The following is a 144,179-nucleotide window of genomic DNA, read 5'->3' on the forward strand; positions in this document are numbered from 1 at the left end:
CTATCTCTGTTTTGAGATGTGATGACCAGAACTGAATACAATATTCTGGGTAAGGCCATGCTATATATTAGAATATTTTCTGTATTATTTCCTGTCTCATTCCTTATGCAACTTAACATTTTGTTTCCTTTTGTCTATTGCTGCCTATTGAACAGAGAGCTTCACTGAGCTATCCACACTAATGTGTGTTGGAGGTCTGGGTGGAGGCAAGTGGAGTCATGGCTCTACCAGTTCCAGTCTCACATACCAGTTCCTTGCTTATGTGCTAATATGTGAAAGTACTTGTCACTCAGTGCCTGCTGTCTCCCCAAGCCCAGTGCCTGGACTTACAATCTACTGTGCCCTGGATTGGCCTACCCAGGTGAATATGTGCTCATGAACAAGTCTGGGGTGAAAAATCTAACCCTGAATAAGCAATTCCAGTGCTACTGAGAATAGAAAATTCTAGTGTCAAATAATTCCTGGTATACAAATCCAAAGTGTGGTACCAAGTAATGGGAAAATGGGGGCAGGGGGATAGCTCAGTGGTTTGAGTATTGGCTTGCTAAACCTAGGATTGTGAGTTCAATCCTTGAGGGGGCCATTTAGGGATTTGGGGCAAAAATTGGGGATTGGTCCTACTTTGAGCAGGGGGTTGGACTAGATGAGGTCCCTTCCAACCCTGATATTCTATGAAAATAAATTTGGGGGTTGCAGGGAAAGATCAGATTCTGCTGCCCTTACGTTGAGCAGTACTTTACTTCCTGCAGGCTTGAAAAATATTATTAAACAAAAGATCAGCTTTGGGCTACAACTATCAAGTATCCTGATGGCTAATCCAGAAGACAGACAGCTGAAAACTCAGCAGAGTGAAAAAATATAAACTCTTGATAACATGGGCCATATTGCATCATCAATTTTTAAGCTGCGGTCCCCATTGATTTCAGTGGGGAATGCTGCTTAAAAATCTATGCATTCTCTGCAGAGTAATAGTTTCAGTTGAACAATGATTATCACAATGATTTCAGTTGAGAATATGTCCTATTTCATAGATAAACGCTTTGTATTCCTGTTTAATTTTGTTTGTCCATTGATGCTCCTCGTATCCCTCTGTGAAATGAAGGAAGTGTTGTATGCCTTTGCAGATGGTCCATTTGGTTTTACACAGAGCTATCAGTAAGCCTTGAGTAGACACACAAGTGTCTACCAAGACTGACTACAGCCCAGGATGATGATAATCTTCTTATTTATTATTTGTATTATTATAGCACCAAGGGACTCCAACCAAGATCAGAACCTCATTGTGGTAGGCACTGTTCACATACACAGAAAGAGACTGTCTCTGTCCTGGAAGAGCTTACCATTTGAATAGACAAAACTGATAAAAACTGGAAGGGAGCGAGAAGCATAGAAAGGTCAAGTGAGTTGTCCAAGTCACATAATAGGGCAGTGGCACAACTGGGAATACAACCTAGTGCTCCTGCCTCATATTTTAAATTCAATGACACATACAGAATATAGTAAGTCCCATAACATCTTTTGAGTGCATTATCACTCAACTCCCAAATTCAAGCTCTCTAGAACACAGAGAGCTATTATTAGAAACATGTATGACACAATTTGAAAGAGCAAGTTATTGGGCCAGAGCCGCAGCTGGTGCATTGATTTCAGCAAAGCTATGCCAATTTGTAGCAGTTGAGGATAAGAGACTTGATCCAACAAGCTCTTAAACATGGTCTTAATATTAAGCATGTGAATAATCCCATTGACTTCAACAAGCCTCCTCATGCTTAAAGTTAAGAACATTCTTAAGTGCTTTGCAGGAACAGGTCCCCAGTCATCACCTACACAGCTGTTTCCCTATAAAACAGATATTTGATACGGGATCATTTTTTTTGTTTAGAAAGGAGATAGAATGAATTTAATTTAAACATTTAGCTAATTCCTTCCTCTTTTCCCCCAAACACACCCTTACAAGGGTGTAACTTTGGAACTAAACATTTTGCATATTTTGGAAGATGGAAGGATTCCCATGCAAAGTAAGGAAGAGATGAGGATTTAAATACGTCACTCTCGAGAGGTAGGACTGATGGCACAAATTTAGGTTTTAGATTGGATAAGTACAGGTCGTTCTTTTATGTAGAAACATATCATGGGGAAAACTTCCCAGAATGATTCTGCATAAAGTGCAGTTGCTAGGGAAGGGAACTTCAATATTGGGAAATGAGGAGATGCTAAAAGATATGAGTTTTGAAGTGCTGGAATTATAAAGAATAAAGTTCGAATTTAAATTCATCCACAGACTCACAATTTGAATATTGATGAATTAGTTCACTCCAGTTTCCTATTTTAAGTTATATTTTCCAAAACACAGTTTTGATAAGTTATTGCACTTGAAATAACAAATATAATTCTAGGCAAATGCATAAGTCTTAGCTGTAATTTTTGTATTATGTCACTAAATTTAGTAGCATGCCAATCAGTTTATTTTTGACTTTTCCATTGTAGAAAATGTTACAACTCAATGTGGCTTATTATAGTACACACAAATATACTTATTTAAAGTCTGCAACTGACTTTATTGTTCATTTCTTCTCCTGAAATCACTTGGCATTTGCCTTTTCTGAAGAAACTTGTAATAAAATGGGTAAAACAGGAAAAGCAAGTCACCTACTGGGATAACCCACAGAGAAACAAACACTTCAGCACTTATTTTTTATGGGTTAGTTAACCTCACTGGATTTATATAGCTGCCAAAGCCTGACCTCCATGACTGGCGACCAGAGTTAAAATTTATTTCCATAACATGTGGGACTGATCACTTCAAAGAGAGAGAGAAGGAAACAGAAAAGAGACAGAACTTGTTCTGGTTATGGACATATTCTCCTAATCTTCAAGACTAGTATTAACTATATTCTGAGTGATCTGAAAAAGAAATGAATATTCAAATTCCCAAAACACACACATAGATGCCTTTAGACACTAGTGGTATCTAGCAACTCCCAAGTACTACAGTCATCATCCACTGGATCAGACAGGGTAAGCATTTCAATCTGGATAATTTTCAAATATGAAACATCATGTGGGATTGGGTTTGGGTGAAAAAGACAAAAAAAAGGTTACATTTTAAAAGTCAAGTGAATGGGCTTTATATCACACTTAGAAGACAAGGCTTATAAATAGATTTAGTGTAAGGACAGGGTCAAGACTTGAGGCCTGATCCAATCCTTATTGAAGTCAGTGGTACAGGATCAGGATCAGGAATCCAGAAAGGAGAGGATATATTCTACTTCATCAGGTTTTCAGGAGATTAAAACCTATTTTTCTTTCACTTAAATAAAAATCTATCTTCACTCTGCAATATCTGCAACTTTAATAAATAATCATAAGCAGATCAAGTAATTGTATAAAATATGCACATTTACACAGCAAATGGTATGTGCAACTGCATATTTTTATAAGCCATTGTGCATATTTTATAGTATCAGTTTAAGTGCCTATAATATGTGTCAATATGTGTCTTTTGTATCCAAAGAGAAATACTATAATTATGACAACATCTAAACATTAGGATTATTGTTATGATGTCATATGCATTGCCTTCAGTATTATTATTAAGAAAATGCACAGTAAGATCTTAAAATTTACATTCAAGGTACTATTATTGTTCTAAGAAGTCACATATTTATGGACCAAATTTTCCCATGAGTTGTTCCCAGACCACCCCAAGGACTGGCAGAAGAATTTGGCTTTGTAATGTAATTTCTCTCTGAGTCCCTGTCTTTACATAATACGTGCATTTACAGTAGGATCCTGTTTTTCAAAACTTACAGTGGACAACTCTCTCTATCTCATGAACTACCATCATATCTGCCTTCCTTTGGATTTTATTTATATTGACTTCTGATTTTATGAAATTCCAATTATCACAAAGAAATCAGTATCACCCAAAATGTTTGGATAATCAGGATACTATTAGATACGTGCCTTTATCATGCTACAACCTTCCTAGGAAAAGTCTAACAAATATTTAAAATAAAAAGTTAAAAATGCCCAAATTAAAAAAAAAGTTAGGAATATTAAACATCCTTTCCCACATACAGCTGGAGCCTCGTTAATTGTTTATCTGGAAACCTGAGTATGGTTACATAAAGTTAAGAACCTTCATTTTCCATTTTTACTGAATTTTACTGAAAAAAATCCTGTGTTTTACAAAAGCTATATTTTATTTCTACTTATTTTCACCTAAAATTTGGACTACTCGGGTACATGAAAATACTGAGTTTGTTAAGAAAATCCAATCCATTACATTAGGCAGATGAGTTTATGTTAATAATGAGGAAGTTTAAGTGTAAATGTGAGACTCTTTGTTAAAGTAAGGCAATGTAATGGAAGATACATACATATGTTTACTTTCTGTTAATATATAGTTCATGAAATAAACTACAACATTAAATTGTTTTCACTTTCAATATATTTTCTTTATTTTTGTTATTTTTCTGTCCTCCTGTCCCCCAGTATTTACCGAGAAAAGATATATTTTGCACTGATTTTCATCCATTTATTATTATTGATCATAAACATTGATACATTCCCTGGAAATGTTAAACCAAATAAAAACAAAGGACCTTGCATAAAATGTATAAAGAGTCAGGCCATTGTTTTAAAACGTGGGTGCCTATAACCCCAACTGCTCCCCACATTGCACATTTGACAGCAATCTTCAATGAGAGCTGTGGGTGTCTGGCATAAGAAAATCCAGCTGCCTGTGTCTGTATATATATTTAGGGTCCCAAGTCTGCAAATGTTAACCTTAGTTTTTCCATACAAAAAATATACCATTTTTTTAAAAAAAGGGCAACAGAAAACCAATGACACCACTGTGCATTTCCTGAAGATACTGCTGTGCTCTTGTCAACGGTATTGCCTGTGCCCAGAGTGAAAGTGGAGTTTTACCATTGACTTCAATGGAGCCATCGTTTCCCCCCAACTATTCACAAATCAGAAGTCAAGCCACAAAATCATGAACTTGGCTTGATAATCATGAGATTGTTTCAAAAAGGGTTTCTTTTATTTACCTTTTGGTTTTGAGCTTTTAGGAAACACTTAGTCATGTTTTCAAGCTTTCCTCCATTATGTATGTATAGTTGGGATTACGTTTTCCACTGTGCATTACTTGGCATTTATTAGCATTGATTTTCATCTGCAATTCTGAAGCTCAGTCACCCAGTTTTGTGAGACTCCTTTGTAACTATTTGCAATCTGCTTTGGACTTAACTTTATTGAGTAATTTTGTGTCATCTGCAAATTTTGCCGCTTCACTATTTATCCCTTTTCCCACATAATTTATGAATATGTTGCACAGCACTGGTCCCAGTATAAATCCATGGGGGACACCACTCTCTCTATTTTGAAAACTGACCGTTTACTCCTACCCTTTGTTTCCTATCTTTTAACCAGTTACTGATCCATGAGAGGACCTTCCCACTTTTCCCATGATAGTTTACTTTGCTTAAGAGTCTTTGGTGATGGCCTTGTCAAAGGTTTTCTAAAAGTTCAACTGCACTATATCCATTGGATCACCCCTGTACACATGTTTGTTGACCAACTCAAATAATTCTAATAGATTGGTAAATCATGCCTTCCCTTTTCAAAAGTCATGTTGACTCTTCCCTAAGAAATCATGTTCATGCATATGTCTGATAATTCTGATCTATAGTTTCAACCAATTTGCTTGGTACTGAATTCAGGCTTACCAGCCTTTAACTGCCAGGATTGTCTCTGGAACCATTTTTAAAAATTGGCATTACATTAGCTATCCTTCAGCCATCTGCTACAGAAGTTGATGTAAATGATAGGTTACCACAGTTAATAGTTCTTTAAATTCATATTTGAGTTCCTTCAGAACTCTTCTGTGAATACCATGTTGTTCTGGTGACTGATTACTGTTCAATTTGTTCCAAAATCTCCTGTATTGACACCTCAATCTGGGATGGTTCCTCAGATTCTCAAGAGAAGGGAGAAAAATTGTTCTCGGCCCGCGCCGCTTGCAGCAGCTCCCATTGACCTGGAGCAATGAACCGCGGCCACTGAGAGCTGCGATTGGCCGAACCTGTGGACGCGGCAGGTAAACAAACCGGCCCAGCCCGGCAAGGGCTTTCCCTGCACAAGTGGCGGAAAAAGTTTGGGAACCACTGGTCTAGATAATACTTATTCCTATCTTGAGTGCAGGGGACTGGACTAGATGACCTCTCATGGTCCCTTCCAGTCCTATAGTTCTATGATTCTATGATTTGTTACTTGAAAAGAATGGTTCAGGTGTGGGAATCTCCCTCACTTCCTCTGCAGTGAAGACAGATGCAAAGATTTCATTTAGCTTCTCTGCAAGGACTTTGTCTTCCGTCAGTGCTCCTTGATCACCTTGATTGTCCAGTGGCCCCACTGATTTTTTTGGCAGGCTTCCTGCTTCTGATGTATTGAAAAATTTTGTTTCTGTTAATTTTTGAGTCTTTACCTAGTTGCTCTTCAAATTCATTTTTGGCCTGCCTAATTATACCTTTACACTTGAGTTTCATGGTCTTTTCTGTTTTCCTCAGTAGGATTTGAGTTCCAATTTTTAAAGGATGCCTTTTTTGCCTCTAACCACTTCTTTATACTCTGTTGTGTAGTGTTGGTGGCATTTTTGGACCTCTTACTATTGTGTTTAATTTGATTTAATTTGAGCCTCCATTACGGTGTTTTTTTTTAAGTTTCCATGCAGCTTCCAGGCATTTTACTCTTGTGACTGTTCCTTTTAAATGCTGTTTAACTAACTTCCTCATTTTTGTGTAGTTCCCCTTTCTGAAGTTAAATGCTACTATGGTGGGCTTCTTTAGTATTTCCCCCCCCATCCATCCACCACAAGGATGTTAAATTGAATTATATTAGGGTTGCCATTACTGAGCAGTTGGACCAGATCCTGTGCGCCACTTAGGACTAAATCATGAATTGCCTTTCCCCTTGTGGGTTCCAGGACTAACTGCTCTGATAAGCAGTCATTAATGATGTCCAGAAACTTTATTTCTGCATCCTGTCCTGAGGTGACATGTACCCAGTCATTATGGGGATAGTTGAAATTCTCCATTATTAAGGACTTTTCTACTTTTATAGCCTCTGATCTCCCTGAGCATATCACAATCCATCCTGGTCAGGTGGTCAGTAGTATATTCCTACTCCTATACTCTTATTATTCAAGCATGGAATTTCTATCCATAGAGATTCTGTAGTACAGTTTGATTCATTTAAGATTTTTATCATATTTGACTCTATGTTTTCTTTCACATTGTGATGTTCCCCTCTGGTGTTATCCAGACCAGTGATCTGCTAGGCCACTCCAATCCCTGACTCTGGGAACCAGCCTTACCCTGCACTGCTGTGAGAACCTCCACTCCGGGGCTGTTCATGCACAGCCTCTGGCATGTAAGCTGCTCCCAGCTACTTGCAACAGAATGACATTAGCCAATATCTCTGGTCCCAGACACAAGCCTAGGAACCTCCATCTTGCAGTGTCCAGTTATACCCGCTGGACACTGCAAGCTTACATAAGTTTGTCAATTTAACAAAGAAATCAATATGTACCAGGCTTGTTATCCCAAGGGGAGTCTCTGACACGCTTTAATCCAAACGCACTGCCTCAGGTAGAATAAACAAACAGATTTATAAACTATGAAGATAGATTTTAAGTGATTATAAATCAAAGCATAACAAGTCAGAGTGGTTACCAAAATAAAATAAAATATAAGCACGCAGTCTAAACTCTCAACCCTATTAGAATGGGCAGTAACTAGATTAAGCAGTTTTTCTCACCCCACTGGATATTGCAGTCATTAGTGTACAGGTTTGTTCCTTAAACATGGGCCAATCTCCTGTGTTGGAGTCTTGTCTTCTTCTCAGTGTCTTGGTTGCTTGTAGCATAGGTGGGGGCAGGAGAAGGGCCCCATATGTGTCCACTCTGTTTGTTTTATACCCTCAGTCAATGTGCTTTTGGAGCACAAGTCCAGGCATGTCTGGGGGGCACTTGTTGAGTCTCTTCAAGTAAGGTTGAGCAATTCCCCTGGTGTGGCCTCATGCAGGTGAGTCATTGCATTGTAGCTCCCTTGCTGGCCAATGGCTGCTGATGGGTTGTTTGATACCCCACCCGAGCGTTGGTTACTTTCCTTGCTGTTGCCTCTGTGGAGCTAATACCTGGCTGATTCCCCAACTTACAGCATGCTTTAGTGACCATCATACAACACAATTCTCATAACTTCATATACATTAATGATACACATATGTGGATAGAGAAATGACTTTCAGCAGATCATAACCTTTCCCCTGATACCTTACATGGCATGCTTTATATGCAAGATCATAATTATATGAAAATGTGGAATATGGTGGTTACAGTATGCTCCCCCAAGGTATAGAATGTCACACACATATAGTGCCATTCCCCTACCAGCATGGCCTATTCTGCCATTCCCATATATTTTGTGCCCTGGTATTACAGTATTCCATTTATTTTCATCATTCCACCAAGTTTCTGTGATGTCTATTATATCTATTATATCCTCGTTTAATACCAGGCACTCAAATTCACCCAACTGAGTATTTAGACTTCTAGCATTTGTATACAAGCAATTATAAAATTTGTCCCTTTTTAGTTGTCTGCCTTCCTGTGATGTAAGTGAATGGTTTTAGAGTAACAGGCGTGTTAGTCTGTATTTGCAAAAAGAAAAGGAGTACTCGTGGCACCTTAGAGACTAACCAATTTATTTGAGCATAAGCTTTCGTGAGCTACAGAAATCGATATGTTGAAGTGAGCTGTAGCTCACGAAAGCTTATGCTCAAATAAATTGGTTAATCTCCAAGGTGCCACGAGTACTCCTTTTCTTTTTGTAAGTGAACGGGACTCTTTTATTTGAGTGTTTCTTTTCAGTTCTTACCTGTATATTATCAGATTCTATCCTCTCCTCTTTATTAGTCTATAGAGAATCCCAGTTAATAGATCCTTCTCTGATGTGTCTGCCAAACCATGTGCTCCTCTGCACCTACTGGCTTTCCCTCAGCCCTTTGTTTAAAAACTTCTCAATGACTGTGTAAGGATAACATCATTGGGCTACTTTTGTTACCAAAAGTTGGAACCAGATCCTCATCTGATCTATACCAGCTGAAGATCTGCCTCTTGGTATCCACCAAAACAAAGTGAAACCGGTCAAGGTATAAAGATAAAGGTATAAAAGATTAATAACTACGCTTCATGTACTTGTATATTAAAAACCTTGAAATAAATACTTTGTAGTCTAACTGCAGCTCAATCATTTAATTGAGGAGGTTATACAGAAACAAATGTTATTACAAATAAGCCCTTTAACTGACTCCCCTAAGAACTGTTTAGCTTGTCACAATGCAGGATTTTAACAGGTAAGCTTTAAGTGCACCAGGTTTTTTTCTGTGGTAGTAAGCTGAGCAAGAATGGCTCAGTGATAAGCATTTATCTAAGTTTCATCCTATATTTTTCTTGGTTCAATTTCCATGGGCCAATACAATATCAAACACATTTAAATCAGGGTCTGGCATCCACACAAAGGACTGATCCTGCAGTCCTTAGTTGGGTGAGTAGTCCCATTCAGGTAAATACATGAGAAAGTGTTGCATGAATAAGCCTCAAGGTGGTCAATACTTAAGTAAACTTTTCTGGTGTGATAGTTTATTTTGGTTATGTTCCTGTGGTACATAACATAATGAATCACTGCATTTTACTTTTGCTGTGCTGGCATTTTAAACATAAATTAAGGCTTTATCTTCCAGGATAATTTACTACATCACATAGTGTTTTTCATGGCTGGTTGGTATATATAACAAGCAATCTTTTTTGTGCTTTCACTTTAGTTCTGTTTTTAAGCGAGCTAGGCTACTTTCGTCTAAGAAAAATAGATCATTAACATAAACGTTTCTAGGAAGTATTCTGCTAAAAGTTTCAGCATAGTGGAGTCAAAAGCATTATATATATGAAGTACTCTGTTTAAGTAACATTAGACTGGATATTTATTTCTATCTTCCTTTTTTGTTTTTGTTTTAACTTTCACTCCTGTAAAGTATTAGACAAGATTCCAGATTGTCTCTTTAGATAACTTTAAATTTAGAAATTAGTTTCAGAAATGAGGTTAGTTATTTTGGAATGATGATGCTGAACTTTTGACCTGAGACAGAGAAAAAGAGAGAGATGACGTTGACTTTCACTACAACTGACTTTTCAGCTTTAGTCATTTTTCTTCCATGTCTCAACAATGACTGACTACAAAGCAGGGGGCAGGAGGCGAAGGAAGGTACCAGTCAACCCACTGCATTATCTTATCCCTGTGATCTGTCTCAGCCTCTTGCCCATTCAGACTGAGGTGAGGGCCTCAGCCTTTGAAATGGGGAGGTACATAAGATGTAACCTGATTTAGCATTTTATTCAGAAGAGATTGCTCTCTTCCTCTCCTGGCTAGGTGTGATGCCTTTGATGGTAACCAGAGGTGATGGGGGAGCACAGAATGAATGAAAGAACTGGGTGGTAGTGGCACATGTAAAAAGAAGTTCAAAGCCAGTTAACTCTTCAGGTTTAAAAGCAGAGCCAGGCACATAATTTGTAATGAATAATGTATTGGGTGAATTTTGCCAACATTTTTTCTGTTCACCAATTGTCCACAAACATATGGCAAAATTCTCAGATTTATTCATTACCCCAAATTATTCATAAAATTCTCCAGTTAATAAATTCTTGGCATGCAGATTGCTCACGTGCGGTTCATTGGGAATATTCAAAAGGTGCACTGTGTGATAGTTTCTAAATCTGGTTTGATATATTGAGATTAAGCACCATTATCATGACTAAACAGATCATGCGAGCAGATGCTGTGCTGACAGCAATACTGAAAATAGCCCTTTATTTACCTCTCATTGAGATGTAACATCGTAACTTAAAATTCCAATATGCCCCTTTTCAAAACTTTAGAATTTATCCAGAGCATATTTTATCTCATAATAAATGAAACAGTAGAAAAGTCAGCAATAACATGTATCAAATGTGACTTAGCATTAAGAATGTAGAATAATTCTGGGTATAGAAACATACGATTTGTTATACTGGATCAGACCTGCAGTCCATCTAGTCCAGGGGTGAGCAAACTTTTTGGCCTGAGGGCCGCACTGGGTTTCAGAAATTGTATGGAGGGCTGGTTAAGGGAGGCTGTGCCTCCCCAAACAGCCAGGCGTGGCCCGGCCCCCACCCCTTATCTGACCCCCCCCCCGCTTCTCGCCCCCTGAAGGCCCCCCCGGGACTCCTGTCCCATCCAACTCCTCTGTTCCCTGACGACCCCCCCCCCCCGAGACCCCTGCCCCATCCACCCCCCCTGCTCTCTGTCCCCTGACCACCCCTGGATCCCTCCGCCCCTAACTGCCCCCCACCACCCCATCCAACCCCCCCCTCTCCTTCCTGACTGCCCCCCCGGGACTGCCCCCCTGCCCCATCCAACCACTTCTCCCTGACCACCCCCAAAACCCCTACCCCCATTCAACCCCCCTGTTCCCCGTCCTCTGACCACGCTGACCCCTGTCCACATCCCCGGCCCCTGACAACCCCCTGAACTCCTCTGCCAGCCCCCTCCCCCGCTCCCTGCCCCCTTACCGCCCTGCCTGGAGCACCGGTGGCTGGCGGCATGGCTGCACGAGGACAGGCAGCTGCGCCGCCTGGCTGCAGCCAGCCACGCACCATACAGCACAGAGCACTGGGTCAGGCCGGGCTCTGCAGCAGCACTGCCCCAGGAGCTTGCCACCCTGCCACGCAGAGCATTGCGCCAGCTGAGGCTGTGGGGGATGAGGGACAGCAGGGGAGGGGTGGGGGGCTAGCCTCCCGGGCCAGGAGCTCAGGGGCTGGGCAGAACGGTTCCGCGGGCCGGATCTCTCCCATGGGTCATAGTTTGCTCACTTCTGATCTAGTCCATTCTTCTATCTCCAGCAGTACCTATTACTCAGAAGGAAATCTAGGGAAGTGCTAAGGGTCAAATCATAAAGGGTTCTTTGCTAATGTGCTAAGTGTGGTGAGTGCAGGGAGACTTTTTTCCACAGTGCTTCTGTCAAGGTTCCTCCCCCACTCTGAACTCTAGGGTACAGATGTGGGGACCTGCATGAAAAACCTCCTAAGCTTATCTTTACCAGCTTAGGTCAAAACTTCCCCAAGGTACAAAATATTACACCCGTTATCCTTGGAATGGCCGCTACCACCACCAAACTAATACTGGTTACTGGGGAAGAGCTGTTTGGACGCGTCCTTCCCCCCAAAATACTTCCCAAAACCTTGCACCCCACTTCCTGGACAAGGTTTGGTAAAAAGCCTCACCAATTTGCCTAGGTGACTACAGACCCAGACCCTTGGATCTTAAGAACAATGAACAATCCTCCCAACACTTGCACCCCCCCTTTCCTGGGAAATGTTGGATAAAAAGCCTCACCAATTTGCATAGGTGACCACAGACCCAAACCCTTGGATCTGAGAACAATGAAAAAGCATTCAGTTTCTTACAAGAAGACTTTTAATAAAAATAGAAGTAAATAGAAATGAAGAAATCCCCCCCTGTAAAATCAGGATGGTAGATATCTTACAGGGTAATTAGATTCAAAAACATAGAGAACCCCTCTAGGCAAAACCTTAAGTTACAAAAAAGATACACAGACAGAAATAGTTATTCTATTCAGCACAATTCTTTTCTCAGCCATTTAAAGAAATCATAATCTAACACATACCTAGCTAGATTACTTACTAAAAGTTCTAAGACTCCATTCCTGTTCTGTCCCTGGCAAGAAGCAGCATACAGACAGACACAGACCCTTTGTTTCTCTCCCTCCTCCCAGCTTTTGAAAGTATCTTGTCTCCTCATTGGTCATTTTGGTCAGGTGCCAGCGAGGTTACTTTTAGCTTCTTAACCCTTTACAGGTGAGAGGAGCTTTCCCCTGGCCAGGAGGGATTTCAAAGGGGTTTACCCTTCCCTTTATATTTATGACAGCTTCCATTCAGGAGTCAGCTGTGCTGGGTAGCATTAGATCTCAGAACCTAGACAACTCCAGCAAATTCCACAAACCTGCATGTTTTTCCCAACCATACTATAGGAAAGCACACTGGTTTCTATTGAGTTGCACCTCATGTAGTCATTTATGCCAATGCAGAGTGAATGCAAAATGCTGCTTTTCTGATCTGGTAGCGTTTTACACTCTCTTTGCACTGGTAGAATTATACTTCTGAGAATCTATTTCAAACTTTATTTTTTGTATTCAAATTGTACTGCAGATCACAGCATTACTCAATGAATTTACTCCCAGTGGAGGGTGAGCAAGAGATCCTGCTGTTTCTCTACTCACATTAATAGTTCGCTCTGACATTTGTGATTCAGAAGCATGAACGTTGTATAAATGTTGTTGTTGTCTTAAAGCTAGACGAAACTCCACTGGAAAATTTGGTCCTTCTTTCACTCTGGGATTTCCAGAACAGTAATGTCTTCCAAGACTTCCCCAGTCTAAAATAATTTTGAAACCATGACAGATAACAGGCCTATGAACATTGGCAGTGGGTGATGCTTTGTGAATGTTGGGAGGCATGGAGTTGGGAATAAAGGCCATGTCCTTGTGTTGTTTGGTGTTTTGGCTGGAAGAAATACCCAAATACGCAAACTAATGAATCTAAACCTAAATTAGTTCATTGTTTTGGTTTGACAGCATGATGCAACAGGAGGGGGGCATGGATCAGTGTTCCTGTTACACTCCCCATCAGTATCTGTCCCGCACTGGGGAAGCTAATGATCCAACCAGTGGACCAAATTCATTGATGAATCCTGATTATGTGCCATCTGAGGCATGTTGTGCATACTCGAAGAAGAAGATGCAACAGCTTAGTTAGTGCAGTTGAATGGCTAGCTGCTAAGAGCCAGATTGTCTTTGCCCTTGTCCAGATACACAGGATGGAGGGAGGATCACCAAGTACAGTAGAACCTCAGAGTTATGAACACCAGAGTTATAAATGGACCCATCAACCACACACCTCATTTGGAACTGGAAGTACGCAATCAGGCAGCAGAGACAAAAAAAAAAAAAAAACAAAGAAAAAAAAAACCCCAATCGTACAGCACAGTACTGTATTAAATATAAACTACTAAAAATAATGGAAAATGTTAAAAAAAAAAAGATTTGACAAGGTAAGGAAACTGTTTCTGTGTTTGTTTCATTTAAATTCAGATGGTTAAAAGCAGCATTTTTCTTTTGCATAGTAAAGTTTCAAAGTTCTATTAAGTCAATATTCAGTTGTAAACTTTTGAAAGAACAACTGTGACATTTTGTTCAGTTACAAACATTTCAGAGTTACGAACGTCTGTTTCCGAGGTGTTCATAACTCTGAGGTTCTACTGTAGTGACAGTTTGTGTATTGTTTGGGGTGTTTGTTTTGTGTGTCCGTCTCTGTTTACAAAACAAAGGGTCTTCTCTCAGCTGAGATAATTGCGGTCCTTCTTGCATTGCCAGGATGAGGAGGTTGTGGGCTGTGGTACTGTGCCCCTCATAGACCGGCATGGTGCACCGGAGAGCAGGTACTATGGGGCAACCTATGCACCCCCTCTGTGCCAGGGAGAGCTGAGGGAAAGATGCACAATCTCTCCTCTAATTGCACTGGAGTTGTGCAGCTTCCTACAGCCCCTACTTAGGGCTTTTGTCTAATGGGTAAAATCTGGCCCTAAATGTTTCTGGCATTATAATGATGTCACAGACTGTGTTGCATGTGTAAAAAAGAAAAAGAAATATTATTTAATAACTTATAACAACTCAGTGCATGAAAATGTTCCTGCAAATTGATTAAATTAGCAGCACAGTTAAACAAAAAATTATAAAGCATCTGATTTGAAAATGAAAGAACGGAGCTATTATTTAAAATCCCTTGTACATAAATAATATATATCATTTATAAGAATAAAATATCTTTATTTTACTTTACTTGGAGACATTGTGATGACTTTTTCAGTAACTCTCTGTTGTTTCCAGAATAACTTCTTGTAATATATTTACTCCAAGTGAATAAATGCTGATTAAAAAAAATCCTGCATTTAATAGGTCGTACATATTTCAGTCCTCATAACATATCTTTCTTATAGCACTGGAAGCACTGATTCAACATTATGTATAGTTGTGTCCATTCATCATAAGAAGAACTAACTATTTCATCTTGATAAAGAACAGTTATTTTTACTGAGCCTTATCTGAACTCGTTTGGCATGGGGAGGTGGGGAAGGGGAGGTTTGAGAATGCCTTTATCTCGAGGGTAAAACACTGTTAAAAAGAGAACTCTGGATGGAAACAAAGCTGTTGGCGAAACTATGGAGTATTTTTTACTTGATTTCAAATATTCATTTTTGTTATAAATTAGATTTGGCCATACATCCATCTGATTTTGTGCATGCCCATTTATTTGCACTAGTATTTAGATGCTCAGAAACATAAGTTACAATAATAAAAAAAGGAAGGTGCTTGAAATGATGAAATGGTGAAATTTATAATGCTTTACAAATACGGTTATATTTAAAAGATTTGTAGTCTATAGTATAGTTATAGATGTGTGAGATTTAACTGTTCAACATGAAGTAAGTGCATTTGATCAGATAAACTACATATTGTGTCATAGATCATGCAAAATCTTGGAAGAACTTAGGAAAACTAAGAACTGTTGGATTTAAAATCATTTTGGCAACATATATAGAAAGAAATATTGGTGCCTTTAATGGAAACAGTAAAAGCATGAATAAAAGCATCAGATATCTGCTCTGAAGGTGGAATATTTCCCCTGCAGAAAAGAAAAAAAAGAGTGCAGAAATTTTCTGTAACCCACCCACAGTGCTGGCAGTGCCCACGACTCCTCAGTAACCTCTGTTTGACTTGTCACTTGCAAAACAAATTTGTTCATATATCATGACTGTCAGAGCGCCTTTTCTGCAACTGTATCAGTAATTAGCTATGCCTTGTTAGTGCTCAAGGCATGTACATGTGTCACATTGAAAAGAAGGGTTAGTTTTTCTCCATTTCACATAACACGATAACCTTTCAGCTTTGTAGCATCAACAAAGATCCACAATATTGACAAAAATATGTCAATAGCTTTTTTCAAATGTCTGCATTTTATTGAACTATATTATAAAAATAATGCCACTGAAAATGCTTTAACGATTTTAATATCAAAGGTAGAGTCAACTCCAAATTAGAACTTTGGGAAATTTTTTTCCATTATTTTCTCTTCAGGCCTTATCTTTGAAGCTGCTGAACACTTCTGGGTCCCGTCAGCTGCAATTGATCTGGATGTACCTAGGATCAATGCCTTGTTTCTTAATTGCATTATAGGTGTCTCTGTCTTTGAGAACAATCAAAGATCTATCTGTCTGTCTAGTGTCACGAGTAAAAATGACCTTGTATAGTTATAACTAATAATAATTTAGTTTATGCACATTGATTATGGATATCTTTCCCAGACACATGCATTTTGGAAATTTCATGGCAGGCAAGATACAATGAAAGCACAATGAGATGGATCCATGTAAGCAGAGCTGTCCCTTGGGTATGGTGAACTGGGGTGACCGCTCTGGGCTTTGCGCTTTGTGGGGCCCCACAGGCCAGTGCGATTGGCTGGTGCAGTCGGTCCCGTAAGTGACAGGTCAGTCCCATAAGTGATGGACTTGTCACTTCCGCGTCGGGCCCCGCACCTCTCTAGGCATGGCCCTGCATGTAAGTTTTTGGTACTATCAATCAAAAGTAATAGAGTTTAGACCCTCTCCTACACTGAGATACATTCAGTTCAGAAGAGGGTGGTGGGTTATTGGGGAGCAAGTTATACACCACAAAAATCAGGGAAGCCTTTGCACTGACCCCAGTCCAGCAAAGTGGTTGGCTATGGTCGCTGTGGAACCATATTGTGTCAGTTCAGAACTGATGTTGCACAGGGACATTCTGCTTTTCCCATCACTCCCCCACTGATGCCCTATACCATGGTTTGGGAGGGCAGTTATACAGGAGCCAGCCTGCTTCTTTAGGTTAACTAACCTATGACAGGGTATTTTTTCTTAGCCAGTTAAAGCCTGATTTACTGACTCCACTGCCTGAATGATACCAAGTGCTAGGACAAGAAAGAATCTGGGCTTAGAGAACAAGAGAACTGAAGTTCAAATTTATTCCAAGATCTTTTTCCCTGTGGACTGGAAATCATTGACAAAAATGAGCAAAACCCCTCATGTTATATTTTCAACTCCAATGGCAGTTTTCTTCCTAAACTACAACCTCAAGTTCTACTGTACTTGTTTCATTGCAACCTTCCAACTGTCTTTTAAATGTGCTGCAGCTTCACCTACCTCTGTTTCAGCTTCTCTCTCAGTTTTAGCTCATAGGGTCTGTCAAGGTTCCTTCCCCACTCTGAACTCTAGGGTACAGATGTGGGGATCTGCATGAAAGACCCCCTAAGCTTATTCTTACCAACTTAGGTTAAAACTTCCCCAAGGTACAAACTTTTACCTTTTGTCCTTGGATCTTATGCTGCCACCACCAAGAGTGTTAAACAAAGAACAGGGAAAGAGCCCACTTGGAGACGTCTTCCCCGCAAAATATCCCCCAAGCCCTACACCCCCTTTCCTGGGGAAGACTTGATAAAAATCCTCACCAATTTGCATCGGTGAACACAGACCCAAACCCTTGAATCTTAAGAACAATGTAAAAACAATCAGGTTCTTAAAAGAAGAATTTTAATAAAAGAAAAAATAAAAGAATCACCTCAGTAAAATCAGGATGGTAAATACCTTACAGGGTAATCAGATTCAAAACATAAGGTTTTGCCTAGAGGGATTCCCTAAGTTACAAAAAGACAAAAAAACAGGAATATTCATTCCATTCAGCACAACTTATTTTATCAGCCATTTAAACAAAACAGAATCTAACACATATCTAACTAGATTGCTTACTAACTCTTTACAGGAGGTCTGACCTGCATTCCTGCTCTGGTCCCAGCAAAAGCATCACACAGTCAGACAGACCCTTTGTTTCCCCCACTCCAGCTTTGAAAGTAACTTGACTCCTCATTGGTCATTTTGGTCAGGTGCCAGCGAGGTTATCCTAGCTTCTTAACCCTTCACAGGTGAAAGGGTTTTGACTCTGGCCAGGAGGGATTTTATAGTTCTGTGTACAGAAAGGTGGTTACCCTTCCCTTTATATTTATGACAGGGTCATGTGACCCTGACTCAGCCAGAAGCAGAGCAACAACAGTTAGCTATAGTCTCAGCACCCTTGGAGACGTTTGCGGAGTCTGAACAATTTTGCACTAGATTCACTTTGATCGTTTGTTTCTGTGTAGGGCATCATTGGATTTATCTCTTGGTGTCCCTGCACATGTCTGAAGGGTTTTAGTTTTTGAACCATAGCGTATGTAGCTATTGTAACTGTGTTATAATTTTGTGTCCTCCTTCCTGCACCTTTACGTTTTCCAGGGGTCTGCTGACTACAAAAAGCAGCTGCCATTTTGTGAGGCAGATGGTACAGCATGCGCACTGTCAGAGAGACTTTATTTTTCTTCCCTTTTTATTTTCTTTTATTTCCCATAAGAAACAAAATGTGATTCAGACTGAAAGCATATGGCTGTTCTTTCTGTTTGTAAAAGCATAATAGCTAAGAAGACTGAAAACTAACAGAAGAGTAATAAAGTGATTCCGGGGTAGAATTGAACCTAAACCACGCCAATCTAGGTAACTGAGCTCTAAATTGCTTCTTTGGTATGGCGGGAACCCTCACACTAGTGCCCATTTCCAGATAGCTAGGTCAGTTATGAAAGTGATTGACACATCCTAGCAATGACTTGACACATTCTCATTTTGTTGACTCATTTCTAGCTGTATGAGTAATATTGAGGACTAATCAATGAAGGACTAGATAACAGACCCATTTTCATACCTCAACATTTCCCAAACTTTTGAAATCTGAGCACCTCTTCAGGAAATTCTAAGCAACCTCTCTCTCTCTCTCACACACACACACACACACACACACACACACACACACACCTCCCTATCCCCAAACCTATAATCCCACCATGTGGCAAGTCAGCATAAGGGAAACTTGCACAGCCATAATTCTGGAATGGCTCATACTTTGGGAAGCACTGATCTAGTTACAGATTATTCTGGGCTGCTGGAAGACAAATTGGCATCCTCTCTGTAATGTCTGAAGCATCCCAGGAAGGATGTGGTTGTCGATTTACCTTTGCGTCCTCAGTTCTGTTAACGTTTCTCCTCAATAACTGAAACTATCTTAGCAGGGGAGATCCTTTCTTCTTAGCCATAAAGGTGGAGGCGCTTTTAAAATAGACTTTTACTCCCTAACACTTGTTCTTAACTTTCTCTCCTTCTTAGCTGCAGTGTTTTAGGTGGGGAATAAGCAGTGATGGGCAAGTCTCAAAATGTTGATGATTCAGTTCAGATAATTTGCAATCTTATCCAAAGATTATCTGACCGAATCAAAACTCTTAATTTTCTGTCTATGGGATTGAACTCTCTTTTGAACAGGCTTTTGCCTCCAGTCATGGCTGGAATTGCCACAAGAACAGACTTTCTCATGGTATTTTGACAAGGTTCCTAACAAGTCCAAAAAAAATGATGTAGCTTGAATTCAGTTCTCCTGAGGGTCACTAACAGAATTTTCCTAAAAGGAGGACCAAGTACCACAAACAAGTGTATGGGGTCGTCCTCACCTTTACATTGCTATGCAGCACATGTATGTCCTCACTGAGACACCATCTCTCCTTCTGGAGTGGGCCCAGAAGTGGAAGAGGTGAAGGAGGCAGCGTGAGGTGATGGCGGCCTGGGGTTCTGGGAAGTGGGGCGCTGGGTCTGGGGAGACATGGGAGCCAGAATTCCAGAAGGACCCATCACCAGAGAGACTGGAATTCTCCACCATCCCCTCCCACTGGAGAGAGTGGGAACGGCCGGAAGGTCTCCCACTCCACTGCACTCCTTTCCCCTCCCCTCCCACCAGAGACAGCAGGATCTCCTTGAATCTGTTTCCCATCCCCTCTCACCAGAGAGACTGATACCATGATTTGTTAGTAGTGTCTATGGCCAAGGGTTAACCTGCTTCCCCCCCATGCTGTTGCATCCCCGGTTCTAAATATGGGTGAAGTTGGAAAAGAAAGATGAAAATGTTGCCCATCTATAACTTTTCAATCAGCAACATTTTCACAGCAGCATCTACATTATGACTGGCACTGTAGGCTGTGTTCCATCTCCTTTTATTATTATTACTATTTTTATTTTGGAGGTGGGGAAACACTTCAAAAAAAAGATCCATCATAACTGATAAATACAGTAAATTACCTCATCCACATTTCCAACTCTGGATATTAGTTGATGAGAGAGTTGTGCTTAACTATAGTAGCCAACTCCTCCCAAGGTCGAAGTGAATCAGCTTAATCCAAGACTTCCACCGGTACAGAAATACACACCGAATGAGCATCCGTTTAAAAACTGTTGTGCATTCACAGATACATAGCAGGAGACACAGAGAAATACAATAAAGAAAAGCTAGCAGCAGAAGCCAGTTTACAGTCTTCTTAGAATTAAGGTGTTGCAGAGTCATTGTGATGCTTTTCCCCGAGATCTTGCACAATGACAAAATGGCTGATTTGAACATTTTGTCACTTTCCTTGCATCACGGCCAGTGGCAGCCTTATGCTAATTGCAGTATAGGTCCCATCCCAAAATTTATGAGACAATCCCCATTTTCATAAGTATCTCTCATGTTCTGCAATGCCAAAGAACCCTGAATACCTTTGGGAACCCAATTTGGGTTGTATTTTGATGTAGCATTGCAAGAAATAGTATGTCATGACATTACGTGTCACAATAGTTGGAATGCTTTACTAGTCTTACCAAAAATCCTAAAGCTAATACTAGGGAATTAATCCATAGACGAGGGATAACAAAACTTCTTCTAAAGGTAGGAAGGAAGGAGGAGAGATAGGCTCTCTCATGTATCAATGCTAGGGAGAACTAGCCTAGAAAGTCACTGAAGCATATCAAAATGATTAAATTAAACATCTGGAGAGGCAGCTAGTAACCTGAAAGAGGTTGCTGAAGTGAACCACATCAGGACCACCTGTCAGCTGATAAAACAACTCAGTGGAAATGAAAAGTAGAATCGGTATATCAAAAGAAGAGTGATAAGAGGCAAGTAACCTCAAATTATGATTTACTCAATAACGAGAGTACCTTTTCTGCCAGATGAAAATTCATACTCTGAAAGTCCCAGGAAAGAACTATAAAAATTAAACCTATTACCTTGAACAACATCAAAGAAGCAATCACATAAAAGATATGTGGGCTGGCAGGCTGTTTCAAGAGACAAGGTATATAAAAACTAGTCTATGTATGTTTAGAAGGTGCTATATTAAAGAAGCTTTCAATACTGTAGCTATCAGGTCATTGAGTTACTTCCAAAAACAGGCAATTTCTCACCGCTGATGAGTTGTTAAAGCAATAGGCTGATGTTTATTGTTGCCAAGATTTACAGTAAAATTCCTTTGAAGTGACTTTATACATTTTTTGTTGCAAAAGATTAAAGAGATAATATGAAAAAGAGAAACTATATCAAACACATTCTTTACTCTGAGATAGATAACCTAAAGTAAACTTAATTTTTATATACCTCCAGATAGGCATCTTTTTTTGAAGCTAAGGAAAGTTCCATAGTATAATGTTTTCAGAGCATGTGGATTTTTATCTGTCTTACATGTTTTTAAATCGCCTGTCCCTGTGGTAGGCACTGTATTCTATTGTATATACGACTAGAGTATTGCACAGCTCTGTATCTAAGTCTACTAAAATATTAAAATGTTAAGTCAGAAGAAAATTATTTTAGTAATAATTTGTTGTTTTTATTATATATTTACTTCAGTTCATTTAAATGGGAAGCTCACTGAAAAAACGTCAGGCTTGTGCAATGGAAGATGGCAGCACAGAGCAGGAGGAAATGGAAGATTTGCCAGATACTATTGTTTCCAAAGGTGGCAGTCTTTACCAACAGGACTCTGATGGCATCCCCCATCCAGTCCTGTGAAGACTGGGATTGGAGCTGTGGACACTGACAGTCTGATAAGTACTTAGATAAAGATTCATGTTGTCCTTCAGTCTCTGGAGGTGGGTATGTGCTTTGACCCCGTCCATGTCCTGGTATAAATCTATTCAGCCACTAGCAGGCTACTTGCTGGAATAGAAGTCAGAAGGAGGGAGACTGTGTTGTCCAGCAAGTAGCCTGCTAGTGGCTGAATAGATTTATATCAGGACATGCAATACTCTAGTCGTATATACAATAGAATAGAGTGCCTACCACAGGGACAGGAGATTTAAAAATATGTAAGACAGATAAAAATCCACATGCTCTGAAAACATTATACTATGGAACTTTCCTTAGCTTCAAAAAAAGATGCCTATCTGGAGGTATATAAAAATTAAGTTTACTTTAGGTTATCTATCTCAGAGTAAAGAATGTGTTTGATATAGTTTCTCTTTTTCATATTATCTCTTTAATCTTGCTTACTATCATAGTCACATTGAAATCAAAGTAGCAAATGTTATGCCTACTGGTAATTCTGCGAATTGAGAGATTTTAGTGATAGAAAATAGAAAGAAATGTAGTGTACATGACTAGGCCCAGCGAGGGGAGGAAAAGGTTACTGAGCATCAAGGCACAGAAGGGAAAATGCCCTGCCCAATAGAAAGTTTATGAGTTATCAGTTCATTAGGGAAATGCTCACTGCTGGGCCCCGTTAGTTAAGCAGGCTTTTAAAAGGCAGTTTGGGGGTTCTGGGAGGGGGCCTTAGTTTCAAGATCAGACACGCACTGTCAGAGCCTGTGCCCAGAGGACCTCTGCCTGGGATCAAACTACCCTGATGGTTAAAGACTCTGGGTCAGATCCTCAGCTGGTGTAGCTCTATTGACATCAGCATTCCACTGATTTCAATGGAGCTCTGTTGATTTACACCGCAAAGGAGCTGTCCCTCTGTATTAATTCTGCATTGGACTCACAAGACTCACTTATCCATGGAGGAATAAACTTATGCCCAAGGGATATGCCAAAAGTCTTGTGAGTGCTGCATAGACTAAAAAACAAAAACAAACAAAAGCAACAAAACAAACCTAGGAAGTGCTAGAAATCAATGAAGTTATACCAGTGTGAAACCCAAAGAATGTATTCGTGAATCAGGCCCAATATGTGGATAAATGTCTCTACAGTGAGATTTATTAGAACAGCCTTTGAATGGAAGTGGTGCAAGCTCCATAATTCTGGCCTCTTAAAGTGGATAAAGCAGTAGGGGTGAAATCCCATTGACTTCAGTAGTTCAGGATTTCACCCAAGAAGTTCTATTTCAGGGAAAAATCCTTCACTGGAAGAAGACTGGATTCAATGATAGAATAAGTCTTATCCAGCCCTACTTTTTATCTCTACCTTTGTGGGATATGTCCTTTTAAAACAATGCAGATTCACTTTATTCAGTTTTTTAAATATGACCATTTCATAGATGGATTTCCCTTAAACTTGAAATTAATTGTAGTTAATTAAACATTTTATAACCTATCTTCATAAGGTCACCCTTCTTTAAAGCTTCAGGATCTAAAGTCCCAGCTATATTGAAATTGCTTTGCAAATTCCAGCCTCAAGGATACTTAGAAAGACAATATGATCTCTACTATTACTAGAAGAGAGTACATATGGAGCAAATAGAGAGTGAGCAGAAAATTGACAGAATTCAATTTACTTTTGATTATGTAGTGCATTTGTCTCATTATTTTATTAGCTCTGATGTTGTACCAAAGATTTCACTAATCCAATTGTGTCCCAGGCTTAGCCCTTTAATGGGTGCCTTGACAAGGATGAGCTCATATAACTTACCATCAACTCATGTTCACTCTTCCTAGGCAGCTACTCTCAATATTATGTGAATTAGATATTGTAATGGCTCATTGCTTTTTGCTCTCTCTGTGCTGCTAAGATGAAAGCACTGCTATAGATTTCTGTACCCGACTTATGAATGTGCTGCAGTCTTAAATCAGGAATCTTAGGAACAAATTCTACTGCAGGAGAAGTCCACACGGATATTTTATGATTGCTAGCAAATATCTGCCTGAATGCAGGATAATGGGAATCAATTCCAATCCTTCTGTAATCAAATCCAATCCTGCCTGTAAAGCGGGTCTTGGCATATGATTTTGACTATGGTTTACCAGACCTAGCTAATCTAATCTCGCCTGTCTTTTATCGTGTTCTGTTGTTCAGGAAAGGAAATATACTGTGTCAACTCATTACCAAATGTGCTTCCACTCTGGCCCGCCGTGCATCCACTGGCCTTAGATGTGGCCCCAGAAGCTCAGTATTTCCTTGGATGACTAACTCCAACAGTCAATCTCCTCCTTGTACTTGTACAATTTATGAAATAGCCACACAAACAAGGAAATGGGTTAAACCTTATATGCAAAGGTATGAGGTTTGTTTCAGCAGACTTGAATGTGGACTGCTGTTTCATGCTTACGTGGCTGCTTACCCACAGTGTTCACACAGCTCTACTCTCTATCTGTGGAGATGGCAGCTTTGTTTACTTTTTTGATCCCTGAAGCTTTTTCAGCTCATTGCTAGTTTTGTAAATGCCTACATCAGTAAAAAGCTGTTTCCAAAGGCAATGCAGAGCCATGCACACTGGAAAACAAAAATTTGCTGTAATACACAAGAACAGCAGGAGGCCTCTGACTGCACTACACCATAGGTTTGTTTATATAAGACAGGAAAAGTGACTTTAAATTGTTTGAATTAGCTCAAATGCTTAGTCTCTGTACGTCAGCAGTTATAAATTGCATTAATGACAGCCCAGACAGTTTCTCAAATAAACCTGTACTTCCAATACAAAGTATTTTATTGTGATCTGTAGCCACTTGCTTCCCATAGTGGATTTTCTTCTGTGGTCAGTTCTCATTAGAAAAAATATCTATTTTTTCTCTACAAAGAAACAGAGCAGATGTGCATCTGCCATATGACAGTGGACCTGAGGATGAAGCAGACTGTACCGTCCGTTTCCTATGGAAAGAAAGATTTTTTTCTCACGGGAAATTTTTACTGCTGAATCTAGCATGGTATCCTCAGACAAGCACTATCATTAGTATTGCCAGTGTACTCATGTGGTGAAGATGGTCAGTATTTTCCTCAGCTTATGTACATACTTAGATTCATAGATTCCAAGGCCAGAAGGGACCATGGTGATCATCTAGTCTGACATAGAACTTCCCTGAAATAATTCCTAGAGCATATCTATTAGAAAAACATCCAATCTTGATTTAAAAATTATCCGTGATGGAGAATTCACCACAATGTTTGGTAAATTGCTCCATGGTTAACTACCCTCACTGTCAAAAATGTATACCTCATTTCCAGTCTGAATTTCTCTAGCTTCAACTTCTAGCCATTGTTATACCTTTCTGTGCTAGATGGAAGAGCCATTATTAAATATTTGTTCCTGAAGTAGATACTTCTAGACAGTTATCCTTAATTCTCTCTTTGTTAAGCTAAATAGATTCAGTTCTTGGAGTCTGTCACTATAAGGCATGTTTTCCAGTCATTTATTCATTTGCACAGCTCTTCTCTGAACCTTCTGCAATTTATCAACATCCTTCTTGAATTGTGGGCACCAGAACTGGATGCAGCATTCTAGCAGCAGCCACACCAGAACCAATACAGAAGTAAAATAACCTCTCTACTTCGACTCAGATTTTCCCTACTTATGCATCCCAGGATCACATTAACCCTTTTTGCTGCAGCGTCACATTGGGAGCTAACTTTCAGCTGATTATCCACCAGGACTTCCAAATCTTTTTCAGAGCCACTGCTTCCCAGCATCAAATCCCCAATCATGTAAATATGGCTTACATTCTTTGTTCCTAGAAGTATACATTTACATATAGCTATACTAAAATGCATATTGTTTGCCTGTGTCCAGTTTACGAAGTGATCCAGATTGTTCTATATCAGTAACCTGTTCTCTTCATTATTTGCCACCTCCCAATCAGCAAATTTTATCAGTGATGATTATGTTTTCTTCCAGGTCATTGACAAAAATGTTAAATAGTGTAGAGCCAAGAACTGATCCCTTCAGGACCCCAGTGGAAACAGACCCACTCAATGACGATTCCCCATTTACAACTATAATTTGAGACGAGTTAGCCAGTTTTTGATCCATTTAATGTGTGCCATGTTAATTTTATATTGTTCTAGTTTTTTAATCAAAATATCTTGTGGTACCAAGTCAAACACTTTACAAAAGTCTAAGTACATTACATCAGCATTATTTATCTTTGTCATAAAAAATATATCAAGGTAGTTTGACAGAAGCTATTTTTCATAAAACCATGTTTAGATTCATAGATTCATAGATATTTAGGCCAGAAGGGACCATTATGATCATCTAGTCTGACCTCCTGCACAATGCAGGCCACAGAATTTCACCCACCACTCCTAAAAAAGACCTCACACCTATATCTGTGCTATTGAAGTCCTCAAATTGTAGTTTGAAGACCTCAAGGAGCAGAGATGTTAATTTGCATTGATTATATTACCATCCCTTTATTATTTGAGTCCCATATCAGCTACTTCATTATCGTGTCTGGGATCAATGTTAGGCTGACAAGCCTCTAATTATCCAGGCCATCCCTTTTCCCTTTTTAAAAAATTTGCATAGCATTAGCTTTCTTCCAGTCTTCAGCCCCAGTGGTCTAAGACTTATTAAAAATCAACATTAATGGTTCCACAAGCTCCTCAGACAGCTCTTTTAAAACTCTCAAATGTAAGTTAGCTGGGCCTGATGATTTAAAAATGTCTGATTTCAGTAGCTTCTGTTTAACATGTGCCAAAGATACTAGTGGAATGGAAAGTGTGTTATCATCACCATATGATGACATTATATCTGTTTTTTCCCATTCAGAACAGATATAATTATTGAACATTTCTGTCTTTTCTGGATTATTATTAACAGTTCTACCATGTCCATCTAGTAATGGACCAATACCATCATCAGGATACTTTTTGTTCCTAGTACATATATATTTTTAAAACACCTTCTTATTGTCCTTTGCTGGTCATAAATTTATCCTGGTGTCGCGTTGCTTCCCTTATCACTTTTACTCAATTCCTAACTTCTGATTTATATTCATTACTATCAACTTCCCCTTGCTTCCATTTGTTGTATAAAAAATCCATCACTGCCTTCTTCCTTAATTGTGGGATTGTGACTTTTTGGGAAGCTAGTAACGTGTTCTTAAATGAATTAACCCTTACACACATGAGTTTTAGACATATAAAATGATGGGGTCTAAGTTAGCTGTTACCACTCAAGAAAGAGATCTTGGAGTCATTGTGGATAGTTCTCTGAAAACATCCACTCAATGTGCAGCAGCAGTCAAAAAAGCAAACAGAATGTTGGGGATCATTAAGAAAGGGATAGATAATAAGACAGAAAATATCATGTTGCCTCTATAAATCCATGGTACGTCCACATCTTGAAAACTGCATGCAGATGTGGTTGCCCCATCTCAAAAAAGATATATTGGAATTGGAAAAGATTCAGAAAAGGGCAACAAAAATGACTGGGGTTTGGAACGGCTACCATACGAGGAGCGATTAATAAGATTGGGACTTTTCAGCTTGGAAAAGAGACAACTAAGGGGGGATATAATAGAGGTCTATAAAATTATAACTGGTGTGGAGAAAGTAAATAAGGAAGTGTTATTTAGTCCTTTTCATAACACAAGAACTAAGTGCACCAAATGAAATTAATAGGCAGCAGGTTTATAACAAACAAAAGGAAGTATTTTTTCACACAACGCATAGCCAACCTGTGGAACTCCTTGCCAAAGGATGTTGTGAAGTCCAAGACTATAACAAGGTTCAAAAAAGAACTAAATAAATTCATGGAGGATAGATCCATCAAGGGCTATTAGCCAGGATGGACAGGGATGGTGTCCCTAGCCTCTGTTTGCCAGAAGCTGTGAATGGGCGACAGGGGATGGATCAGTTGACGATTACCTGTTTGTTCATTCCCTCTGGGACACCTGGCATTGGCTACTGTTGGAAGACAGATTACTGGGCTAGATGGAGCTTTGGTCTGACCCAGTATGGCTATTCCTATGTTCTTATGAGTCTCTTTTAAATCATTGGAAATTGTCAGATACATAATCTTAAGCATATGCATGAGTCTTCACAGGATTATGGTCCCAAGCAATTTTTTGTGTTTACATTTTAACATTGCACCTAATTTGAAAACGCAACATTGAGCTGCATGAGAGCATTTTTTCACTAATGCACTTGTGTTTTAGGGCACCTGTGCCCTAAAACTAATGAAACCAGACACTGGAAGGTGACTATCCTGCACTGAATCACTCCTGGATCTGATCCCCATCCATAATCCACTGAAATTAATGACAATATTTCTACTAATTTCAATAGGACTTTGATAGATACTTCATGTGTGGAAACCCCCATTTTGCATTAGTCACACATCAGCAGGACTAAAAAAACAACCTAAAATACCCTGCCACATCAGAGAGATGCTAACTGTTCTTAGTGTGGACTACTTCACTTGGTCACCTACCATGTAAACACAACTGAGCCTGTTTTAATTAAAATTTTCTGACCTCTAAAGTGAAGGGAAAACCAGTAAATTCAAAATATTTTGTTAACAAATTCTCAGTAAATGGATAGGGGAAATGTCTGGCTGTTGGGAAGTGCTTAGTTATAAATAACTGGATTCTGTTTAAAAAGATGTTCTGGATCTCATTTGCCAGCTATCGAGTGTAAATTAGAGCAGTTCTGGGGATGATGTAGAACCAGCCTCATAATCAGGAAGCTTTAAGTACTGCCTGCCTGCCACACATTTTAAAAACATAAGTTCAGCTCATGTTTGTAGTTTTGCATATGTTACCCGTACATACATTACACATTAATATAAATGATCTGTGAGTTATGATACATTACATTGCATCTTTTGGACAACAGTATGCCACCTGGCATTGGCATGTGCCAGCAATGCCCCTCTGCCATGTACATTGGCCAAATCGGACAGTCTCAACGCAAAAGAATAAATGGACACAAATCTGACATCAGGAATCATAACATTCAAAAACTGGTAGGAGAACACTTCAACCTCTCTGGCCAGTCAGTAGCAGATTTAAAAGTGGCAATTTTGCAACAGAAAAGCTTGAAAAAGAGACTCCAATGAGAAACTGCTGAGCTTGAATTAATATGCAAACTAGATACCATTAACTTGGGTTTGAATAGAGACTGGGAGTGGCTGGGTCATTACACCTATTGAATCTATTTCCCAAAGTTAAGTATCCTCACAACTTCTTGTCAACTGTCTAAATGGGCCATCTTGATTATCACTACAAAAGTTTTTTTTCTCCTGCTGATAATAGCTCATCTTAACTAATTAGCCTCTCACAGTTTATATGACAACTTCCAACTGATCTGTATGTATATATCTCTTCTTACTATATGTTCCATTCTATGCATCCGATGAAGTGGGCTGTAGCCCACAAAAGCTTATGCTCTAATAAATTTGTTAGTCACAAGTACTCCTGTTCTTTTTGCGGATTCAGACTAACAGGGCTGCTACTCTGAAACATTTCCTAGATAGTTACAAAAGGAGAAAAGTCCACGAGTGGGGCAAAACTAATTAGAGGAAACACTCAGAGAATGCCTAACCCAAATAGTTAAGCTATGTTTTCTGAGCTACTTCTTTGCTAAGAAAATGTTGCAAATGTATACTCCACGTTTTGTACTCTGGACTCGACATCTTAAAATACCACTTAAAGATAATCAATGGCAAAAAGCACATGAATGTCCTTTTGAAAGCAAATGCAGTACTTTGTGCTGTATAGACTTTGCTATTTCCCCCCACCCCCATTTCTAACAGAGTGAAGCAAGAACTACATTTAAGATGCTCTAAATGTGATTATTGTTCATCCTTACTCATCTATTGTTTATGGAGCTGCCATTATATGCACTGCTTTGGAGTACTGAGTCCTCATTTCATACTTTGCTAGCTTGCTGGCTGATTCAAGCATTTAACCCTGTATTATACGTTTTGGGAACCCTCATATGTTAACAACTCTCTAGCTCGAATGTAAGGGTATGGAACATAAACTCTTTTGTGAGCAAAAAGCCTGTTGTATATCTATTGATTGTACCAACAAATCCCACATTACAGATGTAGCAATATGTATTCTGAACAATCCTTAACCTACAGAAACCACCACATTAGATTAATAGCACCACAGAAAGCTTCTATAATAGTCTTGGCAGAATTCAATTTTTACTTGCTTATAATTTTGACGGATAAGATCAATGTTCATTTTTAAGCTTTTTTCAATTTTTATTGATTGAAATGTTCACAGTTGCAGGAAATTATGGGGGTTAAAACATAGGGTGTCAGGCAATAATTATTTAATGACAGTAAACACCAAGATTCAAAAAGTTAAAGTTTTATAACTATTAAAATACAAATTGTCAACATCATTTGTCAAAGCATACAAAGTAAATAGCCTTAAATCAAACTCTAAGAAGTTCTCAAGCAGCATTTTTCTTACTTTGCTTATCTGCACTTTTCAATTGTTATCAATAAATATTTTTTCATCCATTTGTGTGTCTATGGTGAAATTGATGTTTCTATCGATAAAAATGTAATCATTCCAAGTACATTTATAAATTATGTGGTGTAAATATAAATATACTGGAATTTTATAAATGATAAATCAATGTGGTATCATTTTAGATGCTGGAGATGCCCAAATTATTTTCAAGTCTGTCAATCAGTTTCTCAAAATATTATTAGCATATGGTGTTTAGATTTATAATGAGTGCTAGATGGCTATGAGGGAAAATGTGTTATTTAGACTTTTTTAATTATTACAGTGGATATTTTTAATGTGTGAAGTGAAACTTTCATGTATACTGAGTATCTGTTATCTGATATATCATTTTGTATGCTATGATTCCCATGTAATGCAATGACATTTAAAAAATCAAATTCAGTCATTTCGTTTTCCTGGATTTAACTCTCCAGATATGAATTTTCATTCATGGGATCCTTAGCCCTGCCTTTCATCTGACCCCATCACTTTCTTCAAAAGTATATGTTATGGCCAGGAGGACGTCATGACATTCCATCATAAAAGGTGAGCATGGATGCAGGTATAGTACAACAGATATCCTTGAGACAGATCTTTGGCCCCAATCTTATGAAGACTTACACATGTGCTTAACTTTATCATGTAAATACTCCCATTGCATGCGAGAAATTCCAAGGTGCTTGTGTGTGAAGTACACGCACTAAGTCTCTGTAGGATTGGAGCCTTGTTTGTTTTGTTAGTATGTTTAGTATTTGTAAAGTCCATCCCTATTTAGTAAAATGCTTAAGCACATGCTTAATTGTGATGACTTAAGCATGTGCCTAGGTTGCTTCATTGGGGCCTACCAGGGGCAGGGGACTGCCTCATTCTACCCTGTGCTAGTGATATAATGCCTACACTAAGAGCTCGTTGAATGTGCGCTGAATATTTCCTGTAGCAATGGTCCTATATCCATAAAGAAGTGCAGAGAGCTGCAACATCATAACAAAGGAGCTGTATTCAGCTTTTAAGCCACAAGTTTCCTATCCTGTGGTAGGGCTCTGTGGTAGGAAAATGGAACACGTGAAGAAAAAATAAAATTAATACTAATACTATTTTTTAATCATTCAGCTTCTTTTTATATATTTTTGGCCTGGTATATCTGAATATGGTGGTCTCTATGTGCTGCAACTAAGTCTATGTTGAGGCTGTAGTACAGACCTGCATACAACAAGCATACAACAGATAAACATATTTCTCATTTAAAAAAATATTTTTAGTTGAGTTTGGAAAATTTCCTTTGGGAAGTTGAGGCATGTAAAGATGGCATTTGTATGCTGATGTTTGATGGATGTACCTGAAAATGTTAGGAGGGACAGTTCAGGTGAACAAAGTGCTTATACTTGTTTAAAATGTCCTAACTTCTTAGATCTCTGCAGTTGACAAGATTTCCACTGTTTCCTGTTTGACCAGAATACCATGCGCACAGCTTTTATTGTTATATTTTTTCCTCTTTGATTTTCAGCTGTGACTGGTACTAAGAAGTGCAACGTTGAGTGAAAATGAAGGTAACCAAAGAAGGTAACTGAATACATTCACCCGGCAAAAAAGATCTTTTTGGACTCAGTTTGCAAGATGCATTAGTTTGGGTACATGTATTACTGAAGCCAGTTTACCACTCCTGGGTTTGTTTCAATGACATAAGTTGTACTAGTGTAACTATATCAATCAACTCAAGCAAGCAGGTGAAGGTTAGAGGTCTGCTTGGGCCTAATTTTAAAGCCCGACCTAGACAACCCACCTAGACAACTGCCAGTCTGAACCTAAAACTTGCTTAAATCTGTTTAATGTAATTCAGAAATGTACTGATGCTAACTAAACCACTTTAAGAAAGGGTTAAACTGTGTCTACATAGAGGGCGGACATCAGTTTAAGTAGATGGATTTTGCTACACCAGTGCAACTTATATCGTGTAGTCAAGACCTTAGTGGTAAATTTTTCTGGTAAAATCTTTCACTGCTCTCAAGCTCAGAAGAAAAGCAAGAATACTTGATCCACATTACATGTCAAGTACCCTTTAATGTCTACATGGATTTCATTTCACTGCAGCACCATAACATCATATGCTGTACTGATATCAAAGCCCAATATTCTTGCTAATATTTATATAGCTATTTAAGAAATATTTATTCCCCCCCTCAAGTTCCTACTAACTTCTCCTATCCTTCCCTGTTTCTTCTTTTTCTTCACCTTTATTTGTGTTGGCTATCACTTGAATTGATTGGAAGTGCTGTATTTTTTTACTGTACTGCTAGGTTAATATATCACCTAGTTCCTGTGTTGTGCTTTGGCTCATGCACTTCTTAAAAAATAGCAATAGAAAATCTATGACAAAAAATGCACATGGTATCAAATGTTGCTTTTGGAACGTTGTTCCAGCTGGCCTGCAGTGCACTTTACGGGTGTGTTCATAATGGTAGCATTCAGCTTGTGTGGATGAGTCTCTCGAGATTCAGCAAAGGTTTCTGACTGATAGGCAGTAGCTCAGCATTACTGTCTGTACTGGGGCGTATGGACAGATTTGGAACCGATTCAATCTCACAAGTTACACTGATGTCAAAGTACTATGCCTACAGTGATTTAAAGAAAAAAAATCTTTCTGTTTGTGGTTTCACATGAAGTTTCTCTGTCTGCTGAGCAAGCACTGCTATGCCAGTGCTATTTTTTCATAGTCCAGCCTAGGAACAGCAGTGCCAGTACTGGCCACTAAACTCATTGGCTATGAACTCATTAATAGTTAACAACACCAAAGACACCTCTCATTTATTCCTGTTTTCAATTTAAGTAACTAAGAATAAACTGAAAAGAGAGCCAGAAGAGTACCCAGAAGTCACCTACTACAGGACAAGCCCAACAAAGAAATGAACAGAACACCACTAGCCATCACCTTCAGCCCCCAACTAAAACCTCTCCAACGCATCATCAAGGATCTACAACCTATCCTGAAGGACGACCCATCACTCTCAGAGATCTTGGGAAACAGGCCAGTCCTTGCCTACAGACAGCCCCGCAACCTGAAGCAAATACTCACCAGCAACCACACACCACACAACAGAACCACTAACCCAGGAACCTATCCTTGCAACAAAGCCTGTTGCCAACTGTGTCCACATATCTATTCAGGGACACCATCATAGGGCCTAATCACATCAGCCACACTATCAGAGGCTTGTTCACCTGCACATCTACCAATGTGATATATGCCATCATGTGCCAGCAATGCCCCTCTGCCATGTACATTGGACAAACTGGACAGTCTCTACGTAAAAGAATAAATGGACACAAATCAGATGTCAAGAATTATAACATTCAAAAACCAGTCGGAGAACACTTCAATCTCTTTTGTCACTCGATGACAGACCTAAAAGTTGCAATTCTTCAACAAAAAAACTTCAAAAACAGACTCCAACGAGAGACTGCTGAATTGGAATTAATTTGCAAACTGGATACAATTAACTTAGGCTTGAATAGAGACTGGGAGTGGATGTGTCATTACACAAAGTAAAACTATTTCCCCATGTTTATTCCCACCATTCCTCAGACGTTCTTGTCAACTGCTGGAAATGGCCCACCTTGATTATCACTACAAAGTTCCCCTCACCCCTCTCACCCCCGCTCTCCTGCTGGTAATAGCTCACCTTAAGTGATCACTCTTGTTACAGTGTGTATGGTACCAACCATTGTTTCATGTTCTCTATGTATATAATCTCCCCACTGTATTTTCCACTGAATGCATCCGATGAAGTGAGCTGTAGCTCACGAAAGCTTATGCTCAAATAAATTTGTTAGTCTCTAAGGTGCCACAAGTCCTCCTTTTCTTTTTCCCTCATAAGTGACAGTGTTGTGAGTGTGGGAATTTGGAGATGTGCCATGGAGGCGAGGGTTGGGAACACCACATAATTGTGTGGAACAGTTCACTACAGAAACACTCTAGTTTGTTTTATTAAAGTTTTATTCCTGTATTATTTGTTTGTTATTTAATGAACCCCAAGATCATTACTTGGTGCCAGAAGTGCTGAATGAGAAGGAAGCTCCAGTCATTTTGAAGTTAACTCCTGTCAGGCGTTTGCAGCTGAAAACAGAGACAAATGGAGGCATCAGAGAAGCATGTGGAGCACCAGGCACAGAAGTTTTTTCATGTATTTGGTGAGCGGAATAGTAGCTTGACTAGCTTATGAAGGGGGGGAAGACAAAAATGGATGTGTTGCAATCTCCTTCCAGTCTGCAATTGTCAGGCAATGTTGCAGAGAACTGTAAAATATTGAGATGGAGATCTGAATTGTATTTAGCAGCCAAAAGGGCAGAGGAAAAAATGATTAAGTGAAATCATCAATCTTTTTGCGTGTTGCCGGGGATTAAGCATTGGATATTTATAACTACTTTAAGTCTGAAGAAGAAGGTGGAAGCATGAAGTTAAATAAAAATACTGAATAAATTTGAGGAACATTGCATGCGAAAAAGGAATGAAACCTTTGAAAGACACAGTTTTTTTACATGCATGCAAAAAAAAATGATGACACGATATGATGACCAAACTGATGGGAACATGTCACAGAATTAAGGAAACTCAGTAAAATGTGTGACTTTGGTGAGTTGACAGAGTCTCTGGTCAGAGACAGAATCATTTGTGGCATTAAAGACAATGTGTTAAGAGAGAGACTGCTTCAAAGGAGATTTAACTTTCAAAAAAGCTCTCCAGATATGCAGGGCAGCAGAAACTGTCAAAGCACAAGCCAAAGAGCTGACTTCACCAGAAGGGGTGATCCATGTACTAAGCACTAAGGAATATATCCAGAATAGGTCAAATCAAAGAGTGGAACCACTCACTATGAAAACCACTGCTTGGAGAGAGACTGGGTACAGACAGTTGTGTGGAAGGTGTGGATCACAGCATGGCCCCAAACAATGTGTTGCCTTTGGGAAACACTGTCATAAATGTGGAAAAAATAACCATTTTGCAAAATTCTGCACATCCCAAATGCAGAAAAGTCAAGTGCATTCAGTTACAGACAGTCTGGTTGACGAGTTTTTCATAAGCATATTAGGATCTACCAAGCCTGATGAGAGGAACTGGATACTGCCTATGACAGTGAATGGAACAATTATTCCACTGAAAGTGGACACAGGACCTCATGTTAATAGTCTGTCTGAACAAGATTATGAGAGATTGAAAATAAGAGCAAAACTGGGACAACAACATAAAAGTAACTGGTTATTCTGGAACAAATATCCCTGCCAAGTGGGTGTGCAGTTGCTAGAATCAACCATAAAAACACCATATACAGGCTCCAATTCATTGTAGTGCCAAAGGAGGTGACACCAATTTTAGGCCTAGCTGCATGACAGAAACTCAGTCTGGTAAAATGGGTGCTCTCACTATAAGATCATACTGAATCTGGCTATGAGGCACTCTTTCAGGAATATCATGACTTGTTTCAGGGGTTGGGTTGCTTGCAAGGTGAACATACCATCCAGGTAAACAAGCAGGTCCCTCCAGTTATCCATCCATGTAGAAAGGTGTCATTTGCACTCCAGGATAATCTCAAGGCTGAGCTTGCAAGGATGGAAGCAATGCAAGTAATACAAAAAATTGAGGAGCCAACAGAATGAGTGAACTCCCGAGTCATTGTGGAGAAAAGTAACAGCCAGTTATGCACATGCTTAGATCCCAGAGTCTGTAAAAAGAACATTTCAGACTACAACCAGAGAAAAGATTATGGCTCAATTTGCAAATGCTCAATATTTCAGATAATTGGATGCATCTTCAGGGTTTCAGCAGCTAAAATTAACCGAAGGAAGCTCAAAGCTATGCACATTTAATACCCTATTTGGAAGATACAGATTTTTATGCTTACCCTTCATCATAGCTTCAGCAAGAGAAGTGAATGAGGAGCTCAATGAAAGAGGAGTATGATCATAGACTTCAGGATGTCCTGGATGCAATTAGAGCTGAAAACCGCAAACTAAATAGGGAGAAATGTGCTTTGGAGATACAGAATTGACTTTTGTTGGGGACACTATTTCCAAAGAAGGCATAAAACTTGATAAGAGGAAGATTTCAGCCATTGAAATGATGCCACATCCCCAGATACTCAACGGTTCCTGGGAGTGGTTAATAATTTTGGAAAATTCAGACCTAATCTATCTACCAAAGCAGCAGCTTTGAGAAAACTCGTAGAGAATAAAAAATGAATGGTATTGGGATGCAGAACAGGAGGAATCATGGCAACTGATACAGAACCAGTGTTGAAATTCTTTGCACCAGGAAGGCCTATTAAAATCTCAGCAGATGCTTCACAGTATGGGTTAGGTGTGGTGATTTTACAGAAGCGTGAGGATTGTTGGCAACCAGTGGCATGCGCATCCAGATCACTGACTGAGGCAGAAACCAGATATGCACAGATCAAGAAGGAGCTTTTAAGGAATATTGTTTGCCTGTGAGAGATTCAATCAGTATATTAATGGACAGAAAGTAGAAGTTAAAATGGACCACAAGCCCTTGATAGCATAGCAAAGCTCTAAATGACTGTACCTTAAGGATTCAAAGAATGATGATAAAGCTGCAAAAGTATGATTTGTGACTAGCGCTGATGATTAATCACAGTTAACTCATGTGATTAATTAAAAAAATTATTTGTGATTAAAAAAAATTAAGGGCAATTCACCGCAGTTTTAATCGCACTGTTAAACAATGGAATACTAATTGAAACTTCTCAAATGTTTGTGGATGTTTTTCTACATTTTCAAATATATTGATTTAAATTGCAACACAGACTACAAAGTGTACAGTGTTGACTTTATATGATCACTTTATTACAAATATTTGCACTGTAAAAATGATAAACAAAAGAAATAGCCTTTCTCAGTTCACCTCATACGAACATCGTAGTGCAATCTCTATTGTGAAAGTGCAGTTTACAAATGTAGATTTTTTTTGGTTACATCACACTGCACTCAAAAACAAAACAATGTAAAACTTTAGAGCCTACAATTTGTGACTGAACTCAGGGGGGTGGTGGTGGGGGAGGGATGTACTGGTAACCTCTTATCTCTAGATAGTTGACACATTGGGTTTATGGAAATGGTTTATGGGAATGTACTAGATGGGGTGAGAATTTAATGTATGTGTTATCAGGCAGCTGCTAACTGTTTATATATATGTATGTAAGAGTTAATTCATTTTTTGAGAGGGAAGATGCAGAGATATGTTTATGAAAGATTGTGATTTGGAGATGCTCCCTCATAAGGGACAGTGTTGGAAGTGTGGGAATTTGGAGATGCGCTCTGGAGGCGGGGGTTGGGAACGCCACATGGCTGCCTACAGCAGCTCACTACAGAGGCTCTCCTGTTTGTTTTATTAAAGTTTTATTCCTTTCTCATTCACTGGTTTGCTATTTAATGACAACAAGATCATTACAAACATATAAATAGTGAAATAACTAGTCCTAGATATTTAGCTACAGCCCCAAGGCTGGGGGCAGCACAGAGCCACAAAGCACCATGAGGAACTCTGAGAAAGGTTGTATCTTAAAAGGCATAATCCTCAGAGCTCCATGCTGTGCATTCTCTCAAGAGTGGGCTGGGCTGCACACTTCATGGCCTGCCAATTCTATGGACATTGTGGAGTGAAGGATGATTGGTGCCTTGAGTGTGCCTGGAGGGAGCAGTCTACTGCTACTTTTGCAACTGGCCCTTTTGCAAAATACACAGGGGTGACCGAAGGCTTGCAACCTAGACTCTAGGCTCTAGACTGTTCTCAATGGTAGCAGATGACAGAACGAGGAGTAATGGTCTCAAGTTGCAGTGGGGGAGGTTTAGATTGGATATTAGGAAAAACTTTTTCACTAAGAGGGTGGTGAAACACTGGAATGCGTTACCTAGGGAGGTGGTAGAATCTCCTTCCTTAGAGGTTTTTAAGGTCAGGCTTGACAAAGCCCTGGCTGGGATGATTTAACTGGGAATTGGTCCTGCTTCGAGCAGGGGGTTGGACTAGATGACCTTCAGGGGTCCCTTCCAACCCTGATATTCTATGATTCTATGAACCTCCCAGCCTGCAGCATAGTGCTGACCCTAAAGAATAAACAGCAAGATGGGTAAAATAATTCACTTTTGTGTTCCTCTGTGGAATAAACTAAGCCAAACCTGGCTATTTAAGACTGGGCCCAATTTAGAACATTGCAGATTTACATATCTAAAGGTTCTTGTAAAAACAACAACCTCTTTTCAGAACAGCAAATAATCTGAGCCAAAATAACAACTTTTTACTTTTCACCAATAGTCTGGAGTTTTGTACAGAGCTACTATCAGATGCTACGTATACAGGCAAATTCAAAACAAAAGTTTCATGTTAGGAGGTCATTGTAAGTGGGCGTAAGTCAGACGCTGAATTGGGGGAAGAGTGATGTTGAGGGTCAGTAGGAAAAACAAATAATATAAGGCTGACTTTTGTGAGTTAACCCATTGTACAGTGTTTCTCACACACACACATAGCACAAACTATCACATTCAGAAACAGTATCTCTGAGTCAGGGCAATCTGAAATAGGCCACACAGAAAACAAAACAAAAAACAGTCCACCAGCAACAATAAAAACAAAAAAAGAGGGAAAATCCTACTTTACTCTCACTCCATGCCCTGCCCCCAGAAATCCAGAAAAATCAAGAATTACTTTTAAACCATAGCCTTATCATTAAGCAGCCATTAGTGATGTGAGGAGTGATAAAGAAATCAGCAGCATGACAGCTTTTTGCAGTTACCCTGTAAATATGTTTGGAGCTAGCTTAGTTCAGCTGAATGCACCATTTACCTCACAAGTGTCAGTCATGAGGGCACTGGAGGGAGAAACACTGGCAAATGGGGACATCACTGCTGAAATGTCATTGAGAAGGTGAACAGTACAATAGTTCCAATGGGAAGAACCGATGAGAACTAAAAATTGAGGTGAACAAGAGGCTAAGGGTAATATAAAGAGGATGAAATATAAGTGCAATAAAAGACAATCCTATTTCTGAATGAGATAGACTGTTCATTTTTGTGTTTTTTGGTCCCCTTGAAATCAGGATGTATTAATCTTGTGAGGTTTTCTCTCCAGTTTTCAGACTAAAGGCATTAAAATAAAATTTAGAAAAGCTTCATGTAAGCATCTGATATTTAGATAAAACAAAACAAACCTTCTGAGGTTCACCCACAGCCAGTTACAACTGACTGGTTTCCAGAAAGCCTTTCATCAAGCTAATGCATTTGTTCGATGATACCATGTGTGTTCTTGGGAATTTTCTTTTCCATTACTGTATGCAGTTGTATACCTAAATGTAATTTGTATCTCAAAAAAAACTGAAATGAATTCGGTCCAGTTTTGTTCCTATTTACATTGGTGTAAATGTGAAATATCCCTGATGATTTTATCTGTTAGTTCAGATTTACTTCTGGGTAAATGAGAGCAGAACACGGCTCATTGTATTCATATTAGTTGAGGTCTGATAACATGGGTAAAACAGGCAAATTCTACTTTCCTCAGCCATTTGAGCCACTTGAGTTCTGTTGGGAAAATTAATCGTGCAAAACATATTTCAAACAAATTTCTGCAACAAAATTTTCCATTTGAAGATGCAAGAACTTGTCCTGAAAAGATTGTTTCTATTCCCTGTTTAAATTAGCATGCAATCTCATGCTATTTCTCTAATGAATCAAAACCAAGAAACACAGCTCAAATTTAGAAAATTCTGTTATTTCATAGAACAACAAAGCTGAGAAGGTATTTACTGAATGCATTCACATAAGTAGTGAGTTACAGGAAATCACATTCTGCTTGCAAATATTCTGTGAGCAGATAAAAAGATGAAATTAATTGAATACATTATTAGTTGTGAATTATTCACTCAGTTCTATTGCACAAAGTACACAAATCATAATAAGGAACGTAAAAATTATAACTAACATGTACAGTAATACAAACTACTGTATATGCACAAAGACTTAATTATGGTTGCTGTGGAAGTCCTCATATCTAATTTACTGATTTCTGTGGGAGCAGAAACTCTAACGCACACAATATTGTATTATTGTATTGTATGACAGTTTTTATATTTTCATTTACCAAAAGGAAAAGTTGGCCTGTTTGTGATTAATTAGGATCAAACTGTTGCCTATTTTAAAATTTCTCTGTGTGCTAGAAAACACATAAAACATGTCAGATGAACCGTTATGCTTCAGAGCATAAGTCAACCAATCACTGTCATGCTTTTTAGGAAGAAACTTACACAATGAACAGGTTGTTCCATAATTCCAATTTTTCTGCACCTTCTTCTGAAACATCTGGTTCTGGCTACTCTTGAAGACGTAAAACTAGACTAGATGGACCAGGGTTCTGATCTGATTTGTCAAAACCTATATTCCTATCTCTGGCTCTCCAATGCTGCATGCCAGAGGACAGGTGTTTTTCGTATTTGGAAATAGCAATGGCAATTAAAACCACTACTGGAAACAGAGGCTAAGAACCTTCCCCTGTTTAGGTCTAGAATCTTCCCCAATGGGGAAAGTCCCAGGTAGGGCATAGGAAACACTGTGAGGTTTCCCCTTGAAGAATTGCCACCAGATTCTTCTTTGGTGGCAGGAATTTCCATTTGTGGAATGAGCAGGGGATTCAGTTTTAAAACCTGTGGCTCTCCTGAGATCTAACTGGGCTATCAATAAGCAAAATCTGTGTCTCTACATTGCATCCCAGCCATCCCTGCATCCATGTCTCTCTCATGGTATCTATCAGCATGAGTCCACTGGCTTTTTCTATTAGCTGCTATTTCTGAAATCTATCTAAAAGGGGGTTCCATAGAAACACAGCACACAAAAGTAAATGTATCATCAGGTTGAATTGCCTCAACAACATATTCTCTGTTGGCCTTCTGGAGGGAGGATGGACCAGTACACCTGTCCTTCCAGGTTCCACTCCTAGTATTTCCCCTTCTACCCTGGCCCGTTTCTCCCCAGTGGGCAATACATGTGACCTGCAAAAGGCTCTATGTGGAGTCCAGGGACAAGAAGTTTTGACGTTGTTCCATGCCCTCAGAATCCATTGTGTTTTCACTCTCCCTGTAGATGAACAGATATTTTTGGCTCTTAGTTTTCAAACAGACAACCATATCAATTTATTTCATTTTTAAAGAATAACAGATATAGTGTTGTGAGTCATCACTAAGGCAAAACCAGCTTGTGAATGCTGCTGTGGCTGGGATGATTTTCTTGGGGCTGGTATCAAATGCCTTTATATGTCAAGAGACAGCATAGCAGAAATGAGATTACTCATTTACAACAAATTGAAGACGGTGTCTAATTGTCTAACTGCCCCAATGACTCCAAGTATCTGGCAAACAATAACAGGCTCTTGGTGCTGTTAAAGTCTTTTCTGCAATACTGAAATTCAGTGGGAATTTCAAACATGGATTCTGTTCTCTCTTTGTCAAATTTCAGATTCTTTACGAGTTTTGTTCGATATTGGGAGAAAATGTGCCATATAGATCTAGCTATTCCTATACTAAAGGAAGATAAGGACTTCTCCACTAGGTCCATATTTTTGGACAAACTTTTTATTCACTGGAAAATGCAGTTTTGGCTGAGCTGAAACTATTTGCAAATTTGACCCCAATAGTTTTGTCTGGGAAAAAGGTTTTCAGGGTTAGCTTTGAAAATCATGTCGCCTTTAACTCAATAGTAAGATCACTTATCTGGGATGTAGGAGATCTAGCTGTGAATCCCAAATCAAGAGCAGGGAATTGAACCTAGAGTGTTTGCCCCATCTCAGGGAAGCAGCCTAACCACTAAGCTATAGACCATTTGGGGACAAGCTGTTCTCAGTTGCTCCCATTGAAGCTGTTCCACTTCTTATAAATACTTAAACATTCATTGTGCTAAGGCGTGAGAACAACTCTATAGCCTGGTGATTAAGGCACTTATGTGGGAGGTAGGAGGTGTAGATTCAAATCCCTCCTCTGAATTAGGCAGCAAGAAAGATTTTAATCTACATCTCCCATCTGAGTGCCTTAATCACAAGGCTATGAAGTCATTCTCTCTGCCTCTGATCTAATGAAAACATGCACAAAATTAACTGAAATTAGGATGGATTTGATTTAAATCACTAGTCAGGAAGACTTGATTTAATCATGGATTTCTACATAAAAGTGCATTCTTGTTGGTTGTTATAACCTTAATACATACTCTTCACAACTCAGAGATAGATGAAGGTTTTATTTTTAAAAATGTATAGTGTGTACCTTCTAAAGTGATTTATTTTGAAAAATTTTCCAATTAGTTTTACAGCTATATCAGAAACTGAATGATTGTTCAGTTATTTCATTTCAAAGGTAATTGAAGCAGATATTTATGAAGTCATTGGGAGGTGAACTATCTCCAATTCAATTGGTTGATCATTAATATTTGGAGGATTTTCTTGCCATGCTGTATTAGGAGGAGAACATCACCAGACAGACATTTAAATTGTTTTATTTAACTAAAACAACAACGTTACATATTCTGGATTTTTTTCTTCAACAGCAAACATAATATTTTAACAAAACAAGCATATGAATTTTTGAATTTAGTTAAACATTCAAATTTTTAAAAATCAAGTTTGTTTTTGTTAAAATTGTTTTAAACTGAAATAGTTAAATGAAATATTAAAAAATTAAATCGACTATGTCCACCAGGTCACCATGAGAAACTTAAAATATTGGCTTCTGCAGCTAATTCAGTCGTCTTCTCCTTCATTTTCCTGTTTGTTCATAATCTGGAAAAGAAAAACAAAGCTTTCCTGCTTTTTCAGGTCCCAAACGATTTCTCAATTTGGTATGAATTAATCCAAAGGAAGAAAATATTCTTTCTACACCAGCAGAAGAAGCTACTGCTGTTAAAAGTGAGATTATCACTTCAACAATCTCTGAATCCAAGTGCTTAAGTGACTTCTACCAGTTCACTGGTATGACTTTCTTTAAAACATCATCAGCAAACATATATTTCTTGAATGGTTCACCCTTAGCTCTGAAGTTTATTATAGTTGGCATTTTGGAGGCCAAAATAATCGATTGCTGGATGTCCATGTCATAGCCAACTCCTCTTCTTCAGCAGTTAAGATTTGACCCTGGTACCGAGTATTGAGAATATTTGCAAGAAAATGAGCAGGAGATAGTGCTTGTCCCATTTGTTTGTTTTGTAATTTAACTCTATCATTGCATATTTCTCTTTTTAAGATCTCACTCAGTTCCTTCCACATTTCAGCAGCATCAGCAATAAAACAGCTATTTCCCTGCATTTTGTTCAAGGCTACAGCAATAGGCTTCAGGGGACTCAGCATGTGTCATAAATATAAAGGGAAGGGTAAACCCCTTTGAAATCCCTCCTGGCCAGGGGAAAGCTCCTCTCACCTGTAAAGGGTTAAGAAGCTAAAGGTAACCTCGCTGGCACCTGACCAAAATGACCAATGAGGAGACAAGATACTTTCAAAAGCTGGGAGGAGGGAGAGGAAAAAGGGTCTGTGTCTGTCTGTATGCTGCTCTTGCCAGAGACAGAACAGGAATGGAGTCTTAGAACTTTTAGTAAGTAATCTAGCTAGGTATGTGTTAGATTATGATTCCTTTAAATGGCTGAGAAAAGCATTGTGCTGAATAGAATAACTATTTCTGTCTGTGCATCTTTTTTGTAACTTAAGGTTTTGCCTAGAGGGGTTCTCTATGTTTTTGAATCTAATTACCCTGTAAGATATCTACCATCCTGATTTTACAGGGGGGATTTCTTTATTTCTATTTACTTCTATTTTTTATTAAAAGTCTTCTTGTAAAAACTGAATGCTTTTTCATTGTTCTCAGATCCAAGGGTTTGGGTCTGTAGTCACCTATGCAAATTGGTGAGGCTTTTTATCCAACATTTCCCAGGAAAGGGGGGGTGCAAGTGTTGGGAGGATTGTTCATTGTTCTTAAGATCCAAGGGTCTGGATCTGTAGTCACCTAGGCAAATTGGTGAGGCTTTTTACCAAACCTTGTCCAGGAAGTGGGGTGCAAGGTTTTGGGAAGTATTTTGGGGGGAAAGACGCGTCCAAACAGCTCTTCCCCAGTAACCAGTATTAGTTTGGTGGTGGTAGCGGCCATTCCAAGGATAATGGGTGTAATATTTTGTACCTTGGGGAAGTTTTGACCTAAGCTGGTAAAGATAAGCTTAGGGGGTTTTTTCATGCAGGTCCCCACATCTGTACCCTAGAGTTCAGAGTGGGGGAGGAACCTTGACAGCATGTGTTCAACATGTCTCAAACCTAATCTTGAGAATTTTGGCTCTTACAGTGTCATCTATTTTTTCACGATTTTGTTCACAAACTGTCATCAGATTAGGCCAGTTCTTGATATAGTGCTCAAAAGAGTCCACTACTGAGTTCCATCGCACATCTTGTGGGAGAGTTAACTTGGTTCCTCCCACTCTTTTCAGAGCAGCTGCTGCAAAGTGGTTGCTACGGAAGTATTTTGCAATTTCACCAACATTAGCCTTTATTTATGGAACACTGAAGTTAGGAGCTGCATCAAATGAGCACTGCAACCATATGTTATTAGTTTGGGACTCTCTTCACTCTCTTCTAATCTCGGATACATTTTCAGCATTGTTTGTGACCAAGCTGCATACTAGACATTTGAATTTTTTTCACAGTTTATAGCTTTTACTACTACTGATATATCAATTTTGTCTGTAAGGAAGACATTCCATTATTCTGTTGTCACACAAGTACATACAACAGGATCACCCATCAAGACTCAGGTTAACAATTTTACCCTCTAGACCTTTTGCACACTATTCAATTTCTCTTTCATACACTTTATCCAGCAATTTGCCTGTGACATCTGCTCTGTTGGGTGGACTGTATCCTGGTCTTAATGGCTGAACCATGTTAATGAAGTGTGGATGATCAAGCATATCGAAAGGAGAGTTTGTTGCATAAACAAACTGGACAATTTTTTTCATCAATTACCTCTTTTTGTAATCTGCTGATTCTTATCAATGGTTATTTCTGGATGATGGAGATTTTTTCTTTTTGCTACAGGTGATATACTGTGGCTATGTGACATACCTGATGTGACTGGAACACTATCATTGGCAGATAGTTCTGAAACTATAGAAAATGATGATCTTGAAGGTGGATAGTCTTCAGAATCCTGTATGTTGAGGATGGATTCTCCTAAACAAAATAAATCAATGCAGTTATTTAATTACTATTACCATACTGCTCATTTAGTATTACTCATTGCATTCACTGACACTCAGTACTACTTTAAAGGTGAAATTGTAAAAGGAAGATCTGCCTATTTCAGCTATTTATTTTTATCACAACTGCATCTAAAATGCTAGTACCATAGAGTAACAACTATATTTTTTGCTCAAACATGAGAATTCAAGAATAGTCCAGAAGGAAGACAGGCAATCCTTAAGAAAGAAATATGAAATAAAAAAGTTTACCAACCTGAAGATCCTGCATGTTCAGACATGTTTCTTTCATCATCGTCAATGCTGCTTCCTCCTGAGAAGGAACACTTTTCATGATGTTGTTTCATTCGGGCAAGCAGGCCTTGCATTTCTTTGTTGCACTGTTTGCATTTTGCATGCATGTCCGTTTTACCCACAGGTAGAGGAACTTCATTAAAATATTCCCAAACTGGGTCTTTTATGTCCTGCTGCCATTATAGGTTTTCCCTTTTAGTGAGAGAACAGTATGATAGATCTCAAATCAACTAAGGCTACACTCAGAAAGATCTCAAGACTTCTGGAATATGCTGCTCAAACAGTTTCACTTTTGTTTCTACTCCCTGTCCCTCCCTTCTCACATTTATCTCCAGATTTCTTCTCCTTGTCCAGATCCATTTTGCCCCCAACAATCTTCTATTCATTGAACTTTCTGAAACTTTGAACTTTTAGAGAGAGGTAAGGGATTGACTCTGTACACAAATTTGCAGAGGGACAATAGAATTGAGGTCTGTTATTTCTCACCTCTATATATTACCTATTTATTTATTTAAAATATTTTTGCTATTAACAAGCATGTTATCTCTGGAGACACAAATCCACAGTCTGCAAAACTAAGCATCTCTGATGGTATCTTCTAGACTGAGCACTGAGTCCCGTTGGATAGAAAGATTAACCTAAATAATTTATACAGAAGCCCCTGGAACTCCATAAGATTAGGTCTCTGTTAGAGAGCTTATTCCTTCACTCTCCCACTTCCCTGGTCCTTCTCACATGAACAGAGAGCAACAATACCCGAAGTCCGAAGGTGCAAACAATTCGATGTTTATTGGGGTGAACTTCCAGCAAGCTTAAATACAAGTTCCTTTTCCTTATTTCCGCATCCCAACTTACTTCCTGTTTGCCCCTAATTTATATAGTAATAGTCTTAGCTATACCTTAACCAATCATTTTCCTGAAATTTAACTAACCAATCCTAACATATTGTAACATGATTATGTAACCAATTATATCCCACCACCTTAATTAGTTTACACCCAGCAAAATTAATTATACAGCAGACAGGAACAATCACAGAACCAGACAGAGATTATACAGACAAACAATAGCAAAGTGGGAACTATAATGGCAAGACAATACAGAAGTGAGGATTTCACATCCCAGTATTGATAAGTGAGTTCTTGCCAGACAGGATGCTATCAAACTAAGTTTTCTTTTACATTTTCTAGGCACTTCCCTTTCTCTGGAGCTGATAGGCACTATCAGGACAGGATTGTATTCCTAACAGCCTAATAGCATCTTCTTTCCATGTGACTACTTTGAAATGTGAGGATGTGACCGGTCGCTTCCCAGCTTATGGCTGCCTCTGTCGCTTAGCCAAAGGCCTTAGCCTAAGAACAGGGCCCCAGACTGTCACAGTAAGAGAAGGACCTTACATTGGCAGACAGTGATTTTGATTCTTTCTTTTATACCTCTAACTAGCCAAGTGATAAAAATACGCCTAAATTCTTAAAGTACAGGCCTTTACAGACAGGCCTGAATATCTATATCCTAACAGTCTCTAATCCATGAACTATTGGAACTCATTTACAAAATTTTCTTTAACATTACATGAATATATTGTCTCATACTATAGAATTAGAATGTATAATCCCTATTCCATGATGAGATATCTTTGAGCTATAACGTATCTTAATTAAAACTATCTTTAGATAGGTTTTTTCCTCAAAAAGCATTTTATCAAAAAAATCCAATTTAAATAAAAAAATCTGATTTTTTTTATTTAAAAAAAATCATTGATTTTTATCCACCCTGACTGCAATTCCACAGAGTTTGAGGGCAACACACCCCAGAATAATCTATAGCCTGCTCTGCGGGAAGAGAGAGACCTGAGTTCATATGCTTGCTCCAAAGTGCCTTAACAACTTTGCAACAGGTCATGAGTGGACAGAGGTGTATATGCTCTTGATTTGCTGGACCAAAATGGGCTTTTTCACTTCGCTGGCAAATTCCAAAGGTTTTGGAACAGAACCAAATATTTGCCCTGATTTTTCATTTTTTTCAGAACTGAAAAAAAATTATTTTCCCAGCTCTGTTCTCCACTTCTGTTTTCAAATCTAGACCAGCATATTTAACATGCTAGTTCCATCTTATTACAAAAGACCAGTGCATGCTTTCTCTGTTGGCTGACATTTCAATGACATGTGACACGTATATCACTTGCAACCAATATCATCTCTTAATACCGTTGAAGCAACAGCTTCTGTATTGGCCTTAGAAATTACCGATTTTTTGAAAAATAAAAATGTTCAAACTCCTTTTTTCTCCTGACATGAAAAACTGATAACACTCTAATATTAAATACTCTAATATTTAATACTCAGTACCGTAATAGTCTAATATTATCTAGGCATTATATGAATGTGTTCTCTTGCAAACAAAGAAACATGAATATTTTTATGTTGTGTTTGCATGCATTTTGTACCTCATGAGATAAAAAACACTAGCTCAGGAAGAATGCTAACAGGGTCAGAACTGTATTACACATAGGTGCTGATCCCTGCCTAATCTTTGGCTTAACCCTTTTTGTAGGGGGAGCTTATTTTATTAAAAACTCATCCTCCATCTTGATTTCCTTCCTCCAAACAAATCCAGTTCCTGATGTGAGGAAACAGGTATGCTTATATCAGAGAAGGAGACGGGGATAGAGAGAGAAAGAGCAGTTGAGAGAAAGATATGGTAAATGTTGGGACCATCTATTGCTAGCTTTATCCAGGCTCTCAAATTTAAAAGGAAAAATAGCAAAGGAAAAAACTCTTTACTCCTTGCAATTCCCTGTGACAGAGAGTGTTTCAGCATTCCTGCCATAGTGATTTACTTTCTAAATGGGCCATAGAAAACACCTTTGTTCAGCCCCACCCCTGCCCATACTGAGATACTAATTTGGCTTATCTGTCTTTGAAATAGAGCTATTGGTTCTGCAAATACAAGTAAGAATAGGTTGTAAGTTATAAGTGAAAAGGATCACAATTCCTACCTATATAATCACATAAAGATTTAACAGCTGGATCCCTCATCTCTGTTTCCATTTTTTTTTTAAAAGGTCAAGGCCTTTAAAAGGCCTTCCCCACTCTGAACTCTAGGGTACAGATGTGGGGACCTGCATGAAAACCTCCTAAGCTTACTTTTACCAGCTTAGGTTAAAACTTCCCCAAGGTACAAACTGTTTTACCCTTGGACTTCCACTGCCACCACCAAACGTTCATCTGGGTTTATTTTATTAGGAAACACCTTTCCCCCCAAAATCCTCCCAACCCTTGCACCCCACTTCCTGAGGAAGGTTTGGTAAAAGTCCTCACCAATTTGCATAGGTGACCACAGACCCAAACCCTTGGATCTTAAGGGCAATGGAAAAAAGGCATTCAGTTCTTGAAAAAGAAGAATTTTAATAGAAGTAACAGTAAAAAAGAAGTAACAATAAAAAGAATCACCTCTGTAAAATCAGGATGGTAAATACCTTACAGGGTAATTAGATTCAAAACATAGAGAATTCCTCTATGCAAAATCTTAAGTTACAAAAAAGACACACAGACAGGAATATTCATTCTATTCAGTACAGCTTAATTTCTCAGCCATATAAAGAAATCATAATCTAACGCATATCTAGCTAGATTACTTACTAAATTCCAAGACTCCATTCTTGTTCTGTCCCCAGCAAAAGCATCACACAAACAGACCCTTTATTTTTCCCTCCCCCCAGCTTTTGAAAGTATCTTGTCTCCTCATTGGTCATTTTGGTCAGGTGCCAGCGAGGTTATCCTAGCTTCTTAACCCTTTACAGGTGACAGGATTTTTCCTCTGGCCAGGAGGGATTTTAAAGGGGTTTATATTTATATAAACCTTCCCTTTATATTTATGACAGTTACTATGAGTCTTCGTTTCCACTCTGTACCAGTAATTGGAAAGTAAGAGCAGTCTGTCCCCAAACACCAGTATTTAGTCTGTAATTAGTCAGGGTGGTCTCATCCTTTGCCAATTGGAAAGAGACAGCTGAGGAATTCACAGCAGAGAAAATGGAGGACTCACAGGAGAGTATGAGCAGGCCTAGCTATAATGCTGATATGATAGCTCCATGTTAGCAGCAGAATTAAAAAACCTTTAAAATAGGTATGGGCCAGATCTTCAGCTGGTGTGAATCAGTGTTGCTCCATTGACTCCAAAGCACTAGGTACAAGTTACATCAGTTGAGCATATGACTGTATGTGTTTAGCTGAGAATAATAGTAACAAACATTTTTATAAAACCTGTGGTTTAATTTAAAGCTTCAAAAAGAAGTGAAAATTAATAATAATAATAAAAAAGAACTTTTTTAAAAATAATATACATAGCAACAGCAGCTTTGCTATTGATCTTATTCAGGTTGTATAAAGGGATCAGGAGAAATACAGTTTATTTGAGTTTGGAAAGAAAATAAGAACATTGGATTCTATCCACCAGTGTTTGTATCCTTAAAGTAAACATATTTAAAAACCTTGAAGAGGAAATATTTTCTGTAAAAGAATGAATAGCTCCAGGCTCATTAGAACTTCTTAGAAACTTGTAATGGTGGCTAAAGATTGTTGTTCTGTAGCTTTCTGTTTCTGAAGAAGTTTGTATGTGGAATTTATGCAGGCCTGGGCTGAATTAATCACTTATGTAGGGGCAGTGCATAAATAAAAGCTGCCAAAGAGATTGCTAATTTTAAATTCCACCTTCCTTGCCAGTTTTTCTAATTGTTTTAATGTGCAAAATAATATCCTGCCATCCCCTTATTTGCTCCTCTCTTCCTAGCTTTGTTCACATTCTGGCCATTTAATAAAGTTGTGAGGTAAAATAAAATTTCCTTGAAGCACAAACTAAACTATATATTTGCCTTTTGATGTAAGCAAATATACTTTGAACATTTTTGTTGGCACGTGAAGAGCTGGATAGTTCAGTGGATAAGCATTGGGCTTTTATCTTTAAATTGACTGAAGTCCATTCAGCAATGATATATTAGTGACATGAGTTAGAATTCTGTCAATGCATTTCTAATGCACCCATGACTGTGGTATCTAATTACCATCCGCTCATGCAGATGTGCACATTTACAATTGCCAAGGATCCTGGAGCTGGGATCCAGATATGAGTCTAATGCAATCATTATGATATTTAGCAAGACATGGGAAATAATTGAAACCTTTTATTCAAACCCCAACAAACCTTTGGTGTTTTGAACAAAATGAACCATGGCTGCTCAGCCCATCTAGATTTAAGAACACTTTCCTCCTGATTAGCCTCATTCTGCTCCCGTACTTTCAGAGGTGGGTGATGCTAGTACTCATGGAGTCTTCTCTCTTGTTCTTTCTTGTTATTTTATATTAAGGAAACTGAGTTATTTTGGAAAGTATCTGTTTTCCTCTTAGTATGGAAACATAACAGTCACGTCCTTTTCTCCCTCTCTTCTCTTCAGTTCTGCAATCTCCTCCATTGCACTGGAGTCTTTCTGTTTTTCTTACTGTTCCCCAATGTGCACTATGACAAGGAGTGAGCCACAGCAGTGTTTTGTTTATTTAGGCTTTAAAAGACCAAGAGTTTAAACCCTCCTTTCAAAATCCTTTAAGATTTGTTGAGCTGTGTGGGGAAGTTTGTAATTTGAATAATAGCATCATACTTGATTTTGCATAAACAGACATTATTGAATAAAGAGCTTCTAGTCTTTTTAGGTTTTTTGAGCTCAAGTAGTTCTCTCCCTTTAAAAACAATACAACAACGACAATTACTCTGTGAGGAGGATAAGACACCCCCCCCCCCCAGCATTTATGAAATCTGTGACGATAGTGTCAGGTCATATCTCTCTGGGGATTGTTTGAAAGAATAATACAAAATGAAATGCACTTAAATTTGCTAATCTAATACCGTAACAGCATGTATAATGGTGCTGATATGCCTTGACACCAGAGAAGAGATAAGATACATCAACAGCATATCAGCAGTTATCAAAACCATGCCCTAGCCTAATTATTAGTCATGTGATAATATACCTAAAAAAGGATCACATATTGTAATGTTATATTGTACCTGCAAAGTTACTTGAAGGCTTCTATGCTTTGAAAGTAGTTGCTTTTTAATTAAAAGCAAAATGAGCAACCTAATCCCCCAAAACTGTTGCTTCCAGCTAATAACAATGGACAACTATTTTCACTGGCCTGCTATTATGATTCAGTACAAAATCTGACTAGGTGGCATAGGTGCTGGAAATGGAGGTGCTCGGGGGTACTGCTGCACTCCCTGGCTTAAAGTGTTTTCCATTATAGACAGGGTTTACAGTTTGGTTCAATGGCTCTCAGCACCCTCACTATACAAATTATTTCAACACCCTGCAAGATGATAAATTTTTTTCATATGTTTAACTATATATATATTATTACATAGTGCAATAAGTGTGCATGGCACTTTACAGACTAGAGCTGGTTGAATAATGAAAAACAGTATTTGTGATTATTTGTGTGCATTCCAAGTAGCTATTCACTTTGACCATGCTCATTCCCTTTATTGTGAATGGATTTTTGTTCACAAAAATATTTGAAGAATGGCTGGTTCTTTACCCCTCTTACCCTAGTTATGTGTGGAGAAGACTATTTGCTGTTGTCCATTATTATTTATCAGTTTGTTTTTAGCTATCAACTTTTAAAAATATCTGAAACAAACTGAGATTTAGGTGACCAATCATACATCAGGAATAGTTGAAATTAGAGCTTGTTAAATTAAATAAAATCACAAAAAACATCAAAAAATATGAAGTTGTTTCCATTTCTCTTTCACAGGGCTTCAAAAACAAATCCATGTTTCATTATTTTCAATTTTTTCACAAACATTTTCAATCAAGATGATTTCTATAAAAATCAAGATTTTTATTTTTTAAAACGATGAAAATTAAGGAGGGAGTGGGAGGAGGACAGGTTGATTGCATGGTACATGAGATGAAGGAAGTCTTTCCAGCAGCAAGGGGCAGTGAGGGCGAAAGCATGGGCCATTTGTGGGAAACAGACACAAAGCGGTCAGTCTGGTGAGCCTGGTTCCCAGAGGGTAGAGCACGAGCTCCCTAAACTTGGTCTTCATGTCAAGATACTGAGCTAGGAGCCTTAGCACAACTCCTAGTTCTATCTCCTATAGTCTGTGCCACTAGAAGAGCCCAACCCCATCTCATGTGCTGCTCAGCATGGCAGACGGATTGCATGGGGGAACTGGCAATGTCCCCTGTTAATGTTGTGGCTAGTGTTTCTCAGAACAATGTTTCTCAGGCAGTATGCACAAAGTTATCTGTATGAACAAGCAAAAACAGATTTTTCAGGTCAACTTAATTTCCCACATTTGAAAATTTAGCCCTAAGGATTGTATTTTGTTGATCTGTTTCCTGATTTTTTAAAAATAACAAATGGCTTCTGTACATACTTGTTCTGCTACAAATTTGTTTTTAACAATTAGGACCCAAGGAACGTGGCCTATAATCTACTCACTGAAAAGTGTATGTATTATTTATATATTTTCCTTCAATGTATACACACACACACGGCTAATTTTCTTAATGGGTGCATTACTCCCTCAAAGAGTAATTATGTATTTGTCACCATCTCCTTCCTTTGTCAGTCAGCATAAAGTGTTCCCTATAAACCCATTGAACATGGGGGCTTTGTGAAATCAAGCATTGCAGTCAGGCGGTTTAAAAAAAAATATTACCACCCTAGCAGATGGAACATCAGTAATTTAGTACTAATCAGCTCAACCGGTTTTACAGACTTTCTGTCTTTAATGTTCTGTGGCTTCATTGTGTGTGATTTACATCTGACTTGAGTGTAGCTTCAAAGGTTGGCAGCTATCAGTAGCTCGCTGATACTATCTCTCTGACATTAGGCCCTGGGTTGCAAAGCAGGCCCTGGATCAGATGACCAGGAAGGGATAGAATAGCCAGCACACCGGTAAAATGAGTTTCCTTATGATCCTCTGAATTGTGACTGTATAGATAAAGGGAAGTATGTATTGCAGACCACCAAGTGACCACCCTATTATCCTGTTAACTTGTAGGGATTGAGAAGACAGATGAAGACATAGTATGCTGAGTCACCTTTGCCCAGGGAGAAGTGAATGAAATGTCAAAGATAGGCTCATCCTGGATGACAGCAGCTGCTATCTTTTCATCGGTGCTTTAGTTACACTAGCCATTTGGATTATGATTAATATCATCAGTCCAACACAGCTCTGTTTTCAAAAGCTCTTGAAAAATCACCTTCTGAGGCGGCTGTAAAATGCTGGCACAACAAAATGTTGGGAAAGAGGACAGAGTAAGAGATTTTGGGACTGCATTTCTTAGACCCCAGCACTGAAACATTTAATTCCCCAGTATGGTTAAACCCAACATTTAAGTCATGGTTAAAAAAAGCAGACATTGCATAGTTTGCTCAGCTTTTAATGGTGGTTTAGCAAATGATTTTGACATTAACATTCTTTTATCATCATTCTTTGGACTCTGAAAAATAAGACATCTTAAACCTTTTCTAGAAAGAGTCTGGTTGGAACTATGTGCATAAATTACATTAGGCCAACAAAACAAAATAGTCTGATAAGGAAAAGTAAATTGTGATACAAGGAAATATTTATGTAATGTGACATTTGTTACAATACCATCTATCTTATTTTATCCATTCCCTGATAAAGATATACTTGTTATAGATATAATTTCATTTCAATAATATCTATGTTACGGAGAGATGCCAACCTAGCAATGCCTCTACTTATATTTACACACCCACACACACAAAGTGGGGTTGTTTCCAAAAGTTGTCATCCGATGAAGTGAGCTGTAGCTCACGAAAGCTCATGCTCAAATAAATTGGTTAGTCTCTAAGGTGCCACAAGTACTCCTTTTCTGTATGCCAGTTGGTTCAATTTGCAATAATGTAATTGATATAACAGACAATGTATTGTACAGTTGTTTTTATTTTAGAAATCATTCATGGATTCTCTCTCCAAAATAATTGACACTTCTATTTTTCCTCAGCTAAGTTTTTTGTTACCCAGTTGGTTGGTCTCCCATCCAACATATGGTTAAGTTCTTTGTGTAAGGATAATATATATTTTTGAACCTCCCTGAATTAATGAAAAGAACTACCAGATCTGATATGTTGAAAAATGTTAAATCTAAGGGCTCTGCTATATTAAACTGTTTTGACTTAAAGCTGTTTACATTTAATTGAAAATAATATTAAGAAAATTAGCAATATTATCTTTTTAGCTGAAAGATACAGTTTCAAATAAAATACTGTAATTGACATCCTTATAGAGGTGTTAAGTATTCTGCTTTTTATATGTCAACTTTACGATAGATACAAAGTTATATAACGGCTGCTCAGCATAGCTGGGCAATGACTATTTTACAAAGAGGTTTAAAGTCATCTTTAACTCTCTGTTACAGTGGCCTGATGTTAAGGAAAAAGCAACATCTGATTTAGAGACAAATATTATTTAGCTGGATCTTTAAAATAAGATTTGGATGAACCTTAGCAGTTTCATTAATTTTTTCCTGATCATTTGCTGGAATAAACTCCATGGAAATCTCTAATAAATAGATAGGGCTTATTGTTTAGATTGTAGTACTTGTACAAAGAAGTTTATTAAAATTAGGGGCCATTTTTATTTTTATCAGTCAAAACACGTATTTGTATAACTCACACAATGTGAAAATGCAACTGTCTGTATTTACAAAAATACAGTGTACAATGAAGTGATACAAGCAACCCTTAATCTGAGATTTTCTAGTTGTGTTAGTAACTTTCCTGTGGGAGTCTGTCTGGGTATGTATGTGTGTGCACACATCTGTGAAGGAATGTGATGGGGTGTACAAACCCCACACTGGGCAACAAGGGGTTAAGGGATTATTTTGGGCTCAGAGAGCCCTGCCCTGTCACACCTGCAGCAGATGCTCCATCTGCTGGAGGAATTAAAAAGCTAGCTCAGTGGTTTGAGCATTGGCCTGCTAAACCCAGGGTTGTGAGTTCAATCCTTGATGGGGCCATTTAGGGATCTGGGGCAAAAATTGGGGATTGGTCCTGCTTTGAGCAGGGGGTTGGACTAGATGACCTCCTGACGTCCCTTCCAACCCTGAGATTCTATGATTCTAAAAGCAGGGAAATAGCTTATTTGGGTGGCAGAGCTGGAGGTGAGCAGACCTACAGCTCCAGTAGCACAGAGTAGAGAGAAGCCTAAGACTCTGACACAGCTGCCCAAAGGGGCCTGCCTTGAGGGAAAGGAGGATACAACCAGAGAGGGAAATATCCTGTGGAATTTGGACATTGGTAACCCCCTCTTGCTTATTATGGTTTGGACTTCCCCACCGGGGGAAAGTGTTGGACTAATTGACCCCAAAGAGGGGGTGTGGGGATGAGAGACAGAGGCCCAGGGAGGACATCCTGAAGCAGCCTTGGTTGCCAGACTACTGGTAGTCCAAAGGGCCCTGGGTCAGAGACCAGTGGAGTGGGAGGGCCTGGGCTCCCCTCCCAACAACCCCCTTGGCAGTCAGGAGTTGCAGCCGCTACCACTAGGCTGTGCTCACCAACCAGACCCCAAGTGAGGATCGTTTCAGGAAGATTTTCAGTTTTTAAAAATTGAGTCTGTAGGTTAGTAAAACTAACTAAAAACCTTAAATGTGTAAGTATTCAATAGGAGCAACCCCTCATTGCTATACTCTTATTTGTATTTATTTTTTCTAACTATTTTATTTTAAAAGGTAGTGTTACCAACAATACCATTACCCCTTTTATGTGGCCTGTGCTTTGGGTGTTGGTTCCAATTGTTTACACTATCTTATTCCATGGAAGAGCTTAGTTGCTTTTTACATGTACACCCATCAGCTTCAACAAGGTTCCATCCAACCTTATTATTTGTGTTGCTATGATGATAAATGCACTAGATAGTTTATAAATTTGTAGAAGGTCAGGCCTCAGAGAGCTTAAAAAACTAAGGTGTGAAGGACCTAAAATAGTTCTGGATTGCACCTGATGGACCTTAGATTCTGATCCTATGAGATGCTGATATCAATGACAGGTGTGGGTGCTGAGCATGCCAGTGAAAAGAAATTTGGGGCCCTGCTATATCATGTTCACTGGGGCCCCACTCCCTCCCATTTCATCCCAGCTACTGATGTTTTGAGGAAGCAACTCAGGGCCCCAATACAATTGTCCCCCCAACCCCACCCCATCAGCCCTGGTGCTGAGCAGAACTGGGTGAATAACTGATTTTTGAATTACTGAATCTCATTGTGTATAAGTAAATGGTCACTGAAGCAGAGACAGGATTCTGGGTCTCCCACCTCCTAGGGGAGTGTCCGAACCAGTAGGCTATAGTGTAATCCTCACAATCATTCTCTGGCCAAGTGACTGTTTTTAAAATTACTTATACAAAGGATAGCAGAGACCAAGAAAGACCTACCCCAGATTATTCTATAGCTCTGGGGTTAGAGCATGCTCCTAGAGTGTGGGAGACCCCGTTCAAACCCCTGCTCCGATGACTAATTTTTTAAACACAGTGAAACAGCTTCAGCAGGAGACATTGAGAGATGCACCTCAGAATCTATATAGCCCAGAAGCTAAGGCATGCTCCCACAATGCTCAAATATCTTCTCCGCATCTGTCTCCCACATCCCAGGTGAGGGCCATAACCACTGGACTAAAGCTTATAAAGGAGGTCCCACTACCATCTCTTCCTCCTCCTCCTGTTGAGGTTTTATGAATGGTGCTTCAGTCTGAAGGGAAAAAATGGACCAAAACTATTTGGCGAATTCATGTCTAATTTACTATTCACTTAAAATAATTTGTCCGGTTCTAGTGCTGAGTCAATTTTAGGATCAAGCCCTATGATTCTGTTATTCTCTATGGTTCAAGTCTGGTGTGAAGATGTTGGCCATCAAATAGTAGATCTGTCCATGAACTTCTAAAGAATGGAGTTTTGCAACTATTTTGACTAACCCTTCTGAAATGAGCAAATTCTATTTAAGTTATTCTTGATTTTAAATCTGAAGGTAGAGTGCTTGCCATGGTTTTTCTGCTCATTAAGGGCCAGACTGACACATTCTTTGCTCACACTGAATATCATCCCATATCAGTAGCGCCCCCATTATGGGATTACTTATAAAGTACTATTCAGCCTGAGTAAAGATATTCCAGTCTGGGGCCTACAGAGATAGGCAGACATTCCTAAACTTTCTTGTTCACCTTTCTCAGGGCTATATGCTAGCTGTATTGAAATCAATGGAAACATTTCCCTTGCCTTTGGTAGGATTTAGCCTTGAGTGCATTGATCCTGACTTGCTACACACTACTGCTGAACAGATCTAAGAATGATGACGTGTGCACATTTGATATTGTTAAATACAATAAAATTCCCAGACAATTAGGGTTTTAGTTCTTATAAACCTACCACTAAAACCTGCAAAATGAAAGACACTAATACAATGTTTCTAAATTATTTTGAGAAGTGTGCAAGGGAAAATATTTGTGTAATGCCTCCTGAAGGAAAAATAAAGGAACTCTTCCCCTCCACCACCCAGGCTTCAAAAAAATTGAATAGTAAGTGTCAGAGCCAAACCAAATATTAAGGAATATGAGCTTGAATATCAGCCATGTAATCCATCTGCCTTATTTCCCTTCACTTGCTGTGTTAGAGAAAAGATTGCATTATTAGGAAAGAAAAATAAACACAAACACTTTCCTTTCCTTGAGATAGCTGCCTTAGTTTTTACTTCTTCATGAAGCTGTTTGTATTCTTTGAAGCTAAACAAATGTCTATTCAATGGTATGTAAATTTGTCAATATGGCATTTGTGCCCCATGATTGGGGAATTTTACTTTGGAAGATACAGAGCCTGCTGTGAAGTGTTTTTAGAGTGGGGAGGAATGTGCATGTTGCAGCAATGTGTCAGATGAAATTAAAAGAGGCTGTTAGATAAATCAGGATATTTCAAATGTGTATGGCAGGTGATGATGGTTTAATACACGAAGGGTGAAGGATGGGAAGAGCCCTTCTACAAGCTACTTTCATCCCCAGTCCCCACCTTTAGTAGAGGGCAGTGGATGCTTTTTTCCTTCCTTCTTCCACTGTGCAGCTACTCCTACAGTAAAGAAACCCAGCAGGAGATAGGCAGGCCTGATTTCCGCATGCCTCCTTCTTCAGAGTTCACTCTTGCCTTGTGATACTGACCATGGCACATCTTGTTAAAATGAGTGCTTTAGTAAATCCGTGTTTCCCTAATGAAGTGGGAAGGAGTGTAACAGTACAACACTGCCTTTGACTCTAATTCCTGAATGTCTCTTCCACTGTGAAAAGCTGCCACAGAATCTCTCTTGTATAGATGACCGTCATTAAAAGTCTGTAGTCTGGGAAAGATGCAATGGAAATGAGAGCAGAGTTGCCATGTTTTTATTTGCTGTGTTTGTGAATTTTAGTGTCCATGAAAGGTGCTGGGATTGGCAGTCCTGGAGACTGAAGTAGGGAAATAGTCTTTCTATTCACAGAATGGCAGCAGCACGAGCTTTCTGACACTGTCCTACCAATGTGCATTAACGCTGGCAAAGGGGACAATGCCCCCTCTAAATGTAGACAGGGCAGCTGAGTCTCCATGTCACTTCTGTCCTTATCTTCTCATCTGTGAATGCCAACTGTGATGAAGATAGTGCCAAGTAGTTTGTGATGTGGATTGTGACCTGTCTATTCTTAACCTTACTTTGCTGTATTTGTACATACAAGTTGTGTATTGATTATGCATCTGAAATTAGAAATAGGTATAGCTTGTGAAGACATTTCAAACTAATCTCATACTACTGCTAGAACTCAGACACAGGAGAGAATCAAGCTCTGCATATTTAAGTGAAAATGTGAAGCTTGACCCTCAAAAAGAGTACAGGAAAAACATCTGCACTCCCACCCCAAGAAATTGTCATCAAGCAGGCAGTGAAAAAATGAACATAAATTGCAGGACACTAGCAGCTTAATCCTGGGAACAAGGTAGTGGCCAGTTCATTTCGTATACCAATAGGGCACTCAGGAGCTATTGATGATGATAATTTTAACTCCGTCCCTGCCTAGCCTGGATTTGACCTGGAAATGCTCTGTATCCTGGTATCAGATTTGCTCTTTTAATTCATTAACCAGATCTGAAAACTGGCCTTTCCTGCAATGTCTGCGTGTACATAGGCAGTAATTTATAATAAGGAAAAAAGAAAAGCAGACAAGTAGTTTGAGGAAAATGCTATGTGAGGGGATGCTTAGATACCATGAGGAGAGATGGAGCCAAGGACCCAAATTATTATTATCAGTAGTGTTGACATATTTTGCTATTTGTATTGTGACGTTGCACTCTATATGATCGTATAAAAATATGCTAATGAGTGTGAATATAATGTAACTGGAATATGCTTCATGCAAAAGGTCTCTTGTAAGGTATCATTACAAAGCTTATAATCTACTGAGTGTGGTCATTCTATTTGTATAAATATATCACTCTTGTATCTGAAACTAGAAATATGAAATATAACTCTGAGGGCCTATTGTAGTTTTGCAAAGTGTGGGCCATTAATGGTGGTTTGGAATCTTAATGGCTCCCATTAACCAAGACAATTACAGGTAGATGGCTCTGTTTTACTTGTAAGTCTTCCTATATACCTGTGGGCTAGCAAGTGGGTAATGAAGTCTTATAGTAACATGTGATCATGTCACCTGAACTGGAATCCATCTTTAACATGGTGTTTTTCCATTTAGAAGGAGGGTGGGAACCCAGAGGGACAAAGGATTCCTGTTTTATGCAAAAGATATATAAGTGGATGGAACAGAACAAAGGGGGCGGCCATCATGAGAAATCCTCTAGCTGGAACAAGGGCTATACTAGGGGAAAGGATTGTGCCCAGACTAGGAAGGCGTCCAGTCTGTGAAAGAAACTTATTGAAACATCTCTGAGGGTGAGATGTTATCTGTATTCAGTTTTATTACTGTGCTAGACTTAGACTTGCATGTTTTATTTTATTTTGTTTGGTAATTCACTTTGTTCTGTCTGACTTCAGAGTAGCAGCCCCATTAGTCTGTATCCACAAAAAGAAAAGGAGGACTTGTGGCACCTTAAAGACTAACAAATTTATTTGAGCATAAGCTTTCGTGAGCTACAGCTCACTAATTGGATGTTACTACTTGGAACCACTTAAATCCTACTTTCTGTATTTAATAAAATCACTTTTTAGTTATTAATTAACCCAGAGTACGTATTAATACCTGGAGGGATGGGGGGGGGAACAGCTGTGCATACCTCTCTATCAGTGTTATTTATAGAGGGTGAACAATTTATGAGTTTACCCTGTGTAAGCTTTATACAGGGTAAAATGGATTTATTTGGGGTTTGGACCCCATTGGGAGTTGGGCATCTGAGTGTAAAAAACAGGAACGCTTCTGAAGTTGCTTTCAGTTAAGTCTGCAGCTTTGGGGCACCGGTTTAGACCCTGGGTCTGTGCTGGAGCAGACTGGAGTGCTGTAGTTTGGGCTTGCTGCCCAAGCTGGCAGGGAAAACAGGGGCAGAAGTAGTCCTGGCACATCAGTTGGCAGCCCCAAAGGGGTTTCCGTGATCCAACCCATCACATGTATTATCAATTTTATTGTATTTTTCCTTACAGGCTGATAATATACACAGCAGTGCATAGAAGGCCATATCAAGGGAATCCTTATGTAATAAGAATGGTTTTCAGACATCACAAATTAGAAAATAGGTAATAGGGAGTGATGCTCTGATGGAAAGAATGTGACAGAGAGGCAGGATCTGGTAGCTGATGGACAGAAGGGAATGTTTAGGAGCAGAGTTGGCAGAGGGAGAAAAGCTAGACAAAAACAAAGAAAAAGGGAGGAGAGAGAAATGTGCTCAGGAGAAGAGAGCCTATATTAATAAAACTTGCCAGTGAATTCATTTCTCCTCCATGGAGTTATGAGTTTAATAAAGATGATGTAGATATGACATTGTTTTCATTTTAATTTATTTTCTCATTTCACCAAGTGAAAATCCTGAACTTTTCATTTGCGCTACAGCAGTCATGTGCACAACAATTCAGAGTCAATGGTGGGTGTGGTTTTCAAAAATACTCAGCATTGGTTTAACTCTGCTGCCTTTGACATCAAAGACAAAGCTCCCATTGGCTCCAAAGGAGAAGGAGTTAGGTCAATGCAGAATGCTTCTGAAGATCCCACCCTGTGCCTTCTGTTTCTAAAACTATATAATGAAATCTCTACAAATGTTCACAAAGCTCTAAAGATTTTTATTTAAACCCAACAGCTTTTTTTCCCCACTCTGAAGACAGAATGTTAAGTGAAGGCGCAAATTTGATATGCTGCCAATTCTGTGTGCTCAGTTAGTGAGGCCCTGTGTAGATCTGATTGCTTGTTTAAATAAATCTGAATGCCGAAACAAAGTATGACAGTTTAAAAAAAGGCTTCATTCTTGCAGTAATGCTAGGAATACGGTTTCTTTAGAAGGTACACTTTGACCTTTGTTCAATATTAGGGCAGGGTCTTGCAACCTAACTTTTTCATAATTGATGGCACACATTAGCCTCCATGGTCAGCTTCAAGGTGAGTGGCCTCTGGTGGGTAAGGTGAGTTAACAAAACCTACAAAAAGTAATTAGGAAATGTCAAGGGTAAGCATCCCTGACATATACATAGTCTGGTTCTCCTGCTGTGAAAGATATTGTTGTGGAATCCAATGAGCAGTCTCATTAATGTTGCTAATTATCTCCTGCTGTTTTTGAAATGTGCGTTAATTTTTAAAAGTTTGTTGAGCTAGGAGTATATCAGGAGTCACAATGTTACTACAAACAAGGTCACTATGTAGACACAGATTTGGCTGACAACATGAGGGCACATGCAAAGGAAGTTACTGTTCCATTACTGCTTATGTCTGAGTATAACTGCTACTCAAACGGAACAGTGGGTTGACTTCAATTCCATATTTGAATCCATTCCATGTATTGAGGATGTGGAGTTTAAGCAAAACAGCCTAAATGGCAGAGAAGTGGTCTGATAATACTGTTCTTTCGTTTAATGTCTTGATGGCTCAATCTGGAGGAAATGCAAAGAGCTAGAAAAAACACAGGTATTATAAAGTCTTCTGTCATCCAGGTTTGAGATCTATACAAAAATATGGTTCCGGGTGAGGCTTTTTCTTTGGACTTGGTATGTTGGAAAACCTACCAAGTGTGTTGTAAACTTAGAATCCTGAATGCTATTCGTGAAGTGTCAAGATTTCAGAGGTTTTTGTGTGTAATTTTGTTGTCTCTCCTTATTAAAGTTTTACCTTTTTAATCTTAATTCCAGAACTACTATACTATTATTTGTATGGAAAAGTAACCTAATTACCCTGCTTACTTTCCAAGGGCCAAATTCTGTGAACCTTCCTCAGGGTTTACTTTACTCTGCAAGCACTTAAATATTATTCCATGTAGAGTAAGATACTGCTCAGTTGGAGGAAGAATGGCAGATGCTGGATCCCTCTGTAATTACCATTAAAGTTGTGGGGGTGGGAAGGGGCGTGTGTGTGTGTGTGTGTGCTGAGCAGTCAAGAAGAGAGTCATGGACAATGGATACAGCCAGTCATAGACAATGGTTATGGGTCATAATACAAAAGCCACTATCTTACAAAATACATCGTATCAACCTTTCTAGCTGTTTGTTGCATGGAATGGGAATAGTAACAATTTCTTAAATGCGTCACAACTCTCTATCTTAAACAGTGCCAAGAATCGTTCTTCTGAGTGATGATATAAATGAACATATTCACTTTCTCTAGCTTATGACACAGTAGAATTAGTATAAAAACCTTCGTTGGTAAATGTTACCACCTACAGCTTTTATTTTTAGTAACCGAGTTTGAAACGTTTTACATGTCAAGTGTTAACAGTACTTAAGTACATAAAAAGATACATGGAAATATTCATTCAGTACCTTAAGAGGATCGTTCAGTAATTTAATCAACCTGAAAATGACAAATATTTTGATACAAGGCAATCTTAGTCAATACATATTTTCAGCTCAACAGGTAACTAAATCATCCTTTTTGGATCATTAATTCAGATGCTATTTTTGACTGGAATAGAGAAAAGAGAACTATTTATTATTCTTACGAAACTACAATTACAGTAACACCAGAGGCATAAAACCAAAACAAAAAGGGGGCTCTATTCTTGGTTTTTTGGAGTTCTATTATTTTTAGGACTCCTTTTTATATGAGCCTTAAATGAATTAGTGTAATTAACTCACGCATCTCAATCAGATGCATGGCAGAAATCTGAAGTTTGGGATTCTTGCTCTTTGGCAATGGATTCATATGGAAATATTGAATATAGCAACTAAGGTTTAGATTGTGCCTTTAGGCACAGCCATGAACAAGGGGTAGTGCATAAACTGCACCCTACCACAACTCAGGGCTGGGGGGGGGGAGGCATTGTACTGTTGGGACACTCTGAAGGCTGGATTCTGCGTAACCTTCACACTGTAAAGGAGAGGAGGAGCAAAAAGCCTACAAAAGGGCTGGACAGTATTACTGCTGTTCTACTCAAGAGAGTGCAATGACTATCCTTGGAGGTGCGTGGCCCCCCAAAGGGCATGGGAAGGGGCACAGAGCAAGAAAATCCAATGCTTCTCCCTACATGATGGCTGAATTGTGAGTATGTTTAAATGTGTGCAGTCTCTTGCACATTTGCAGCAGCAGTTCATGTTCCCCATAGCTTGGGGAGCTCCAGGAGGCAATCTTGGGGCAATGTTGCTCCACAATGTGCCCAATGCAGGGCTGTGCCTTCAAAGCATGAGCCTTCTTAGAAGCAATTACTGATATTCACTTGAGATTGCTATTTATTCTGCCATCAAACTTTCTTTACAAATAGTGCTATTGTAGTGGTCAACTCTAAAAATCAATATTTACCACTGCATGGTAATCAAGTCACTTATGTAATTCCGATACCTTGAATAAGCAAAACACACACTGCAGTAACCCAAATTTGGTGGCAGGGTAATGGGGATTTTATATCAAGTGGAAGATATTGTGGCCCATTATTATAGGTTATGTTAAGTAAATCAAATGGTCCCTTAGTTGCTTGCTGGAGGCTACTGTAATGTGCTAATACAGTTGTAGCCTTTAAAAAATGTGGATGGAGCTTTAGGAAAGGATGGAATATTACCTCAAGTAAAATCAAGGTATTGTAGAACATAAAAATCTATTTGTTTCAAAGGAAACTGTCTGCATTGTGAAAAGGAGTACTTGTGGCACCTTAGAGACTAACCAATTTATTTGAGCATAAGCTTTCGTGAGCTACAGCTCACTTCATCGGATTGTGGGGCTTGGAGAAAATGAACATTCAAATACAACTAGGATTGCCAAATTTCTAATCGCACAAAACTGAACACCCTTGCCTTGCCCCTTCCCATAGGCCCCACCCCTTCTCCAAGGCCCCACTCCCCACTCACTCCATCTCCTCTCCTTCTGTTGCTCACTCTCCCCCACCCTCACTCACTCATTTTCACGGGGCAGGGGGGCAGGGATGTGCTTGGTGCGCTGCCTCCATGGGCAGGTGCTGCCCCACAGCTTCCATTGGCCACAGTTCCTGGCCACTGGGAACTGCAGAGCTGGCGCTTGGGTCAGGAGCAGCATGCAGAGCCCTTCTGGCCGCACCTCCACCTAGGAGCCGAGGGATGTGTTGCCGTTTCCAGGGAGCCACGCAGAGCCAGGTAGGGAACCTGCCAGCCCTGCCAACTGGACTTTTAATGGCCCGGTCAGCGGTGCTGATGGGAACCAACAGAGTCCATTTTTGACCAGGCGTTCTGGTCAAAAACTGAACACCTGGCAACCCTAGATACAACATGGCAAGATTTCTAAAATTCTGTCTGATTTCCTGCCTACTCCAAAAAACAAGTGAGTGAAGGAATCTATTCTCAGTGACCAATTTAACTGAAGTAGAGGGTTAAGTGGTTAGAGCAGGGGACTGGCTTTGTTCCCAACTCTGCTTCTAAATTATTGTGGGACCTAGGGGAAGGAATTTTACTTCTTTGAGTATGTTTCCCCATCTGTCAAATAGACAGTATAAAATAATAACTACATCACATCATAAGGGTGCTGAGTTAACTACTTTTTAAGGTGCTTTGAAATCCCCAGAAGAAAGACCCTATAAATGCGTAAAGTATTATTATTATTGTTTAATACTAATAATAATGTAGTCGCTTGATGGAAACATTCTTTATACTGATTCAGTGCTATTAATAACGGTTGTCAGCGTAACTCAGCAGGTTGAAGTTTTAAGTGAATATTATGTCATTGAATATAATGTATTTTGATACACAGTGTCAAGTGTGCAATTCTCAATATGCATGCAGAAACTGGTAAATGCTTACCTGTGGAGGTGGTTTGCATGCATAGATGGCTACTTCTTGCAAACAATGTTCTAAAAACACTGCATATTTATTGAACAGCTTTTCTTCTGAGCTCGTTAATATAGGATACACTATTTCAACCAGCATGTAAAATCTTGCAATAGACAGAATAATTTACACCTCTCCCACTATCAAAGGATATTCTTATTTTCAAACTTTCTCTTTCACTGTTGTGCAATTTTGCTACTTAGGTTCTTTCTTCATGATTTGTTGGAAATCGTTGAACCAAGAATTTCTGAAGTGGTCCTTTATTACTCTATACATTTATATTTGCTGTAGGTCACCATTTTCTATATGCAATATTTGAAAGTGGTAAGGAAGTTTAACCCATTCCAGAGATTTACTCCTTTCATATTCCCATGGGTCGTAATGCAGATGAGCTGAGCAGAGTTCAAATTCTGTGAATTGAAATTGTATCAGATCACGTATAAGACAAAGCTCATTTGAACCATTGGTAGCCACTAATAATCCCAATACAACCTTCAAGAGCCTTCACAAATTAATGCTTCCCTTTTTATCTGCTTTGGTCCCTCGTCCTCTGCCTTGCCAAAGATACCAGCCTTGCTTGATTTCCTGTTTCTGCTTTTTCCCACAAGTGACTTTGCTCTTTTTTCCATGCTTCCCTTTAGGCATAGAATGCCTGATCCCCCTTTCCAGGCGAATCTCAAAAATAACAATGCTGTTCCCTCAATCCCCTCCTTAAGACTCACTTCTTCTGTGAAGCCCACAGTAAATTGCCACCTAGTTGCCAGTGATTATCTCCATCATTAACATGTAGCTTATTTATAATTATGAAACCCACAATCCTGAAATTATTCATAAAGCTAGTATATGCAATCACAAATTCTGGACTCTTATCTTCATCCTCCATCATTCACACCTTCTGTGTTTACTACACTACCTTGTTGTATCATGTCCAAGGATCATGGTATATTCTCTATCACTGAAAATTTTTGATCAAGATTGGATATTTTTCTAAAAGATATGATCAAGGAATTATTTTGGGGAAGTTCTGTGGTCTGTATTTTACAGGATGTTAGACTAGATGATCCCTTCTAACTGATGAATTTATGTAATAATTTAGACTAATTTAGCCTTTTAGATCTGAGACTGTCTCTTACTATAGTAATCTTTAGTGTCCTTAACAACGGTGTCCCAATTTCATTGAGGCCTCTGGGGACTATTCCAATGCAAATAATAGTAATGATAATAAAATGAGCCAAATTTCTAATCAGGCAATTATATTATGATATTACAGTTTCTTACCTAAATAATTTGCTCCTCCAATTTCAGAAAAGCATGTTTTATTGTCTGCTCTGACCTGTTCTGTAATTTTGCTATGTGCCATTTATATTTGCTATATTTCACCAAATAAACATTTAGATTTCACTTTAGTAATACTTCTGTAGATTTTATATATAGAAATTTAATGATCTGTACACAGAAGTGGGAGTCAGCAATTTGGGTTCTAATCCGAGCTCTAACTCTGGTTTTTACTCACATTTCTATGCCCCATTTTCCTCATCTATAAAATGGAGCTAATTGCTATGTACCTCACAGGGAAATTATGGGGATTTATGCTTGTAAAGTGCTTTGCTGACAAAAAGCACCATATAAATGCTGAGCATTATGATTTTTTTTTATCAAGACCTTTCAGATGAAAGATGCTATGTAAAAAGCATGAAGGGGTCTGAAAAGTGAAATCATCACAATCATCCATCTTAGGTTCTACTCATGAAATTATAGAGTGGCCAGAAAAGACCAGTTGGGTTATTCATAGCAAGAATGCTCACCACCCCATGCCTACTAATGGCTTGCTTATCCAAGTCTAGAATACATGTTGTGATCTAAAACAAAGAATTGTACTTTATTACTCAATATCTGTATCTATCCTTACATTTTAGGTACTCTGATAGTTTTGCTGGTTTTTTTTTTCCTACTCCTATCACCAGCAAAATCATTATCTACTCCACTTTGTCCTGAACTCAGCATCTATCTGCCACTAAACCAATCTTCCAGTCATGGTCTCATTTTGTCAGTCTGTCTGTCTAGATCAGGTCCCACCTCTGTGTGAAAGTAATCTCTTCAGAGACCGTTTTCAGGTGATTCTAATGGAATTGAATTGCCTTCATAAAACAAAAGAGGGGTGTTCTGCAGCTCATAGCAGTGTTGCCAGATGAAATGAAATTTAATCACCCAGCCCAAGATATGGTATCTAAAATTAGCTTAGAGTAGTCCAATGTTTCCCAAGTGATGAATCAGTAGATAGTTTTTTTTCTGCTTGCATATGCAGTATCTGTGTGCTGCAAATTATAATTCATAACCTGCACAGATGCAGAGTACTCTAGTCTAAATAATGATGATAAATGTTCCAATAACTGGACAAAAAGAATGGTAAATTAATCAAAAGTTATTCTGTCATAGGGCTTTAGAGTGTCATAGGGCTTTAGACTGCCAGGCAGATCCAGAGCTGACACTGGTCAGAAGCTCTGACAAAGATTACTAAAGAATTGGAGGTCAATGAGAGGGATTTGGAGAATTAAATGTGAGGGACAAAGAAGAATGAAGTCCATGGCATGGGTCCAATTGGTCAAATTAATCAACACCTTTTTTTTTCTGGACATTGCCATCTTGTGCTCCAGAATGTAAACTTTCTTTTAAGTCTCAGACCCAAAAATAATCTTCAAGTGTGTAGCATGTAAAATGATTCACAGATGTCTGCCTCCATTTTCAGACAAAAGTGTGCATGGCCCCCATTCTTTGCAATACAATGTTATTCCTGAAGTTAAATTATGATTTTAAATGTCCACATTCTGAACTATTTCTCTGATCAACACATTCAGTAATGGAGAAGGAGACAATGGTTAGGTGATGTCCTTGCCTGCATAGCATTTGAAAAGAAAAACTATTTATATTAAAAAGATCTCTACTGTCACTGACCTTTTTTTGGAATCCCAAGTAGATCAGAGATTTTGGGCAGAGCTAGTTTTGGTGATGGAGGTTGAGTGAAGAGCTTTCCCCAGTTTGATCCCTGGTCAGAAGCAGGAAGTTAAATTAAGAGTGGTAATGAAGCAATCAGGAGAATGGGAAGCAAAAATAGGGAAGAAGAAAGGAAAAGTGAAATCTCAAAAGGTCAGATAAACATCCAAAATTTTCAGGGCCTGTCTGAAACCTATAGTCTTGTGACATGTTGGTCACTAACAACAACTTGTTGTGATGAAACTATTGTCTTGGTACCATATATCACCATTGTGATAAAAGAAAAGCATGTGAGGTGATGAGATAAAAAAGAAGAGCAATAAGAAGAGGCTGCAATATGTCATGTGTCTCTGTTCGCTTTAGTGGATATTCCCAACTGTCGTGTAGCAGGTTCTGTAGTTTCATTTCAGTCTTTTTCTTTAACAGGGAGCAGGATTGTTGCAATGTTTTCAGGTACAGAACTTTCTCACAACTGCTATAAAAAGACCTCCTCCCTGCTTGCAAAAAAGCCATGCTGTCAACTAAAACTTGCAGAAACTAAGGCCATGATTTTCAACTATAAAGCATAAAATTAGACTCCTAAATCCATACTTAGGAACAAAGGGTAACATTTTCAAAAGTATCTAACTTGAATGCAACATGAGCTTTATGCACCTAAGTGCTTTTGAAAATTCCATCTTCAAATAATTTTTAATGTTTAAAGATGCTGAGCACCCAGAAATCAATGAAAGCTGCTGGATGATCAGTATTTTTAGAGAACCAAGCCACTTATTTAGGTGTCTAATGCAGATTTAGGAACCCAACTTTATATACATGTTTTTTCAAAACATGTTTAGCAATTGGAAAAACTTGACTAATAGTCTTTAATTGCCACAAACTTTGGAAGAGAGAAAAAGATTTGTCCCATTTATGTGAGAAAAGTTCTAGCAATCTCAACATTCTCAACAGAAATTGGATGTTTAGACTAGACTCAAATCTTAAGTCTAGCCTTGGAGAAAAAAGTACTTTTTAAATTTCCTTTACTTCATAATTGCTAAGTAAATCAAATGTCATTTGACTTTCAGAATCTAAAATGCATTTTGTATGAGGGAGTGTACACAATCATACAAATTGATAGCTTCTGTACAATTATTCTTTTCTTTAAAACTGAAAATAAGGTGAGGAGTCTACAATGAGATAATTATAACAAAGAGACATTTATATTCCTGATGACAATATTTGAATGTGATGAGTATCAGTACAATATAATTGAATGACTATTTTGCTCCAGAAAACCAAATAAGAAACCAACACCTTAGTCATACATCTTTGGCTATAAACTGGAGTTTTTCATTTTCTTGAAGCTTAGATGAAGTATCCATTTTGGGACACATTGATTTTATCAGTTGATGAGAAAGCCCAGTTGTAGTTGAGCACGAGCATAGGAGACCTGTCTGAAATTATTATTTTCTCCCAGGCATTAAAAACATTGCCAGTAATGTTAACACTTTAATTGAATAAGATCTCATAACACATTAAGCATGAAGAAAACTGACAGTCTGCAGGCTCTTAAGCAGATATTAATCAACAATGTGTTATATTTTTGGAACATGGGGTTTGTAGGCTGATATGCATTCATTTTTTTTAAGAATACAGATTGCAATCTCTTGGTAATTAAATTATAAACCCCTAGATCTCCTATACAGTACTATATGCTGCAAGTAGTGTAAATTCTTATGAATAGTGCATCAACCTCTAATTTCTAATAAGTGAGCCAGTTTGGCAGAGGCAGACCACACATCTTTGGCAATTTAGAATGTATATCTGTGTGTCATGTCCCCTTAGTCCAAAATGTAGCTTTGGGGCAGCTTTTCTGCAGTCAACATGTCAGGTCAGACCTAATTCTGACATGCTGCACTCTGGAGCCATCTAAACTCAAGTCATGATAATATTGTCTTGTTGTTTTCTAATCTTATGTATGGTTTACAACCCTGACCTTTTTAAAAAAAAAGAAAAAAAAAAACTTTGTTTGGAAGAAGATTGATAGAAAGCAGAAAGTATTTTTTATTTGTTACAAATTGATTAAATTTACAATTCATGGCTACGTTTTTTGTAGCCAGAAGTTGTATGTAATGCTGTTTAAGTAGTGAACCCTTTCACTCCAAATGTCAAACGTTCTTGATGGAGTATCCATCACCAAATTCAGTGGCACCAAATGCCACATCTTTTTAGCTAGAAACATTTTATGTTAATTAAATCCAACTTATGTTACTTACTAATTGATGATACCCTACCTGTACAATATTAAAATTCACTGCAATTATGCTTTACTATCAGTTATGTAAGGTACAGGTTGTTAGTGATGGGTCATGGGGAAATATTGGATTGTGAGGGAAATGTTTAATGTGTTCTTTAAGATTATACTTTTCTGAGCAGCTTCAAATATGTATTGCATTTGCAGCTGGGGAGCTCAAACATAATGGCAGCATATGACTTACCCTGGAAAGTGGTTTGTGAAGGAAGCAGCTGTGTCAATGAGGACAATTCAGATTTTCCGAGAGCTATGAAATGCAGCTGAACGGGTAAAGACCAGAAAAGGAAGCAGGAACAGTAGGAGTAGAAGAGGAAAGAAAACCAAAAGGTAAGAACATGGGTAAAGAGAAAGGAGTGTGAGGAGAAACATAGAAGCTGAAGATTGGACAGAAGATTGATTCACCATGTGAAAAATAAAATAATACTCCAGAGCTTTTAGTTCCTTCCAGTGTTATGTCTGTCAGGGGATTCATGTCTCTCCCTTGTAGTCATCCTTTCTGCTGCTTTCTTTGAAAGCAGGACCTCCCACTGATGCTTTAACTGTCACTTGCCTGTCCCATACTGTGCAGCTACTGCCAGTTCTCCTCATCCTCTTTGATGAGTGCACTTTTCATCTGTGTATTGCAATTATTGTAAACATAATAAACAGGTTTGTACAGTCTTTAATTTTAAGCTCCAGAAGAATCCTCCAAATGCACATCTAATATATTGCTAACATTCTACATGAAACTAATATGCGTTTCATATAAGTGACTGTAAATCATATTTTTGGTCAAATTTGAAGAGGGTCACTTTCATATTGAGTTAAACAAGTCCAATACCTAAAAAAGGTTACTTATGGGGCATTCAGATAGGTGATGTATTTTTATTCCATGTAGATTATTTTATCCAGTGGCAAAACTTTAACAATTGGGAGTGATTAGTTCTTTTTAATTGTGTGTGGTTTTTTTTAAAGTCTAAAGTAATTGGAAAATGTTTTGGATAAACCTAACATAATTTGCTATTCTTGTACTAGGCATAGTATTGTTTCTGTACCACTTTCACCAATAAGATGGAAATATTTTTTTTGCCTTTAATTAGTCTTCCAGTTTATTGCATAGATTGTAATTAGGTGAGGTCAGGAATTTTCCATCAAAACAGTTTGATAGAATATTGGGTTTTCAATTTTTATTGTGTCTTTGTGTGTATGAAATGTTTCTAGTCCTTGTGGCAATGGAGAAAAGCTTCAAAATGTGACCTGACTCTACTCTAAAGGCTCAAAAATCAGTAGGAAAAAAGAAATATCTACAAGCATTTTTTAAAATCCCTTGTTTTTAATCCAATCTCATACATTTGGGGGCAAACTCAAGACTTTGAATGCTTGGATTGGCAACACTGGATTTTTTAAAATGAATTTGAAAAGATTTTGCTGCATACCTAATAGTCTGTTCTCTTTTTTTCTTTTGTGATAAGTCTAATACCTTAGTCTTTAATCTCAGTTGTCAAATATACTTGCCTAATTTCAGGCTTTTGGTTGTTATTTTCAACCAATCAGGATTGTCTGCGACCTTGCAGGGCTATATATGACACAATTGCTATGGCTTCATGTGCTGCACGTGTGAAAGTGATTTTGATATAAAATAGAGGGAGGAGAGTGGCTGCAGACAAGACCATTTTTTAATGTTTAAGCCATGCTCTTCCTAAACTCACTTAAAATAAGGGTTATTTTCCTGATTTGTAAAACCAATTGTTTTATTTCATTTTTGTTCAAATGTTAGACAGAAATTTAGTATGAGTACATGAAATGTAAATCCCAGCATCTTCAGTTTCCCACTTTTGCTGTGAAACCTTATCGATTGTTCTCTTTTAAAAAAAATCTGACTCCAACACTGAGCAGTAAAGCTGGCAGAAAATGTTTTTTCCCCTCTAAAAAGTTTCAATGACAAAAACGAATTGTCTAAATTTTCTGTGGAAAATGTTTTCATTGCAAAGTTGAAAACTCAGATTTTTCCATGAAAACTTGCAATGAAAACCAGGCACTTCTGGCAAAAAGAATGTTTTGTCAAAAACCCAAATGTTCAGTCGAATAACAGTTCACGAGGGGAAATTTTGACCAGACTTACTGAACAGTTGTGTGGTGTGAGCTCATTAGGGAGGGACCGTTCCTTCAGATAGGGACACTACCAAATAAGTAAAAACAGCAGGATTGCTAAACAATACTTCTATCACATTCATTGTTAGTGCAAGCTCTTAAACTGAAACCAAAAATTACCCTAAGTCAGGGTTGGCTTTTGTTTGAATTGCACTCATAGATCAGCACTGACTCACTTACATGTTGCTTCTGTTTATGAACTGCCCATCAAAGCTGGTTTAACTTTATCTGGATGCCCAGAAATAACATCCGACTGCAACTGATTTGGTAGAACTGGTCACTTGAGGGAAATCACAAGCTATTTTTCCTATGTATTGTATCTGATTAGTTATGTCAGTCCCAGGTGATCCTAAAGGTCAGTCCAGTGGAGAACAAACAGTTCTCACTTGTCTGGGATGGCTGCAACTGAGTTGTGTTCTCTCATCCTACTGGGAAAGTCACAACATATTTCTTTGTCCAACACCTGAATATTTTTGACTTTCCAGGTAGTGGCCTAGTGCATTGCCACCTGCTGTAATTCTCCCAGTTTCAGGGAATGGCAGCATTATTATTTTGCATTTTGGGTAATGTAATTATGAGAGGCTGAGACTATGAAGAGATGGGGTCGAAACACGTCTCCAGGAGCCTGGGTTGGAAAAATTCCAGCTAAGCAGCGTTTAGGAAGGCAAGATGGAAGGTTGGTTTTGTTATATAGATACACATTATTTGTGAAACATTTGTTGCCCAGGTTTTGTGTGGGCTCTCTTCTCGCAACCGAGGGCACTTGACAATTTGATTTCTAGGATTTTCAGGATTAATGAACTTCAGTGCAAGGACAGTGGCTTATAAAGTAAAATAATCAATATCCATAAGTGAAACATGGACTAGCACCTTGACTTTGCTGTATAATTGAATCCGGGCTAGATGATGCAACAAGACCTTTATATGCCCAGCTCTCTTCAGCTGCCTGTGTGAATTGAGAAAAGGTCAGAGAGGTGGTGGAGAGCTGTGTCATTTGCATCTGGTTTTAGATGCAGGGAAGATGTGTGCTCGATTGCAAACATGGATTTTTTTCATGTGAAGAGGACACCCTACTCCTTATGAGATTTGCCCCAAGAGCTGATAGTTTGTGGACCTGGTTACTGGCCTAGCAGTGGAATCATTCAAGGCATATTGTAATGGATCCCTGGGTTGATTTAGCATTTTATGGCTCTCATGAATAAGAGAGTCCTCTTCAAGGTGCTTTCAAGCTCAGTGCATGCAGGCACACTCTGAATCCTGTTAAATAAATACTCTGATCTTCTTTTAAATAGTAACCTCTACCCTGACCTTTCCTAGTCTGCTCTTAAAGTAAAACAAAACAAAAAACAAAAACACCACACACACACTGTGCAGAGTCAAACTTCAGAGGGAAAAATGTTATCATAATTAAAGATCGAGTCAGGATGCATTCACTCAAGGGCATTTTCTAATTTTTTGAGTTTGACCTTTCAATCCTAGTGTTCTTCTAATGTTTTTGTATGCAATTTCCTAGAGTTTAAAAAAACCTGAACACAAATTCCATTATGCCAAAATACATAAGAATGCACGGTGAAACATTAACATTTTTGTGGGGCAAGAAGACATTTGATTTTTTTGTTGTATTGAAAATCCAATTTTTCTTTGGAAAACAATTTTGATGGGAAATTTTTGACCGGCCCTAGTTGAAATGCGTTTGCAAAAATATATTTGAGGGATGATCCAAAGCCCATTCGAGTCAATGGAAAGGCTCCCAGGGACTCCGGATCAGGCCTTTGCTGACAATGAACCTATTTGTAAAATGCACATAAGTTACAAATGGAAAAAGAGCTAAATTATTTACTATTTATGGCAACAACTCATAGGATTAAGCAAACCAAATAAATACCCTCAGTGTATTATAGTCCAACTACTAATTTATAGGATGGATAATGTTAACAAATCACTTATCAAGGGAGCATGATGAACACAATGTGTGACTCAGAAATATGACTAAATACAGAGGCAACCTGTTTTAGATCTGAGGTGAAAAAATCTTGTCAACTCAATTAAATCGATATACCGATAGCTGAGGAAATGAACATGCGGACTTGGGAATGCTTAAGCAGGAAAGACTGATCCAGACATCTACAATTAATGTCATTTTGGAGCCAAATGTTAATAGTTTTTTGTGAAGCAATTCAAAGCATATTGTATACATTCATGGTATGAAAAAAAAAAGGTCTGCTGTTCATTATACAGAAGTAGACAGGTAAAACCTTTGCAACTCCTATTAAGGCATTTTGCTAAATATCAATCATCTGAATTTAGTCAAGTGATTTTCATTTTCACTGATAAAAGGAATAAAAAAAATTAAATTTACCTGGGAAAGTAGGATTGTATGTGGTGTCTACAAACTTAGAGGTTTGATCCAAAGTCCATTGAAATCAGCTTAAAAATCACATTCAATAAGCTTTTTATGAGGCTGTCAGAGCCCAATCCTGCAATCAAATCTGTGCAGACCTCTGCATCTGTGTGGAGCCTTGGGGGTTGTGCCCAGGCACAAGGATGCATGCTTTCAGATCTGATTGCAGGATTGGTGTCTATGAATGGAATATATTTAAGGCATTTCTAGTTCACCCATCATTACTAATGTTTAGATATACTGCATACATGACAGTAAACAACTGGATTGGATGATTTAGTTGGGGATTGGTCCTGCTTTGAGCAGGGGTTTGGACTAGATGACCTCCTGAGGTCCCTTCCAACCCTTATATTCTATGATTCTGTGATTGATCGAACTGTCAAGAATTATTTAATCAAATATTTAGGAAAATCAGCAGTCACAGGGCAAATTCACAGAACAAGTGACAGTTTTATGCTGAGTGCAATAAGATAAAGTTCAAAAGATATTGCTTTACTGTAGTCTGCACTGCTAGTAGTCATGCCTATCAGGAATCGTTGCCGTGCTTACTGTATAATTAACTTCAGTTGATTATTCCTTGGCACTCGTGCTATGAATGGTCAGGAAATGAGGAGTATGCTAGCATACACTTCATGCAATTGATAGTTTGTGTTGTGCCACTTCAGTAGTTAGACATAAAGAGACATTTTTATTATAATTATATTATAATGAACAAGTTATAATTAATGTGTACATGCCTTTTACCACCTGAATAGATCCATAAAGCACTCTTGGACTGTCCTACAGTTCCAAATACATGTATTTTTATCTTTCTGGATTGTCCTTTTTTCTGTTTTCTTACCCATAATTTCTCCTGTGACTGTGCAAGTTATGAAGATGGAGCAGAACTGATGGGGACATTTCTGTGGGAAAGAAACAGGAAGCAGCAGTAGGAAGATTTTTCCTGGGTCAAAGTCAATCCAGGAAATTGCTCAGAAGGGTTACTTAAGGTGAAGGAAGAACCATGCCTGCTAGAAGGAACTTTCACACGTTTCTTTTTTCCAAGCAAGAACATTTGGTGTATTTTCCCCAGGTTGGGTGATAGTGGGATGAGCAGAACAGTGGAAATTTGGAGAGGGGAAGAGCAAGGGAACTGGAGAGCAAATAAGGGCTTATGCCCTTCGAGGCTGCAGTTTTCCAAAGAGCTCAGCTCCTATTAGGGCATCAAAATAAGTGGCCAGATTTTCAAAAGAGCTGAGCATATTAGGTGCATGGTGGGTACTGGGCTCATTTGAAAATCTGGCTCTACAATTGGAACTGCTGGGTGTGGAACACTTCAGAACACTTGGCCTTTATTTAGGTGCCTAAATGGAAGCTGAGGTCCATTGAAAATCCAGCCCCTAATGTAATACAGCATGCAGCACAACCTATGGGAAAGAGACTTGAAGGGGTGTCATGTCACTAGGGCAGTGTGCATGCTTCCATCAGCTCAAGATTGCTTAATTAATTATTGGCTGTATACAATGCTAGCGATGCACATAACATTTTACAATACAAATGAGTCCCTGCTCCATACTACTAACAGTCTAAGTTATAGTACCATCTACAGACCCCAGTTAGGATTGGGGCCCCATTGTTCAAGGTCCTTGTAGAATGGCTTAGCCAGGCTCGTCCCTCTCTGGGCTGGCAGGGTACCACGCTGCCTTGTTATGTCCTCCCCATTGTGGGCATGGAATAAATCCAGTCGCAGGAGTCTCTCACAGGAGTACTTGTGGCACCTTAGAGACTAACCAATTTATTTGAGCATGAGCTTTCGTGAGCTACAGCTCACTTCATCGGATGCATACCGTGGAAACTGCAGTAGACATTATATACACACAGAGACCATGAAACAATACCCCCTCCCACCCCACTGTACTGCTGGTAATAGCTTATCTAAAGTGATCATTAAGTTGGGCCATTTCCAGCACAAATCCAGGTTTTCTCACCCCCCCACCCCCATACACACACAAACTCACTCTCCTGCTGGTAATAGCTCATCCAAAAGTGACCACTCTCCCTACAATGTGCATGGTAATCAAGGTGGATCATTTCCAGCACAGATCCAGGCTTTCTCACCCCCCCCCCCCGGGAACACACACACACACATAAACTCACTCTCCTGCTGGCAATAGCTCATCCAAACTGACCACTCTCCAAGTTTAAATCCAAGTTTAACCAGAACGTCGGGGGGGGGCAGGGGGGGGAGGAAAAAGCGAGGGGAAATAGGCTCCCTTGCATAATGACTTAGCCACTCCCAGTCTCTATTTAAGCCTAAATTAAATGATGATAACAGTCCCGCTGATCTGAAGGTATACCTGGGTATACCTGGGTACCCGCATGGCCCCACAGTATGCCAACATTTTTATGGCTGACTTAGAACAACGCTTCCTCAGCTCTCGTCCCCTAAAGCCCCTACTCTACTTGCGCTATATTGATGACATCTTCATCATCTGGACCCATGGAAAAGAAGCCCTTGAGGAATTCCACCATGATTTCAACAATTTCCATCCCACCATCAACCTCAGCCTGGTCCAGTCCACACAAGAGATCCACTTCCTGGACACTACAGTGCTAATAAACAATGGTCACATAAACACCACCCTATACCGGAAACCTACTGACCGCTATTCCTACCTACATGCCTCCAGCTTTCACCCTGACCACACCACACGATCCATCGTCTACAGCCAAGCTCTGCGATACAACCGCATTTGCTCCAACCCCTCAGACAGAGACAAACACCTACAAGATCTCTATCAAGCTTTCTTACAACTACAATACCCACCTGCGGAAGTGAAGAAACAGATTGACAGAGCCAGAAGAGTTCCCAGAAGTCACCTACTACAGGACAGGCCTAACAAAGAAAATAACAGAACGTCACTAGCCGTCACCTTCAGCCCCCAACTAAAACTCCTCCAACGCATTATTAAGGATCTACAACCTATCCTAAAGGATGACCCAACACTCTCACAAATCTTGGGAGACAGGGCAGTCCTTGCCTACAGACAGCCCCGCAACCTGAAGCAAATACTCACCAACAACCACATACCACACAACAGAACCACTAGCCCAGGAACCTATCCTTGCAACAAAGCCCGTTGCCAACTGTGCCCACATAGCTATTCAGGGGACACCATCACAGGGCCTAATAACATCAGCCACACTATCAGAGGCTCGTTCACCTGCACATCCACCAATGTGATATATGCCATCATGTGCCAGCAATGCCCCTCTGCCATTTACATTGGTCAAACTGGACAGTCTCTATGTAAAAGAATAAATGGACACAAATCAGATGTCAAGAATTATAACATTCATAAACCAGTCGGAGAACACTTCAATCTCTCTGGTCACGCAATCACCGACATGAAGGTCACTATCTTAGAATCATAGAATCATAGAATCATAGAATATCAGGGTTGGAAGGGACCCCAGAAGGTCATCTAGTCCAACCCCCTGCTCAAAGCAGGACCAATTCCCAGTTAAATCATCCCAGCCAGGGCTTTGTCAAGCCTGACCTTAAAAACCTCTAGGGAAGGAGATTCTACCACCTCCCTAGGTAACGCATTCCAGTGTTTCACCACCCTCTTAGTGAAAAAGTTTTTCCTAATATCCAATCTAAACCTCCCCCACTGCAACTTGAGACCATTACTCCTCGTTCTGTCATCTGCTACCATTGAGAACAGTCTAGAGCCATCCTCTTTGGAACCCCCTTTCAGGTAGTTGAAAGCAGCTATCAAATCCCCCCTCATTCTTCTCTTCTGCAGGCTAAACAATCCCAGCTCCCTCAGCCTCTCCTCATAACTCATGTGTTCCAGTCCCCTAATCATTTTTGTTGCCCTTCGCTGGACTCTCTCCAATTTATCCACATCCTTCTTGAAGTGTGGGGCCCAAAATTGGACACAGTACTCCAGATGAGGCCTCATCAATGTTGAATAGAGGGGAACGATCACGTCCCTCGATCTGCTCGCTATGCCCCTACTTATACATCCCAAAATGCCATTGGCCTTCTTGGCAACAAGGGCACACTGCTGACTCATATCCAGCTTCTCGTCCACAGTCACCCCTAGGTCCTTTTCCGCAGAACTGCTGCCTAGCCATTCGGTCCCTAGTCTGTAGCTGTGCATTGGGTTCTTCCGTCCTAAGTGCAGGACCCTGCACTTATCCTTATTGAACCTCATCAGATTATCTTACAACAAAAAAACTTCAAATCCAGACTCCAGCGAGAAACTGCTGAATTGGAATTCATTTGCAAATTGGATACTATTAATTTAGGCTTAAATAGAGACTGGGAGTGGCTAAGTCATTATGCAAGGGAGCCTATTTCCCCTTGTTTTTTCCTACCCCCGCCCGCCCCCAGACGTTCTGGTTAAACTTGGATTTAAACTTGGAGAGTGGCCAGTTTGGATGAGCTATTGCCACCAGGAGAGTGAGTTTATGTGTGTGTGTGTGTGTGTGTGTGTGTTCCCGAGGGGGGGTGTGTGAGAAAGCCTGGATCTGTGCTGTAAATGACCCACCTTGATTACCATGCACATTGTAGGGAGAGTGGTCACTTTTGGATGAGCTATTACCAGCAGGAGAGTGAGTTTGTGTGTGTATGGGGGTGGGGGGGTGAGAAAACCTGGATTTATGCTGGAAATGGCCCACCTTGATTATCATGCACATTGTAGGGAGAGTGATCACTTTGGATAAGCTATTACCAGCAGGAGATTCCGTTTGTGTGTGTGGTTTTTGGAGGGGGGTGAGGGGGTGAGAGAACCTGGATTTGTGCAGGAAATGGCCCACCTTGATTGGATGGGCTATTACCAGCAGGAGAGTGAGTTTGTGTGGGGGGGGGGGAGGGGGGAGGGAGGGTGAGAAAACCTGGATTTGTGCTGGAAATGGCCCAACTTAATGATCACTTTAGATAAGCTATTACCAGCAGTACAGTGGGGTGGGAGGGGGTATTGTTTCATGGTCTCTGTGTGTATATAATGTCTACTGCAGTTTCCACGGTATGCATCCGATGAAGTGAGCTGTAGCTCACGAAAGCTCATGCTCAAATAAATTGGTTAGTCTCTAAGGTGCCACAAGTACTCCTTTTCTTTTTGCAAAGACAGACTAACACGGCTGTTACTCTGAAACCTCTCACAGGAGTGACTGGGGAGATGCCACAAAACAGTTATTCATGCCCAGTTGTTGGCAGTGAGTCCCAGTGGATGGTGGCTCAGGCCCTCAGGTAGGGGTTGAGCAGCAGTTTATCAATGAGAGGCCCAGGCCCTGGTCAGGGTGGGGTAGCAAAGACTCAGTGGCTCAAGCCCTCAGGCAGGGCTGAGCTCAGACAGGTTAACAACAAGCCCAGACTCTTGGCTCCGAAGGGCCTGGGAAAGGGGGAGACTGCCACCCATGAGTTGGGTGGCAGGGGGGACGCAGGCCTTCCCACTCTATTGTGTCCCACCCTGGTGCATTAGCAGTGGCAGAAGGCCCGCTGCTGCGTCAGCGGGGATCCTGGGCACAACACACTGACATAGGGTCTGGCAGTGCTACAGCCAGACTAGGGTCGGCTGCTCCCGGGCTACTTCCTAACTCCCCCTCTTGAGGTACCTGGGTCAGGACGGTGTCCTCAGGGGGGTCGTGCACCATGGGGTCCTCTAGGTAACTGGTGAGGGGTAGGCTTGGTAGCTTCTCTGGGCTCTGGTCAGCATCAGGTGTTGGTCGGGCAGGTCAGTCTGCTGGTCCACCGCTGGTTGCCGGGGTCTCCCAGCCGGGAGCTAGGCTGGCCCCATGCTTTTCTACTTCATGTCCTGCACCTGACCCCCTGGGAGACAGGCTTGGAGCTCTCTGGCCTAGCCCACTCTGGTGTCCAGAGGGTTTGCCCTCTCCGGGGTTGGGGAGGACCACACCACCTCGTTACAGTCCTCTACAAATACATATGAAGAAGACCTACTCCCTGCTCCAACCAGTTTTGCCATTTAAGTTAAAGCAAGAAAACGAGGAGATGACACATACTGTACAGGGAGAGTCTGAAGGGAAGAAGTGCAGAATCTGTTGATGTTGACTCAACCCATGTGATATTTTGTTATGTTGACCTATATTGGGTGACTGAGGACAGGATGTAGCAGTCTCTTTGCAGCACTCTCATATGTTACATCTTCATTACATGATGGAAAAAAAACAAACTAAGTCCATATAATCACTTGGGTTAACTGTGGAGGTTACACTCCGGAGTTTGGGTGATTTACTATCGTATATTATTTTTTGTTAATATTTATACAGTAGAATTGGTTGGAAAAGGGAATTTCTCTTTGGCAGGAAATTCCAGATTTTGTTTTGTTCCACATCCGAATGAAATGCCAACCTCAAAGAATTTCTGAAATAAGGGAGCAATCCATTTCATTGCCAGCCCGGGAGTGAGCCAACAAGTGGGCCATCCTACTTGTTTCGGTTTCAAGATGATGGAATTGACACATTCCTGTGAAATGGTTCCATTCCATCAAACCAGCGTTTTCTGATAGGAAAGTGTTCAGTGGGGTAATTTTGATCCACTCTAACAAAAAAGCTATAGATGTAAGGATCTTTGGGGAGGGGAAAAAAAGTCAGAGATCAGATTTTTTACTCAAACTCAGAAGAAATAACTCTCAGCTGTAGTGCAGTGTGGTGACTGTCCCTAAAGCATCACATCCTGTCATGGAGGATTGTCCAATATGCAGCCAGCGATCAGCTGTCCAGTCATTTACTCAGTTTAGGGGTAGGATTTAGTTCTAAAAGTGCAATGCTAGCAGCTCTTCATATAAATGGCCACAAACTAAAGACTGGAGTATACACTTTTGATTGTGTCAGGTTTCAGAGTAACAGCCGTGTTAGTCTGTACTCGCAAAAAGAAAAGGAGTACTTGTGGCACCTTAGAGACTAACCAATTTATTTGATTTATTTATATGCATCCGATGAAGTGAGCTGTAGCTCACGAAAGCTCATGCTCAAATAAATTGGTTAGTCTCTAAGGTGCCACAAGTACTCCTTTTCTTTTTGATTGTGTGTGTCAAGGTTCCTTCCCCACTCTGAACTCTAGGGTACAGATGTGGGGACCTGCATGAAAACCTCCTAAGCTTACTTTTACCAGCTTAGGTTAAAACTTTCCCAAGGTACAAACTATTTTACCCTTTGCCCTTGGACTTCCACTGCCACCACCGAACGTTTATCTGGGTTTATTTTATTATGAAAGCGTTGTTTGGAAACGTCTTTCCCCCCCAAATCCTCCCAACCCTTGCACCCCACTTCCTGGGGAAGGTTTGGTAAAAATCCTCACCAATTTGCATAGGTGACCACAGACCCAAACCCTTGGATCTTAAGAACAATGAAAAAGCATTCAGTTTCTGAAAAGAAGGATTTTAATAGAAGTAAAAAGTAAAAAAGAATCACCTCTGTAAAATCAGGATGGTAAATACCTTACAGGGTAATTAGATTCAAAACATAGAGAATCCCTCTAGGCAAAACCTGAAGTTACAAAAACACACACAGACAGGAATATCCATTCTATTCAGCACAGCTTAATTTCTCAGCCATTTAAAGAAATCATAATCTAACACATATCTAGCTAGATTACTTACTAAATTCTAAGACTCCATTCCTGTTCTGTCCCCGGCAAAAGCATCACACAGACAGACTCTTTGTTTTTCCCTCCCCCTAGCTTTTGAAAGTATCTTGTCTCCTCATTGGTCATTTTGGTCAGGTGCCAGCGAGGTTATCCTAGCTCCTTAACCCTTTACAGGTGAGAGGATTTTTCCTCTGGCCAAGAGGAATTTTAAAGGGGTTTACCTTTCCCTTTATATTTATGACAGGGTGATTAAATGATTCTCCTTGAAAACTGACTATCCTAGTTCCCTGCACCATTGAGGGAACTAAATACTCAGAAAATGCCAAGGGACAGGTTCTGTAACTCTTGCATTTAGTAGTACCTTATTCTAGGTGTAGTCCAACTGATTTAATTTTAGAGTAAGTTACTATTCAATGTACTACACAGGGCCTGGCTAAATCTGGCACTGAATATGAGCATGCAAAATTTTCACCTCATTTCTACTCAGGGGGAGGGTCTTGCCAGTACATGGTGGAGGAGGGAGAGTTGCGTGCTTCTACAGATCCCAAGGAATCATCCTCAAGAATTTATCCTATTCTATGCATTATCCTATTTATTCATTATCCTATTCTATGCACTCTTTCTGTGACTTTCCTTCTCTCCTGGTAGCAGAAGTCACATAGGATACAAGAGCTGGTGATGCCAATGAGTAAAACATCAAGCAGCAGCATCAGGCATATAATCTTTGCTAAGATACCAAAGAGAGAGCTGGCTTAGAAATGCCTAATGTGGCTAGAGAGGAATCCATCTACCTAAGAGATACAGTTGCATAAGATAGCTGGGCAACAGGGATGTGTATCACAAGAAGATTAAGGCTTAAATATAGGTTTCAGTTCATGTCCTTCTCCAGGACCTCAACACAACCTCAACACAATTTAATTATTTGTCTGTAGGAGTCACTCTTTCTAACCTTTACATGACAACTTCTGCCTTTAGAAGGCTTCCTAATGGGGACCAGCCATCTACTTCCTCCCTCATGAGCACAGGTAGCCATTCCATTAAAATCTCTCATGCACTCTGGGAAATATCTATATGGCAAGCCTTGAAAATACATGATATTTCAATAGACTGAGTAGTTTCCCTTTTATTCCCTTGCTTCTGTGATCTGAATGTCATTCTTTTTGTCTTCTTCCTATCTTTGTTATTCTTGCTGTTTCTTACTTCTCTGTGATTAAAAAAACTCCCTAAAAGGCTTTAGCAGCTCTTTCTATGTGCATACCTGTGATACATAGGTATGTGCATAAGTGTCCTAAATCAGTGCATTATTGACAAGGTTATTGATGCTAATCCCCAAATTTATGATATACATGTAAACATCTGTATAACATTTGTGAAAGATATAACTTAATGTTCTTCACTTTTCACTTCAAAATGTTTTGTATTTTTTTCAATTTTTTTTTATGGAATGTAATTAATTTCAGTGCTCAAAAAATAGACACAGATCACATTGGTTAAGAGTAAGGCAACAGTGGCAGTGAGCATAGTGTTTAAGCTTCTCTGTACTATTCTGTCTACACCCCTTCAGTGCTTCTACTTTTGTGCCATCAGGGTAAATGAAATTGAGTGGGTGATGTGGACACATTAGTGTTAGGCAGTAAATTGAGAGCAGCAGACTCATTTCACTTGTGACCTCAACTTGATTGGAAACCCATGTTTCATCCAAATTTATTACATTCTTTTGAGGTTTACTTCACTCCCAAAGGAACCTAGTGATAATACATGCTATTGCAGGTCAGTTGCCTGACGAAAGTTCAGTCACACAAAAACTAGGTTAAGGATTGGCATGGGATTTCAATTGTACTTCAACTTCCAAAGAATAGTATAATGGAAAAGCAAGGATGGCACTGCTTTTGTTAATCTGTGTTGGGTAAATACCACCACATATCATTTTGTTCACCTAGGGAGAATTAAATAGACTGGCAAATCAGCCTCTTGTGCTCTTTGAATGCATCGGTGTGGAAATTCCTGATGAGAATTTTACAGATGCTTGATGAGAGGAAAAGGCAGACACATATTCCATATTTCTGGAACTAGGCCAACCTCCTTGTGTTGCTGTGAACTGGGCCTGAGATTACTGTTGCTGTTGTACAGCTATTCACTCAGAGGGTGGCTATACAATACACTGTATAATTTTTAGGATGTTGCTGCCAACTGGGGAGTCTTCCAAAAATTGTTTCTCAAATGGTGAATTATATTTCAATGTGATGCTTTTCTCTGATGTTCCCCAGTACATCCATTTTCCATCTTGCCTTTTTAATTAGTAAATATACTGAATGTATATATATTACTATCATTGCTCCTGCCAGTCTGTATGCTTTTAATTGTGGATGCATTTCCTCTGCTCTCTCCCTAATTGTAGAAAACTGTGTTTATTTCAATTGCTACTGACTGCTTCAAAAATGATTTGCCTACAGCTGGGTCCTACCCTGCTTCATACATATAATTGTGATCACAGAGAGAGGTACATTATTACCTATTTTTCCCCTCCTCCAGTTCAGGCATTCTGGTTTTCACATGCCGTACACGGTCTCTGAGGACTAGAAGCTCCTTGCACACATATGCCACTTGCTCATAGGGCAGGTAATCATACATGCGGCATTGGGTGCAATAAACTTGATTGCCCCCACTCTGTGCTGGACTTCTGCCTGCATTCTCTTTCTCTCTCAGACTTCAATAATATTTTCTGTTAATGATAGTTAACAATACCCAGCTCTCCAACAGAACCTTTAATTTAATCTCAATAGACCAATGAAAGCAGATGTTTTTTATATCCTTATTAAAGATGGATAAGCTGAGGCACAAAGAGGCTGAGTTAGTTGCCCAAAGCTACACAGCAAGTCAGTGGCAGGCAGGGTGATGCTCTATCTCTGAACAATATCCCCCTCTTATTTTCTTGATTGCTACTATTTCTATACTACAAATGTCAGTTTAAAATTTTGCAAAATAATTTTTCTTAGGAATATTTTGCTCTCTGCCCTACCTTAACTTCCCCAACCTGGAAAGAAAGGATTATCATTTTAACACAGAAGCAATTTTGCTGGGATCATACAAGCCTGGTGGGCCTCTGGCTAAAATGACACCATTCCTATTATATTCCTATTATCACCAATTATGTTTCCAAACATCTTTTCCACCAAATTTCCCAAGTTAAAGAGCATACTCTCAGCAGGAATGAAAAGCTTATTTTTTTAACGTCTCATTTTACCACTATTAAACAAGAATAGCTATAACTTCTAAATTTGGTTCCTTCCTCTTCTTTTATCATCATTATCCCTGACACTATCTGCAACTGTTTGAAATAGTTATTGTGTTGATATACAAACCCAAGTGAAAACAGACCAATGATGCAACCAGGGCTTAATCTTTCTTTCTTGATATAGTAGGCCCCTCCTTGCCTTGGGCTAGATAATACAGGCACTGACAGTCTCTCATAATGGCACACATAGTGTAATTTATAATATCAATAGTTGCTGAAAGTCATTTATCTTCATTTGAACTGTACAAACCTGTTGGGGAGGGGGCGGCATCACGCGGGGGCGGGAGGAACGATGGGCCAATGTGCTAGCCTATTTCTTGAACCAAACTGCATCAAAACAGTATTCTTTTTGGAAAAAATACTTGTCCTCCCACAGGTGTTTTCCTTTTTCTGGAAAATCAAAAGATCTCAGCAGATCTGACAGCCTCATTTGAGTCATATGGTGAGATGCTGACTTTCCTGAATTTGAGCATGAGAAGGGAATGCATTCTGGGGCATCTTACTGGAACTAGTGAGAGATGAAGATAGAGAATGGTCAAAGTCTAGCAGAGAAACTGTCAAATCTGTCACTTATGAAATATTAATAAAGGTAGGGAGATTTGGAGAGGGACTGTCAGGGATTAATTAGGACAGGTTTGAACACCAACTATCAGAGTTTGAGTCATGAAACTGTTAGGAGGGCACTGAAACGGGAGTGCAAGTTTCTAATTAAAGTAAAAGCATGTGTTGGTGTATTTATGCACAAGTGTGTTAGAGGGTTGAAATTTTTAACACATTTTTTTGCTGAAAAATGGCCTCTTAAAAATATCTTGCCAAAAATTCAGTATTCATTGCTCATGAAATATTGTGTGCTGCCTTTATATAATTTTTTTAAATGATTAAAACATTATCAAAACATTATTGAAATGACTGTTCAAAAATTAATTATACAAACCTAGGATTTTGGTATATGAAAAATGTCATCAACCATTATGGTAACCATTTTAATCATGTTTTCGATAAAAATACTAAACAATTTTGCAAAAAAATTAATGAAAGAAAGAAAAATTGGTTCACTTCAAAACCCATGAAACAAAAATTACTTTGAAAGGTAGAAATTTTTCATTCAAATAGTTTTTCGTCTTTCAAACAGCTACCATGTATGTGAATGTTTAAATTATTTGTCTGCATTTTCTAATGTTTTTACAGCCACCTGGGTTTTGAAGTTCAGAAGTGTCTGATTAATTTTTGTATACCTGTTCCAATTGGCACAGGAAGCAGATGTTTCAAATTTCATGCAGCAAAGGCCTTTTTCATGTTTCCTTCCCATTCGAAAAGCAGGGAGGTACCAGAAATCATGAGAGACTGGTTTTGTGAAATCCCCAGCAAAGTTTGGTAAACCTGAGCAGGTCAAATAAACATCTGGGCTGAAAACCTGGTCCCAATGAAGTGCATTTTTTGCCATTGATTTTTCAGTGGGCCACAATTTCAATCCGGAACTTTTGGATGCTTATCTCATCACAATGTTCCTAACCTTTTTGTTTCACACATCTGCTAATTCAGGATTCCCCCCCGCCTCCTCACACACACCCCTTAGCTCTGCAAACTCAGTCCACACTTTCAGGGCTTGTCTATCTGGTGTGTGTTAGTAGTAAATTGTAATAAACACTAGCGTGTTGTGCAGTAGCTGGCCTGTGTGGACCATGCTTACACTCGCTAAAAGTTCCCTGGTACAGATTAATGTAATACTGTTTGAAATGGAACTAGGGAACTTGTATTTTGTGCCAGGAGGGTCCATGTGGACTGGTTAGTGCACAACACACTAGTGTGCACTAAAATTTACATTTTTCTAACATAGAATAATGCATCCTATAAACAAACCCTTACAGGTCTTGTCTACACTTGTGGCAGTGTGTAGGGTACATACATGCTGCAGTGAAAGGCAGGTTGCGTCCATGCTACCATATGTAGCTTTTCTCTACACCTCCACCCTGCCAGAGCCTTTCCCTGCTGCTGGAGTCTTTCACTGTGAGCGGGGGAAAGGCATCAGGGAGGAAGCAAGTTACGATACTTCTAAAAATAACAGTGTAGACATGGGAAGCATTGCTTTGGCATGTAGAGAGCTAGATAGGGTATGTATCCTACTGTTCTGGTGTGTCTGTACTCTACTTGCCTAAGTGGTGCTCTCTTACCATCTACACTACTATTCATATTCATGCTATCTGGGTGTCTATACCAGAGATGGGCAAACTTTTTGGCCCAAGGGCCACATTGGCGTTGTGAAACTGTATGGAGGGCCCGGTAGGGAAGGCTGTGCCTCCCCAAACAGCCTGGCCCCTACCCCCTATCCGTCCCCTCCCATTCTCTCCCCCCTCAGAACCCCCGACCCATCCAACTCCCCCTGCTCCTTGCCCCCTGACCGCCCCATCCTGGGTCCCAACCCCCTATCCAACCCCTCCCCCCCGCTCCCTGTCCCCTGAATGCCCCGACCCCTATCCACACCCCTGCCCCCTGACAGCCCCCCTGGGACTCCCACGCCTATCCAACCACCCTTGCTCCCTGTCCCCTTATCTTACCCCCCCACCCCCCGCCCCCTTACCATGCTGCTCAGAGCAGCAGGAGCTCACAGCCCCACCGCCTGGCTGGAGCCAGCTACACAGCCCGAGAGGCGGTGCGGCGTGCTGAGGCCACAGGGGAGGAGGGACAGCAGGGGAGGGACCGGGGGCTAGCCTCCCCGGGCGGGAGCTCAGGGGCTGGGCAGGACAGTTCCATGGGCCGTAGTTTGCCCACCTCTGCTCTATACTCTGCATGCTGCCATAAGTGTAGACCTACCCACAGTTATGGTAGGTTCTTTCCTTCTCATACCTCATCACCACTAATAAAAAATTGCTGGCCATATTAGGACTTTAGTTATATTTGTGGAACCCCCGTGTCTCCTGACACCTGTTCAAACTCATAGCCTTCAGTGGAGTTGACCAGATGTCGTGTTGCCCCTATAATTGTCAATTTGTGTGTGTGTGTGGGGGGGAATTTGATGAAACATACAATGGAATAGAATATTTTACTCTCTCGCTGTGTTGCTTCTGCAGGGTAAACAGGAATAAAATGCAGTAATAACTGTTTTTGGGTTTTTTGTACTAAGATTCTGAATATACATAGGCAGCAGATCTCTTGAGTAAGAAGATGCCCTTTTTGACACTTCTTACAGTAGAACTACGCATTAAATCCTGATGGGGTTGTTTCACATTGTTCTAGCATTCTTTGTTGCATTGTTAAACCTCTCTACTTTTTGACTTGACCCTTCTAGGCTGTGCTTCACTTTATGGAAGAAATATTGGAGACTTGCTTGTTGCTTGTTTTCTTCTGACACTCAAGTACCTCTTTGACAGGATCCTGCCTCTAGCCATAATCTTCTGCTCCCTTCTTCCTTATCTTTATTCCTAAATATGTTAAAATGTCTCTTAGAAAAATGTAAACATGGGGATTATTTTTTTGCTTATTACTTAAAAAATTAAATATGATATTCAAAAATTAATTGGAAAAATGAGTAAACCTAATATATCTAATGATATTTCCTAAGGTACATATACTAAGGTCCTTAAAGACAAATAAAGAGTAAGTCAAAACAAAAATTGTGTGTGTAGGGAGTTACTGTGTGAGATATAGAAATACATAGCTTTTGGAGTATACTGTTTTCCACACTTTTTTTTTTTTAAATTAACTTCACAAAAGTTTTAACTTGTTTTTCCAGTACACAGTACAATCAAAGGAAAATGACAGAGCATTATAGAGTACATATATTCAAACCGAGCATAATATTTATCTCACCAAATTCATCCACTTGCTTCTTGTGCTCCCACAAGGGGTGCGGCATTATCAAAGTCAGAGAAAATGTAGTTCAATGTTTTTTTTTCATATCACCCGAGAGACTAACACTGTACATACAGTATAAACAAATCTCTCATGAGTCTGAACTCAGTTTACCATTTGAGTCCTGTTCTGGCTTTGAAAATGTGTTTAAGTGCCAGCAGAATTGACCTTTAGCTGATGTCCCTGTGTTGCTGATGGCACGATCATGTTCACGAAGTAAAAAGGCAGTTTGGATTATGAAAATTGGGGAAAAGCCACGATCAAGAGGTTGTACATTAGGGGCAAAACTTTTTCACAGCTTTGGAACATATATGAGGAATGATTTTCAAGAAGGTTTTCGCTATACTCAAATATTAGGGCTAGGAGAGTCTGATCTCATTAGAACTTCACATTTCCTATGAGAATTTCTCACACAAGAGTAGCTGTCATCCCAAAGGGCAGGTGAACTTCACAATTAATTCTCATGGCTTTCTGGGGCGTTCTCCCTCAGCTGGATGCTGTTTCCTAGAGAACTTCTCATTCTCAGCATTCAGAAGTCCCCGAAGAGTTTCTCCTCTCTTGAGGTGGCCCTGCTGTTAACTGATGACCTCCCTTGAACAACTTTTACTTATTTTCCTCTTTTGTTTCCTGTAATGAGACGGGCAGGTGTGTGTGTGTGTGTGTGTGTGTGTGGGGTGGTGGTGGTGGAAGGAACGAGTTAGGACAGGTAATGGCGTGTGGGAAGACTTCTGTTTTTATTCTTTCTAGCTGTAGAGATTTGGTGATTCCACCTATAAAATCATAATAATGTAGGAAAGTTACATACGTCCCTCACTTCTATACCCTACTACTTTCTCTCTACACTTCTTGAGGAGTGTTGGATGCTACCAGAATTTAGTGATGCTGAAATCATTCAGTTTGTTATTGTTCTTCTCTTTATCTTATGTCTTGAGCATGCATACCCCAAGATCCATAACTGTGTTTTCTTTGCACTTTATTTTTGAAGGGATTTCTTTTTTCTTTTTTTTTTCGGGGGGGGGGTAGAGGGGAATGGAAATGTTAATGATACTGGCAGTTTATTATGTGTTGTTTTTCCCCCCTTTCCTGTGAGACTGTAGGTCTGATTCTTTGTAAGTAGCACAGGAAAAGGAAATTCTGAAAAACAGTGGGAAATGAAGTATCTTCCTCCTCCCTCTCCCCACCGGGAAAGGAGAGACCCTTAAATAAGAGGTGACTTCAGATTTCTTTTGCAGTGAAAAAGTGGGATTATTCTTGTCTTTATACTCCAGAAGGGACAGACGGACGGACACACACAAACTCACTCACTCACTCACTCTATAGGGTTGAGGCAGCTGCTTTATTTTCCCTGTTCCCGCTGCTCCCCCCATTACAGTCCTGACCTTGTCTAATTAACAGACATTGTTTCCTGGATTTACAGTCCCAGCTAGTTAATCCACGCTTGGTTTATCCATATGTCTGGCTATCTGAAGGATTTAAACTGTAACCTATCTTATAGCCTGCATTTACAAAGGATTTCTTGATCTGAATAAAAATGGAGTTTGCAGACAGACTTGGATTAACCAGGGCAGAAAATACATAGTTTGGTGGTGTCCTCTTTCTAACCGGGATGAATTTAACTAGCCCCTCTCCCGCCACTGCCCTTTCACTGTGGAAGCTGATAAGACTGCAGCTTTATCAGATGTTTTTCTCTGTGTCAGACATCTCTCACAGCACAATCAATACATTTCAGGGTGTGTTTAGTTCAGACAGTATTCAGGTATTAGTGTGAAAAGGAGAGAGTATTCACTAATCTGAAACGGTCTCTCTATTGCTGGTGCTGGAGCCTTTTTATTTAATGCGTTCTCTTGTTTGAATGTGCTCTGCCCTGCTGTTTTGGAGCTATGGCATTTTTTAAAAAAATTGTTACTGTCCCCCCTGAATAAGTATTTGTTCTCCCTGAGTGCGCTAAAATAATCCGAGGTGGTTTTTTTTCCCCATGATGTGGCCTATTCATCAGAAATGGAGCTGTAACACCGGAGTGTCAGTGAAAGAATATTTAAAGAGTTCAGCAAATGGGCCTGTTACAGTACTGTGCTGGGATACAGCCTCTGTAGAAGAGAATGGATGTGTGAGCTGGTCACAAAAATATAGCGAGCTCTTAAATCTCTCTTTTATGAGTGTTTTAGAGGCCACTTTAATGATGATATTATTAATGGTCCAATCTCTCCAAACACATGCTAGCAAGTGCAGTGTTTATCATATGGCATATACCAATTGAAATCAGTGGGACAATGCCCAGTGATTTCAATGTGCTGGATCAGACTTCAAATTAAAAGAAGGCCCAGTTTTATCTTTTTCTTTTTTTTACCACAGAAAAATTAGAAATGTAATTGTTCCTTCTGTGAACCACTTTGGGTTTGATTTTCAAAATGTTATACACCAAGTTTCTACATCTAATTACCGCAATTGCTCATGCCCCTCGGGAAGCAGCTTTGCAAACAGCCAGTTAACAGTTCTTTCTGGTATTTGTGGTGCTGTTAATCAGTCTGTACACCCCACTGCTGTAACAGTGCGTACAAGCTAAGTGTTCAATAACATATTTTTGCGTGAACAGATTGAAATATTTTTTTTGGTTTGGCACCCCTTTTACAATTATTATTATAAAGAATGCTAAATTTCAGTCTGTGAATAAGAGCATTGCCTGCTAATATATGCCATTTAATGGCTGATCAACATCAGCACTCTGATCTATTATCCCTCTGTAGAGCCACTTTTCTGCCTAATGTCTGTAACTCTGTTCTGACTTATGTATGTGTCTGGAAGCCAGATAGCTACGGTGTATAAATAAGGGTTCCTCTCAGGAAGTAAGCTGCAGGAACAATTGCTGTCCATGCTATCCAAAGGGTAAGATAGTAAAGGAGGAAACAAAAAAAAAAAAGTTCAGAAATAATTATTCAAAAGAAAACAGTGATATCCACAATCTGTCCCCAAAAGAATGATTCATAGAGGTATAAATGAATGAAAAGTAAAATGGATAATTTTACAAATAGAACAGGACCTGGAATAAAAGGGAGAAATTAGACCCTTAAGGCACTTAAGTCTTCTGTTACCCACATTTGACTCCATGGAAGTCAGTGAATAGAGAAGAGAATTTGGCCAAAAATGTAGGTTGGATGAAAAGAGGTCACTGAATTCAATTAACTATGCAGTTGTCCCATTAAAGTGGCTATATCCCTGCCGCTGAGCTCAGTGGGATGGCAGAGGTGATAAGTCAGTGCAGAATTTGCCACTATCTTTTGTTTTTGTTTTGTTTAACAGTCTAAATTAATAAAACATAAATGAAATCAAGACAATATGTTGCTAACTTACTCTAAATTACCCATTTCCTAAATATATCTTTGTATTTCCAACTGGAAGAAAGATACACCAGTTTTATTTAGTCTTATTTTACTCTCCGTATTTTATTATTGTTTTGATCTATATATTCAATTATTTAATCCACTATAAATCATCTGATTTGAGTTCTAAAGATCCCGGGCCAGATTTTTAAAGCTGTTTACATGCATTGGGAACTTTTGAAAATTTCCAAAGGACTTAGCTGCATCTTTAGCCCTAAATACTTTTGAAAATCTGGCCCTCTTCTGTGAAGTATATTTTTATTAGTAAGTTATTTTAATTGTATGGTAATAACTTACTAATAGATCTTATTTTATTTTGTTTGTTTTATTTTGACTTCAAATAGGTATTTGTTAAGCATTTTGATACCTCAGTGTGAATGGATTAATGAAATCTGAACTTGAATGATCAATGTAGCTTGAATGCTGTTAATTAATAATATCGTTTGTATTATTATTGTTGTTTATGAAGCACCTTCCTGCTGAAGCACATGAGTACATTGCAATAAAATAATTTAAAGTGATTTAAAAATAGCAAACAAGTATTTATTTAAATATTGGACAGTAATTATATGCTATTTCAAATGCTGATAATAAAATATAGGAAATGTTTGTATTAGGTTCACTTTATCTGTAAGGATAAAAATTGGTCTTTTCTTTAATTATTCCATATTGAAACTTGACATATTTATAACATACACCTGAAAGAACACTAAATATGTGTAAATAATAATAAACCTTTTGAAATTCTTACAGACTATTTTGAAGGCTCACAATTCTTTGACATTGTGGCATAGGGAAGAAAGGGGGTGAAAGTGACATGGTTTTATGGACAACAAAAATTGAACAGAGAATATGATATATCTTGAAATATTGTTCTCAATAAATTGTCATTGTCCTTTAGCCCAAGAGAATATCTCTTCAAGACAGCGGTGTCATTTCTAAAATGGCATTTTTCTCTTTGACATGTTGGTGTTGTGTTCTTCCCTTCACCCTTTAGGTGCCCTCAACTTAATTTAACCTTGAAAGTGGTATTGGCACAGCAACAGTTTTAAAGAAATCAAAATTTCCAGCCTTTCTGCCACCTAAAGGTTAATTATGCGCACTGCCAGTTCTTGGAAGCAGCTAGGTTTTGTACAAGCAGCTAGGTTTAAAGCTGAAAAGTGCTGTTGGAAGGGTATATGCATTTTAAAATAAAACTTGCAAAGTTCCCTTATTCCATTGAAACAGTCTGAACTGTCAGTTTAGCTAACCTTTGTTTGCCTGTCACTGTGTTCCCATGATTAAATGTGAAGATTATAATCATTAACCGTGCCAGCGGTTCACTGAGGGTGGAATTTTGATGTGTGGATGACATTCTGTTTATACTATGAAGTCAAAATCAGACTTCATCTTTTCCAGCTCAACACCCGTAGGTCTCTAGGTTAGCTACCAGGGGCTAGCTGCATTTGTGTCACCTGACTTTAATATTAAAGACTGCATCCATGGCAGATTGGAAGGTATTTCACTATACTCTTTAATCTCTGCCTTTCCTTTTAACTGGAATAATCTATTGGACATAAATGAACTTTATTTGACCTAGACATGAACTGGTAAAAAAAAAATCTTGTTTAATACACAGAAAAATCTCATTTGTGCAGATATTCAGTCATTAACCAGTTTTCGCCTGGAGCTTACTAAATATATATCAAACTTTCCACTTTGAAATCTATTCAGACTCTTTTCTTTAATATTCTATTGATGATGTGAAAACTAATGTGGTTTTGAAATTCTGCTTGTGAAAAAGGTAGATCTTCAAAATATAAATTCTCATTCAGTGTGATACTTTACACATTAAAGTAATTAACTATGACTATTGTGTGACAGATAGAGACATTGTACTTTGCAATTAGTGACCTTCATCAACATCAGCTCTGTCTTCAAAGAGCTAAAAATCTAGACACTATTGTTCTGGTAAAGATTTGGCTTAATATAACAGGAAAAAGGAAACAAACATTTCTCTATCAGTAGGATTAACTGAACTGTATTAGGGACCTACAATATTTTATTTACCTTTTTTATTTCATGCTCTGACACTATTTGTATATGGTAATTTCATATCTTATGTCCATCTTTTGGTATCTTATTTAAACATTTACAAGACTGTATTCCATTAGCCAAAAATCAGTCAAAGGTTATATGGAGAGTTTGTAAAAAATCTACCTGGAAAGCAAATGAACAGCAAATTCTCCAAGCTTGAGACCCATATGTTTGGTTGATTAACAATAATAGAGAAATCTCCAGGCGGGAAAATAAAACTACTTATTGTGCTGGTTTTTATTCTGGCTCACACCATTTTTCTCTCTACCTGATTGGTTTACCATCAGATATAACAAACATCTCCAAATAATATTACTGAAGAATGTAAAAAGCACTCATATTCCCCCCAACATACAGACCCAAATAATATGATGATGCCACATGTATGCAAGAGTCTAAAAATGTTATAAGCTTCAAAATGGATAAAACAAATTAAGACAAGAATTTTGGTAGGTGTGACCTCTCTGGCAGGTGAATCTTTTAAGTGAGTGTTAGGTTTAAAGGGTTTTGTTCATCAGATTTTGAACCTGTGATGAACCATTCTATGTGGTGTGTCTAGCCTTAGGCTATGCTGATTCTAATTCCCCTTTCCCCCCGCCTTAATCTCAGGCACTATTTTGGAAGGGCGAGGTGTGCAGAAATAATTTTGAATATTCCATGCTGCTGGGCTGTAATAAGTGTGTGAGCTACTGATCTCTAAGGATTTTATACGGGTAAATGTGAGAGACAAAGGTATGGTCCTAGGGAGCTTGAACAATAAACCCCTACTTTTTCTGTTGTAATATTTTTTGTATTAAATTGAATGAATTTTGATGGAAATTACTTAATTTTTTATAAATACTATGTGCCTTCACACATGGAGCTCCCTCCTTTAAACTGATCATATTCCTTTCCTCATTCAACCCCTTCCTTAAAACTTACTTCTGCCTTGATCACCAGCTTGGAAGTTGCCCAACTAATAATTAGGCAAGGGTGCATTTGGGAGCTTGTCATGTACTTCATACAGCAAAACCTGTCTCTATACTGTTCCCTCCCACCCACCCCCCATATTTTTGTCTGTGAAGGTCACGTTCCCACAATCGGATCAGCATGGAAGGGACCCCCTTTAGCTCACATGGATCCCCACTGAAGCCAATACCAGTCTGTCTGCACATATCCAACTGCAGAAATGGTCATGATAATGTAAATTTCAAGAACTCTGTGTGTCTCACTTAGCTCATTTGGGCCACAATTATCATATTAATAGTAAATATAAAGACAATGCACAGGCATGCATAAAGAATCATTACATAGAAAACATCATCAAACAAATAAAACTGATTTCCACATATCATTGGATAATATAGGATCCAATAGATCAACTTTGTACCTGTCATTAATTCCTATAGACTTGATTGCATTTTGAAATATATTTAATTAACATGATATCTTTATGTCAGATTGTATTATAGAATGTATTTGGTATATGTATGCATTTTTAAACAGGACATTTGTAAAGGGTCATATAATAGAAAAAGAGAAATGCTGTCAACATTTTCCATTTCATTAAATAGAATTATTTTCTCCACTTATTGAACATGATTTCGAATATGGCTATTCTTAATAGATGTAATGGATACAAAATGCTGATTGTTGAGGAAATATCACACTGATATGGAAAAAGATTAATGTAACACTTTGGAGACCATTAAGCCATTAGTGATAATGAACATGAAAAAGTTCCATGACTACCAAAGGGGTAATAGTGATTATGACTGTCTTTGTCATGGACTGATAAAAGGCTGAATGGAAGTAAAAAGATTGCATTAAAATGACTGCATAAATATAATAGTGGGACTAGGTTCAGGTTGTTTTTGTTATTTAATTATTAAAATGTTTCAGATAAATAATTACTGTTGAAACGGAAAACATGCAAGCCCACCTGGGGGTATAAATATATTTAAAGTATCAGGACATTGTTTTAAACTAGCAATTCCTTGGCAAGTTCTTTTTATCTTACATAATCTTCCTGAAGTCTGTGAAAAGCACTGATATTGAAGTAAAATAAAAATGACCCTCTGAATTTCTTTTCACAATAACACTTAAAGCCTGATCCAACTTCTATACAAGACAATGGAAAGGAGCCGCCTGATCTCAGTGGAAATAGGATCAGGTCCTTAGTGGGAAGTTTTAACTAACGTTGCATATAAGCTCCTGCAGCACCTCTGAATGCTTTTCTGAGTTCCTGAAAGCCCAGATTTTTGCTCAGTATCATAAAAAAACATAGCTGCATGACATTACTTCTGCATTTATTTAAAAAATTAACATCATTATTTATTTTTTACTGTACAGTAACCTGCATATTTATGGCATTAGGAAATTTCTGCACAGGAAAAAAATATATTTCAGAATGTAACACTTCTGCCAGAAATTATATATCCAATTATCCCATCAGTTGCATGTGCACGAATTGAAATCGATGGGAGCTGCATGGGCAACTGTTGAGATAAAAAGATCCACTGAATTAAGACACTCAATTTTTCTTTTCTGCTTGAGTTACTTATTAAGTACAAGCTTAAGCAGTTACTTCTGTGAAGAGAGTCTGGTTTTGGCCCTTTACACTACTTTAAACTATTTGAGCCTCACTTAAAGTCTGGAAGTTTGTGGAAGGCTGTATTTCTACCCTGAGGAGAATTTCATGCAGAATGGTCCAAGCCAGTCCAGATTTAAAAAAAATGAAACTTAATATCTAAAGACTATGCAGCTGCGTACATGAAATGAGTCAGAGTTCCCTGAGAGAGACAAGGTGGGTGAGGTAATATCTTTTATTGGACCGACTTTGTTGTATGTAATGGTCAGAGGTTTATAGATGGTGAGTCCTCCAGTGATGATGATTTGTTTCTTGAATTTGCTCAGGAAGTAAATGTCTCTATTAAGTCTGAATTCCTTCTTCGTGTTGTGGAGTTTTTCCGTTTCAGATGGCAACATTTTATATTCTCCATTGTTGTTTGTAGCATTGTTGTAGCCACATTGTCCCAGGATATGGGAGAGAGAAGATGTGTGAGGAAACACTTAAGTGACTATTAAGGTAAGACAGTATCTCACCCATCTTGTCCCTCTCATATCCTGGGAACAACATGGATACAACAACACTGCAAACATCAGTGTTCTCTATTAATTTCCTAGTGGAGAGGGAGCCACAATTCAAAAGTTTGGTAGCCCATCTTAGGAGAGAAGACAAAACTGCATATTCACAGATGGGGCCAAACCCATTAGGCTCTTTTATGCATTGATTTCAGTGAGAGGTTTTTTTTATACAAGGTTGAGCCTATGATCACTGAATTCCTACAGTCACTCTAGGATATTTTTTGATGCCGATTGCCAGGGCAATATGGGGAAGCTTGCACAGCTCATTTGCTGCACGTGCAATCTCTACATGAACAGAGAATGCTACTCTCCAGTTTCAGAATAGCAGCCGTGTTAGTCTGTATTCGCAAAAAGAAAAGGAGGACTTGTGGCACCTTAGAGACTAACCAGTTTATCTGAGCATAAGCTTTTGTGAGCTACAGCTCACTTCATCGGCCACTGAATGCATCACAAAAGCTTATGCTCAAATACACTGGTTAGTCTCTAAGGTGCCACAAGTACCCCTTTTCTTCCTACTCTCCAGTGTTATCAAGGCTGCGTATTCCATAAGTTGCATTCTTCACAAGTGTACTGTCACTTCAGATTTTTTTTAAAGTTGCAAATGGAAACTATCACTAACTGAATTGATCTACTAATAAAGAAAGATGTTCACTGTACAGCTAGTAAATACAATGCTATTATTGCTTCTGAGTTTCAATATGTTTCTCAGTTTGTTTTTCCCCTTGTTCTTGGTTTTGCTTCATCTTCTTTCTAGAGTTAATAATAATTCAGTGAATTTCATTTACAAATTTGGGAAAAAAAATCTAAAAATAATTGACAGGATTCACCATGCTGAAAATTTGTAGGAGTGCAAGAGATTGTTAGTTGGCTGATTGTGTAGATTTTCAAATGCACATTTCAAAACTTCAGCACTCAGACTAAACTCATTGTGATACTTATTTATGGATTATGATGCTATAGGCGCTGAAGTGAGAATTTTCATTCACGGTGGAGATGTTCTCTGATTCTTTATTTTTAAGAGAATTAATTCCAATCTTTTTAAAATCTCCAAAATATTTACATTTTTGGCAAAAATGATGCAGTTGAAACTGTGTCACATTGGAGAAAGTGTGTCATATTTTGTTTGATGAAGCCAGTTTTGGACAATCTGGCTTTAGTGTCTGTCACCTTGATGTTGCCAGCTGGAAGTTACCATCAGGTCAAGATGTCAGATGCTTGAGTTAGTACAGTAGCTCCCGTGGCAGTCACAGACTTAACAAACAGATGCCACACAAGAGAGAGCTTAGAGAGAGAGAATATAAAAAGACTGATACTGTAGGTGTTCTAGGAGAGAGAGAAAACCAAAGGCAAAAGAAATGAAACCAAGTTAAAACTCAAAATGAGGCAGGAGGAAAGTAAGTAAATAGGGATTGAAAATATTAGAAATATGTCAATCCACACTAACTACATTTGTATGTATTAAGTAGTTGAACTTTATTTTCTTGGATTTTTTTTTATTCTTTTCAATATTGGTCTGATTTATACACCATAAGTACTGATCATTCATGGGTATGGGCATGGTATGGGTCGCAGCCACACTCACAAAAATGTATAAGAAGCATAAAGCAATATTATGTCCATACATTTGCCAAGTTTTTAAAAAGTGGTGATTTTGTGTACCTCAATTTCTGTACCTCTCAAGAGATCTGACTTTCTGAAAGCATTTAATTCTGACCCTCTGAAAATCAGGCAGTTTTTAGTTGTTTCAAGTTGGGCATCCAACAATTAAAGTTCCAGAAATCCATTAGTCACTTTTGAGAATCTTAGCCATTAAGTATTACTTTCTTTGGTTATTTTGAACCAATTCAAGAAGTCCCTCAAACCACAAGCTGACCTTCATGGGGTTGAGGAAAGTACATTTGATGGAGGTATTTGGGGAATCAGGCACTAGATATATGTGCAGGTGGAACAGGTGTGTCTATAATCTCATTTGGAAAGGATTTTGGACAGAGTTTTCAAAGGTGCTGAGCACCCACAGCTCCCACAGAGATGAAGATATGTGCCCTGCAATTCTGAAAACTGGCCGTGTGTTCACAGAGACTGTTATATAGTTCTTACATATGTTGCATATGTATTTGAATTGATAATGGATATCAGAAAGAATAATCTGAATTTCTCATACGTAGTTCTTAACTATAGACACTCATGAAAAAAGACTTAGGAGTCATTGTGGCTATCTCATTCTAAATATCTGCTCAGTGTACAGTGGTGGACAAAAAAGCACATCAATAGTTAGGGTGTACAAAAAAGTATAGAAAATTATATTGAGAATATGCCCTTTTGTAAGGCATTATTTATATTAGAAAATTAGATCAGTTTAACTAAATTGGTCAGGGGTGCGAAAAATCCAACCCCCTGAGCAATGTTGTTAAGCCCACGTGAGTCCCCGTGTACACAGTGCTATGTCAACAGAAGAATTCTTCCATTGACCTAGCTACCACCTCTTTGGGAGGTGATTTACCTATACCAATAAGAGAACCCCTCTTGTTGTCGTAGGTAGTGTCTACATTGAAGTGCTTTAGTGGCACAGCTGTGCAGTTGTAGCATTTCAAGTGTAGACAAGCCCTGAATCTATGGTATACTCTGACATGGAATATTGTGCTTAATACAGGACATCCTATCTGGGGGAGTAGAAATAAAAGGGGTTCAGAGATGGCCAACAAAAATCATTAGTAAGAAATTTTAATATAAGTAGAGACTGAAAAGCTTTGGACTGTGAGGGTAGAGGGGTAGAAAGGAGATGGATAACAGGGAACATGATAGAAATACATGAAATGCGTGATCTAAATTAATTGAATTGAGCACTCCTATTTTCATAGTTCAAGAATAATGTATGAATGAAACAATGAATCCAGTAAGTTGAAAAGCAATCAATTGAAAATTAATTTGTGGAAATCCTGTCACATGTTATCACTGAGGTCAGGAGTGGGTAGGATTCTGTGACACTGATGCAAAAAGGTTACGTTTTTTTTGTCCAGTGGTAGAAAGTAAATGTGTGTCCGAGTTGGGATTAGAACTCGGGAGTTCCTGGCTCCTACTCCTGTGCTCAAACCCTAGCCCATGCCACTCAAAGGCATTAATTAGTTAATGTTTGTAAATTATTTTGAAGATGAAAAATGTAAATGCCAATATTACTATATTTGTAAGTACATAGGAACTGTCTGAGTTTTTCAAGTTGTGATGCAGAAACAAGTGTGACTCCTTTGGGTAGAAGCACAGTCTCTGCCTTCTTCTGAACTGACCTATAAATGATATTGTGCTCAAGTGTCCATTGCAAATAGTAAATAAATTGAAGTGAGAGGGAAAAATAGAAATGCGTGTGGCTTGAGAAAGGAGGATAAAACCCAGGAAAAACTCATTGAAACAACAGTCATCAGCACTATTTTACACCATAGTCTAATTCAATGTGTCAGGCCATAATCAGCTCTGTTTCACAGTGCTTCACTCCATAAAAGCAGATTTGTTTAACCACAGCCTCTATTTCAGCATGACTGAGAATGAAGAATAACCAACGAAGTCAGGCATATCTCACGGGTTATATTATGGGCATAGAGTGAATCCATCATTTGCTGAAGAGGCAGAGAAGAAGTGACAGGCTCATTCATGCCTTAGAGTCATTTTTAGGCCTATTGAAAATTTTAATCTGTGCACTTTGGATGAACTTCCCCACTTCTTAATTTAGTACATGTAGCCATGTGGTAAAGCCTGTCTGCTTCAGATAGGGCAGACTTTCTTCTCTAGGACAGCAGCACCTCCAAGCAGTTTTCTTCTCTAGATTCAGCCTGCCTGCCTTGGACTTTACACAAACACATAAGCTCCCTTTACAGGAGGATTTCCGAGTTAATTAAATGCTGAATTTGTTTCTTTAGAAATCACATATGCCCCAGGGCTAAAGTAGTAGCATTCCAGCAATAATGTTAATTTAGGATTAAAGGCACTGTACATTTTGTGAAGATATTTTTATAAGTACACATTTATACTTAGCAGCACAATTTGCCTCCCTCTGTGTCACCATAAAAGCTTTTTTTAAACAAGAGGAAAAAGAAATACAACATTCTAAATTTTGCTGAATTCAGCAGTTTTTTAAAGAGTTGCTACTTCTTGAAAAAGTGTGTAAGGCTGTCAAATAAATGAAAATATTGCTACTGTTCTGTCTGTCCAGAGAAATGAAGTAAATGCACTGGCTCATTTCCACTAAAAGATTTCAGGATAGCTCCATACTGCTGTAGATTGTTCTGTGGTCTGCACTGGTGTACATGACCGATACGGTTGAAACACTGGAAGTACTGAGGCACAGTGTATATAATTGCTTGAGTTGAAAATGACAGTTCATATTAATACATTCAGAAAATGCTACCAATAACAAATTCACATACCTCATGCTGGATTTTACTCTCCATGCACAAAGAGTAAAAAGACGAGTGAAGTTAATTATTTCCTCCCAAAGTAAATATTTGAACTGAGAACAAATTTTCAGAAGTAGACTTGTCTTCAAAAAATTTTCACATAAAAACATAGAATAAATGCAGTGTCTAACATTCATTTTTATTGACACCTCCGGGTCACAATATTTCAAGATGGTTGTACCTCAGCAAAATATGCAATGTGATGGGCCATGCATTCACGGCAAGCCTCGGAGGAAAGCACATCACTTTGAGTTTGAAATTCAAGGACATGTGAAAATATTTGTATTGTGATGATGATAGAACCGTGAGAAATTCCTTTTGTTTTGCTCCCCCCTTTTTTTTTAATTTCCAGGTTTGCGCTGAATGTTTTGCTAAATGTTTGGTGAATAGTACTTCTCGATCAGCCTACTGCTTCTAACCTTTTACTGTCAGACATTTGACTCAAAGATTGTTTCTTTGTCATGTTAATCAAATAAATTTAAGGGCTACAAGTGTGGAGAGCAATGGATAATCGGTCTTGTTCACTTCAAACTTCAGTTTGAAAAGTGGAATGATGCCATTTCAATGTACTGTAAGCCAGATGAGTGTTTGGCGATTAAAAGGTAAAAAGTTCAATCAGTGAGGAAGAACAGACACAACCAATGGTTGAAATGGCTACAGTAAAACAAAACAGTGCTAAATGTAGGCAAACCAACTCTGGCCCCATAAATCTTGTTAATCTGAGGCATTTCAAAAATCTGTTGAGCATGGAAAGAATTTGGGTCCTAATTCTTAAACGTTTCAGCCATTCTTTGTTTTATTTTTTTGAATTAAAATGATGGAACCATCATAGTTCTTCATGTAACTGATCATCTTAATATATACACACGGTGTGGAGTGAAACAGTTCCATGTACACTAATGATCTATGTACGCATTTATCTGACGGAGTGCAATGGTTTATTTGTAGTCTTTATGGTCCCTCAAGATAAAATACACCTTCTAAAATTTGACTAAAGATCCAACCTGTAAGAACATGGTGAATTTGAACATATAATGCCAATTGTTATATATTTTCATAAGAGAATTTGTCTCCATTTTTCCTTTTTGAAAATGCTGCCCTTAGAAAAGGAAGTTCACCACAAAAAAGCTGATTTAATGTAAAAAAATAGTTGAATACCCACAAGAAGAGAGATTTAGATTTGTGTCTTAAAGTCTGAGCTGAAATTTTATTTCTGAATCTCCATGATGGTCCCAGGTACAGAAGCACATTTAAAAACACCACTAAGAACACTTGTAAATGTCCCGCATTTACTATAATTTCTTTGGATTTAGACCTTTCAAGTTATATTAACTTTTTGTTTGTAGCTTAATTATTTTAAAGAAAGCATGCTGCTTTAAACAAACATGCTGTTGTCACATCCTGGGGTGCAATTCAAACTAGTCAGAGGCTGTGTCACTGCCTGCCCTGAAATCATGGGTGCCTGAAATGCCACAATGCTGTGGCCCACAACCTTAATGCCAGCAGACAACCATACAGGTCACACCCTGAGTGCCTCTGTGCTAGACAGTCCTGGTTCAGCAGTTCTGACCCCAGTAGCCTGTCTACAGTCCCACTCTGGCTTCCACCAGCCTTGGTGTGGATGACCCTAACACACTCCCAGTCCTGAATTTTCCCAAAACTGTGTGCTCTGTGATGTCCCGCTGTCTTCTGGACAGTTGAGAGAAACAATAAGGTTAATTTGTTCCTCTAAAGAGACAAAAACACATCACGGCTTATTAATTTAGCTGGAATAAATACACCCTTCCCTCCAAACACAGGGCTGAGGTAGTTTATAGTAAAAACAAAACAAATTTATTAACAGGACATAGATTAAGTGATGCCAAGTTAAAGGAATAAAGTTAGAAAGGGTTACAAGCAAATAAAAGTGACACACACATCTAAAAGTCTAAAACATAATCTAGCAAGGTACAGGTTTTATTCAAACTAGTATCTCCCACCAATCATTCTTTTTCCCAGCTATGACTGGCTTTCCCTAAGTCAGGACTTTCCACAGAAGTTCAAGGGGTTGGCTTCCCTTGTCTTCCTACCTGAAAGATCTTTGCTTTAGCAGGTTTCTCACCTATATTTAGTTTACATAGGCTTAAACCCTCTCCCTTCCATCAGTTGAAGGACCAATCTTTTTCAGCTTGCAAGAACTCTGCTCCCTTGTGTCTGTCTAGTGTTGGATGCCAAAGATGGCTTTTGACCTTGCTTATGTCTTCCAAAGTTCAATGACTTTGTTCCACAAGGCAGGATGACCTCATGCTGTTCTTCCCTTCCTTTGGGCTTCCTCCCCCCGAATGTAAATCGGACTTTGATTGTTTTGATTTTGCCATGCTTAATTTATATTGGAAACAGATAGGTGCCTTCTCTTTCATCTGGGAAGGAATCCGTTTCTCCTTGTTTGGCCATAGACTTTTAAGCATATCATTAGGTGTCCATATTTCATCATAAAGGGTTAATCATATATTGCACAATGATACTAATCATCAGTGTCATTAGGTTTCAGAAAAAACCTCGCTCTAAATGCTTTTATAATACAGTAATATTGTAGACAATTAGATGATTCAATCACTTATCACTTGAGATTCAGCTTCTCCCTGTCTTTTTAGACCAGTAAATCTTTAAAATGGATTCTTAGGAGGGTTACCTGTCAAAGTAAAGCTTATTCAAGCTGTGAGGAAGGTGACATGAAGCCTGGTGAAGGAAACTCCATGTGCTTGCTTCTGATTCTGGTGTTTCCTAAAGTTCTGTTTCCTGCAATCTCTCCCCTTGCTAATTTGATGGCCCTATGTAATGCTTACATGTAAATGTACCTTCATTTTCTCTGCCTGATGACTGGGCTGGTCAGAGAGGCAAACACATTCCTTTTTCTAGGGCAGATCTGTTTACCAACTCCCCTAACATGCTTGGTTTAAATATATTTTAGTTAAAATCCCAGCATATATCGATAACTCTTAATACATAGTCTGTACATACATTACACATGAATATTAATGGTTAATGAGATACTAGTTTTTAAATGATACCTCACTAAGCATATTTTGTACAAAGATTATTACAATAGTGTGAATACATGGGTGCGTAGGGTCACAGCCGAGCATTGTTAGGTAACTGTGTGCTCCTGTAATGTACTATTATGTGCCATGTCCTGCTTTACCTTTCTGGGCAAATGAATGGAATATGGTTTCAGGTGTTATTCAAGGTATAGTTTGTATGTTTCCAGATAGGCTTACCCACCCTTATGCATATAAGTTGGGATCTGGGGAGTTATTTAAATAACCTGATAACTTGAATAAATATGCTGTGTGAGGGGGTGCTTTATCGCAGTGACCAATGTATGCTGGTTCTGACCATTGCATTAGGGTGTGTATGTGTTAGTTTGGTTTTCCTACATGTGACAGCAGAATACACAAGTCGCTGAGTATTATTGACTAGAGAACGAGAGTACTGGTTTACAGAAACTTTCATGGTTTTGAAATTTGTTTTTGTTCCAGTTTGGATGTTTGAATATTTTTAAATGAAACCGGACTTGTCAAAATGACTAAATGACAAAATGACTTTCCTACAGAAAGTGTGTGTGTGTGTGTGTGTGTGTCCATGTCTATGCCCATGTCCACCTGGTGATTAGGATGTTGGCCTGAAGGATTCCTAGGTTCAGGTCCCTCCTTCCTGACACAGAGTGATCTGGAATAAAAAAAAATTCTACTCTAAATCAAGAATGAAAGAGACTTGAACCTGGATTTCTCCACATCCCATGCCACTGCCCCTAATCACTGAGCTATAGAGTATGAATCTCTTGCTCTTCTGTCTCCTCCCATCTGACAAAAACTTTGCTAAAACCTATGAGTCTCCATGAAACTTGATTTAGTTGAAAATATTCTGACCTGTTCTAGGGCTGTATGCCTCCTGCAAGATGATATGAATACCTGCAACCCCAATGGATGTCAGTGGAATTTGAAAAAGCTCAACATTGTACAGGATCATATCCAGATTATCTCCTGGGGCTTTCTGGTTTTGCCACACCTAAAGACTGTCCTGGGTACCCAATCAAGCACAAAGTAATCTCCCTGGACTCCTCTTAGGGTAGTCAGACTTCTGTGAACTTTGGTGAGTTTGGCTAAATCCTGTCCAGGTCTTTTTGAAAATTCAGGGCTTAAGTTTGATTCTCCCCTTTAGTTTTCAAAATCCCAGTCTTGAATGATTCCAACTGAAGCAGCAAAATACTCCCTTTATTTATATATATATATATATTTCAGTTTGGCCAGAAATTGCTTTTTCTGGACACTCCAAGATGAAATTTGTTGAACTCAAAGCTACACTGTGTAAAAACTGAGCACAAGCCACACTCCTGTCTTCTTGGAACAGTGTGAAGGAAATCAGTGGTCAGCAAAGCCAAATGCAGCTTTTACCCACAAGGCAAACATTTAGCTCTTTCATCAGTTTCCTTCTGTCTGCCTCTCCCTGTCTCTACAACTTAGCTCAGCCTTGCCTCTGATGAGAGGGCACTGGTGTCATGACAGAGAATGTGAGCTAATGAAAGTGTAAAGCTTTGGTTCAGCAGAGTAGAAAATTCCCATCTAGTGAGCACAAACTGCAATCTGATATGATTGAGTTTTTAGCAGACATCGCTATTATGTGTTTAAAGGTTCAGGATTGTTAAACTTGTCTGTAACCCTCTAAACGTTAGGCATTTGAAATTTTGTCAACATATTTTTTTGCCTTGAATGAAAGTTTTACTGTAGCTTATGAATTATTAACACAACTACATGTCTATAGACAGATTTCTGTTACAACACTGATACAGTAATTATGTTATGAAATGGATTTTAATTAGGGAAGGAGGCTTCTCTAAATGGTCAGAGGTTCACTTTTAGTAAGTCCCCCAAAAGTATAGATCCTTATCATGGATGAAAAAACTGGTTTAGATAAAATAAGAGGAGTCAAATTAAAGAGAGTCCCAAAATGGAACAAACATATCCAGTCCGTCTACCATTGCTGCTCCCAGGCTGAACACAGTGGAAGTTCAAGTCCAGATCTGAACTTTGTGGCTAAGGCTCATCTCTGTACCCAAACCTTCAGCTCAACCTGAACCAAAAAGGGAATATTTTTGACTGGAAAAAGTTTGGTCATATATTTATTTTTTGCCTCTGAACTACCTGATTTTTGGTGAGGGCCAGGAGAAAAAGTGTTGAAATATTCCAAGGGTACAAGGTATTTCTTTCTTAGCTGGAACCCAGAAGAACTTACAATCTCTTGAGACAAACCTATTTTGTAACATTTCCAGACAAGCTTGGACATTTTGAGACCTTTTGAGGCTCACCCCTCAGAGATCACCATCTTGTCTAATCTTCTATCTTGCATTTGTATTTGGTGAGTAATTCAGTATCTCATCTAAAGCAGAGATCTTCTTTAAATGTCAGGAAAGAGAGAGAGGCCTGACTCACCACTGTGTTGCTCCAGTTTTACACCAGTAAATTGACACTGATTTCTGTGGAGTTACACCAGGATAAAACTACAATAATTAAGTGGCGTATCAGGCCCTGCATTCAGGTCCCCCCAACCTCTCTCTACTAATTCTGCAAGCCAATGCTGGAAAAAAATGTAACATGGTAAAGTTAAGATAAAGGCATTTTAACAGTCCTCGTGGATTAATTTAATTTAATTGTATTTATATTTATTTATGGATACTAAAAATGTTTTAACAGGTTGAATTTTCTGTAGGGACATTTTTATCATAATATGTGCAATCTAGCTATTTCCAACTGTTGTCCTCACCTAATACTTTACTGATTATTGTGGGGGGGTTTAAAGTTGCTGGTAATGGTTTCAAGACTGGAAAAAACGTATAAAACCTCTGAATGAATAGATAAAGGTTAAACAAATTCACAAGATATTATGATCAGAAATTTAGTATTTTTAAAGCACATAAGATACTTTGAGACACGTTGCAGGCCTCTCAGGTAAGCAGTATATTATGTGCTTGTTAAAATACTCAGATTCTCCTTGACTACTTTACTCCACTAATAGTACAATTATTTATTTCAGTGTAAAGCTTTGCTTAGAAACTTAGAAATTTGTAATGATTAATTTAAAACATTCAATCACAAGTAACTGCAAAATCCCAGGGTGAGTTCAAGCTCTGGGTTGTTTTGCATCATATGATCCCAGTAATAGTACATGCCATATCATTAATGTCAGTAACGTGGCATCCATTAAAATTGATGCAAATATTTTCTGACAGGTGATAACATGTTTTTTTTTCTCCAATTTGCACAAATGTGGAAAAAAAATAGATAAATGCTATTTTGTTTCTACAACCTTTTGTATTCTCATTCACCACACGTAGTGCATTCTCTTGCTTCACAGCTAATGTGAGGTACACAGGGTCACCACCACTGCTCCTGTTCTGAAAGGGCTGGTCTACATTTTTAATCTTTTGTTATACTGCTAGTGGATGGTTGACCTATTCCAATTTTACTTTGGATGATAAAATTCCATCTTTTTTTAAAATTGTTTTTGTTTTATTTGGCTAAAAATATCAGGGCAGATAAAGTTCACTTTATGCCCATGGCAGACTAAGCATCCATTTTCTCATCCCCTTAATAATGCCACAAGCTTTTGTGGGTGGATAGTCTGGACCCAGACATTATCCACTCACCCGCTTTTGATACAGTAGCTGATCTACAAAAAGCTTTAAAAGAATAACAAAAACCTCTCAGAATTGGACTGGCCAGCACACAGTTGAGTTCTGAAGAATTATGAAAGATTTTGTCAGAGCCAAGCCACAGAGAGTAAATATTGTTTGATCCAAATTCATTGCAGTTTTCCAAAGCAGAAGAAACAAAAAAGTATCTGTGAAGCCCACAACTAAAGTGTTGGGGGGTGGGTAGCTGGGTTTACAAGCTCCTTGAATGATAGTCACATAGGTTAACGTGCTTAAATGCAAACTGATCTGATACGGTGCATTCTCTACAGTAAAGGCAGGCTTGTCTTTTGAATCATCTTGCACAGAAAGCTATATATTGCTGTATTGAACCTAGGTGTTGGAGAACAATCGTCACTGTATATTCTACTGGCATTCTTTAAACAGATTTATTGGGCTGAATTTCCTTTTAATTGTAATTTAAAAGCACTCATATTTATTCTCAGTAGGTCTTTTTATCTAGATGCTAATTGATATTCTGTTCATTTGTTAATGGTTTTTTTTCAGATGTGCAGTTCCAGTAGCAAATCTTCTTCTTACTAAAAATAATAGTAGGATTATTAAATTGAAACCCGTACAATAATCACCCTTATTATCAAACCTCCAGTCCTAAGTGACTGCCCCCAAAAGCTATTCAAATGCATAGAGTATCATATTGTTTTAGCTTTATCAGAAAACAACCTTTTTTAAACAAATTTTGTTGCTTACATGGGCTTAGAACATAAGAATGGCCCTGCTGGGTCAGACCAAAGGTCCATCTAGCCCAGTATCCTGTCTTCCGACAGTGGCCAATGCCAGGTGCCCCAGAGGGAATGAACAGAGCAGGTAATCATCAAGTGATCCATCCCCTGTCACTCATTCCCAGCTTCTGGCAAACAGAGGCTAGGGATCCCATTCCTGCCCATCCTGGCTAATAGCCACTGATGGACCTATCCTCCATGAATAATCTAGTTCTTTTTTGAACCCTGTTATGGTCTTGGCCTTCACAATGTCCTCTGGCAAGAAGTTCTACAGGTTGACTGTGTGTTGTGTGAAGAAATACTTCCTTTTATTTGTTTTAAACTTGCTGCCTATTAATTTCATTTGGTGACCCCTGGTTCTTCTGTTATGATAAGTAGTAAACAACACTTCTTTATCCACTTTCTCTACTCCAGTCATGATTTTATAGACCTCAATCATCTCCCCTTAGCCATCTCTTTCCCAGTGTTACGGAAAAAATACCTAGTTTCTGAAATAAAATAAGGGTGTATGTGTTAAAAAATATTTAATCTTCCTTCCCTACTGAATCCTCACCCTCTTTACTTTCATGAGAATTTTTTAAAATTAAAGTCCTGATCCTGCAAACCCTGACTCATGGAGTAATCCTTACTTAAGTGACTCATTCCACTGATGCCATTAGGAATTACTGCACACTCTTACCCACATTGAGCTGTACCTTACTCTCCACTTAATCTCACTGACATCACTTGGTTCACTCATGTAAATAAGCGCTATTTACTTGAGTAAGGGTTTGCATAATCTGGCCTTAAAATTTGGGATAAGGTATGAAGAAGGTTGTGGCACCACAGTACATTGTAAAATCCCTGCTGTACTGTCGTAAACTGACGACCTTTTTTATCGTATAAAGCTCTTCTATAACCAACCATAGATTGCAGATTACTGACTCATATCAATAAAGTACCTATTACAAGCTGTGGTGTATATTCTCCTCTTGATGTCTGCACATAACTCACTCTATTAATGGCTGCCTTCTATGTGCCTTAAGAGGAGACTATGGCATACAATGATAGGAAAATGTTATGAACACTTAGATTTTTGGATCCTTTTCTTATGCTACAACAATTAACTTCATCAGGTTACTGAAGTATTCACTATAAAAATGTATTTTATAAGCTTAATAAAAAAATTCTTTATTTGTTAAATTGTAAAATCTATTCCTGAGACTTGGAAACTCAAGTCATTAGACAGATTTCTGGGAATTTTCTTTTGGAAAAGCTCCAAATAAACCCCCCTGACTGAACTTTACTTCTGTCCAGTCTAAATCATTCTTGTATAGATGAGTTAGAAATCGCTGATAAAGGGGATGTATACTAGGCAATCTGACAGACCCACAATGCTATAATTTTTGACTTACTGTACATGCGCCATAAGTACCACAATATCCTAAAAGTAATATAAATTACTTGGTGTTGGGAGGAGGGGTAGCTGAGCGTGAGTAGTTTAAATCTTGTAATATTTTAGTTGGGTCTGTGGGTCACACACTGCTAGAGAGAGACTCTGAATGTAAAGCAGCACTTACTAGTTTGGCTTCAACACATTTTCCCTAAAGCAGTCAGCTACAAAGCTCCACAGACAGATGCTGTAAGAGAGTTAATTGTGAATTGGCCAGATTCGAAATGTGATCCCTAGGATTTACTTCTAGCTTCCTTGAACTGAAAAATTCCCTGCTTTTGAGGAGCATTGAGCACATCAGGTACCCCACAAAGCTACGAGGAAATATTTGTCTTGAATATTTCCATGAGTTGCTTTTAAAAAAGATTTTTAAAAGTATTTTATTTTCCTCTGAAAAATCATGATTCCTTGAAATATTATTTTAGGCATGTTTCCACCAGGCCTCTATTCAGCAAAATACCTAACAATAGCTTTAAGTGCTCTACTGAATAGGATGGATTTAAGCATGTGCTTAAGTGCTTTGTTGAATTGGCACCATAACAAAAAGGCCTTTACTGTGGTCTCATTACTCTTCTTATCTGCTGATGGATTTGTAATATGAAATGTATGGCTCTCTGTGTCCCACAGTAACTGGTAATAATAAACATACTACTGTTCTGCCTAATATTATGCGATGGCTGTGCAGCAACAAACAGGGCCCAGCAAGCAGCTCCTTCCGCCTGTTTGCAGCAAAAATGCCCTCTAAATGGAGGTTTTCATCAGGAGGTTGCTTTTTTAAATTCTACTCCAAGCTGAAATATTTGAGAGGGGAAGGGGGGTGGGTGTCTCAGTCCAGCTCCCAATGAACAGGTGTTCATGTAGTAACAAAGACTAAGGCCGTTGGTGCTGAGTATACTCTTGTTAGTCGCTTGGCAGAGAGGCTGAGAACTTACTGGATTCAGAGGCTGACATGGTTAAAGTGTTACACTGCTACTGCTTGTGCCATACCTCTGTTGATGACATCACCATGTAGGCTGCTTATTCCTAAGCACTGATTTAACTTCAAAGTGCAAAGATAATCCATGGTGTGTGTCCGCTTGTAGCCATGCCTAACTCGCACAGCAGCATTTTACATAGGGTGACCAGACAACAAGTGTGAAAAATTGGGACAGGGTGAGGGGTAATAATCTCCTATATAAGACAAAGCCCCAAATATCGTGACTGTCCCTATAAAAATTGGGACATCTGGTCACCCTAATTTTACACCCTCTTGAGCTGTTTTAAAAATATGGTTTATATGACCTGAACATGAAAATTAAGGGACTGTTAGAAAGTTTGGAAAGGATTCATCATGGATTTCTGTCATTTAAAAAAAAAAGTTTCCATGCACCACTCTTTTAAACAAATCAGAAAGGGTGAAAAATACCACATGAGAAAACTTGGAATGTTTCCTTATGAAAAGCCCACTTCTGCTCCATTGAAATCAATGGCAAAATGTCAATGGGAATGGAACGTAGAATGGAAAAGATTCTGGACTCAGTTGTGTCTTTAAGGCATGTTCCTATGTTGTAGGAGGTCTGTGTGACATTTCACTCCATATTCTTTATGAAAATATGCTTATTATATGAATATGACATAACTGAGATGTACTTTATGCAAGATGGGACTTGTAAGATATCATTGGAAAGGTTATAATTTACTGAATGTGATTATCCAATTTGTATGCCTGTATCATTTCTGTATCTGAAGTTAGGAATATTGACTATGTATCTGTATTTCAACTATGCTACTTTGGGTGACACTTCAGGTACAACACTGGAAACAAACTGGTTGACATTTCAGGTACAACAATGGAAAAGCCAGACAGGGCTGATGACTCATCAGCGAGGACAGTGGACTGTGAAAAGGCTTGGTCTTCCTGCGGATGCTCCATACTGCCACTGACTCTTGGACAGAGTCAGTTGGTCTTGTCACCTGATGCTAAATATTACCTGGGACTTCTTGTATCTTTTCACTGGAAGGAAAGGGGGGGTCAAGTTTGGGAAACAAAGGATTCCTGCCTTATGTAAATCCTATTTAAGGGTGGGGAGTAAGGCAAACGGGACTCCTCCTCTCCATGGCCTCTCTGCCCAAGAAGAAAGACTGCTAACGCCCCCGGAAGGCAAAACAAGGGGGGAGTCCAGACTGAGACAGGTGTCCAGTCTGAAAAAGAATATAACTGGAACTCTGAACCACAGAAACTGTGCAAACTGTCTAAGATAACATTTAGGATGAGAATTTACATTTTGTAACTTGTTTCTTAAGTATATTGTGCTTAGCTTGCATACTTTGTTTTTATTTGCTCAGTAATCTGCTTTGTTCTGTCTGTTATCTCTTATATTCACTTAAAATTCACCTTTTGGTAGTTAATAAACTTATTTCTTGTTTATAATATAACCCAGTTTGTGTAATTTCTAACTGTGGGGGAGAGGGCCAAGAAGTTGTGCATACCTCCCTCCACATTGAGGGAGGGGGCTAATTTCATAAAACATTTGGGTTCGTACCCCTTAAAGGGAGTGGGCACCAGAGTGTTGGGGGCAAGCCCTAAGGCTGAATCTTTCCAGAGTGGATCTCTATCTCTCTGTGCAGCTGGGTGTGGCCCTGCCTGTGTGCTTGTGAGCCTAACTCAGCAAAGCCAGCAAAAGCCAGCAAAAGGGACCCAGGCTGGCAGAATAGGCTGTTTGAGCAGGAGAGGCTCAGTTAAACCCAAACACTTCAGGTGACACCCCAAAGGGCTCAAACCTATCAGAGTGTGAAGTGGCAGCATTCCAGGGATAGCACTGGGAGGCAATCCTGTCTCAGAGAAGAATAGTGCCTCAGCACACAAAGGAAATATGTGTGTTGCTCCACCTCTTTGTGGGGTGCAGGATGCTGTTCCCCACACACGCCCCTGTTGCTGCAGTCCAGACTTCTCTCTTCCCCATCTTTTCGGAGTGTTATGTGCACCCAGTGAAGCAGTCCCTGCAACCCCCTGAATCCTGTGTACACAGGGGAAAGACTCTCATGCAATCTATGTGTACCATGAAGGTGGAGTGGACCTCCCTTCTCCCAGTGCACACCCATGTAAAGAGCAATGACTATAAGTCCCAACATGATTGTGCTCCCCTATCGAGGAAAATTTCATACATGCCTTCTGTGTTCTGCCACATCTGTCATACTATGTCAAGTTATGCTGTGCATGCTGTATTATAATGCAGGTTGACATGATTCAGCAGGCCACCCTGCACACCTATAAGGGCAAACATGTGATTGAAGCAGATGGTGCATTGTTTATTGCAATGACAATGCTTGCAGATAAAAAATTTAAAACTCACTGGAGGGAATAATTCCATGTTGTAGCATACAATAGTCTGAATTGTATCTAATGGCTCTTGGAATGAAAAAAAAATATCAGAAAACATGTCTTGTTATTTGAGCTAGCAGACACAAGTGCATTCTATTATGTCTCTTTGCATTATGAGTCAGCCCTTAAATAAAAGAAAAGACTTTTAAAACACCCTGGAGGGGCTACATAAGCAAGTGTGCTTCAAATGCCCTCTGAGCTGTAAGTATTATTACTGTAAAGCTTATTTTATATACAGTAACTCTTATGCTTTCACATTCCCTGCAAGTGACACTGCAGTTGAAATGATTTAATGCTGGATTATTTGGTTCCAAAGAAAGACAGCATCCTTGTTCCGTAATGATATCATCATTGCCTGCAACAGATTCTTCATGACATGTTAAGCAGCAGAAGCATCTGACACAGCTGTCAGCTGTTGTTTTCTGAGTAGGTAACAATTACGAATTTGTAAGGTACAAAAAGAAACAATAAAAAGCTGCTAAATTACAACAAACAAAACCAAACTCTTCTTGTATTATATTAAATTTCAGAGTGGGTCACTGAGCTCTGGAAATAAAATCTAATTATTTTCAGTTGAAAAGTTCAATGTCACTATTATGATCTGACCTAGTTTTTGAAGCTCTTGAAATTTTTGGCTGAGTTAATAAAGATTGGCTCCATTTTGTCTCTATGCAATAGGCCTGGGCATCATTTTTAATGCCATGCCATAAAATTATGCACATTTTAAAAATAAATTGAGAGACCATTGTTAGTTGAATTTAAGGAATGTCCATGTTAGACATCAAGAGCAACCAAGTGGTGCAGTTATATAACATTGAACTGTGTATGCAGCATTACACTCAAATGTAAATTATGTCACATGCATAACTAAACAAATAATATGTTCCAGGGGCTCAGCTGATTATTATCATGAAGTAAGTGTGGCACTCGCCATTAATTTCATAATCAGTATTTATGGACTTTGTATTTCATTCTTTTTTTAATCTAATGATATGATTCATTTAAGATCTGACCCTGGCATGCATGTTTCCACTGCCCATTAATTTTATTTAAAAGCGAAGACATGTGAAAAATGAATGTTATTAAGAGAGTTTGTTGTTGGGCTGCTCCAGATAGACTAAAACATTTATTTTATAAATTTATAAAGTTTATTTTCCCGTGTTTTGACTGAGAGAACTCAAAATGTCTGTGGTGTTTATATGCAAAGATAATTTTGACCTGGTAAATTTATCAAATTCTCTCAAGACAGCTATGCTCAAGAGCTGAGAAATGGGCATGTGGTGCTGCAATATGTCTCACAAAAGGGGCTGTTTCGGGTAACTCAGTAAAGACAGGAGACCACTTAAATGCATACTGAATTAAAAGCATATATAGATAGATATCTTAAACACCCACAATAAAAGTTCTTTTTCTTTATTGTTCCAGGAAAACTGTATCAAAAGCTCTGTGGTGGGGAAAAAAAGTTTATTGTGATTTTTAAAGAGGAACTGATTGCTTTAAAAAGCCCACTAATAATTGTTCAAGATCCCAAATTGACAGAATGCATAGGTGAAAGAAAAAATCCTAGTTTGGGTTCACTTAGAAGGATTTAGGTAGAGTTGGTGAAATTATAGTTTAATAATAAACTGAATAAATTATCTGATGAATTTCTCCTTTTATTCACATTGAAAATTATTCCCAAACTCATCCTGATTTCTGTATATGTATGTGTTACACACACATCCTGTTTTCTGCGCAAATAAGAATTGGTTGAAAAACATCATCCAATAGATTGTTCAAAAACTGTACTTTGATCCTTATTATTTGGGATAGATGTGACCTGGATCATGTAGTATTGTTTCTGCTTCCAAAATGGAAGATGGGAAGTTTATAAACAGGAGAAAACTTCATCTCAAATGATGAGTAGTGCACTTATACTAAAATTTGTGAAACTTTTGGATTCAAACATTTGCACAAATAAACCAGAGTTCATCTGAATTATTCAAAAATAAAACCAATGAGTATGACCTCACAAATACTAGCGAAGCAACGTGTCATGATCATTCATTAAAATATTTGAAAATGCTTTTTTATTTTTTAACCACCTCTGGTTTAGAATTGGACACTGGTTCCAATTTGTCAATGTGTATAGATTTTATCAATGTTAGGCTCCCACCAGCTGCATCTTTAAAGTCATGAGGCCTGATTAGTAACCAAAGCTGAGAGGAGCCCTGGAAAGCAGTCAGGGAGAAAATCTGAAGAGAAATGGTGGAAGGGACATTTTAGAGGGACCCTAAGATATAAGGAATTGTAAACATAATTGGAGAGCGTAAAGGAAAAGGGAGCAGGGGAACTGGGCACTTGGTGGGTAAACAAAAGGCAAAAGATGAGGGCGGAAAAGAAAGAGGTGATGTGACGAGACAATGGAACAGAAAAAAGAAATGAGAGAAAAGTAGGAAAATGTATATGTTACGAGGGGAAACATAAAAACAGAACAAAGTAAAGAAAATAAACCAGAAGTGTGTGTCGCATATAGAGACGGTATGTGGCAGCATGGGAAATAGTACTAGAAATGGGAAAGGAGAGGTGAGAGAAAAAAAATTGCATAGAAGGTGACACATGTTGCTAGGGTTAGTCATTATCATCATAGCTTGTCACTTCAAAACAGCAACCAAGACTTAGTATTGTCACTTATCTTGAATAGTTCCTCAGGAGTACACGACATTGACAGAGGGGCACTCCATCTTGCAGCATCCAGGTGTTTGCCGAGACTCTCCACATTCACATTTGGGGTCATTCCTCAGCTTCCACTTGGTCGTATTGTCATGAGTCTTTGCCATCCTAGCTCTCCAATGTCCCAAGAAACAGAAGCGGCAGTCCCAAAAGTCATAGGTTGCTTAAAATATCCCAAATTTGCTTTATTTGTGACAAATAAGAAGTACACCAATATTTTTGTTCGAGGTTAGTGCTGTTGTTCTGAAGGAATCAGGTTCTCCAAGATCAGCAGTGGAATGTGTCCATTCAGCAGATGTCTTGGATCATGCATCTTTTTACTGAATGCATCCCACCTTATTGATGCAATCTCCGCAAGACAGTATAGTGACAATCTAGGAGTTGGGTTCAAAGTCCCTGTGATGATACTACAGAATTGATTGAATTTAGTTTCTATTTTATGTGCATAGCTTGAGCATGACCATATTAGAGAACAGTTTTTCATAGATTCTCAGGGCATTTTGGGGTCTGTTCTCCATTTTCTGTTAGACGGTTCTTAGAGATCACATTTCTTTTCAGCTTCTTGAAGTGGTCTTTGAATGTCAGTGTTAGGTCTAATGTGACTCCCCTAATGTCCATTGTCCTCAAGAATTGTGCCATCCCACAATAGTTGAAGTTTTCGCTTAGCCTGGTCATGTTACAGGTGGAAGGTTCACACTTCTGTCTTACTAGGTTAGCTTTCATGAACCATGTGTGATAATATTTTCCAAGTATACTCAGGGAGCTAGTTAAAATATGCTCAGTGTCCTGAAATCTTTCCTATTGGGTGGTGATGCAAAATCATTTGCATAAAGGAATCCTCGCGTGTTGGGAAATTCTGATTGGTCATTTGTATAGACGTTAAGCAGCAAAGGTGATAGCACTGAACCTTGAGGCAATCCATTCCATTGAGTACTCCATTGACTTTTCTGGCCATCTGTCTCAACAAAAAAATGTCAATTCTCAAAATTATTGTCAATTTTCAGGGGAAATGCATAATAGTTCACAAAATTGTAAGCAGCTGTCAGATGAACAAACAGCTCCTGTAATTTTATAGGTTTTGAAGCCATCTTAGATGTATTTAATTAGATTTAAAATTTGGCCACAATGTGAACACCAAAAACCAGCTTGGTCATCAATCAGCTGTCCAGTCAATACTGGCTCTATTCTATCCATTATCCTCTGCTCATATCACTTGTAGGTTGAGAAAAGTAAGGATACTGGACAGTATCTCTTTTCAGTGTTAGTGTTAGATTTTTATTTGGTTTGATATAGGGGTTTAGCTATTCTTCCTCCCAGACTTATGAGGTGAGCTTCTTTGTTCCTTACGGTTCTTGTAACGTTTATCTAATCCATTTGCTTCCATTCTGTTATATTTCTGTGGAGTTGATCTAAAGAGTATTTGTGGACTCCAGACATTTTATAAAAGGACTATTGGTTTTACTTTTAAAAGTAAATTTTAATAAAGAAAGTGACAAAAAATTGGGCACTTACATTTTTGAAATGATCTTTCTGTTTAAAGTGTTTAGCTATTGTCTGCTGGATACTAGATCCTAGTGAGTAGCATAAAATATATACATATATATATATATATATATATATATATATATATATATATATATATATATATAAAAGAATGTGAGAGTTACATAATTAGGCCCAAAAATACAATGAAAGCAAAACAAAATCTCAAAGGAAAGTCATTAGTGGGTCACAATGCAATTATAGAAAGTTAGCTCCCCTTAGACAACTCTTCCCTACTCCCTCCAGGCTAACCAGAGTACCAAGGGAGATGGAAGCAAGGATTAGTTTAGCTCCTTCTTCCAGTGCTTCTGCCTCTTGAATCCCCTCAGTCACTCCTTTTCTCCTTTGAGCTGTCTAGAAGAGAAAAAGTGATGAGCAAGTGATTCAAAAGATCCCAGCCTATGATCTGACTGGAGGAGGAAGGAGAAGGCATTAACCTTAATTCTCCTTTTCAGCAATATCAATATATCTTGGCATCTTTTGTTGTATGGTTTTGGCTCTACCCATTTGAGGTTTTTGGTTCCCTCAGAAACATCGTCAGTTGAGTAGTAGGGCTCAAAGTAATTTATTGCTTATTTGTTTCATTGGGATTATCTTGCACTTGGGGACTGGTTGTTAATTTTTTGGTGTGGGGGAGTGACGGTGGTTGGGTGGTGGACAAAAGCACTTCTTCTCTGAAATCAATTGTTGCCACTCTTTACAGACCAGTTGTGGTCATTATTGTGGGATAAGGAGTGAAGAAATTGCCTTCTGTTTTGGAAAGCTAACTTTTTTTATTCCATTGTAGAGAGAAAAATATTTTTTGTCTTTAGTAAATCATTGATGGGGACCATTATTGGGTAACTGTAAATTAATTGGTAAATTTTCTCTACAGGAACCAAAATTTTTGTTTTGAAATCTGTTTAATTGGTTATTCTCTGTTGGGACTCTTTTATCAAGACTGATTTCCTATGGAGAAAAAGGCATCAAATAAACCTTGGGAACAGAAATCATTGGATCAATTTTATATGTTAAATTTGAACAGCCTTTCATTAGTGAAAAACATGTTTTAGTGGTCTAACTTCTTGATTTTCATTTAAGATTAATGGAAGTTCTGGATAAGACATTTGTCTGACATTTTAAATAGTTTTTCTTTCTGTGTATTAAAGAGCAAAGTTTGATATATACATAAAAGAAAAAATAAAGCAATATTTTATTATAAATATCCCTGAATGTGTCTTAATATTGTCAAAAACTCCTCAATTCAGAGATTTAAATTTTATACTTTGATTAATTACTTTTAATAAATGTGATGCCCAAGTGGCATTTTTTCGTAGGGAAGTTATAAGCAACACTAGATGGAAACAGGTATGCTAGTTATTTTCTGAATTGATGGTAGGGGGAAATTAACATTTAAATACTCTAATTGCGGGGGGGTTGTTTTGTTGTCCCCTCTTAAGAAAATCAAGCTGCTTCTGATGAGGAATTTCAGTTGCAAAAAGTTTCTATTTCCAGGGGTTTAATTATTTGACATTTCTTTTTCCCTTAAGTTGAACAGTTGTTGGCATATAGTTAAGAAGAAATTGTTATAACACATTTTTTAACAAGGCGTTTAGCTCAGATATGTTTTTGTACACTTCCAACATTATTTGTTTATCCATTACTGGAACAGCAAGTGACAAGCCAATGAAATCATTCATCGTATCCTGAAGTTTGTAGTAAATTACAGATATAACATTTCTATATGACTGTAAAGTGACAGTTTTAGTTGTTTACAAATCAGTTTTCTTCCTGGATTTTTGCTGCATGTTTTGCTACATAACCCATGCTGGATATACACTGTGCCTCCATGGCCTGGCTGCCACCCCATCTTGAGTCATAATCATGCCTTATCGCTTCACTGAAAGTTTCAGTCGCTGGCAGTTTTGACATTCAATTGCAGCCTGCCAGAGCAGTTCCCATGATTCATGCTTCTGACTGACTTTGATTGCTTCTTTCTTTTCTGTATACAGGACACATAGGCTTGGATCCACAAAGGGACTTAGGCTTTGCGACACTCTGTGTTGCAGTGCCTAACTTTCAGACACCTAGAAAATTACAGAAACAACATTGCAAGCCACAAAGACTGAGTTTACAATGAATGGAAAGAGAGAGAGAGAGAGAGAGAGAGAGCTCCTCCCTCTACAATGAATGGAGAGAGAGAGACACCCTTAGGATAGGATCCACAAAGACAGCTTGCCGGTCAAATGGGAGTTGCTAACAGGAGGGATATGTTTCAAGGCCTACTCCTCTCATTGAGATAAGACCCTTGACAGGACCTCCCTTATAATCTCTAGCCCAATGATTAGAGTACTGACCTCTTTCTGCCTGATGAGGAGAAGGGATGTGAGCAGGAATCTACCACCTCTCAGGTGAATGCTCTAAATATACCCTCCGAGAATACATTGGGGGAAAAATTCCCTTCCTGGCTCCTGCCAGTGGCTGGCTGAAACCCTGGAGCATGAGTTTAGGAACATAAAACATGAACCAGAAGTGAGCCCCAGGGCTGTTGAGCCCTCCCCTTTCGTCACAAGTGACTATGTCATACAACTGCACTCATAAATTTGTTCACCTCTCTCTTAAAACTAATTAAACCATTTGCCTCCACAACTCCTATTGGGAGGCTGTTCTAGAATGTCACCCCTCTGATAGTTAGAAACCCTTTTCTAATTTCCATCCTGGATTTGTTCCTGGCCAGTTTATATCTCTTTATTCTTGTGTCAACATTGTCCTTTAGCTTAAATAGCTCTTCACCCTCCCTTGTATTTACCCTCCTAATGTATTTATAGACAGCAATCATATCAGGCTTCTTTTTGCTAGACTAAACAAGCCAAGCTCATCCAGTCTTCTCTCATAAGACAAACCGTCCATTCCCCTGATCATCTTGGTAGATGCACCTGTTTCAGTTTGAATTCATCTTTCTTGAAGATGGGTGACCAGAATTGTACACAGTATTCCAAATGACTCTTACCAGAGACTTGGACATTGGAATTAATTCTTCTTTAGCTCAGGAAATGCCTCACCATATACATTTTAAGATTGCATGAGCCTTTTTCATAGCCACATCACGGTGGTGGCTCATAGTCATCCTGTGATCGACCCATGACCCAGGTCTCTTTCCTCCTCTGTCACTTCCAACTGATAAGGCCCCAGATTGCATCAGAAATTATTATTATTAGACCCTTATTGCATGATCTTCCACCTTGTACTATTGAATTTCATCCCATTTCTGTCACTCCAGTCTTCAAGGTCTTACAGATCTTCCTGTATAATATTCCGGTCCTCCTCTGTATTAACAACGCCTCCCAACTTTGTGTCATCAACAAATTTCATTAGCACGCTCTTACTTTTTGTGCCAAGGTCATTTATAAATATATTGGATAAGATTGGTCCCAAGACTGATGCTTAAAGAACTTCACTAGTAACCTCCCTCCAGTCTGATAATTCACCTTGCAGCACAACCCATTGCCTTCTCGCCTTTTATCCCACTCCTTATCTACCTTATCTTTTCTCCTAATAATTTCCCATGTGGTATTCTGTCAAATGCTTTACTGAAGTTCAAGTATATTAGATGTACTGCACTTCCCTTATCTAAATCTGTTATTTTCTCAAAGAAGGAAATCAGGTTAGTCTGGCATGATCTGCCTTTGATAAAGCCATGTTGCATTACATCCCCTTTACCTCGATAAATTTAATTATTCTTTCCATCACAATTTGTTCTAAAGCCTTGCATAATATGAGGTCAGACGAACAGGTCGGTGTGTGCCTGGATCGCTTTTTTCCCATTTCTTAAATTAGATATAATGTTAGCTATTCTCCATTCATATGGTACTACCTCTGAATAGATAGATTTATTAAAAATACTACCAGACTAGCAATCTCATGTACCATTTATTTCAATATTCCTGGATGGAAATTATCTGATTCCCCTGATCTGAGTGCATTAAGCTCTTTACATTTTTCTTCCACCTTAGATGTGGTCATTTCCATTTCTTGACACTCATTTCCATCAGTCATACTGCCTTCATGCACATGGTCCATATTATCACCCTTATTGAAAACTGAGGCAAAATATTAATTTAGCTTTGGGGCCATCCCTAGATTATCTTTAATCTCCTCCCCATCTACAATGCCTAGCAGCTCAACCTCTTCCTCCTTTATTCTCTTTTTATTAACATAACTAGAAAACTCTATTATTCATTTTAATTTTCTCAGCAAGAACTAATTCAGCTTGAGTTTTAGCAATTCTCACTTTATTCCTACATTTTCTAATCTCCATGACGTAGTTTTCTTTGGTGATCCCCCCTTTTCCCATTCCCTATAGGGTCTCTGCTTACTCCTAATAACCATTTTGAGGTGGTTATTCATCCAGCTGGGTTTGGAGCCTTTCCCTACAAGTTTATTCCCTGTACAAGGTGTGACCAGGTGTCTGGGATGGACAACACTGAGAATGCCACACTCAGGTCAAACTGCAAGAAATAGGGCAGACAATCCCCAACATTGGTGTACCACACTGCTTAACCAGAAGCCACACACAGTCCCCTTTGGGCATTCCAACCCTTGGCTTCCATCCAGACAACCAAGTCTAATAAAATGATAGGTTACTGAAAACCCAATTCACCATATGTGAAGTTCTTACTAATCTCAAAGGATCAGACACTTACTCCATGTCAATATATAATTCAGATCTCATCAAATATCACAGTCAGCCAATCCTTAGTAAACTAACTAAAGATTCATTTATAATTCTCTTATTTTCTTTTATTAATAGTTAATAGATCATATACATATAAATGATTGCAAAGTGCTTGTATCAGGTTTGTAACAGTGATGGAATAAACTGCTGGCTTGCCAAAGTCTCTCTGGTAACTTCCAAATGATTGGAAGGTCCTCAGACCATAGTTCAAGATGCTGTTTTTAATTCTAAATCCACAGTCAAGAGATTGAGAGCAGGAACAAGGCAAAATGGAGTTGTCTTTGGTGTATTTTGTATTCTTTGCCATGTGCATGGAAATTTACTGTCCCAAATAAAGCCCACAGCCCAGGTGCGTGGAAAGTTACTGGCCCAAAATGGAGTCCAGAGTCACATGTCATTACATGCTTTGCTGACTCAGGGGCAGCTATTGCCTATATCCTTTCTGAGGCATCCACAGGAAAGGCTTACCGGCCCATTGTGAGCTGAGTGTCCTTACTGTGCCATCAACATATCACTGTCTATGCCTAATGTAAATCTACTTTGGGAGTGTCACTCAGGAATACACCACATGTTTTAGGTACAAGTATTTAGCCACTATTCATAACTTCAGATACAAGGATAATCATACCTGGCAAATCATAACTTTTCCACTGGTACCTTACATAACATACTTTGTACAAGATTTGTGGAAATTGTGTAACAGTGATAACAACAATGATGTTAATGGTCACCTTTCTCATTCACATCATCACAGTAGGGATGCAAATTTCAGATTGTTTTGTGTAGTTGATTTGGAAGAAATTACAAACCTCCTCTACATTTAAGTCCTTGAGCTCTTCAATCCAGCTGACCTTAACTTGCACTTAATTTCCAAAAATCTGCCATTTTGAAATAAAAAAAACATAGTTGATAACTGATTTTGATTATCCTTCCATTGCATTTAAACTCAGTCAACTCATGACCACTCAATACGAGGTTATTTCCTATGACCAGGTCTTCTGTGATGTCATCACTATTTACTAAAATTAAGTCTAAAATTGCATGACCTCTTGTTGGTTCAGTGACAGTTTGATGAAGAAAACTTTCATCTATCACATCCAGGAATAAGTGGGCCCTACCATTATTAGTTTATTCTTCAGTCTACATCCAAGAAGTCAGTCTCCCATTATGACACAATTTACAGAAGTATTTATCTCTCTAATAACTTTAACCATCCATATCCAACTCTGACCCTGGTGGTCTATGGAAGACACAAAACACTATCCCAACAGAACCTTTTTAAAAATCCTTCCCCAAAGTGATTTTGACCCAAAGAGATTCAGTTCTGTCCATATTATATCTTGATATTTCTTTACAGTTTACTGTACAGTGCTTCATTGATATACAATGCTACCCCACCACCTTTACCAGGTGGGTACCCTAACCACTGGGCTAAAGAATATAAGAGATGTCTGCATCCCTCTGGGCTGTGTTGTGGAATTAGCCAGCCTCTAAGCCAGTGGTGGGCAAACTGCAGCCTGTGGGCCGCACACGGCCTGTCAGGGTAATCTGCTGGCAGGCCGCAAGACAGTTTGTTTACATTTGCATAACCACCCTCAGCTCCCAGTGGCCGCGGTTTGCCATTCCCAGCCAATGGGAGCTGCGGGAAGCAGCAGCCAGCATGTCCCTAAGGCCCGCTGCTTCCCGCAGTTCCCATTGGCCGTGAACGGCGAACTTCAGCCACTGGGAGCTGCAGGGGGCTGTGCCTGCTGATAGTCAACATCAGCAAAATGTCTCGTGGCCCGCAATCAGATTACCTTGATGGGCCGCGTGCTGCCCGCAGACCACAGATTGCCAACCATTGGGTTATAGAATCAGAACCATAAGGTGAGAAGGGAACCCAAAGTCATCTAGTCTAACCCCCTACCAAGATGCAGGATTTGTTGTGTCTAAACAATCCCAGACAGATGGCAATCCAGCCTCCTTTCGAAAACCTCCAGTGAAGGAGCTTCCATGATCTCCCTAGGCAGTCTGTTCCATTGTCCTACTGTTCTTAGAGTTAGGAATTTTTTTCTTGAGATTTAATCTAAATCTGCTATGCTGTAGTTTGAACCCATTGCCTCTTGTCCTGCCCTCTGTGGCAAGAGAGAACAATTTTTCTCCATCTTCCTTATGGCAGCTTTTCAAGTATTTGAAGACTGATATCTTATCCCCCTTTAATCTCCTCTTTTCCACATTAAACATACCCAGTTCTTTTGGCGTTTGCTCATATGGTTTGCATTCCATCATCTTTGTTACTCTCCTCTGAATTTTAGCTCTGTCCTCCAAATTATTTGCCACCCCCCTAGCTCTGTGTCATTTGCAAATTTGAATCAGTATGCTCTTTATACCTACATCTGGGTCATTAATAAAGATGTTAAATAGCATTGGACCCAAAACAGATCTTTGTGAAAACCCACTTGAGACCTCCTTCCAGTCTGAACTCATTCCATTAATAGTTATTCTTGTTTATGGTGTTTAACAAATTATGTATCCACTTTAGTGGTAGTTCTGCCCAGCCCACATTTCTCCAGTTTACTTATCAGAATGTCATGTGGGACTGTGTCAAAAATCTTGCTAAGGTCCAGGCATATCATGTCCACCATATTCCCTCTCTCCACCAAACCAGTTACCTTGTCACAGAAGGAAATCAAGATGGAATATTTCCTTATTTTAAGGAAAGACACAGTCAGCTCAAAAATCACACTTCTTATTTTCCTGTTGATCTTTCTATAGCGCCAGTTTGGTTATACAGACCTGATCATTCAATGGTTTCTGCACAGGCACATCCTTGCACTGTCACAGAGCTCATTGCAGGATCAGGATGTTAGAATCACAAGATGGCTGGCTGAGGCTGGAGGTAGGGTTGCCAACTTTCTAATCACACAAAACCAAACACCTCTGCTGTTAGAGAGCTTATTCTGTCACTCTCCCACTTCTCTGGTCCTTCTCGCATGAACAGAGAGCAGTACCCGAAGTCCGAAGGTGCAAACAATTCGATGTTTATTGGTGAGAACTTCCAGCAAGCTTAAACCCAAGTTCCTTTTTCCTTATTTTCGAATCCCAACTTACTTCTTGTTTGCCCCTAATTTATATAGTAATATTCTTAGCTATACTTTAACCAATCATTCTACTGAAATTTACCTAACCAATCCTAACATATTGTAACATGATTAGGTAACCAATTATATCCCACCACCTTAATTCGTTTACACCCAGCAAAATTAATTATACAGCAGACAGAAACAATCACAGAACCAGACAGAGACCATGCAAATAATAGCAAAATGGGAACTATAAGGACAAAACAATACAGAAGTGAGGATTTCACAACTACATCTATAAAGACATAAGGGTTTCCCAGCTGTGTCTATTGATAAGTGAGTTCTTAGCAAACAGAAAACTATCAACCTAAATTTCCTTTTACGTCTTCTAGGCTCTTCCCTTTCTCTGGAGGTGATAGATCCGATCACCTTCCTAACAGCCCCATATTGACTAGTTTGAAATGTGAGAATGTGACCATACGCTTCCCAGCTTATGGCTGCCTCTGCTGCTTAGCCAAAGGCATTGGCCTAAGAACAGGGCCTCAGACTGTCACAGTGAGAGAAGGCCCTTGCACAGATTCTTTCTTGTATACCTCTATTACTAGCTAAATGATAAACATATACCTACATTCTTAAAGTATAGGCCTTTACAGGCAGTCCTGAATATCTATATCCTGACACCTGCCACACCCCTTCTCCGAGGCACCACCCCCACTTGCCCCATTTCCGCCTCCCTCCCTAACTCTTCCCCACCCTCACTCACTTTCACTGGGCAGGGGTTGGGGTGCGGATGGGAGTATAAGCTCTGGGATGGGGGTGCAGGCTCTGGGGTGGGGCTGGAGATGAGGTGTTTGGGATGCCGGAGGGGGCTCCAGGCTGGACCAGGGGATTGGGAGGGGTGAGGGGGGGGGGATGAGGGATTTGGAGTGTTGGAGAGGGCTCCAGGTGGGGCCAGGAGGTTGGGGGCGGGGGGATGTGCAGGCTCCGGCTGGGGCTGGGGATGAGTGGTTTGGAGCGTGGGAGGAGACTCCAGGCTGGGGCTGGGGGTTGGGGTGCAAGAGGGGGTGCAGGCTCCCGCTGGTGCTTACCATGGCTCCAAGGAAGTGGTCACCAGCTCCCTGCGGCATCTAGGCACCTGGGCGGCCAGGCAGCTCTGCGCGGTGCACGCTGCCTTCGCATCTGCAGATGCCGCCCCCTGCAGCTCCCATTGGTCACGGTTTCTGGCCAATGGGAGCTGCAGAGCCGGTACTCAGGGGAGGCGCAGCACGCAGAGCTTCCCAGTCCCTGGCTGCCTTCCTTAGCTCCAGGCCGCCTGCTGCACCACTGGAGGGACTTTAATGGCCTGGTCGGCAGTGCTGACCGGAGCCACCAGGATCCCTTTTCGACCAGATGCCTGGGAACCCTAGCTGGAGGACGGCCTGGCTAACATGGAAATAGGCACAAGCTAGAGCTAGTGCTGGAACAGGATCAGGAGCTGTCATAAATATAAAGGGAAGGGTAACCACCTCTCTGTATACAGTGCTATAAAATCCCTCCTGGTCAAAGGCAAAATCCTTTCACCTGTAAAGGGTTAAGAAGCTAAGGTAACCTCGCTGACACAAAATGACCAATGAGGGGACAAGATACTTTCAAATCGAGGAGGGGGGGAGTTTTTTTATCTCTCTAAGTGATACCTTTGCTGGGAAGAGACCAAGGATGCAAGCTCTCCAACTCCTGTAGAGTTAGTAAATAATCTAGCTAGAAAATGCATAGGTTTTTTTTTGTTTTTTTGCTTGTAAATTCGCTGTGCTAGAGGAAATGTGTATTCCTGTTTTTGTGTCTTTTTGTAACTTAAGGTTTTGCCTAGAGGGATTCTCTATGTTTTGAATCTGATTACCCTGTAAATTATTTTCTATCCTGATTTTACAGAGGTGATTCTTCTACCTTTTCTTTAAATAAAATTCTTCTTTTAAGAACCTGATTGCTTTTTCATTGTTCTTAAGATCCAAGGGTTTGGGTCTGTGTTCACCTGTACCAATTGGTGAGGATATTATTATCAAGCCTTCCCCAGGAAAGGGGGTGTAGGACGTGGGGGGATATTTTGGGGGCTAGACGTCTCCAAGGGGTCTCTTTCCCTGTTCTTTGTTTAAATCACTTGGTGGTGGCAGCGTACTGTTCAAGGACAATGCAAAGTTTGTACCTTGGGGAAGTTTTTAACCCTAAGCTGGTAAGAATAAGCTTAGGGGGACTTTCATGCAGGTCCCCACATCTGTACCCTAGAGTTCAGAGTGGGGAAGAAACCTTGACAGGAGCGAAAGCAGTCTGTTGAAAGTACTGGCAACAGGAATAGTCCAGGCTAGGTAGTAATCTCGAACAGGCTGGAAAGACTGTTTCCCTAAGGATCATATATACCTGCCTTGAAATCACCTGGGAGAGGCCTTGCCTGTGGTTTGGCTGAACCATGGCTTAATGGTGTTGAGCCTATCACAGGACCTGCAGGTAGTTGCCTCTGATGACACATCATACCCTTTGCCTCAGGGATGGCTTATCAGGCAGGCTCAGTGGTAACTCAGGGATGACTCATCACACTCTCTGACTCAGGGAAGACACATCTGACTTAAGCAGGCTTAGGCTCCGAGGTATCTCAGGCTTAGGCACACTCAAAGGTATCACATGGGGCCACAGACAATTAAAAAGGCAAGTCCCTGAAGAGATTTCAGTTTAAGGGCCCAATTCTGCAAACATGTCTGTGAGTAATTTCATGAATAAGAGTAATTCCATTGCCTAAATTAGAACACAATAAAAATGACAGACAAATGGGAATAACAACATGAAAATCAGTACAGTACCTCTTTCCATCTGTTAAGGGATCATGAAGTGCTACAATTGGGAAAAAAAATGACATGCACACCTTTCAAAATGTGTGTGTATATAAATGTAATTTTTTGTTATGTTAATATATTATAGATTTATAAACTTTAAGCCTAGAAGCGCCCATTATGTTTATCAAGACTGATCTCATGCATAACACAGGCCAAAAAACCCCATCCCGTATTTTTTGCCTCAAGCCCATAACTTCTATTTGAGCAATAGAGTGTTCTTTAGAAAGAGATCCAGCCTTGATTTAAAGACTTGAATTGATGGAGAATTATTCCATGGTAAGTTGTTCTAATAGTTAATAGCCTCACAGTTAAAAATGTGCATTATTTCTGGTTTGAATTTGTCTAGCTTCAGATTCCCACCAGTGGATCTCATTCAGCCTTTTTCTGCTAGATGAAAGAGCTATTGGAAATTTCTTCCCCAAGTAAGTATTCAGAGACTGTGATTAAGTCACCTCTTAATTTTCTCTTGGCTAAGCTAAACCGATTGAGATTCTTGAGTCTCTCAGTATGTCAGATTTTCAAGATCTCAAATCATTCTTGTAGCTCTTTTCTGAAACCTTCCAATTTGTCCACATCTTTTTTGAGTTGTGTGTATCAGAACAGGACTAAGTACTCCAGTAATGGTTTCATTAATGCTATATACATTACTCCTACTTGATTTCCCCCTGTTTACATATCGAAGGATTGCATTCACCCTTCTGGCTTCAACATCACACAGTGAGCTCATGTTTAATTGGTTATCTATCATTATGCCTAAGGCATTTCAGGATGCAATCCTTATCTTACAGTTTGAGGGAGCAAAGACAGTCAGGAGGGCATACAGTGGAGAGGAAGTAAAGTTTGGAAAGCCAAACAATAGAACTGAGTCTTGAGGTTAGAGGAGAAGGGGAGTGTGCAATGTTAATGGAGTGGTGGAGGGGAAAGAGAGAGAGAGAGAAACAAACTAATTGAAGTCAATGACAAAACGTCCATTAACTTTCCTGGGAACAGGATTTCACCCAGAGCATCCTTTTAACATGTTAAAACCAAATAACAACTTGAGTGATATCTAGTGGGAAATACACTAAGATAGGTGAGAATGTGCTGCTAATGGAATTGCAATACCTGGCATTTGGTCAAGTATTCAGCATGCTCTATTTTAGATCACTTTCTTAAACAAAATGGTATCCGAGGATCAAATAAAATCAGTGTTATAAAAACAACCTGCAAATTCAAAGTTGTTCGCATTGCTAATGGACAGGATTTATTAATCTTTCTTAACATAAGTAAAAGGATCAATGTCTGTAAATAATAATTTTTTTTTGGTGAAAACAAACTCGTACTGTGTGTCTGACATATTCCCTTTGAAATAAGCTCATACTTTAACTATGAATGTCCTTGTTTTCATTCATTATTGATTGTTCCAGCTTAGCATGTAAACCATTTCCCTCCTTTACTTTGAGTTCATCAGAGAAAGAGATACTTCTTTTTAAGACTATACTGCTTCATAAAAATAACATTTTTGAATGGAGGTAACACATTAACTATATTGCTATTGTGGCTTCAGAGAAATAACTTTAGAACAAAGCAAAACAGTCTTTGTTCAGCCTTTGTGGAACTAGGTATTGTTCAACAGAAGAATAACAGAATCTGGCTCTATTTGGTAATGGGGGAAATAAACATCTGACTATCCAGAAGTCAATGAGAATGTTCCAATTGATTTCAGTGGAGACAGGATTTCACACCAGATCCTTATCTTATCCACTAGTGTGTGCATAACTGATTGGAAATCTTTCACAAAGTGGATTTCTAATATGTCCAATATTTCCTACTTTTGGTCATGTCAGAAACACTGTAAAAATAATCATAGGGTTAATCCTGCTCATCTTACTTATCAAAGTATACTTTGTCATGTTCTCATGGCACTTCTTCCAGTCACAGGCAGAACCCAGTAGTGCATATAAATGAGTAATAAATATAATAATAACACAGGGTTAACCAAACTTTTCTGAACAAGAAAAAAACATTTTCATTTGAGATTGGAGAGAAGATTTGTTTGTGTAAGTGGAGGATGTTCTTATATTGTTTTCCAAAGTGACTCATGCCTAGAAAAAGTGTCATTAGTAAAATAATATGGCTCCATATCCTATCACAATCGCTTTGAACACGTTGAATTAATCATTAAAGTTTATATGCCAGTTGAGTGTATAATCACATTTCTCAAAAGGACTTGTTACAATAGTCGGAGAGAACAGAACCAAAGGTCTACTCTTTTGTGAGATATACAGGGATTGAATATTAATTGGTGACATCAAAGATTTCTGTAGACAATGCATATCTCCTTGTAAGCTATGTTTAGCCAAGTGTTTGTTCTACACATCTATCCATGGCTACAGGCAAACATTTAACATTTGAAAACAATATCTCAATTTTTATTATGCCTATGCTTATTCCACTTTTATTTGTCGTATCTATACTTCCAGAAACACATTAAAATGATACAATGGCTTCATTGAAATAGGTTTTTGAGGACTTGGTGACTGATTTCCAAAGATAGGCATCTGGACTTTAAGACATGAGAAAAGTATGGACCTCATGTTTAGAGCAGTTTCAGGAATTGAAGGTTGGAACTCTGATGTCTAAAGTAAAACAAAAAGCCATCAATCACCAGCCATTTTCTTTTTGTAACATATTTCATGTTTGCAGATACAAAGCTGCTTCCCCTTCACCCTGAATTACAATGATTACAGTTAAAAGAGCCTTTATGTAAGATCCAGCTGATAGTTATCAGGAAGATTAGGTAACAAATACAGTATTGTTGAATTGCAAAAAGATATGGGTGCAGCAACAAAAACTCTTCAACAATGGCTTTTTCTTTTTCTCTCTCTTACTATGGCACTCTATCTTATTTGGAGCTTTTAGTCTAGCTCAAAATGAAAGATCATTCAATTGAAATAATTGTAATAAATATAACATATCATCAACAAAGTGAGATCAGAAGACGCAATGTATTCTGTAGTAATTTTATAGTCAAGCTAAAGAGAAAACAGCCACTTGTGAATTGGCATATTCTGTATAATCATATTATTGAAGCAGTGGCATGGAGCTTTATGTTGGCCAAGAGCAGAAAGAAAGAGCACAGACATGTTCTGAATAATTCTGACATACTTTAGGGAGGTAAATTTGTGTATTCATTGAAAATGACTAAAATAACACAGTTGTTTTAAAAATTGCTACTGAATTGTGCAGTGCACTTTCAAAGTCTCCATTTGCATCTGCATTTTGATCTCAGTTAACCATTACTGAATGGGACTGGGCAAAGCTACCATGGGGCATGAATAGGTATCTATATAAAGTAAGTTCAACTTACTCTCTGTTTTATTATATCTTTTTTCTGGTTCTCTTGTTCCCAGTGTGATAGCTGCTTTTATACTATGCACTCTTTTAGCCACTTCTCATTTAAAACTTTGCACAATGCAAAGTCTTATCTATCTGTAAACCATTCGGGTGAGAGTACTCATGCTGACAGGGAAGAAGTGGCCATCAGTGCTTTAATCACCAATTCATACGAAGTGATCTGATTGGGGTTAGAGGAAGACATGCTGGTTAAAACAACATCACCTGATCTATACTGGTGCTTCCATCACAATTACTGTGGGTGATACAGAGGTAGAAATCTGAGGCCTTGTCTACACTGGCAAGTTTCTGCACAGTAAAGCCGCTTTCTGTGGTGTAACTCCCAAGGTGTACACACTGGCAAACCACTTAGTGTGCAGAAACTCCTCGGCTGCAGCGTTGCAAAAAAACCACCTCGACAAGAGTCGTAAGCCTTAAAGTGCAGAGGCTCCCGCACTGTATTGGCAGTGTAAACACATTACAGTACAGAAAACAATCAACTGGCCTCTGGAAGTGTCCCATAATGCCTCAAGTGGCCACTCTGCTCATTGTTTTGAACTCAGCTGCCCTGGAGACATGTGCCCCACCCCTTTTAAAGCTCTGTTTCTGACAGCCCTTGCGTGCTATGCTGATCTGCTCCGGGACACAAAGCAAACCATTAATGTGGAATACTTGTGCTGTTGAACACAGAGGCAGGTGTGTGTTTGTGTGTGTGTGTGTGTGTGTGTGTGAGAGAGAGAGAGATTGTTGTGCAGAGAGCTGGGGAGAGAAGTGGGGGGGCTGATGTCGGGGTTTCCCTCTTCCCCCGCCTAGAACTGGTTGCTTCCTGTCGCTGTCTGAACTTACAAGACAGCATGCTGACACACTCTCTGTCCCCCAAAACACACTGTCTTTCTCCCCCCTCCATATGCACACACACTCCCTGTCACACACTCTTCCCCCCCCCCCCCCCCCACCCACACTTCAGCTGAAAAGCAGCTGGCAACATAGTAGGATGCCCATGGAACAATTGGATTGGGAAACCTGCATCATGTGATGCTGTGCCTGCCCCATGAGACATTGCAAACACTTCCCAAAGCACCCTGTGGCCAGTTGCACAGTGGGATAGCGACCACAATGAACTGTTCTCTTTGCCATTTCAAGAGCTGCTAATGTGGATGTGCTCCACCATCACAAGGAGCACAGTGTGGACATACATCAGCGGTTTAATTCCAGCGCTTTAATAAAAGTGGTCTAACTTGTTGCGCAGAAACTTGCCAGTGTAGACATACCCTTACTAAAAAATGCTAGTATAGCACTAGTCTAATTGTGTGAGAACTGAAATTTAGAGATTCCCAAGAAATGAAATGTCTATAATTTATTAACAAATAGGCAACAAGCCATAACACATCATGGCTCAGAAGGGAGATGCTGTTGCTATAAATCTGAAGGCCTTGTTTGATGAAAACATTTTTTTTAAAAAGAAGTATCAGAAAAATTCAGGTGGCAAAGAGAATGTAAATGGTGCATATTGGTAGTGTGTTTTATACAGACAGAGATGCAGCATGTTCATTTTTCTAGCTTGTTTCCTATAGCAGCCCTGCTGCTATAATGAAGGGGGTTCCAGAGGGCTATCTGGAGAGATCAACCCTCTGTTGCACTAGAGATTCTCTCCCTGTGGAATTCCAGGGTTCATGGGGTTGGGAGGCTCTGGTCCCCTGCCACTCTCATGGCACCCAATATCCCTCTAACCTAAGGAAACAGTTAGAAGGAAACTCCATGAGGTTCCCCTCACTAGATTGTATGGACCCTTGTCCCTCTCCTGACAGTATTCCTGCAGGAAGGTATGATTTTGCTGAAACTTTATGCTTAGAACATTGGATAAATTGTTTTAAAAATATTTTTTTAAAAAAATCTTTATATTAACACCCAGTAATACTTCCATGAAAGTATAATCCCCCTTGAGTGGGCAAAGCATATCAGCGAGGTTCCTTATTAAAATTACCCACTTCATATGGCTTGCTTGCTTTTGTAGTGCATTTCTATTAGGCAATCTGCACAAAAATCCCTGTGTAAATACTGAGTAAATCAGTCATAAACAGAACTCTAAGCTATCTAATTATGTTAAGGTTTATGCACAACTTGTCTTCCATTAACACTACACCTTGGACATAAAACATTTCTGTAATGTGGCTTAGCAAACGTAATTGGACATTTTAAAATCATAATAATCTGCATTAATCCTTTTAAGCATCATTAATAATCAGTCTGAACATTTTAATAGCAAAGCGGTTGGTTGGTGTACTGGTGCTGCTGTTTATTGTACAACACAAGATTTCACTCAACAGTCCTTGTATTTTTTGTATTCATCTATTGTCTCTTGTCATATGACAAAATTAAAGCTGCTTGGGGAAGGGATTTTATTTTCTTGTGTTTGTGTGTACGGCACCCAGCAGACTGTGAAGCCTCTACACAATGTTCTCACTTCAACTGAATGCAGTAGGACTTTGTCTGGCCAACAGAAAGAAAAGGGTTACAGATCCTTTCAGGATCCCCAATGCCCTGGGATTACAAGATGAGGACGAATGGGACAATACCTAAGATGAGGCAAGGAGGAATCAGAGGACTGGCTGACATGAGGACACCAATACACCAGACATACTGCGGAGACGGGGGGCAGGGTATTGATACTCTACAACCTGCAGGCAGAACCCTCTCTCATCACAGACCACAATAGCACTAACACTTCATGTTGTGCATTCATGTTTGATTGAAAACAACAACAAACAAGGCTGTAACTTCTCTTTTTTGTTTACTTTAATCAAGGGCATATGGAAGAAATAAAGGATCTGGGACCACATCCCCAGCTGGTGTAAATTAAAATAGTTCCATTGAAGCAATGGAGCCACGCCAATTTAGACCCCTGAGGATCTGGTCTTCGTAGGATTTTGAAATCTTTACAGTATTTGTGGTCCTACCTTCCTGAATTAGAATAGATATAATTAAGGCATGGTCCAGACAGTAATACAGTTCTAGAGGCCTTATTCTTTTTATCATTATTGGCATGGGAATTATAGGTATTTACAGACAGAAATAAAATAGTTTATGAAACATAAGTGCTATTAAAGAGCACTACTCAGGGAAAAATATTGTCATTTTAGAACAAATCTGAATGAGACATTTTTATTACATGCCAATTCCTCTCTCTCTTTCTTTATTGATAGATTGCATATAAAGCTAAAAATGTTTATATATATATATATATATATATAATATGTCTTCATGATAAATAGAATGTCAAGGATAAGGACACAAATAACTGGTGAGTCAAGGAAGAATATTGGCTAAGGTTAGCTGATGCAAAGATAAAATAGTTTTCATATTGAAAATAAAAATCAGTTGCTCCGCTATGGGTTTAGATAGTAGACTGAGGCATCTAGCAAAATTTAAGTAGGTAGTTCTTGGGTGTGGTTATGTTGTAACAAAATACATACAAGAACAGGATGGCAGCCTGACCGATAATATAGACTACCGATAATTAGTAATGTCTCAGTATATGTTGTAGCACAGCAGGAAGATTTATATTTGGAGACAGATCCAATACAACATCTATGTATCACGGGGAAATTGTCTGGTAAGTAAAAGACAAAGTTTTTGGCAATGTCTGGGGTAAGATTCAAAGTTGTTGAAGGAATTAGGCCTCTGTCTGCATTCTGTAGATCCCAAAGGCCCCTCAAAATGACATATATCACATTTTTTCCTTTTACAATAAGAATACTGTGTGTATATATAGGGAAAGGGGAACATGTGTGATTTGTTGTGCTGGGATTTATAGATCCTCACATTAAAATAGTAATCATTTTAAAGAGGGTATGTTAATTTGCAGTTAAAACTTTGTAAAGGGAGATCATTAGGTTGGCAATACAGAATTGCTTGCTCCTTCTCCCATGTAAAACTACCACTGCCTTCAAAAGAAACGGGAGTGGAGCCTTATGGGCCATCATTCTGCACATGGAATTTGTATTGACAAGAACAGTTATGGTCACCTATCAGATGCAGCTGGTGAGTGCCCTGACTGGCTCGACAGACTATTAAAATAAAATAACATCAACAAGAAAAGCTGCTGTGTCCATTTAAGCAGTGTTGCAATAGTTTTAATTATTATATGGAAAGTTCCATTTCCTGTAACTCCTGATCCTTAGTACCTGTGCTGAGCCTCAGATTCTCACTGCACTGCTCCTTTTGCAATCTCTCACCCTCATCTTGATTCCTTATTTCAAGCTGCCCCTTTCACCTGCTCCTAATATTGGCGAGCATCTAAGCTCTCTTCATTCAATTCCATCCTTAAAACTCATGTGGCAATCTCCTTGAGAAAGGGGCTGATTGTGTTTGTAGAGTGCAGAGTACACTTTTGGTGCTTAACAAATAATATCAGGAGGAATAATCAGCTGAGCAGAGAGAAGCAGACAGGGAATCTCGACAATAAATATTGCAAATTAGGGAAATTCATATGGAAAACTGGATCAAGGGCTCTTACTTGACAATGTTTTCTTTTTGGTGTTGAAATGGCAGCGGTTCCTCACTAATTGTGTTTTCTTCCAAGTGTATTTAAAATCATTCCATTTTGATATACCTGCTGAGAGATTTCTGCTTGAATTTCTGTAACTAAAATTATGTTTCTCCGTAAAATTGGGTGGCTGCCAGTATCTCCCCTGCAGCTTTGGAGGCTGCTTGTGCCTGCTGTGCCAAGTCCTGCTGCTCCCTCTTGCCAAAAGCAAGGCTGTCTTTCCCCAGCACTAGCTTTACTGATCAGAGCAGCTGTTCCTCAGACTTTCTCTGGGCCCCTCCCAGTCCTACTATGTGACTCCATTGCCACCTCCCTGCTCGGCGCTTTTCATCTTTCGTCTGGGTCAGCCCATGTCTGCTTTCCTCTGCTTAGATACTATTGTGATAGAGACCATATTTGTACCTGAGTACATAGATTTCCCCAGCCTCTCGGGGGCTGCTTTTACTAGCCTCTTACTAGGTCTCCTGGGTGCTATTTGCAGCCATCTAGGGAGCGCTGTTATCTGATCAGTCCTCAGCACTCTCAATTGCTGCTCTCACACACCCTCCCAGTCATCATATTTGTGATCCTCTGGATATTACTTCTGTTTTGGGGTACTCTAGATCTATTAGCTAGGTGCTGAGCTGTGTCCATGACTCACCAGGGACAATTTTTGGCTCAATCCTCTCCATCCAGATCAGCCTAAGGGGGAGCAAAGCACTCAGTAATGGACCAAAAGCTTATTGCAGTGTTTCTATGTGGTTATAACTGTACTGGATGTTCTCCTTGAATTTGAAAGACAATGGGCCAGGTCAGAGCTTCCATAGGTGTAAACTGATATACTACCATTGAAGTCCATGGAGCTATTCCAATTTACATCACGTGAGGATCTGAGGCAGTGTTTATTTCTCTCTGTAAGTCACAGAAAAACGAGGCAAATCAAGTGTCTTGGATCTTTAGTATTAGTTTTTACACAGTGAGATACCAAGGAAAAGAGAAAATATGGTTGTAAAATGAGAACGGTTTGTCACTGGTGTTTGATATATATTGTTAAGTAATTAGTGTTACCCTAATATGATAGGTGTACCTAGTAAGATCTCAACACTTAATATCAACTCTTGTTTATGCTCTTGGCTGTGATGGAGAAAAACAATCAGTTCTCACTTTGTGTCTTTGAAACAAAAACTACTGTTACCCAAATGTGAAATACACGTGCACTGCTAGCCCTCAGAGTATTTGAATGACAGGAAACCAGGGTTTCAGCTCCCCTTTGGAAATAAACATGCACAGCTATGTTTTAAAAGTAATTTTTAGTGCTGCTAAAGTAATGGTGACATTTTCATTTACTTCTTATTTCTAGCAGCACTGTTGAAAGTAATGGACAAACCATTTAATTTGAGTCACAGAAAAGAAGAAAGAAAGAAAGAAAGATGGTGCTGCATAATTATCCAAATATAATTAAAGAACACAGTAGAAGTATAGGTTGCAAGTGGCTGACAGTTACATGGTTAAGAGAAAGTAAACACTACTAACAAGATTTCAAATATTAAGTGTTGCATATGAAATTAGTATGCAACAAAAGATTCCAAAAGGATGATTTAAAAAAGGAAACAAATAGCAACATGTCAGTTACTTATTCCATGTTTTATATTAATAAAGGCTTTCTATGATGCGACTATCTTGCATTTTACGAAGACAACTGCCCAGTGTGGGAACAGTGGAGTTTAGCCACTGGGCTGCAATAGTGAGTCTGGCAATATTCAGACAGAAGGACAAAAGAGGATCATCTTTGTTGTATGCTCATTTTTATCTACCTCCCTAAAAACAGAAATAGACACATTGGCCAATGGTGGAAAATCCTAAAATCAAACTCACTGTCTCAATGGTTTGCAAAAGATCCAGACTTCAGAGCAATCCCCTTTACAATATATGTTTGTAAGTACCATCTGCTGAGCTACACTGCCAAAATATGGCCGCCATTTCAAAGCTTCCCATTATAACCTTTTATATCACCTTTGGAGTGTTAAATAAGATGCATGTGGAAAGGGAATATGTATTGCAAGCCAGTTACTGGCCAACCCACTCTCTGTAAATGTCCTACTCTCAAACTATATGAGCTTTCTATCTTACGTACTTATATGGCCTCCCATTACCACAGTAAATGAGTGCCTCACAACTTGGATTGTATATATACTCACAAAACCCCTGTGAGATAGGGACATACTATTTATCCCCATTTTACAGATGGGAAACTGAGTCACAGAGAAACCTAAGGGACTTGACCAAAGACACCCAGGTGTCTGTGGCAGAGAGGTGAATTCTAACCAAGTCTCCCAAGTCCCAGGCTAGCACCAGATCACTGGACCATACTTCTTCCTTGAGGAAACAGAAAGTATGAGTTTTGTTGAAAATTTTGAGGTATCTTGCATGTGGAGCACTCTAGCAAACCTTAATTCTCAACGGACTCTCTGTCTCTTTTGTCATTGTTTGTGTTTCCCGGAAGAGTATGAAAAGTTTTGCATGTAAAACAGAAACAGAAAATGTGGCTTTTTCCCACCATTATGAGAAAGATTTTTAATATCACATTATCACTGCTATTTAACAGATTTATATTGGACCATAAGGCAATTTTCATCAGTGGAAACATAATGCTTGACCACATCTCATAAAAACAAGTATGCGGGAGGGTGTGTGGAAACACCATTACAACAACCCTCTCCAATATTTGGAAAATGATGGCTAATTTACAAAGAGAATTGAAAAGGGATGAACATTTCTATTGCAGACATATTTCCTGAAATGAGATGTACATTTGTAAATGATTTGCCCAGCTCTACCATTCACATGTAGTAAAATATACTTTAAATAGAAAAGGAGGACTTGTGGCAGCTTAGAGACTAAGAAATTTATTAGAGCATAAACTTTTGTGAGCTACAGCTCACTTCATTGGATGCATATGATGAAGTGAGCTGTAGCTCACGAAAGCTTATGCTCTAATAAATTTGTTAGTCGCTAAGGTGCCACAAGTCCTCCTTTTCTTTTTACGGATATAGACTAACATGGCTGCTACTCTGAAACCTGACACTTTAGATAGTGGCCTTTACATAAATGCCACCTTGAGATAATTCTATCAGAACAGCATACAGAGAGATTCATATTTGGAATATATTACATCTGGTTCTATATATCACAGAGGCTGGCTGGGTCCCTTATTTCACTAGAGAGAACACAATTAATTCAACAGAAAGTATTCTCTGTTATGTGCCTGTTATATGTAACTAAATGGTCTGTCTCTTTAGTCGGCTTTGACTCACACCAATCCTGTTCTGAAGAACTGGCTTCAAGTAAATCAACAGTGGGGTAAAATTTGACACTCATGTACACTCAACATTTATTATTCTTTTAGATACTGTGCAATGACTGAGGTGTTTGGGTGGAACAAAAGGATTGGTGAGCCTAATAGTCCAAATATTTATATTGTATGATTGGAGAATTGGAAAACATCCCATATTGTTGCAGATCAGATTGGTGCCATAACTCTAATCTGCAGATGCAAGAGAAATATGTAGGGCTCTAACAGGCACAGTAAATATAGTTTTGTGTGGCTTCTTGGGGATACTGTAAAAGATGTTAGAGGGCTTATTCCTTCACCATCCCACTTCACCGGTCTTTCTGGCATGAACAGAGAGCAACAATACGCGAAGTCCGAAGGTGCAAACAATTCGATGTTTATTGGGATGAACTTCCAGCAAGCTTAAATCCAAGGTCCTTTTTCTTATTTTTGAGTCACAACTTACTTCCTGTTTGCCCCTAATTTATATAGTAATATTCTCAGCTATACCTTAACCTATCATTTTTCTGAAATTTACCTAAACAATCCTAACATATTGTAACATGATTAGGTAACCAATTATATCCCACCACCTTAATTCGTTTACACCCAGCAAAATTAATTATACAGCAGACAGAAACAATCACAGAACCAGACAGAGACCATGCAAATAATAGCAAAATGGGAACTATAAGGACAAAACAATACAGAAGTGAGGATTTCACAACTACATCTATAAAGACATAAGGGTTTCCCAGCTGTGTCTATTGATAAGTGAGTTCTTAGCAAACAGAAAACTATCAACCTAAATTTCCTTTTACGTCTTCTAGGTTCTTCCCTTTCTCTGGAGGTGATAGATCTTTCTAACAGCCCCAGATTGCCTTATTTAAATAGGACTAGTTTGGAATGTGAGGATGTGACCATACCCTTCCCAGCTTGTGGCTGCTCCCTGAAGCTTAGCCAAAGGCCTTAGCTTAAGAACAGGGCCTCAAACTGTCACAGTGAGAGAAGGCCTGTACGCAGGCAGACAGTGATTTTGATTCTTTCTTTTATACCTCTATAACACTTTCAAACAGGCCTGAATATCTATATCCTAACACTGTAAGAGCCAGATAATGGGCAAAATATCTGTCATTTAGTATTAATATACTTACTGCATAACTTGTGCAGGCTGGGGTTTTCAAAGGAGCCTAAGGGAGTTCAGTGCTCTAATCCTTGGGAGCTAGGGCACCTAATTCCCTTACATCCCTTTGAAAGTCACAGTCTCAATCTTTTTCTAAGGCTGTTAGGTGTCATGTAAGAACTGCAGAACCTGCAATAAGCATCCATGCCATTTTTTTTTCAGTTTTCTAAAATTACATTCCGCTTATAGCTTGTTCTAAATTAATATCGTCATAGATTTGTTGCTATAATTTAGTTTTTGTATACGGC

The sequence above is a fragment of the Caretta caretta genome, chromosome 1, assembly GCF_965140235.1.
Source record: "Caretta caretta isolate rCarCar2 chromosome 1, rCarCar1.hap1, whole genome shotgun sequence".
NCBI classification, from domain to species: Eukaryota; Metazoa; Chordata; order Testudines; family Cheloniidae; genus Caretta; species Caretta caretta.